This window comes from Labeo rohita, chromosome 7, assembly GCF_022985175.1.
Source record: "Labeo rohita strain BAU-BD-2019 chromosome 7, IGBB_LRoh.1.0, whole genome shotgun sequence".
NCBI lineage: Eukaryota > Metazoa > Chordata > Actinopteri > Cypriniformes > Cyprinidae > Labeo > Labeo rohita.
This window is the reverse complement of record NC_066875.1, coordinates 2,111,138-2,233,033: the sequence shown is the minus strand read 5'-3', so window position 1 is coordinate 2,233,033 and position 121,896 is coordinate 2,111,138. Positions and strand designations below refer to the sequence as shown.

Sequence of the window (121,896 nt, the reverse complement as noted above, 5' to 3'; positions counted from 1 at the left end):
CTGCTTCTCTTCAGTTCACCACACTCATTTTCTAGGATGGCATGGCGGAAGCTTCATTTTGTGATCAGTGACACATTTTTGTTTAGATTTAATGTTTGTTTCGGATCATTGTCTTGATGGAAGATCCAACCACAGCCCATAGTGAGATTTCTAGCAGAGGCAGGTTAAGGTTTTTTATCTTTTGGTATTTGATAGAATCTGTGATGCCATGTGTCTGAACAAGATGTCTAGGACCTCCGGCAGAAAAAATAGGCCCACAACAAGTATACACTGTGTGCAGAATTATTAGGCATGTTGATATTCTGGTCATATTTTTTTTCCAAACACATTTTACCAATTCCAAACCACATCAGTCTTAATAACTACTGTTAATTTTGTGTTTAATCATTTATATGTGATATATAATTGTCCGTGAAGGCTGGAAGTGAAAAACTCCTTATATTCAGGTGTGCAGAATTATTAGGCATGTTTTCGTTTACAGCTAAAATGAGCCAAAAAAGAGATTTAACCCAGACTGAAAAGTCCAAATTATTAAATGCCCATGAGAAGAATGCAATACTAATGCATTACAAGAATTTGCAAAGTTAAGGCTTGACCATTGGACAGTGAAATGCTTGTTGAGTCTGCATGGTCAGAAAAAACAGGTGGAGAAGAAAAGATGCATGTTAACTGCAAAAGAATTAGGAATTAAGGTGAAGAATTAGGTGTGACACCATCAGGAACCGTTTCCAGTTCTCCAGCGCCACCATTTTCCAGAACTGCAACCTACCTGGAGTCTTCAGAAGTACAATGTGTCAGGTTCTCAGAGACTTTGCTTGGTAAAAAATCCTAAAAAATGCCCCTGACTTAATAAGAATAACAAGCTGACGTCTTGTGAAATACATGAAGACAGTTTTTTTATATGCTTTAGAGACAGATAAGTTGAGAGTGACTCTTGAAGGACAAGCATCACATCCTCTTGTACCTCTGATTCAAGAATTTATCTTCTAAAATCTGGCAGTAAGTTTTAGGGAGTTCATTTTAGTCCATCTCTGCAAGTCAGACTTTTCAGGATAAGAGACTAAACATGAACTCCCAAAACTTACTGCCAGATTTTGGAAGATAAATTCTTGAATCAGAGGCACAAGAGGATGTGATGCTTGTCCTTCAAGAGTCACTCTCAACTTATCTGTCTCTAAAGCATATAAAAAAACTGTCTTCATGTATTTCACAACACGTCAGCTTGTTATTCTTATTAAGTAAGGGGCATTTTTTAGGATTTTTTACCAAGCAAAGTCTCTGAGAACCTGACACATTGCACTTCTGAAGACTCCAGGTAGGTTGCAGTTCTGGAAAATGGTGGCGCTGGAGACTAAACGGTTCCTGATGGTGTCACACCTAATTCTTCACCGTAATTCCTAATTCTTTTGCAGTTAACATGCATCTTTTCTTCTCCACCTGTTTTTTCTGACCATGCAGACTCAACAAGCATTTCACTGTCCAATGGTCAAGCCTTAACTTTGCAAATTCTTGTAATGCATTAGTATTGCATTCTTCTCATGGGCATTTAATAATTTGGACTTTTCAGTCTGGGTTAAATCTCTTTTTTGGCTCATTTTAGCTGTAAACGAAAACATGCCTAATAATCCTGCACACCTGAATATAAGGAGTTTTTCACTTCCAGCCTTCACGGACAATTATACATCACATATAAATGATTAAATACAAAATTAACAGTAGTTACTAAGACTGATGTGGTTTGGAATTGGTAAAATGTGTTTGGAAAAAAAATATGACCAGAATATCAACATGCCTAATAATTCTGCACACAGTGTATAACCATGGGAATGGGGTAGTTTTTTTTTTAATCTCTGTTTTTTTAATCTCCCAAAAAGCTCTTTTTTTAGTTTCATCTGACCATAGAAGCCAGTCCTGTTTGAAGTCTGACAACTGAATATGCTGGAGTTTGTTTTTGGATGAGCAAGGAGCATTTTTCTTGAAACTCTTCTGAGCAACATGTGGTGATGTAGGGGCTGTTTGATATTTTTTTTAGGCTTTCTGACCCCAAGACTTAACTAATCTCTGCAGTTCTTTAGCTGTGAGTCTTTTGGAAAGTCTCCTCCTCTAGGAGGATATAGACGCACGTCCTTTTCCAGGAAGATTAGTAACATCTTTAGTTGATTGAATATTCTTACTTATTGCCCTGATGGTGGAAATGGGGATTTTCGATGCTTTGGCTTTTTTGCAGCCACTTTCTATTTTGTGAAGTTCAACAATCTCATTTTGCACATCAGAACTCTATTCTTTGTTTTTACTCATTGTTATTGATGATTAAGGGAATATACATATTCCTGTGAAACAGGGAGTTATGACTAGACAGTTTCATGCTCCTAGTCACCCTGATGTGCTAGTTAAAAAAAAAGGTGAATGGGAATATACTTTAGAGATATTTTATTCCTAAGAATTTCTGAATAAAAGATCGAAAAGATAAACGATGCATTTTCACAGCCACCTTTGCTCATATTTACCAAAGGTACTAATAGTAGAGAGAGCGCTGTTGAAAAAAAGCCAGTGGGTGCGGCTAAACTATTAGTGACGTCACTTTGGGTAACACTGTAGGCTAACTTTATATTAGCAGATACAAAGACTAAATGGTAAGCTTTAATTTAAGAGCATTTTCATTCTTTGCTTTTTATTCCAAAACACTATCACACCCAGACTCTCCCTTAACGCTGCGTAAAATGACATAATTCCTCACTTGGCAACGCATCTTCAGCCGACGGTGAGTGATTGCCCATCCCACCGGTGCTATTCCTGTCACAGTGCTGAGTGTGTGTCAGCACTGAGGGAATGCATGAATGAAAATCCACAATTCACTTTCACTTTTTTTCATTTTATTAATTTGACAAAGACATGGCACAACGGCCTTTATTTGGCTGTTTATGAGGTAAATCCAATATTTTATTTGATTTCATTTTAGTTTTTATTTATAAGTATAACTAGCGACTGTATGTATTGTTATTATAAATAATTCTACTCGTATTTACGTCACATATTATACTAAAATTATTATTATTATTATTATTATTATTATTATTAACAACATATTCATTTGAGCTAATTTTATTGTGGAAAACTTCGTGAGTAATTCTACCTTAATTTAGCTAACGTATTATACTAATTATGTAATAATAATAATAATAATAATAATAATAATAATAATAATGACATGTTTATGGGTAAACCCATTTTTTATTTTATATTTGTATTTAGTATAGGTATAACTAACGACTGTATTTATTGTTAATAATAATAATAAAATTCTCTGTATATTTTAGATTTTTCCTGTGTGCCATTTTTTTTTTTTTTTTTCTTTTATACTCTAAACATTTTAAATTATAATTATAACTATATTTATATACTCGTTCTGATGTAAAAAGTGTATTATTATTATTAATCACTATTATCGCTGTTGTTGTTGTTGTTGTTGTTGTTATTGTTGTTGTTATATAACTTTGTTTCACGGTATCTCCATGACTCTTATTGTCATATTTTCTCTATATGTGCACGCTTTATGGAGGCGAGGAATTCGGAGTTTCGGTCTTTGAATGATTAACTTCATTCTTGATCTGAGCGTGACGCGCTGCGCGAGTGAGCGTCAACCTACAATAGCTTTTCCGAGTTTCTCTCTCTTTCTCTCTGTCGGCGTGCGAAGGTGTGCAACATCACGGGTGGGTGGTTTCCGTTGTCACTGACAACCAGCCCGAAATCAAAGCATGAAGATCGGGATTACATCACAGGCTCGTGCTGGGCTGGGTCTGTCCACTGCGCCAGGTGTGATCACAGGCTTTTCTTGTGGGAACTCCCTTCAAGAGCCTTATCCTGCTGTGCGCCTCCACGCATCCATAGCCCCAGGATATAATGGAGGGATCCCACAGTTGACACTTGCGTTTGGGAAGGACTTCATCTGCTTTGAGTCCTGGTGAAACTTGTACAAGGAGCTGGCATGCGGATCAGAGCTCGTACAGAAATGCCTGTGTTTTCTCCAGTTCTGACTCGTCGAGAGTTTCTTCCTCTTCTCCTCATAAGTTTTATTTTATTGCCCCGCTTGCAGTGTGCTGGATCGGTAAGTGCCCCGTAAGAGCTTTGCTGAATGTTAATTGTTTGATGTACATCTTTGGCATGCTTTCTGTTTCTCTCTCTCTTATTAAAGCGCAAACAGCCACCTGGAATTGAACTATTTGTTTCTGGACAGTCCAACACTGTAACCCAGAAAGGTATGCACTGTTCTCCAATTGCTCTCAGAGTTTCTGTTTCTAATAGCTCTTGTTTTATTGGATTTGTATGTGTGTTTGTGTGTGTTGAAGTTCTTACAACAGATGGCAAAGAGTGCAAGTTTCCTTTTCGCTTTGGTGGGGTGATTTATCATCAGTGTATCTCTATGAACTCTCACAAGGCCTGGTAAGTGCTAATACACATCTACAGCGTGCTCACGTTCAGTACATTATTTTGCATTAATCGCAGAGAAATAACCTTTAAACGGTTGGCCATCAAACCCAGCCTCAGGTTCTTAATGCCAAAGTGATCTCAATCGCCTAAATCGCAACCAGACTTGCAAAGAATCTGCATGCGTAGAATGTGTATGTTTATGAGATAATTTGAGGTTTTCGGTTACCATTAATAGTGTACTACTCTCAGATCCATGTTTAAATGTTTAACTAACCAATAAATCATTTGAAACCATGTAATCAAATCATAACCGAGCTCAGTTATAGGTCCTTAGACCAAAACTGGATTCTGAGGGTCTGGATTGGGATGAGTTAGAATCTAGGTTTGGGATAGCAAAAGATCTGATTTGAGGCGGTTAACCCACATCTTTAACCAGTTCAAATTAGATCCTCAGATAGACCAACCTAGATTCTGACCAGCCCCAAACTGACAAGCCCAAACCCACATCAATTCCTAGTCTTTGTAAGCCAAAACCAGATTTATAGTAAACTAAAACCATAGATTTTTTTTTAATTTCACATTTTATTTCCGCTAATGAAAACATTTCTCATTTTCGCATAGTCTGATGTACTGAAATAACTAAAACTGAAACCGAAACAACAAAATAATAAAAAATGATAAAGATAATAACTAATAACAATGACAAAAACTAACCTTAATTGTATTGCAATAATATTAAAATAACACTGACCCAAATCCAGATTATTAACCAGCTAACCAGGGTCCGACTGTCCAAAAAGTTTAATTTGAGTCAGAATGAGCTGGATTTGTATCTGGATTTTTTTCCTTCAGTTTTTCAAAGCAGCATTGGATTAAATCACACTGATCCAGATAACAAACTTTTTCAGATTAGCAAATCCACATTGCAAGTGCTCGAACTTAGACTGGGCTACTATAGGAAAAATGGTCAGCATTGGGTCACTTAATATGCTTCATATCTGAAGAGACAGAAAACCACACAATAAAATGCATTAAACACCCACTACACAATTCAAATTCAAATTCAACAATTCAAAAATAATAATAAAATAATAATAATAATAATAATAATAATAATAATAATAAAAAATAAAACACACACACACACACACACACACACACACACGTTTGTTTTTGTGAATTGTGGGGATTTTCCATAGACTTCTATAGATTTTATACTGACCAAACGATATTGTCTATCCCCTAATCCAACCCTAACCCTAAACCTAGCCCTCACAGAAAACATGTTTGCATCGGTACACTTTCAGATAAACACCATTTACTATTTTTAATAATTTTGTAACATTGTGGGGACCGCAGACCGGTGTCAAAAATTTCAGGTTTTACTATCCTTGTGGGGACATTTGGTCCCCACAATGTAGCAAAAACAAGTACACACACACACACACACACACAAATATACTTGCAGTAAGAAAAAATATTTTTAAATGTTATGACATTTATATACAGTGATAAATTGCCTTTTTAAATCCTATTTTTATAGTATTGACAGCTGTTTGGAGACACAATCTTAATCTTATGTTTTTATTTATTTACTGTATACAGAAAGGCTTAATAGCTCAAGTTGTATGCTTTATAATGGTAACAGTTGAATTGCAAAATATAGATGTGTATATATACTATATAATACAAATATATTAAGTTTTATTGCATTTTGTTCCTGAAATCAATAGTAAATTATTTAAAATGATACAATTAAATTAATTAAATAATTTAGTTCTTAACTGAACTATGAGAACATAAAAGAACTCACAAACTTACTTAAAACTTAAAAAAAAAAAATGCAAATGAATCCAATAACTAGTATCTCAGTGATATTATAATAGATTACATTATCTAATTTTAAGAATCTTTAAATAACTCATTTTCAAGCTTTGATCCAATTTGATAGCTGAAATCTGAGCCAATTTCTTTTAAACAGCTGGGCCAGTTGTTTAATTAGCCCATAGCCAGGACCTTACTAATCCAAACCCACATCCCTTCAACATTAACCCAAACCCAGCCCTGATTCTGATGTAAGCCCTAATCAGAGAGCTTGAGTAACCTTCACCCAACCCAACCTTAACCCTTGAATCTACCACTACTCTGTCTGCTAAAAGCCCTCATTCGTCATCTTTAAGTTTCCTCTGGGATACGTCAGCAAGTGGAGCGGATGACTACATGTACCGATTTCGTAAACACATATAAACACTGAGATGGAGCGGGTGTTATCAGGCAGAGAGATCAGGGCCGTGACGAGAGATGAAAGAGGCGGCGCGTTATTAATGTCGCATCACTGCAGCTCAACAAGTGTGTGCAGATCTCCATATGGAGCAACTCTTTACTGACGATTCACTCCAGAAATCTGGAGCAGGGTTTTCTTGTGGTTGAGACATGGTGGCTCTCAGGATTTGCTTCCAAAAACTGAAAAAAAAAAAGTGTCAGCTTACTGTTATATTCTTCCAAACCCTTATGCTAGAATTTCCTTCTGTGAAACACAAAAAGGAGAATTTTGAGTAAGTGTCACGCAGCTGCTTTCCATTTATCCTCTGCCAAGTTTTCAAAAAATGTCTACTATTGACTCATAATCTTCTTCTCATCCACTGAAATTGTAAGTAGGAAATCACTGCAAGAGTGAAGCAGATTAGTCTGATTTTTGAACTGAATCATCTGATTCAAATACTGATTCATTCACAGCTTAAATTTTGGTTTATCACACAAAGCTTAGTTTGGCTTCAGAAGATCTGAAATATGGCAGATTTATGTTGTATGGACTGCTTATATTGTCTATTTGGACCTTGACGGTAAAAAATGCGTATACTTTAACATAACCTTAACCTTTCAGACACTTAATTGCATGTTAATTGCCATTAATGAAAATGTATTATAGTTTTAAATTTATATTAAATGCAATTAGCTAAACTTTAGAGTGTTTTTTTGACCCACTTAAGTAGGACTTTATAATTACTTCAATTGTCTTTGAAATATGGTTGAACTAAAATATACTTTAATGTCATTTCTATTAAACTTGTGCAGCATGCATGTATTTAAATATACATTTTTAAATCACAATTTAGTACATTTCGAATATATTACTTTAAATGCAATATTGCATAATACTGCAGTTAAAATGATACTTAAGTATACTTAATGATACTTTTTTAAATGTGGTTTAGTGTGTTAGTCAACAAATCAAAATAAGTGTACTTTTTTAAAACAACAAAAGGTTATTCAATTAATTATTTAAAATGTACTTTAAAAATTTGAATTTGTCATTATTACAAAGATCACTTTGTAAAAGTGTACTTAAGTGTATTTAGAAACAGTCATAAAAATGTCTCTCTTTAAGTCACTTAAATGGCCTTTTAAGTCCAGTTTTTTAACATACTTTTCAAATTTGAAGTACACTACAAAGTGCACAGTCAATATATTTAAGTGCATTTCTTTTTCACAGGGGTGGTCAATATGACATGACGATCTAATAAAATGTATCAATTTGTGTTACAAAAAATATACTCACCCCCTTATCATCCAAGATGTTCATGTCTTTCTGTCTTCAGTCGTGAAGAAATTATGGTTTTGGGGAAAACATTTCAGGATTTTTCTTCATATAATGGACTTCATTGGTGCCCCGATTTTGAACTTCCAAAATGTAGTTTAAATGCAGCTTCAAAGGCTCTAAACGATCCCAGCCGAGGAAGAAGGGTCTTATCTAGCGAAACGATCAGTCATTTTTTTTGGAAAATGAAAATTTGTATACTTTTTAAGCACAAAAGCTTGTGTAGCACAGGCTCTAGGATGCGCGTCCACGACGCTACGTACTATTGAATCAAGTCGAAAGGTCACACGGAACCACAGACCCAGTGTTTACAAAGTGAATGCACAAAGACTAAGGAAGTGCAAGTAAGTCAAACGCTGTTTACAAACATTACGAGTTTTTTGCCATACTCTACCTTTTTGAGCCAGAGTACACAGACGTTGAAAGATGTGACTCGTAACGTCGTGGATGTGCATCTCAGAGCCTGTGCTACATAAAAATAAACATAAATAGTTTATTTTTTGAAAAAATGACCCATCGTTTCATTTCGGATCGTTTAGAGCCCTTTGAAGCTGCATTTAAACTACTTTTTGAAAGTTCAAAATCGGGGCACCAATGAAGTCCATTATATGGAGAAAAATGCTGAAATGTTTTCCTCAAAAACCACAATTTCTTCACAACTGAAGACAGAAAGACATAAACATCTTGGATGACAAGAGAGTGAGTAAATTATTTGTAAATTGTTGTTCTGGAAGTGTAAGAGTTTAAGTTGGAGTACTACATTTTTATTTTACTCAGTTGGGTCATATTGGTGTTTGCGACTTTTGATTTAGTCTGCATCAGCTAGAATTTTTCTCAGGTCTGGAGTGTTTCAGATGTATGTTGTGCTCAATGTGTTTTGTGTTGAACTTGTGTTATAGGTGCTCGCTCACACACAACTTTGACCGCGACCAGAAGTGGGGTTTCTGCAGTGTACAAGCACGACTTTTTAATGGTAAGAAATCATGTCTTCTTTTTTTTAATTAAAACTGTCAGCCTTTCTGATACAGTTTTTTTTTTTTTTTTTGTAAAGTTAGAGCGTCTTTTGATGGCATTAAATATTTCATCTCTAGTATTTGCTCTGATTTTTTACCGGTTTCCAGAGGAACCGAACAGTCATTGTTGCCAGTTAGATTCAAAATGTGTAATGTTTCACAAAATGAATCACAGTAAAAATTTAGTTAAAAACAACCATGGCATGTTATTTACAGTTTTAAACTAAATTAACATATTAAAGTTATTTTTATGAATATAACAATAAAAAGGTATAAACAGCAATATTTGCCAACAGATATCTCTACAAAAGCATTTTAACATACTAAAAATGCCGTATGAAGGTTTCTGTAAACTGAATGCTGATGCAAGTGAATTGTTAAATTAGAGTGATTATAATGTATAACTGAGTAAACAATATAGTAAATAATATATTTCAGTGAATCAATATTATTTACATTATATACTATTATAGTATTTATTAGGGGTTCAAGCGCGTAGAGAAACACGTAAAATTGATCGTGCAGACCAAACTGTAAGTCGTACGGACTTGAAACTTGGAGGAATGGTAGTACTGGCTCTCCCCAATTGGCCTGACGGGGGCGCTACAGCGATCAAAAGTAGGAAATTGCTCATAACTCCTAAACCGAAATGTTTGGAGGTCTCTGGAGAGTGAATATCAATAATAATAAAAAAAAAAACCTTTTGACTCACCGTCAAAAAGGGACACCAAAACGTTTGAAAGGGGCAGGGCCACTTTTAGTAAAATGCCTATAACTCCTGAACAGAATGAGACATCTTCGCCAAACTCAAAAAACATGGACGCCACTGGCTGACGAATAGTCTGAGAGAAATTTAAAAGAAATCAGCCACTGGGGGGTGATATCGTAAACGATTGTACATCGTGTGGTTTTTTCGCACACACACATGATATTCGTATCATACAATAGAACTCCTCGTTCTGGACAACTTTGCCTCTAGAAACACTGCGGTCAATAAAACGTTTGTTAAATGATTGAGAATATGTAAAAAATCTACTTTTGCGAACTAGTCCTAGGTTTTTCTCTCAATCTGGGAAAAACTATTTTCTGGACTCTCTAGGCCAATAATTATCAAAACAATGTTGAAATTTACCCTTTGGGAAGCTATAACAGGGTCGTTTAGAAAAGGGGCCTGTCCAGATTTACCTCAAATCCTATAAAGCCTAAACGGAAACTCATTTTAGTACTCCAACTTAAACTCATTTCAGATGAAACTTAAATAACTAAAATATAACATTTTTAACCATTTTTGATCATTTTACTGAAAAACAACACTGCATGGAATTAAACATAACTAAACTTAAAACAGTTTTAAAATTAAACTCAAAACTACTCTAACAAAACAAACTTAATGGCCAAAAAACATTAAAATCATTGCATTATTCACCCTACTGCTTCATCTCACATCATCAACAGAGTCACGGAATGTATAACATCTGCGGTCAAGAGCACATTGCTCGCTCGTGGATAGATTTATGGCAGAAAGTGTGGGTTTACCAGGATGTTTGACTTTCAGAGGGAGCTGTTTATGTCAATGCATAAATGACACGCTTTGTTTGTGAGACACGCTCTACCAGACCTCCATGTTTACAACAGCAGATGTACAGAGTTTGTTTTTGAGCGTGTGCTCTGGTTTAAACACATTGCGTGTGTATATGCTCACAAACAAGCGTCATGCGCTGGTGTTTGAAGGGTCACTAGTGGCTTATTTGGTTCCCTATACAAGTCTTCAGATGTTTTTTCAAATTAATTTTTCAACTTAAATCAATACGCTCAGCTCAGAATGTGCTCTGGAAGTTTGAATGAGCAGAAATGCTTCTGTACTGTATTTACATGCACTTTTATCGGTCTGCATTTGTTTATGATTGTAAAACAGATAGCATCTATGACTCAATGACTCCTTGAAGGTTTGTGAAGTGAGTGAACTCAGCTGCACGATGAATCAGCTCTCCAGTCATGATGATAAGCAAGTTTTGTTGTATTTCACTCTTTCAGGGTTTCTTGCTTTGCGCCGCGGCCCGAGTCTATGTCGGCAGAATCCGTGTTTGAACGGCGGCGTTTGCACGACAGCCGCTCACCTCAACTCATTTGATTGTGTTTGTCCTGATGGATTCACTGGAGCTCTGTGTGAAAACAGTGAGTCAAACACACACGTAGAGTGAAGTGGTTATACTTACATAATTTAGTAGCACCCTTCACGTCTTAAAAGTGCATTTTTAAAATCTGGACTTGCAGGTAACATAATATTATTGAAATAAAAGGCCACTTACGTGACAGTTTTTAAAAGCATCTATCTATCTAACATTAGTAAGTGCTGGATCTGTTTACACATGTAGCCGACTATCGTGTGTTAGACTCCATTTTTCTAGCACAGCGTCACATGTTGGTTTCCATTCATGCATTTCTCTCTTTTATGTTTTGAAAAGCTCTCATCTTTAACGCTATCACATGTCCTGTGATCCATGAAGGTTTTGTGTCCTTTATTTTGCCTGTTATCTGATATTGGTGGAGTTCTGATGGGTGGGAGAGTTTTTAGGGTTTTGTTCTGATGCTCGAGCTTCGTTTCTGTGGTTTGTTTTATAGAGAAGTGCTACGAGCCGCTGCATCTGAAGTACTATGACATCGGAGACTCGTGGGGACGGATCCACCGGCGCTCCGTAGAGCTGTGCACGTGCCTCAGCGGAGGGGTGAGCTGCAAGCGGGCACGTTATACGGGTAAATAAACAACTGACACCTGATAACCTCGATCTTCTGCTGCATTCCTGCTTAACATTCTTCTTGCTTTGTGTGTGTGCGTGTGTGTGTTTAGTGTGTTTGAAAAATCGCTGTGAAAATGACGGAATCTGTAGGCTGATTGAAGCCACTGGTGAAGAGGTGTGTGGATGTCTATCCGGATATACTGGACAATACTGTAACATCAGTGAGTACAAACACACACAGAGTCAAACTGGGTCTTTCAAATGGCCAGTAAAAGCAAGTACATAATTTCTAGAAACTGCTGATTATAAACCTCAGGATGTTAAACTGCGTTTTATATAGGTTTTCATATTCTCTGTTTATTTCATTAATCATTAATTTATTTTGTTTTAATCTGATGTTTATTTATTTAAATCACACTTGATTTATTTTGATTTATTTATTTATATTTTATTTAATGCATTTTTTGAATATTTATTTATGTATTTAATTTTAATTTTAATATTCTATTTATTTATTTGTTTGCTTTTTTTATTTGTTATTTGTATTATTTATTTATTTATTTATTTATTTATTATTTATTTAGTGTTGTTATTGCAATTGTTGTGTTTTATTTCTATCAGACAGGTAAAACAAGTCAAATACCAAGACTACTTTTTTTTCTTTCCTTTTTTTTTTTTATTTTTTAAGTGAGAGAATATTCAAGTCAGATGCATTCAGATTATTTTCATTGAATATTGTCTTTGTTGTTTCTATCAGCCAGCCACAGAGGTCCTGTTATGGTCCCGTTATCATTTTTATTAATTTTGCCTTTCTATATATATATATATTTCAAACAGTGTGTAGTCATTTAATTAGTATAATTCTATAGTTAAATGAGATAAATACAATAAATAAATAAAAGGTAAATAAAAATCTATTTAAATGTATATATATGTAAATTGAGTATGAGTTGAATTTCATATCCTTTACCAAAAAGATGTATACTTGAAGTTTTTATTTAGTTTTACTTAAGTAAAGTTTAAGTATATTTTTAAGTATACTTTACATAGTAAGTTTACAAATATCAGTGTACTAGTAGTATATTTCAATACTCGTTGGGACTAAACTGGCCCACTTTCTAGTATATAAAATTATACTTTTAAGTACACTTTAAGTATAACTGTAGTAAACTTTGAGTACACAACTAGTTATATCTGTTTTCAGTTTGTACTGCAAGTACACTAAAAGTGAACTTATAGGTATACTGATAGTTTACTAATTAAATACATTTTAGTACACTTTGAAGTATATTCCCAGTAAACTATTAGTTTAGTAGTTTTATACTGCAAGTATACTTGTAAGTTTTCTTAAACTAAACTTTATATCATACTTCAAGTATACTAACGTTACTGTGTCCCTATTTAGGTATTAATTTGTATTTGTTTTGTTTTATGAATATCTGAACATACAAAACATTGAAAGAAAGAACAGGGCATCTGCTTGTAAACCAAAATATTTTATTCTAGCTTCATGCATTCTTTTTTTAAACACTTAATTCTGGGTAAGTTTCATAATTAAAAATAAAGAAATAAATAAACAACATTTTGAACAAAAAGCTGAAAAAAGCCTATGAAATGGATTCAGAATGATAATCAAATCGTAGATGGAGTCGATCAACACTCCAAAGCTTGACAGTCATTATTACCTCTTCATGGGTCGACATTTTATTCCACAGCGTTACACAGTTTTGATGCTGTTTTATGTCTGACGATGATGTTAGATTACATGTGGAAGCATCTGTTGTTTCGATTTTTTCTTCGATTATGTTTTTGGAACAATGAAACGTATAACAATGAAAACATGGAGCACAAGTACAGCTCAAATATATTTTGACTTTTTCTAAGTATACTTAAGCCAAGTATACTTAAATGTCATTTTAAGTACATAAAAAAGAGTAAAGTGAAAGTACACTTTCCTATTTTTAGTTTGAAAGAGGTATACTAATAGCACACTTGAATAAACATCTTTTTTATAAGGGATGTTTTTATCTGTTGCACACACAGTTGGAAAAGTCTGGAGGGTACAGACATTTCAAAACCACTTTTCATGCTAGTTTAATGTTACGCAAGACAATAGTTTATCTAATAGGACAGGATCATTGGATTTGTGCCTGTACAGTTTTTCACAATCGCTAGGACACATTTCTCAATTCTTAGGTCACTTTTTGTAAGCTCTTCACATGTGAAGCACCACAGCATCTATGTGGGATCAACTGTGGATGATTTATCATTGCTTTGGCACAAAATGCATTTAATGAATTTTTTCAAATTACATCAATTCTTTTCTCAGTCCAACGCAAACACCACCAAAACTCAGTGAACCTACAGGCCAGTTTGCACATGTTTGCATACTCTTTTAAACCTAACCTCAAAACCTACATGTTGACATGAGTAAGACAGCAAGTTGCTATATATCTACAGTAGCATCTTATCAAAATATTTTGAAACTAAAAATTAAATATTATTAAATCTGTGACCTAAGTATTGAGAAATGTGTCCTAGCAATTGTAAAAAAAAAAACTGTACTACAAAGACAAACAAGCATATACAGTACTGTAATCTTTCCTCATGTGTATTTTATCAGATCCAGGAGAGCGGTGTTACCGTGATTCAGGCGTTCAGTACCGCGGTGTGGCGAATGTCACCGTCTCAGGGTCGTCCTGCCTGCCGTGGAACTCTGATCTGCTTTTCAATGAGCTGACGGTGGAGACGGTGGACAGCGCCACCCGCAGGGGCCTCGGGGAACACGCGTACTGCAGGTGACCGCATGTCTCATCATGCTTACTCATGTGTGGGACTTTCAGCTTATACAATAAAGCAAAGGAAATTGAAAACAGTTTGATATAGTCACAAACTTGGACACATAAGTGTAAGCTTTTACTACATGTAATCAGATACATGATTTCCATTCAAATAAAACCGGTGAAAAAATACTATAGATGCATCTAGAGACCAGATCTCATTCAATAATCAGTGTTAGTTTAGTTTTTATTAATATTTTGAAATAGTTTTTATTTATTTTCTTTTAAAGTATTTTTTTTTTTTTTTTTTTTTCAATTAATTTTGATTCATTTAATTATTTTCTTCTTTTTTTTTCAGTGATATATATATAATTTATGTTTTAGTACTCATGTTATTGACTGAAAAATTGACTTGAAAAAAATTGTGGGTAACACTTTACAGTAATGTTTTATTAGTTCATTAGTTCACATTAGTTTAGTTACTTTAGTAAATAACATGAACTGAGAATTAACAATACTACTGCATTTATTAATTTTATTTAATATTAATTTCAATATTTAATAAAGCATTAATGAATTTAAAAAGTTGTGTTTGTTAACATTAGTTAATGCACTGCAATCTAACATGAACAAACAATGAATGACTGTATTTGTATTAACATTTGTTAGCATTAACATTAACAAAGATGAATAATACTGTAATAAGTAGCTGAAGATGTTTAAATATATGCAGTTGAGGTCAAAAGTTTACATACACCTTGCAGAATCTGCAAAGTGTTAATTATTTTAGCAAAATAAGAGGGATCATACAAAAGGCATGTTATTTTTATTTAGTACTGACCTGAATTAGATATTTCACATAAAATGCATTTACATATAGTCCACAAGAAAAAAAAAATAGTTGAATTTACAAAAATACGTCCGTTGAAAAGTTCACACTTGATTCTTAATACTGTGTTGTTACCTGAATGATCCACAGCTGTGTTTTTTTGTTTAGTGATAGTTGTTCATGAGTCCCTTGTTTATCCTGAACAGTTAAACTGCCCGCTGTTCTTCAGAAAAATACTTTACCTCCCACAAATTCTTTGGTTTTCAGTGTTTTTGTGTATTTGAACCCATTCCAACAATGACTGTATGATTTTGAGATCCATACGCCAAACGGTCACTGATGCTCCTGGGGAAAAACTATGCATTAAGAACTTCTGAACATTTTGCCTTAATATCGTGATTTTTTTTTAAATTTAGTACTGCCTTTCAGAAGCTACAGAAGATACTTACATGTCTCCCAGAAGACAAAATAAGTTAAATTGACCCTGATTTTCAAATTCAAAAAGTTTTCACCCCCGTCTCTTAATGCATGCTTTTCCTTCTGGAGCATCAGTGAGCATTTAAACCTTCTGCAATAGTTGTATATGAGTCCCTCAGTTGTCCTCAGTGTGAAAAGATGGATCTCAAAATCATACAGTCATTGTTGGAAAGGGTTCGAATACACAAAACTGCTGACAGTTTAACTGTTCAGGACAGACAAGGGACTCATGAGCAACTATCACTAAACAAGAAAACACAGCTGTGGATCATTCAGGAACAACACAGTATTAGGAATCAAAGGGATGTAAACTTTTGAACAGGGTCATTTTTATAAATTCAACTATTATTTTCTCTATATGTAAACATCTTTTATGTGAAATATCTTATTCAAGTCAGTACTAAATAAAAAAAAAATAGCATGCATTTTGTATGATCCATCTTATTTTGGTAAAATGATAAATATTTTTCAGATTTTGCAAGGTGTATATAAACTTTTGACTTCAACATAGCAAAAGCAGTCAACTATAAAAACTGTTGGTTTTAATGACAAAAATAAGTGTTCAAAATGTATTGTTTACTTTACAACTTCAGAATCTTCAGAATCTTTCATATATGTGAGAATTAAACAAATACTGGTATTTTGTCTCAGAGAAAGAGAGGAATCATGTGCTGATGGTGTTTTTTGAGGGAAAATGGAAGACTTTCACATTACAAATAGTTATCAAGAGCAAAAATGCTACAAAATGCACATAATTCGTGAGAAAGTGTGACTTTCTCAAGCAAAACAGACCGATGTGTAAGTACATATCAGTACTATATGTTCTTGTGTTATGGTGTAGCCTGAGATTTTTCCTTGATTTGGCAGGAACCCTGATCAAGATAAGCTGCCGTGGTGTTACACAATGACGGAGCAGGCCGTTTCGTGGGAGTACTGTGACATTGAGCCCTGCTCCAAACCATCGCGTCAGTAAAACCACATACAATCACTGCGGCTTCTCCAGAACAATTCACATGACTCAACAACAGTAGTAAACAAAAATCAAACAATGATAACTTTTCCTGAAGTTCTCTAGAAATTTTTCAGGTGTGGGAAGGGAAAATCTAACCCAGCGTCGCCTGAAGCGCTAGATTTTATTGGTTATGAGCATTTGACATCATGAGCCTGGAACGTTGTGAACATGTGAGGGAGTTTATTAAGTCACACACGCGTGCGACCCATGACAGACGTGTTCAAGCAGGCCAATCTCATCTTACTGTTTATACATCTGGCGTACATTAGCATTCAAAAACGTACTACTTTTATTCACCAAGGACGCATTAAATTGATCAAAAGTGAAAGTGAAGATATTTATAATGTTACAAATTTCATATAAATGCTGTTCTTTTGAACTTTCTATTCATCAAAGTATCCTGAAAAATAAAATGTAGCACAGTTTCCAAAAAAATGTTGGAGTTTTCTGCATTGATAATAATTAGAAATGTTTTTTGACCAGCAAGATCATGTGACACTAAAGACTGGAGTAATGATGATGAAAATTCAGTTTTGATCACAGAAATGAATTACAATTTAACATATATTCACATAGAAAACTGCTATTTTAAATTGTAATAATATTTCACAATTTTTACTGTATGTTTGATCAAATAAATGCAGCCTTGGTGAGCAGAAGAGACTTCTTTCAAAAACATTATCAAATCTTAACAGCATAAAACTTTTCATGTTTTGAAAGTCTCTCAACTGCTAGTGCAAATACAAATACTATTTTAAGCACAAGGATTTTCCTATAGTTTTTCCTTTTCGTTATACTACTTTTTATTTATTTATTTATTTTTTATTTAACTTAATTTAATGAATTTATTATTTATTGTTAATTTGTTATTTATTTCTTCTTTAATGCATTCATTTTTATTTTACGCAAATATTGATTGATTGATTTTAATGTAATTATTTTTTGTATTTGTTTTAATCTAACATATTTAAATACTTTTTGTGTATTTATGTAGATTTAAATTTTTTATTGCTTATTGCTTTAAGACTAAAAAGTTGCTAAGTCTTAGTCACTTTTATTTTAATCTAATTATTTAATTTATTTTGTTTTAATCTGATGTTAATTTATTTATTTTAATTATTTTTTTTAATTTATTTACATTGATCTAGTATTTTTTATTTCGATTATTTATTTATATTTCATTTATTGAAATTTTTTAATTTTATTATTTACTAATTTATTTTAATTTTATTTATTTACTTGCATCCTGGTTGCTTTACTCTAGGAAAATTGGTAAATGAACAGTGACACATTAATTATGTTTAATTGGTTTCGTAATTGCAATAGTTTTTTTTTCTTAGTTATAGCAGACAGCTAAAACAACTCAAATACAAAAAAAACACAAAAACTTTTTTTGAAGTGATTGCTTTTTTATGAGTATTCAATATGCTTTAATCAGGTGTATTCAGATTATTTTCATTGAATATTGTCTGTTTTGTTTCAATCAGCCGGCCGCAGAGGTCCCCTCATTGCCATCGCCCCACGTCCATCCCGCCGTCCCGCCAGGACACAGGCGTGCGGGAAGCGGCACGAGAAGCGGATCAGCCGGGGGCGTATCATGGGTGGGACGTCCGCAATGCCCGGCTCTCACCCATGGATGGCAGCGCTGTACATCGGAGATGAGTTTTGTGCAGGAACGCTGGTCTCCTCCTGCTGGATCGTGTCGGCCGCTCACTGCTTCCTGCGCAAGTATGTGTATATGTGTGTACGTCATGCATTTCTATGGTGTTATATATTCATTCTAACTCCATACATTTCTCAGTCCATTGAAGTCACAGATTCGGGTTGTTCTCGGCCAACACACCTTTAACGACACCGGTCCCAACACCAGGACCTTTGCTGTTCAGGACTATACTTTATACCCACGTTACAACCAATTTGAGCCGACTTTAAATGATATTGGTGAGTTTGGACTCCAAAACCAGAAACTTTAACATCATTATTATTGATATACTGTTGTAGTATTACATTTTGTTTTTATTTTATATTATAGTTTTTTTTATTTGTTAATTCTATTAATTCTGTTTTTTTATTAAGTTTATTTTATTTTTAATTATAATTTTAACTAAAGTTGTGTTTTTGTAATTTTGTAATTTTTTTTTTATGTCAGTATGGTATTTATTAAATTTTATTTATTAGTTATGCATTCATTCATTGATTTTACATTTTTGTCAATTTAATTTTTATGTTTATATCATGTTTATTACTAGAAAACTGCAAAATCACACTAACTCAACTTTTAAACAAACTTTCACTAACACAAATATTGGAAACCCTAAACATGTGCCTCATTTAAATAAACATTCATTGCTCTTCATTCACCCTGTTTTGCACTTTATCCAAGATTAACTAAACAAATTAGCAAATTAGCAAATTAGCGTTAGAGCGCAGTTCCAAAAAGTAACGATGGGAGGGGAAAATTATGTGTGTGATTTTCTGACAAAGAACACAGGCACAGCCAGATCATGTCCATAATGACCAGTGCAATCTACCAAGGGCAGTGCAAATTACCACCTGCTTTTTTGGGGGTGTTAAATAATAGCGCAAATACCAGTAAATAAGTGCAAACATTAGTAAATCACACTGCGTGATTCATTGTAATACTCTTATCCCATAAATTTTGTCTAAAAGGGAAACTCCTACAAATGCACATCTTTAGTAAATCCTGACGGTACTATTTTAATGCCAAAAGACTATTTGCGCTGGTGCAAGCTGTTTGTAAATCTGGCCCTAAAAGTCCCGTGTGTTTAAATGTGAGCGTCTGCAACATGGGTGATTGAAGACAACACATTATCTGAAAATGTACTTTTTCGAGCTTCTCAGGAAATGTATGTAAAATACCTGTGTATATCAGACATGTTTCAACATGCTAAGCACCAGCACTCGAGCACTCGTGAAATGCGCTACCTATAGTGCTCCTGACTCCAAACGTCCATAAAGAAAACTCAGTTTTTGTATTTTGCTAATATAAAAAAGTGAGTGTCTCTCACCTGGGTTAAGTATCGTGATGTGCTGCATAAATTTTGTGTCTAATAGCAGCTATTTTTCCAGCTTTAGTGAAGCTGAAAAAGGTGGCTGGACGCTGCGCTCTGAAAACGCCGTTCATCAGGCCCATCTGTCTGCCGGAGAAAGACATGACGTTTCCTGATCACTCCTGCTGTAAGATCTCAGGCTGGGGTCACATGCACGAGAGTAAGTTCACTATCATTAACTCTGCAGCAGTGCTGTTTTACTATAACTGAGATACTGTTACTGTTATAGTGTTTATTCTTATTTTGAATTTGTTTTGTTTATATTTTTCTGCTTTCATTTTAATTTTACTTAATTTTTAGTCATTTTTTTGTTTGTCATTTTTTAGCTGTTGCTTTGTTTGTTTGTTTTTTTAAATGTGTCTGTATAGTTTTTATTTTATTTCAGTTTTAGTTTTAGTTATTTTAGCACAAGTTAAACTTATTAGTAAAGTTCATAAACACATTTTATGTTGGCTTGACAAAGCCTTGTTCAAAAGTTTTAATAACTTTGAAAAGCTTGAAGTTTGAAGATTTGACTGAGTCAATAAAAATCTTAATTTTCTATAAGCTACTAGTGCAGTTGCTGGCATGTTTTAATATTTTGCTAGCATGAATTAACTGAGATGATTTAGTATGTTGCTACCATGTTTCAGCATGTTGCTAGCATGATTTGGTATGTTTTAACACCTTCCCAGATAGCACACGTACGACTGCAAGATGTCTGTTAAAGATCTCTTGATCTGGAAAGCATCTGCTGTGTACAAATGTCTGTCAGATGTCTGTAAGATGTCAGTTTTACATACATTCTAAATCATAAACATCTTAAAGACATCTAATAGATGTCTATTTGACATCTGATAGGAAACATCCAATAGACATATTGCAGATGTAAATGCAGACATCAAATAGATGTCTCCCAAGATGTACGTGTGCTATCAGGGTTAACACATTTTGGCATGTTGCTAGCATGTCTTAACATGTTGCTAGCATTATTTAGTATGTTTTAGCACCTTGTTAATATATTTTAGCATGTTGATAGCACGATTTAGCATGTTTTAGCACCTTGTGAACATATTTTAACATGTTGCTAATATGTTTTAACATGGTGCTAGCATGTCTTAATATGTTGCTAGCATGTTTAGCATATTTTAGCATTTTGCTAGTGATACCGAGTGACACCCAGAAGTCACACTATATTCTGACTATACCACCGGGGTTTAGCACCCACAGAAATAGTTTAACATAGCAACACAAGTTCCTTGCTGGTGAAAAATGGGACATAGAGGTGACCTTCAAGTTCAACAATTAAAAGTATTAAAATCTCCAGTTTAAACAATCAACTTTATTGTATGTTTGTTTGTTTTTTTAAAAGGAAGTCACAACTTTAAGAGATCTGAGCTTTAGGCCAAATATTAAATTCGGAACCCACCATTCTTAAAATATTAGGTTTACCAAGCCTGCAGGAAGAAAAGGGAAAAGTCACAGGGCCACAGACCCCCAGCCTCAAAGCACACACCACACATGCACTGATATACAAATCATTAATCTCACACCACCATACAGTGAGGAGAACAATACCCGGACGACCCCAGAGGAAAACACTCCCATGCAGGCTAGTTCTTATAACACAGAAAAATGGATTAAGAACTTCTGGTTACATAACACATGACAAACCCCAGCGGTTGGCATAAAGTAGACTTGACTAACAGATTCAATTACAAATAATAAACAAAAATCAACATATCACCATGAACTTGAAAATCAAAACAAATCATAAACAAAACAGCAGGGCCTAGACATCAGAAGTCTGTGTGCATAGAGCTCCACAAGGAAAAATCTGTTGAATAAAAACAAACCATAAATACAAACACTTTAACAACCTAGATTAATATGAATACACACATTACAAACAAACACTTGCCGCGAAGCAAATGCAACTAAATGGCCTAAATCCAGGGTCTAAAAACAACTGTCACCCCTGCACTTTGAATAGGGAAAGTGCCACCCTTGCACTACTCCCCACAGCCCTAGGCAAGTGGTGAGGATTAGAATGTCTCCCTGTGGTTTCTCTTGCAGACCTGTATAGAGAAATTTCACCACTGTCTGATGCTTCAGTGCTTGCAGAAGGCAGTCTATCAGCCGCCTGCCCTGAAACCTCTCGCTGGCCATCAGGATACAGCAGGCCAACGACCAAATCTGTTTGACCAGGGAGGAAAACAACTGGGACTGGGACAGTAGCAGGTAGAGTCTGTGCTGGCTGTAGGACACGGATCCATTGTCCATCTTCCATTTCTTCGCTTCCAACATTCTCAAACTGCAAAGACTCAGGGTCCGCACATGAAGGATACAGAGGCAATACTTCAAGCACAGGTTTCAACATAGTACAGTGTACCCTTTTTACCCATGTAAGGGTATCTGGAAGGGCAAAAGAATAAATAGCCCCTCTCTTTGTAGATGCTTGGATTACCTTATACTTTGTTGGACTCCAGACATCTTGTATTTTTTTTCCTGCCCCGATTACTATAATCCTTTCGATACACCAACTGCCCTTCTTTCAAATGGCTGTCATAGCCCTTCTGGTCGTATCTCTCCTTTCTCAAGCTAGCTGCGGCTTGAATTAAAAGCCACTTGCAAGCGCCCCCAATATTTCTTCATTCAGACATCAAAAAAACATACAGCACTACCGTATTCTGCTACTAATTTATAGTGTTCTTTGTCTGTTTGATTACGTCATTAATTGATCTTTACCACACATCTCTACCATATGTACATCAAGCTACTACTACATATATTGTAAAAATGTCAATTTGGTGTAAAGCTGCTTTGCAACGATATGTATCGTGAAAAGCGCTATACAAATAAATTTGAATTTGAATTTGAAAATGTGGGCACTCACCCATTGTCTGATGTATGGTGGTATTATAAAAGAACAACAATTGAGGCAAATACTTTGCCAGTCAGCTTTGGCAGAATTGGGAAGTGTACAAAGGAGGCCATGCAGTGTCTGGTTAAATCTTTCACATTGGCTGTTACCTTGGGGATGGTAGGGCGTGGTATGTGTCTTCTGTATCCCATGGAGATCGCAAAGTTGTTGTATCAGTGCGCCTTTAAAACTCTGACCCTGGTCTGAGTGAACGCCGACTGGGACTCCAAACCAGCAAAACCATTCGTTCACCAGGACATTTGCTACGGTGGAAGCTTTCTAGTCATAAGTTGGGACTGCCTGCGTAAACTTGGAAAAAACATCAGTCATTATTATTACTTGCTCTTTACAATCTCTTGACCGCTCCAAGAAAGTAAAATCAATCGTTAGAATTTGATTTGGTCTTGCAGCAACCAAATGTCCCATTGGTGCCTTCACAGGAGGATGTTCTGGTTTAGCCAAAGTACAGCATTCCTCGCACCACTTCTCAACAGCTTTATACATTCCAGGCGAGTAACACCTTGAATGCACTAGCTCGGTCATCCTCTCAATACCTTGATGTCTATGCCCTTGGTGTAACTGCTCTAGCACCGCTTCCTGTAATAATTCTGGCAATACTATCTGTAGTACTTCTTTTGCCCCATGTGGACAAAAGGTTCTGCGATACAAGACCTTATGTTGCTCCACCAGACGGTCCCTTTGCCGTACCAATTCCAACACAGGCTTACTTAACGCTTGCCATTGGATGTGATCTGGCCTCCATTGGTGTTGCCAGAAATAAAAAAAAAAATCACGGATTACAGGATCATCTTATTGAAGGGGAGAAAGATCATTCCCAGACTACGGTGGCATCACAGATATTTCTGATTGGAAAGCCATGACTGATGTCTGGCCTATAGCCTGCTCCAAACATGCTGGGACCAGAGTTCCTGGAAGTAACTGGTTGTCAACGGATACTCCATCAGTAAAGTGCTGTCTTGTCAATGAATCTGCATTTCCATTAGCCGACCTGGTCAATACTGGATGGTATAATCAAAAGCTTCCAACTCTGCTTCCCACCTTAACTCTGGTGCTCCAAGTTTTGCAGTACTTAGATGACTTAAAGTGTTATTATCTGTCCAGGCTATACACTTATGACCCAGCAAATATTCTCAGAATTTCTCTTTTCTGTTCTGGCTGGCTTCTACCTCCAAAATGAAGGGCAATGAAAAGTTAGCATAAGCCAACACAGGAAAGGTAGTCAGACGCACATTCAGATCCTGAAAACTGCTCTCACAGGCTTCGGTCCAGGAACTGCTCAAGGGTCTCCGCACACCCTTTCTGTCCTTGCTTTCACCCTTTTCTCCAGTCAGACCATACAGGGAAGCTGCATTCACAGAGAAATTTTTAACAAATTGTCTATAATAACTAGTAGTCCCCAAGAAGGATCTCAGTGCTGCTACATCCTGTGGTCGGGGCCAATTGGCTACAGCAGTAATCTTCTCAGGGTGAGTAGAAACCCCCTTATTAGATATCACATGCCCCAAATACTTCACCTCAGACCTAATGGGGCAATGTACTTGGGGCATTGCATAGCCCAAAGGGCATACGATTGAATTCAAAAAGCCCAAAAGGGGTACAGAAAGCAGTCTTACATCCTTCTCTTCAACTGGCACCTGATTGTAGCCACTTGCCAGATCTAAAGTTGAAAACCAGCGGGCACCTGAGAGGGCATCAAGAGACTCCTTAATCTGAGGGAGAGAAAAAAGTGTCTTTCTGAGTCTTTCGAAAAAAATGGTGATAATCCACACATAATCGCAGGGAACTTTTTTCCTTCACTAGAACTATGGGGGATGCGTAAGGACGGCAACTCTCCCTTATTACCTGACTTTCTATGAGTTGGTGTATATGTGCCTTCACAACATCATATTTAGCAGGTGGAAGACGCCTATACCTTTGTCGTATAGGTACCCCATCAGTTAAGGGAATCTCATGGCTAATAAGAGTAGTGCAGCCTAAGTCTTTCCTCATGGGTCGCAAACACTGATACCTTGTCAATAGGGAAATAACTTTACTCTGCTCTAGCTCAGAGAGGACAGACAAGTCAACCGGTTTTATAAGCTGCTGTGCCTTGCCAAACTGTACCTGTTGCGTACTGACTGCGGCCTGAACTTCCCCTTCCCCCAGTGAAAAGGGAACCTCCACAACCCCTGCAGGTAGGCTGTCTATTTGCGCTGGATTCAGATTACCTAGGACACAATGTGAAGGGACCCAAACATTCATATTGCTAACATTTAGCAATGGGACATAAGCAGTACCCTTGACCACCTGTACTACAGCAGGGACTACTAGTACATCAGCAGAAAGCATGACATTAGAAAGTGGCTCAAAAAGGACATTGCACTGATATCCAAATCGTTAACCAACAACATTAAAAGTGCAGTAAATAATGCAAATAATTCTACACTCTCAAATCAAGACTTGTGCAGTGCAGGAAATCTCACACCACTATGCAGTGAGGAGAAGAATACCCGGACGACCCCAGAGGAAAGCACTCCCATGCAGGCTGGTTCTTATAACACAGAAAAATGGATTAAGAACTTCTGGTTACATAACACATGACAAACCCCATCAGTTGGCATAAAGTAGTCTTGACTAACAGATTCAATTACAAAAAATAAACAAAAATCAACATATCACCATGAACTTGAAAATCAAAACAAATCATAAACAAAACAGCAGGGCCTCGACATCAGAAGTCTGTGTGCATAAGGCTCCACAAGGAAAAATCTGTTGAATAAAAACAACCATAAATACAAACACCTGTAACAACCTAGATTAATATGAATGCACACATTACAAATAAACACTTGCCACGAGGCAAATGCAACATGATGTCGTAGTCACTGAAAATACACAAATCACAACCCACATAAATATTATCACTGTAACAACTATAGATCCACTGCACACATACATCTGCTGTAATCCAAGAGTGGAACGTGATTTTTTTAAAAAGTAGAATAGAACCACTGCATAACACAGCTTGTTGCTCTAGACCAGTGGTTTTCAAACCGGTCCTGGAAGCACCCCTCCCCCTCATCTAACACACCTGATTCAATTCATCAGCTCGTTAGTAGAAACTGCACAACATGAATTGAGTGTGTCTGATCAGGGAGACATACAAAATGTGCAGGGCAGGGGTGCTTCCAGGATCGGTTTGAAAACCACTGCAGTAGACTAAACACGGAGTCCACAGCTCCGAAAATAACCACATTAACAGCTCACATGCTCACACTCTTATATCGAGGGTTACCTCCCAGATAGCACACGTATGTCTGCAAGACATCTGTTAAAGATCACTTGATCTTTAAAGCATCTGCTGCGTACAAACGTCTGTAAGATGTCCGTTTTACATACATTCTAAATCATAAACATCTTAAAAACATCTGATAGGAAATGTCCTATAGACGTATTGCAGATGGGCAAACTACGTAAAAATGATGTCTTCCAGGTGTAAATGCAGATGTTAAATAGACGTTTTCGTAACGTGTGCTATCAGGGCTCACTGGGCTTATTGTAGAAAAGTTTTGACCCCCTCAAAGAAAACTGGCATTTTTCATAGTTTTTAATCGTCCATTTATTGAAAACCTTAAGTCCGATCAGTTAGAAAAGATATAGCAAACCGAGTCAGAACAGCCGGAAGGTCTGAGCTGAGTTTGGTGGTTGTAGCTTGAAAAGTCTAGATACTGGCTAAATTTAGTCTCAGAAGAAGAAAAAGCTTAAATAGGATATCACTGTATTGGCTTAGTCAAGCCAACATGATTAAATGAAAATTAGAATGAATTCATAATGCTGGAACAGAACAATTATGTAAAAATGCACACCTTAATTAATCTGTATCTGTGGGAATATGAACTCATGTGTCTGTGTGTGTGTGTTTGTGTGTTTAGAGGCGAACTCATACTCTCACCTGATGGAGGGAGTGGTGAAGATCATCCCGTTTGATCAGTGCTCGTCTCCAGACATCTACGGGTCAGAGGTCAGGTCAGGGATGCTGTGTGCGGGAAGTGAGTCCTGTGTGGACGCCTGTCAGGTCAGACGCCAAAACAGCACCAACACATCATGTGTCCTCTTGTTTTTTATTAAGTTTATTGGGTTGCAGATTTGGATTTCATATGACATTAGTCTAATTATTTTACTTTTTATTTTAGACTAATATTACAATTCTTAGTATAAATCTATAAATATATTAAAAGAAATTTAGAATATCCATAATATTAACATATATATATATATATATATATACAATAACTGAGCTGCTTGTACTGTTTGAACAGATTATTTTATGTTTGTGTGATTTGTTCAGGGCGACTCGGGCGGTCCGTTAGCGTGTGAGTGTGACGACACGAGTTTCCTGTACGGGATCATCAGCTGGGGAGACGGATGTGGGCGCTCAGGGAAACCGGGCGTTTACACCCTCGTGCCCAAATATTTAGACTGGATCAACAGCGTCATCAAAAAATCCAGAAAAAACACACGCCAAAAAAAACCAGTGAACATAACAACGATAGAAATTTGTTTGGGGAGTCAGTGCCAAAGATAACCATAAAACACAACTGTGACTTTATTATTAATGTATTCATTGAGGCTTTCCATTCCAGTGCCCATGTTACTGTGTAATAATAATGAACCTGTGTTTTACTGCTATTGTATTTGTGTTAACAAGCAATATGGCAACACGTACACTGGAATGGAAAGTGTTGTGTAAAGTTTTATGTATTGTTATTATTATTATTATATTATATGTTTTTTGCATATCAATACATTTTTGAGTAGAAGATTGCTGTGAAATAAATGCGCCTTTTAATCTGCACAAAAAATGTTTTTGACAGTGTTTGAGTGAATCTCATATTGGAAAGGTCATTATTTGCTCATAAACGTGAATGGACAGATGCCATTTCAATGCAACCATTTGCTGTTAAATGATAGTTTAGCGGCATCATTTGAACAGTAATTTATCTCACTACATATTTCAAGCATAAACTAGGTGCACTGAAGGATCTTCTAAACTTGCTTTCATTCAGACAGGTCACTGTGCTGAATTTCTATTATTCTGACATGTCTGCACATACTAAATAATGCATAATATATGTATTAATATCTGTCATATTTCAACACAATATTAAAAGACATATGAAATCATATTTTGCATATTAAGTCTTTTCATAAGTACTGTAAATATTTTGCATTATGATATTGTGTTCATAACATGTCCTCGGTTTTCATTACTGGAATGGTATTAAACATTTATTTGTTATTCAGTAGTTTAATTATTATCAAGGATTATTTCTGTTAGATTCTCATTACCGCAATGCAGTATTAAGAATTATCCTTTCCAGTTTTTTATACGTTGTATAGTAATTTTTAGATATTTTTTTTTTTAAATGGACTTTCAACTGTACATAAAGAAAAAAAAAGTTGTGTTTTCATAATGAAACCAAATGTTATTATTACAACAATTTTTATTGTTAGACCTAAAACCGATTTACTTTAAATCTTAGATTTATTTTTTATTTTTTATTTATTTATTTATTTTTTTTTCCAATTTGGAGTGAAACTTACCATTTTATTTCAGAAATGACCTTTGTTGCATGACAAATATTTATTGATTTATTTATTGTTTGTGTGTGTGCTTTAATATCTAATTAAATCCGTCTTTCTTCGTAAGAGCCCTCCAATGCGTGTAAGGGTTAATTATATGTGACCTAAAATAATTGTTCCGCGGCGGCACACTGACCTTTGACTGACCTCTCACATACAGTATGTGGCCCACCGGCGCACGTTCCTGAGGTAGCGGGGTCGCGCGCTGCGGAGTTATTTTGAAAGTGAGCCGCGCGGGCGCGCGCACGCGCAGCTGTCATGAGGGGAAGATGAGCGATACCGTGATCGCGGAGGGAGCCGTGAAAATCAGAGACGGCAAAAAAGTACGGAAACCGTGGTGTGTCTGGGCCGAATGTGTGTGTTTGAGAGTTGATGAGTGAATGTGTGTAAAGCTGTGCTTTGGTTTCTCTGTTTGCAGTGGAAGAGCCGCTGGCTGGTTCTGCGCAAACCCTCACCGGTCGCAGGTCAGTTCATCACGATCAGTCACTTCACAACACAAACGAAGTAATCTGTTCTTTTAGAGGTTAACAGAATAAACATTACGTTTTACTAATTTAACAATCACAGTTTTACTAGATTTAACAGTAATTTCTTACAATAAAATATTTCTGTTCTAACAAAAAGTAAAATAGTAAAATTATATTTAAACGTTATACATGTAAAATACTAGCTGCGTTGTGGGATTATAGTGTGACAAAAAGTATTGTGATTGTTTGACAGTGTCCTTTCTGGCTGGAAACATTTACTGTTGGAATAATATGTAGCCTAAGTTAATGTTATTGACTCGTAAGTCTGATCTGAAAAGGATAGTTCACCCTAAAAGTAAAATTCTGTCATTATTTACTCACCTTTACTTGTTTTGAACCTGTATGAATTTGTTTCCAATGTTGATACCAGCAGAACATAAAGTGTAATATTACTGCAATGCATACTGGAAATCTAAGTGCATACTATGGACGTCACATATGTAAATATACAAGAGTTTTTGTTTTTAAACATACAATCGTTGTCATTAATTAATTAATGACATTAATTAATTAATTAATTAATTAATTAAATTGCTTCACAGACATAATTGTAAAAAAAAAAAAAAAAATAGGTTTAACTTAGATTTATCAAATATAACAGTGATAGTAATAGCCTGTAAAATATTGTAAATATTATATTATAAATAGAATAGTATTCCAGCTAATATGCAGCTTTGGCTGACCTTCTTCTTCCAGTAATATTAACAGAATGTTCGTTCAGCATTATCTGGTATTTAATACTGTTCTTAAAACATTAGCACAAAAACACTACTCATACATTGCTCACAGAGCATTTTATTTCTAAAACAATTTACTTAGATGTTCATTAACTACTTTTTTTTTAATGTTACTGTTTATTTTTGAACATTCCGAGAATATTCAAAATTAACCTTCCCATTACGTTTGCAAAATTCTAAAATGGAATGTTCCTTTGATGTTTGCATAACAAAAACTGTATTTGAAACATTTGAAAACTGAACACTTTGAACGTTCATAAATAGAACATTCAGAAGTCAGAAGTCATGTTTTCATAACTGTAACAAAAAACGTTTTTTTTTTTTTTTTGGTAGCTTGGACAACCAAATACAATAAATGTAGTGGTGCCATAGAACAAATAATAAAATGTTTCTGAACAGAAACATAATGGACATTTTGGATGAAACAAACCCCTATTGTCTTTTCATTATGTATTGGCTATATAATGTAGGATACATACAGACTTACGTTGTGTCATACATTCTTGTCACTAATTTGACTGGTCAAGCACGGCAGGAGTTTCATATAACATCACTGGAGTCTTTCACTCTTCAGAAGAACAGCACTCCTGCTTGCGTCCGCTGCAGTGTGTTTGAGTGTGTGCAGATCACAGGCCGCCAGAAAGCCGGTTTTACAGCTGTTCACACTAGAGCGTATGTGTGTGTGACGTGTTAAAGGTTGTTTTTGTTCGTTTGTTTGCTTTTCGTAGTAGCAGGAATCATGTTTGACCTACATCTTTGAGAGGATGTAGGAATTGCTTGTTTGACATATATCTCTATATGTATGTTTCGATTGATTTCAATTAAATATGGTTATGTTTATAGTTTTTGTTGTAGAGCAACAAAACAGTCCTGTGGTAGAGTAATGGCACACGATACACTACCATTCAAAAGTCTGGGTCAGTGTGTTCACCAAGGCCACATTTATTTGAAGCATTATTACAATTTAAAATAGCTGTTTTCTATGTGAATATATATGCAACTGTAATTGATTGCTGTGATCAAAGCTGAATTTTCAGCATCACACTCCTGTCTTCAGTGTCACATGATCCTTCAGAAATCATTCTAATATGCTGATTTGCTGCTCAATCATTTGGTGCTCTGATCATTATCAATCCCAAATATTTTTGTGGAAACTGATAAATTTAATTTATTTATTTAGTGTGTGCTATTCATTTACTAAAAAAGACATTAAAAATGTATTTCATGCATACAGTGACACATACATCTTCTGTTATAAAAATATTTTTAATTTCTGAATTAATTTACCTCTTCCAATTCAATTTTTAAATTAAAATTGAATATTTTGGAGCATAAAGTAAAAAATAAAATAAATAAAAAAAATAAATAAAAAAATCCTTATTAAAGAGAAAATTATTAAAAAAAAATAGAAGTTTAATATCGTATCTTGTTATTATTTCTTTGAAAAACAAAACAAAAACTATATTTTGTTAAAATATTACTACAGTTAAAAATATTTTGTTCCCTAAATCAAAGTCATGTCTTTATCATCAAAGTCAAATGATATCATAGACCCTTCGGACCTTCATGACTGTATGTGTAGGTCAGTGATTGTCTTAATATAGCACATCATTTGTCTTTTTATTGTAAGTCTCCTTAGGTAAATGTGTGTTTGTGTCAGATTGTGTGGTGCTGTACGTGTATAAGGAGCGCGGTGTGAAGGAGAGAAACAGCGTGACGCTGGAGCACATCTGCGGTCTGGAGGCGTGTGTCGGCACTGACGGCGTTCCCTTCATCCTCTCCATCCTGTGTCTCAGTCAAACCGCCATGCTCGGCTTTGACAGCAAGGAGGCGCTGCAGAGCTGGGACCTGCGGCTGCGCTACTGCCTCGGAGAAGGTCAAAGATCAACATTCAACAATAAATATATTAATTTACAATCCACAAAAATAGTAAATAAGGTAGTTTAGTGAAATACTTTTTTTTTAAGTTGACATCATGCAGTGTGTCATGCTCAACATTTAAAATTAAATCTAAGGTTATATTAAATAACATTTTTATAATTATTTTTACATATGCAGCTTCATGAGCTCATATCAATTCAAAGACAACACGGAATAATTAATTTAATATTTAATATTAATTATATTACTTTAACAGTATAATATATAGACAGCATAGGGTAATTCAATGCAAATATCAACCTTACAACCTTAAAATAGTTTTTTTTACCAAAGGTTTTCACTATACTGATAGCACAGATGTCAAAATTTGGTGTTCAAATTTGGTTCAAATACCCATGTGAGGTCTCAAAGTTTTTAAAGCATTTTTTTTTTTTAGTGCATGATTTTCCATAGTCTTGTAAGTGCTACTTTCAGGCTTGTCACATCCATAACAGTACTCATAAATAGACACATTAAAATTAAAATAAAGTAACAATTATATGTTCTGTGAATCCATTGTCTCTTTGTTTTGATTACGCAAACCCTCATAAACCTGTTTCAGAGTTAGTGCTAACAGGTTTAACCCTGCCTACATTCCCTCATCACATATTACACGCACAGAGAAAGAGAAGCTGTTACTGTGTAGATGTGATTTATTGCAGTTTGGAGCCAACGGCATCAGGTTCACTTAGTAGAGCTCTCTAGTTAGTTCTGTTTGCTAATACAAGGAAGACTATTGTTCATTTGTTGGATTAGGAATTTAACCCCTGAGCTAAAACTTTTCACTAAGACTTAGAATACCTTAGTAACCAGTTAGCAACCACCTAGTATACCCTAGTAACCACACATTGTGAGTTTTGCACAGGAAAGCACGACCTGTATTTCCCTTAGAAAATATAAATGTCCATGATTGAATGGTACATGAACATCATGGACGCTGTGTTTGTTTTCTCTCTGTCAGTCCACAGTTTCAGCGTGTCTGTGCTGCCTGGCACTAAACTGGAAAGCGGCCCCGCGACTCTGCATTTGTGCAACAATGTCCTGGTCATCGCTAAAGACCTGCCGGCCGTCATCATCGGCCACTGGAATCTGCTGGACTTGCGGCGGTACGGGCCGGTCAATAACGGTTTTGTGTTTGAGGGAGGAACACGCTGTGGTTACTGTGAGTATGGCTATAAAACAAGGAAAAGGTCTCTGTGTTTTTTAGCTTTTTGGATAAAATACAATATCAATGAGTCAAAGTTTTGCTAGTTATCATAATCCAGTCAGTTCCTTCTGTGTTGCTCAATGACACATAAAGCTTTAGCATCTTTGGGACTTTTTAGGCTGAGGAAAAAAAATACAAAAGCACAAAGCTTACTGCTATTATTGGGGAATTGGAAAATGATTGCAAATAATAAATGTAATCGAAGACATGAAATATAATTTGCAAGCATACTGTCTCTGCAATTATACAACACATGCTATGATTTCTGCTAATAATCCAACATATATTCCAATCAATTGCCAAGCCACTGGCATTTTCCCCGGTGCTCCCAGTCTGGGCCATTTGCATCTGCAATATACGTCTTTATTCTCAAAATATGGCAATGACTTTATTCTCGTAATTTTGATTTTATTCTCAAAATATTACAACTTTAATTTTGGAATATTATTTCTTTATTTATTTGTTATTAATTCTTTTACTTTATTTATTTCGTTTTTATTTTACATGGCATTAAAACACCACCATAGATCTTGTCTGGGTGTTTAGTTGCAGAATGTTGTTCCTTTCGCCACCTAATGGATATTGTGTGGAGCACGACAATACTTTAAAAAATCTGAAAAGCGCCTACAGGGAGCAACTTTTAAAGTTGGTAAAAAAAAATAACATTGAATATATCACAATATATCCACCTGTGAAACCCTCCATCCCCAGCTCCCCTTGTCTAGACCAAATACATTAACATTGCCATATCCATTAACATGCTAAAACTATTGCAAACGTTTTCATGATTGAAATATAGTTATATAGTATTGTTTACTGTAATATACACTGACCAAAATTATAAACGCAACACATTTGTTTTTGCCCCCCATTTTTCGTGAACTGAACTCAAAGATCTAAGACTTTTTCTATCTACACAAAAGGCCTATTTCTCTCAAATATTGTTCACAAATCTGTCTAAATCTGTGTTAGTGAGCACTTCTCCTTTGCCGAGATAATCACGGTATCTCTGTGCATTCAAAATGCCATCAATAAAATGCACCTGTGTTCTTGTCCATAACATACACCTGCCCATACCATAACCCCACCGCCACCATGGGCCACTCGATCCACAAAGTTGACATCCGCAAACTGCTCACCCACACGATGCCATACACGCTGTCTGCCATCTGCCCTGTACAGTGAAAACTGGGATTCATCCATGAAGAGAACACCTCTTCAAAGTGCCAGACGCCATCGAATGTGAGCATTTGCCCACTCAAGTCAGTTACGATGACAAACTGTCAGGTCGAGACTGGTTTCTGACAGTCTGTGCAGAAATTCTTTGGTTATGAAAACCGATTGTTGCAGCAGCTGTCCTGGTGGCTGGTCTCAGACGATCTTGGAGGTGAAGATGCTGGATGTGGAGGTCCTGGGCTGGTGTGGTTACACGTGGTCTGCGGTTGCGAGGCCGGTTGGATGTACTGCCAAATTCTCTGAAAAACCTTTGGAGACGGTTTATGGTAGAGAAATTAACATTCAATTCACAGACAACAGCTCTGGTGGACATTCCTGCAGTCAGCATGCCAATCGCTCCCTCAAAACTTGTGACATCTGTGGCATTGTGCTGTGTGATAAAACTGCACATTTTAGAGTGGCCTATTATTGTGGCTAGCCTCAGGCACACACAGTAAGCAATAATCATGCTGTCTAATCAGCATCTTGATATGCCACACCTGTGAGGTGGATGGATTATCTTGGCAAAGTGCTCAGTAACACAGATTTAGACAGGTGCGTAGGGTTTCTTTACAAAGATTTGTGTGAGTTATTGTCTATATGCAAAAGTTTTCTGTTTTTATTATGTTGTTGTTGTGTAAATCTACCCTTAGGGTGTGTATATTGAGATTTCATGAGCGTTCACTTTGCTCAGTATGGGGCAGTACGTTGACTCATGATGTTCTGAATAGCTGTATTGGTTTGTAACAGCATTCAAAACAGTTTATTTGTTTGTTTGCTTGAATGTGATTGAGTGTGCGTGTGTGTGCGTGTGTGGTCACAGCTGATAGTGTTTGTGTGTTTGTGAAGTCCCCGCTGGCTTTGGGTGGTCTTGTTTGAAGAGTGATGGATGTCTGTCCTCAATGACCTCCACCTCATCAAACTTCATTAGATTCCTAGAAGGACCAAGTCAGACATGAATGACAACCTCCTGCAGAACTGACACATGACACAACGCCAGCTGGAGGCACAGCATAACATTCAGAGAATATTCATCAGTTATGTGAATAATGTAGTAAAAAAAACACCTTTATGTGATTAGTATTATTATTAACTGAAAGTAAAACCAAAAATTAAACAAATTAAATATTTAAAAAAATAAATGTATTTTATTTCAGCAACATTTCTCACTTTTTTCAGTTTAAGTTGAAGTATTAACCCATTAAATACTAAATAAGCAAACAAACTTAAAAACTGTTTGTACATTTAATAACAAAATGATAAAAAAATATTGAAATTGGAAGTCTAATTCAAAATATAAGCAAACACAATAATATTACATCAGTGATGCTAAAATTAGTTTTGTTTCAGATTAATTTTGGTCAGTTCCTCATAACAAAAGCTCAGAGTACCTCAGTATTGTACATATGGACTTTATTAAATTATGCTTTAGTGTCCTTTTTGAAGCTTGAAAACTTAAATTTACATTAATTTGCATGGAAAAGCGACCAGTGCATCATTCAGTTAATTTGTGTTCCATAGAAGACTGACGAACACATGGGTTTGCAGTGAGATGAGAGTTTCATTTTATTTATCATCTGTGTGTGTTTGTGTGCAGGGGCCGGCGTGTTCTTTTTGTCCTGTGCTGAGGGCGAGCAGATCAGTTTTCTCTTCGACTGTATTGTTCGTGGCATTTCCCCGTCCAGAGGCCCGTTTGGACTGAAGCCACTGCTGCCAGGTCAGTATTTATGAAATTACATACATTACCAGTCAAAAGATTTTGAACAGTAAGATTTTTTAAATGTGTTTTAAGTGTCTTCTGCTCATTTATTTGATTCAAAGTACAGCAAAAACAAACAAACAAAAATAAAAGAAATATTTTTACTATTTAAAATAACTATTTTCTATTTGAATATTTTTTTTTAAATGTACTTTAAATTCATTTGATTTCAAAGCTGAATTTTTAGCATCATTACTCCAGTCACATGACCCTTCAGAAATCATTCTAATATTCTTTTGCTGCTCAAAAACATTTATTATTATATTAAGAATTTGATGAGAATTTTCTTTGATGAATAGAAAATGAAAAGAATAGATCTGAAATAGAAATCTTTTGTAACATTATAAATGTTTTTATCATCACGTTTGATCAATTTAAATCATCCTTGCTAAAGAAAAGTATTAATTTCTGTGAATTTTTTTCCCAAAAATAAAAAATGGTATAGTGTATAATGTTACAAAAGCCTTATATTTCAGGTTAATGCTAGTTTTTGGATCTTTCTATACATCATTGAATCCTGAAAAAATGTAATCAACTGTTTTAAATATTGATGATAATAATAATAATAATAATAATAATGTTTCTTGAATAGCAAATCAGCATATTAGAATGATTTCTGAAGGATCATGTGACACTGAAGACTGGAGTAATAATGCTATTGTGCATGAAAAATAGCAAGTGTGATATTATGAAGAAGTGTTGTTTACAAAATTAAATAATTGGCTTTTATATTGTCATTGCACTAAAGCCAAAACAAGTAATTAAAATATCTTGGAAATTAGTTACTTTGTGCTACATTATCAAGATAAGATACTTGTACATACCCTCTTGTAAAATTAGATGTATAAAGCTGCAGAGAAATATTTCAATGTAAATAAAATTTAAAAATTAGTTTTTTCTCTCTCTCCATAAAATTGTTCTTGGCTCCCTTTGTAGCCCCAGTTTTGAAGCCCCTGTTATAATTCATGCAAGATCAGCCCTAAGGCTTTTTACTAGGACATTTAAGACACTAACAAGAGTTAGTATACATATCGGCCCAGCCAATCAGAGCGCTTCACACCTCCTCCTGACCAATCAGAACTCGAGCCTCACTCCTATTCTGAGACGACGTGAGATCAAGGGGTCAAAGTCACAGTTTATATACGCGAACATTCCTGGTGGCTGTAACCTCATCCTCTCGCTCTCTCACAGCGTTGTACTGTAAAACTCACGTCCAATAGCAGGTGTGAATCTGAGCTGAAGGAAAATGCGAAAATTTCGATTCTGTCATAAAGCTTTTATGGAAAGTCTTAGAAATGCCATGTTTGTGAAGTCACTCAGGAGATGTGTTTATCAGCGGTGATCAGCGTCAGCGCTCCTCTGGCCATTTGCCATCTCATCCACATGTCTGCTCTATTAATAGCACTTTAAGTGCTAGACAAACACTGGGGTTCTGCTGTAACCCCCGAACATGTGCTCAACGTGTCCCTCACTTAATCGTACAATGTGTAACAACTCAGCCAGGACAGAGATCGGAGGTGACAACATCAGTAAATGATTTAAAAACGCTGGTTTTAATAGCATGATCAATGCTGATGCTGTGGTTTTTCTCTAGTCACAAATCACCAATATGTTTCAGGTTTTAAGCCAGTTTCGAACAGGATTGGATGTATATGAATTTGCTGATTATTCAGAATGACATCTGCTGATACCAAAAACATCTTTCTCAATTAATGCTGTAAACTATATAAGGAACCATCTTAAAGTGCATTGCTATAATTTATACCAACAAAACTTAAATTTAACAAGTTGATTCAGGTAGAAATAGTTCGGAAAGGTAACTGCTGCTGGTCATCACTTTTTACAAACTTAAGATTTAAACTCAGTTTACAAAATTAATTCAAACACAACTTGACATCTAAACACAATGTGATCATAAGTAGAAAGGGCATAAAAGTCATTAATTTTCACATTGTTGTTATTGTTAACTAAAACGATTACAATCATTTTTGTTAATTGAAATAAAGCTGAAATATAATAAAACATATATTAGATTAATATGGGAGCCCATTTCCGCCACTTAAGAAAAAAGTTCATGCCTTAAGTCATAAAAGTACAAATTATGACATACTTGTCATAATTACAGGATAAAAAGTTACAATTTTGACTTACTAAATCAAAATTATGACTTTAAAAGACATATATGAGATAAAAACCTTAAAATATGACTTGAAAAGTCATAAATACAAGATAAAAAGTTGAAATTATGACTTACTTAAGTCATAATTTTGAGATAAACAGTCGAATAATGAGATACAAAGTTGAAATGAAATGAATTTTTTAAATGAGTTTAAAAAATCTAAATTATGACTTTACAACTGTTTTAAGCCAAAGTAATTCATTTTAGAATTATTTTTTAGCGTTTATCATTAGACCACTATTCTGTGACCAATGTGTTCATACAATGATTAAGTCAATTTCAATTTGCAAAGTCATAATTTCGACTTTTTATCTCGTAGTTTAGACTTTTCAAGTCATAACTTCGACTTTTTAAGTCATAATTATGGCTTTTAAAGTCATAATTTAGACTTTTAAGTCATAACTTTGACATTTTATTTCATAATTATGACTTACATAAATCATCGTTTCAACCTTTTTTAAGTCATAATTTTGAGTTTTTGTCTCAGAATTTTGACTTTTTAAATCATAATTTCAATGACGTAAGTCATATGTACAAATAAAATTTACTTTTTTATCTCATAATTATGACTTAAAGTCATAATTTTGACTTTGCCTCATAATTATGACTTAAGTATGTCATAATTTCAATTTTTTAAGGCATGATTCTTTTTCTTACGTGGCGGAAATGGGCTTCCGTGGATTAAAAACCTTAAAAAAAAAAAAAAATAAATAAAAATAAATAAATAAAAAGTTGAAGTACTACTAAAACTAAAACTAAAACTGAAAATAATAAATTAAAGCTAAATAGAAATTAAAAGGTCAGGCTTCCAGTTTTTATTGTACACAGTTAATGATGAGCATTGACCATTGATGCACTGTAATTGCTTAAAAGTCATTTTTAGCAAATGTTAGTAGACAGAGATTACGAAAACATGTTTTTTGACCATCTTTTTGATAATCGCACAGCTGCACTTCAAATGTTAGCATTCCCATTTTGTTTGTTTACATGTCATATTCTGAGGCAACAAGTCAGATTTGTGTGTTTGTGTCTCTCACAGTTGTTTTGATTTGTTCTGTCTGTGTCTCAGAGCCCAGCATCAGTGCAGCTTCAGTGCAGGACAGACTGAAGCATGAAGCCGAGGAGCTGGAGCGGAGGCTCAGTCTGCTGTCTCACAGCACAGGTACCGGCTCACCCGTCTCACCTGTCCGTCCCATCTCGTCAGTCTGGTGACATTTCAACCTCATTCTGGAGGATTTACATAAAGCTTCAGTTACTGCGTTATCATCTATCTATCTATCTTGTAGATATGTAAAATTTCATTTTTATATATTATGTGTAAGCACGTTATATATACAGGTGCATCTAAAAAAAATTAGAATATTGTGAAAAAGTTAATTTTTTGTTTGTAACTTATTTCAAAAACTGAAACTTTTATATATTCTAGATTTATTATAAGTAAAACATTTCTAAAGTTTTTTTGTTTTAATTTTGATGATTAGAGCCTACAGCTCATGAAAGTCAAAAATCCAGTATCTCAAAAAAATTTTCTCAAAAAAGAATATTTACGTTTGAGTTTCATTAAATGTCCATCCCTACAGTATAAGTTCCGGGTATCTCTTGTTCTTTGAAACCACAATAATGGGGAAGACCGCTGACATAGCAGTGGTCCAGAAGACCACTTACCAGAGTAAGTCACAGAAGGTCATTACTGAAAGGGGTGGCTGTTTACAGAGTGCTGTATCAAAGCATATTGAATGCAAAGTTGACTGGAAGGAAGAATTGGGTAGGAAAAGGTGCACAAGCAACAGGGATGACCGCAAGGTTGAGAAAACTGTAAGCAAAGCCGAATCAAACACTTGGGAGAGCTTGGGAGAGCATAAGGAGTGGAATAAAGCTGGAGTCAGCGTATCAGGAGTCACCACGCTCAGACGTCTTCAGGAAAAGGGCTACCAAGCCACTTCTGAAACAGAAACAATGTCAGAAGCATCTTACCTGGGCTAAGGAGAAAATGAACTGGACTGTTGCTCAGTGGTCCAAAGTCCTCTTTTCAGATAAAAGTAAATTTTGCATTTCATGTTGAAATCATGATCCCAGAGTCTGGAGGAAGACTGGAGAGGCCCAGAATCCAAGCTGCTTGAAGTGCAGTGTGAAGTTTCTGAAGTCAGTGATGATTTGGGGTGCCGTGACGTCTGCTGGTGTTGGTCTACTGTGTTTTATCAAGTCCAAAGTCAATGCAGCTGTCTACCTGGAGATTGTGGAGCACTTTATGCTTCCATCTGCTGACAAGCTTTATGGAGATGCTAATTTCCTTTTCCAGCAGGACTTTAGCACCTGCCCACAGTGCAAAAACCATTCCAAGTGGTTTGCTGACCGTGATATTACTGTGCTTTATTGGCCTGAACCCCATAGAGAATCTATGGAATATTTTCAAAAGAAAGATGAGAAACAGTGGATCCAACAATATAATTGACTTTCATGAGCTGTAAGCTCTAATCATCAAAATTAAAACAAAAAAAAACTTTAAAAATGTTTAACTTTACATGTAATGAATGCAGAATATATCAAAGTTTCAGTTTTTGAAATAAGTTACAAACAAAAATGAACTTTTTCACAATATTCTAATTTTTTGAGATGCACCTGTATATATATATATATATATACTGAACAGATATAATATAGATTTAAAGTACACTGCACATTCAATACATCTTCAATAAAAAGTAAAAAAAAAAACAAAAAAAACAACGTTTATAATTTTTCTCAAATTTGCAATATGTGCAATCAGGATAAATAATATTGCTTTTTAAATTCTCTTCTGTCCTGGAAGCTTCCAGCTCGCGTTTCTGCTCTTCGATGGCGGGCGACGATCGCAGCATATCCGGTTCGTCTGACACCTCAGACACAAGCCAATCAGATTGCAGCATTAGCAGTCGCCCTGCGCCATGGAGCGATCTGGTTTTGCCCGGTTCTGCTGAATCATCTCACCCGCAAACATCAAGAACAGGATCTCAGGTGGAGGAGAAACTCCAGGTCTCAATCGATCCCGTTCGCTCACGTAAACTAAAAGAGTCCGGGAGACAAAACTCGTCCGACAGTGGCATCGCGACCGGCAGCCACTCGTCCTATACGGGAAGCTTCTCATCCTACAGCGGGAGTCTGGATGCCGCCGGACCGGGAGAGGAATACGGCACGCTTTTAAACCTCTCAGCCCCTGCTGTTCCAGAGAAACACCTGTGCACGTGTTCATCCTGTCCCGTCCACGAATATCAGATTCCCTCATCCCTGCCGTACCTGTACGACACTCCCCGCAGCCTGCTGGAGATCAGCAGACACAGCAGCACATCTCAAGATGAGACTGGACTTTTAGAGCCTTGTGCGGAATCTCCCAGCCAATCAGATTCAGAGCTTGATAAAGGGGAGGAGTCACAGACAAGGGATGGCTTAATAAAAGGGGAGGAGTCTGAGGGATTATCGTCTAGTAAAAGCTGCTGTGATTGGGCGATCTGTTCAGTTCCTCCTGCTGGGATGAAATCACTCTTCACCACCTGCCCCGTCTGCGGAGGACTCAAGGTATATGCACTGCTCAGGGTTATTAATCAGGGTTGCATACAAGTTGGTCCGCAGGTCCGAAAGCATGACCAAAATAAGAAACTGCGCTGTGTAAATAAGTTTAGAGCATGCATTTGCGTACTGACTTGGTTGACAGCTGTTAATGTATAGTCACCATTTTAGATAAACAAACTGTAATACTGTGTAAGATTTCTATATGAACTGTAAGCATAATTCTAGGCTATTCTATGCCGTTTTCAAAGCACAATGGAAAAATGTGACATTTCATTCATTGACACTTTTCACTGAATGCGTATACTTACTTGTAGGCAACTCGCCAAAATAAAAGCTTGCTAATTTAGGTTTGAAAATGATAATATAAAAAAGTAAATATTATCATTTTATTTTTTATATTTTTATATTATAAGTTTATTATAAAATAATTTTATTTTTTAATTAATACTCCCATTTTATTTTAAAATGTAATAGTATTTAGTGATAGTATTTTTTACAGTTATATTTAATTATTATATAATTATTAAAATTATAAATAATTAAATCACACTATGTGAAATGTGAGGGGGCCAAACCAAATCTCCAGGTACTCCAATAAGAACCAGGCTAAAAAACTTATGTGCACCCCTGGTTATTATAGTATCATAGTTGCTTTATAGTTAAATCATTAAATGAAATATAATAGTTAAAATCTTAAAAAAAAAAAAAAAAAAAAAAAAAAAAAGTTTATTTGAAATAAAATAAAATATTAAAATAATAAAAAAAAAATTAACATTTTATTTCAGCTAACTGCAAATGCAACATTTCTCATTTTCTTATCATTTACTTTGATGCACAAAAATAACCAAAACTAAAATAATTCATAAGAACTATATAGGCATGTTTTAAAATATAGTATGCCTTAAAATTGAAATAAAAAATAAACAATAACTAAAAAAACAAAAAACTTAAACATGCATATAACTAAAAAATTAAAAAGAAAAAAAAACACTTCTTAACACTTAAAATTAAAAAGACAACAGAAAATTAAAAAATAAAACTAATTTAAATTTATTTTTTCAATTTATATTTTACATTTTTTTACAATAATGAACAGATTAGAGCTGCAAGATCTTTATAAACATGAACTAAAATAAGTTTAAATATTTAAAAATGTATTTTATGTCAGCTAGTTGCAAATGCAACATTTCTCATTTTCATTTAGTTTACCTTGATATTTTCTAAAATAACAAAAACTAAAATGATTAAAAACTATATATATATATATAACACTGCCTTCTATTTAGTTATTAAATTAAATTATACTATTGTGTTTCAGAGTTACTTATTGATAAATGCAATTTATCAATAAGTAATTTGCATTTTAAATGACAATACAGAGTTTTCTCAGAAGGATCATATTCAGTCTGCACTGTTGGGAAACTGCGTGGAGGCACTGAGCTGCAATACAAAACCATCCAATGTACAGCTTTAAGAACGGACTCCTGCATCCAGTTCTTCAGTTTGTTGTAGCATTGATTATGGTGTTCTGTAGCAGTTAATCGATGTGCTTTGTGTGTTTGTTAAACAGGGTACTTTTCCACCTCATCCTGCAGGGACTTTACTGCCCACTGCACCAGGTAAGATTCACGCAGCCAGTTTATCTGTTTACAACCCTTAATTTGCATGGCCAATAATACAATGCTTAGAAGTTCATTTCATGAGTCCTCTTGTGGAAAAGAAGTACATTTTAGCATATGTTTAAAAACAGTACTTATAGAAATAATATACTTAAGTGTGAACTGACTGCAATGTTTTTGAACACTTAATTGCATGTTAACTGCAATTAAATTAAAATGAGTTATAATTTAAATTTATATTAAATGCAGTTAGTTCAACCTTAGCATACTTTTTTTGATACACTTATGTACATATGTATATGTAATTTTATAATCACTTAAATATTTGTCTTTGAAATATTGTTAAAGTACTACTGAATATACTGCCAAGCATTTAGGATAAACTAAAATATACTTTAATGTCATTTCAGTTGAAACTTATGCCATGAATTAAAATTAATTAATTAATGATGAATTTTCAAATTATTAATTTGAAGCATACTAACTTTAAATGTAGTACTGAATACCACACTACAGTTAAAATGACAATCAAGTGCTTTACATAAGCTTTAGTATGTTAGTCAACACATCAAAATAAGTGTACTTCTTTAAAACACAACAAAACATACTGATTTAAAATGTGCTTTAAAGAAACTTTTAATCTGACATTACGACAAAGGTCACTTTTTAAAAGTGTACTTATGTGTGTTAAGAAACAGTCATGAAAGTATGTCTTTAAGTCACTGAAGTGGCTTTTTATTTTTATTAATATAATATTATCTGCAAGTACTACTTTTTTTATATACTATTAAGATTTTAAGTGTATTGAATAGAATTAAGTGCACTTCTTTTTCACAACTGCCTAGATACCTCCCTTATTAGCTAATTTACAACACAATTTAATATAGTAATACAGATAATAAGTACAGACACACTCTTAAAGCACCAGATGATCATTCAGCCACACCCGCTGCTGGTGTCATCGAACCACCTACCAATCAGGAGCCAGTGGAGATCAGAGACTCATCTTTGACCAATCAAAATGCATGGAAGCCCTCATCGGAACGCTCACAGACCAGTGAAGAGAAGCGATCGGAAGTATACGACTCCAGTCTGTCTGATCTCCTGTCACACTACAGTCCTGCTGCGAGATCAGACCGCAGCAGTGTCTATGAGGCGATGTCAGCATCCAGACACACAGTCCTGTATGAGAACTGCGTCCAGTGCTGGAGAGGAGAGGGCAGCTGCCGGCTCCTCAGACCTACTCCTCCATCCAGAGACGTGTTTGTCCAGGAACAGAGAAGAAATATCTCAGAGTCCATCTGCTCCTCCACAGTCTCTCTGCAGCGAATACCTGAAGAAGGTAAGAGAGCATCGACCCCAAACTCTCACGCCGGATTCATCTTGTCTCTAACCCAACTCTCCTCTGAAGACTCAATCTTCTCCTTTTTACTCCAGAAGTCTCTGTCTAATCATATTAATAATGACCTTTCTTCTTCTGCCTGCAAACCCATCTGTGTTGTTTTCTCCGTTTCTGAGAAGGTTTGGATGGGTGAAGATCTTCAAGGATTTGAAAGCGAGTTTGATGCATGGTCACATCCAAATGTGTCTGATTTCTGAGCGTTTTATTTGTAAAATTTACATTTCAACAAAATACAACATGCTTTTAGACACTTTCTGACCAAAACCTACAGTCTATCATGAAGCAATGAAGCAAATCACACGTAAAAAATAATAAACAGAAGAAAAGATAGCTTAATACTTTTTAAACCTGGTATAGGAGAATATACGCTTTGAATTAAAAAATGATATGTATAGTGCATCACTTACATGTTTGTTTCTGTCTTTGTGCAGATAACAGAGACAGAATAAAGGCAGAGAAAGGAAGAATGGATCCTGCCTATGAAATAATGGACAGCAGATCATCAGACAGGAACCCAGAGGTGACATTTTAAATTACAGTTAATAGAATTGTACAAAAAATACAGCACTAAAACAAATGCAACCCAACACAGCAGCCAGATTTATATCTTTATCCATTTTTCAGTATCAGCGATTTATACTGATGTGTTCAGTGCAATGATGCCGACGCTGGGTCAGATCATCTTAGACTAGTTTGTACTGTGAACTAAAACAAAAACTAAAACTATTAAAAACCATTTTTGTTAGCTGCAAAATAAGTAAACTTAAGTAACTTAAGAAACATTAGAAGTTTAAGATGAAGTACTAAAATCAAACACTAAAATAAATTAAAGTTAGAGCTACTAAAAAAACTACCAAAAATGACAAAAGAAACTAACTAAAAACTAAAATTAAGGCAACACTTTATTTTGATAGTCCACTTTAGACATTCTACTAACAGTAAGTAACTTTGCAACTGCATGTCAGCTAGTCATTAGAGTATTAGTAGACTGTCTGCTTAATATCTTCTAACAGTAATTTTGCAAGTATATGTCAACTCATTCTACTAACCCTAAACCTAAACTAGTAGACATAGTAGTAGTTAGTAGTTAGTAGTTGCAAATGAATGAGAATTAGTTGACATGTAGTTGCAAAGTTACTTACTGTTAGTAGAATGTCTAAAGTGGACTATCAAAATAAAGTGTAACCAAAATGAAGATCAAAGCTAAAATAAATAAAAATAAAACCTAATTTAAAATATGAATATACACCATAATAGTATATAAATAATACTAAAATAGGACTGCTTAAGAGAGCCTTGGTCAAAAATAGATACAGTATTCAGCAAGGCCATGACCAGCTTGATGGTGCTTGAGCGCCACCTTTGGCTGAACTTGATGAAGATCAAGAATGCAGACAGTCGCCATCCTCAACCCCCCGTCACAGAAGTCGTCGCAGGCCATGTGCCACTTCTCCATTTCTAGTGCTCTAGCTTGGCAGCTGGTTCAATTCACTAGAAGGCTCCGTCTTCCCAGCAGCCTGCGAAGTCTGCTTGATCTCCTGCTCAGCTTCAGCCCAAATCAGAGCCTGAGCTCCGACAACGCCCTCAGATAGCTAAACGCTACTCCTTTCCCCTGATGTTGGACCCTGACCCACACAAGCCATCCCATCCCCAAAGAAGTGAGGAAGAGGAGAGGGTAGGTTCCTGCCAAGGCTGGACTGCCCTCAAAGTAGTCTCGCGTTCAATTTCCATTCCCTCATTTAGCTCTGGGTGATGGAAAAGCTGTTAAAGCTGGGCCTGTCCTTGCTACTCAGCACATGCTCAAGCAAATTACTGCTGCAAGTGCTTCTCGTCTTCACAACAACACAACTGTCAGTTCCCTGCCCCTGCACAGTAAACTCCTACTTCAAAAACTCTTGCCATCCGGCTCCTTGGAAAGCCATCCTGGACATGTCAAACTAGGTTTGCAAACCATAGAACAAGGCTAGTCACTCCAGTTCGCACACAGACCCCCTCGTTTCAGAGGTATTATTCAAACTTCAGTACAGGACAACGATGGACATGTTCTCCAGTCCGAAGTGCAAAGTCTGCTTGCAAAAAGGCGCTATGGAAATAGTTCCACCAGCGAACAATAGTCCTTTTTCATCCCCAAGAAAAATGGTGGGCTCAGGCTCATCCTTGATCTCAGACACCTGAACCGTGCCCTAAGGAAACCTGTTCAGGATATTAATTTTGAAGAAGATCCTTGTGCAAATGTGCACAGGGGACTGTTTTTTTTATTGGTGGATCTGAAAGATGCTTACTTGTACATCCATATAGCCCCCCCATCACCCGGTGACCCAGGCTGCATCAGAGTTGTGGCCCTTGGGAAACCCTTGTATCAGACAAGTGCTTCATTGGGACTGACCTCCAGAAGGAAGGTAATCATGACAGATGCCTCCAACTCGGGGAGGACTGTACGAGAGCAGTCCAGTGTTTGGCTCTTGGTCCATCCTGGAGCAGCCACTGCATAACTGCCTTTCCTACCAGCCTTGAAGGGGCACCACGTCCTTGTTTATTAGGACAACATGACCATGATGGCCTTTATAAATTGCCAAGGTGGTCTCAGGTCAATCTCCCTGTACAGGATGGCGAGAAGCTTCCTACTATGGGCACATTGCAACCTGCTTTTACTCAGGGCAGTTCCTGTGGCCAGGCAAACTGAACCAAAGAGCGGACATGCTGTCCTGGGGCAATGTATCTCCAGGAGAATGGAGAATACACCCACAAGTGGTTCAGATGATTTGTCGATCTTTGAGAGGACAATTCTCATTGCCCAACTTATTTCTCGAAGGAGTGAGATGCTCTGGCCCACGATGGGAGTCTTTACAGCTCTTCGCAAGGGTAACTAACACCACTTTGGAGGCTAGAACCTTGTCTATGAGATGCCTCTACTCCCTGAAGTGGTCTGTGTTTTCTTACTGGTGTGCAGTCCAGAATGAAGACCCATCCTCATGTGATGTATCACTCATTCTAACCTTCTGCAAGAGCTGCTGGATAAGACGCGCACCCTGTCCATGCTCAAAGATGAATCACGCTTTCATGGCTGCCCAGTCAGTCAGTAAAAACAACCTTGTCAATAAATTCCTAGGGGGAGCTCAGAGATTAAATCCACCTCGTCCTCATATTGTGCCAACCTGAGACTTATTAACGGTCCTCAGGACCCTTTGAGGTTCCCCCTTTTGAGCCGCTTTAGTCGGCCAACTAACGGCCCCTGACACTTAAGATCGCCGTCCTTTTGGCTTTAGTGTTGGTCAAATGAGTAGGCGATCTCCAAGAATTCTCAAAATAATGGCTGTAAAGTTGTCCTCAAACCAAGGCATGGACACATGCCCAAGGTGCTTTTTATATGCCGGTTGCCAGTTGCGAAGCTACTATCCACCTGGATAGTAGATGCTATAGCCCTAGCTTACACATCATTTGCCTCAGTGACCTACTGGAGTGAGGGCTCACTCCACCAGACAGATGGTCTCCTCTTGAGTTTGGTGCAGCTGAGTTTCAACTTGTGATATCTAATTGTTTATTAAACCTTATTTTTACTTTACTTTACTTTTACTTTAATCTGCCTGCCTGTCTGCCTTCCGTCATCAGTCAGTGTGACAGTGAACTGTTTAGAAATCTGTAATTGCCATTGGGATAGTTACCTAAACAGTGCTGTAACAGCACAACCTACACTCTAAACCCGGCTAAGTTGAATTTACTTAAAAAACTTAAGGAAACTGGTTGCCCTAAAAAATGTAAGTAACGTTTACTGCAAAACTTGAAGTAATCATTACTTAAATATAAGAGTCATTTTAACAACCATTTTAAGTTGAATTTACTTAAAAAACTTAAGGAAACTGGTTGCCCTAAAATATTTAAGTAATGTTTACTGGAAAACTTGATGTAATCATTACTTAAATATAAGAGTCATTTTAACAACCATTTTAAGTTGAATTTACTTAATGCTTTTAATTTATCTAATTACTCCATTCCTCTAATAGGTACTCACTGACTCCCAGAGTGCATTGCGACATGAATAAATTATGCAATTGCTTTGCTTTACTGTTGTTGTTTGTATTTGTCAATTTCATTTGCTGTCTTGTGTCAGTAGTAGCACAACAAAAAACAAACAAAAAAAAAAAGCTCATAAAATGGTTATTGATACAGTTAATAAAAATAAATAAAATTGAGTTGTTACCATTGTTGTGATTCACACGCTGAATGTTGAAGTCTGTGTGTGACTCACGCACATTACCCCAAATATTAAAAGATTGTATCAACACAGATACAAGCTTCTTGTAGTGTTTATAAAAAATAGAAAAACAGTAAAATTGTTAAAGATCATTAATCAACATGAAAAGTATGCAATCTAATTATTTAATTAAAATATAGGTCACCTTCTAAAAGCGACCTATTTATTACTTTTCTTTCTTTGAAATCAAAGAACTCTGATTTCATGTTGCATTGCTGCAACAATAGAAAGAAAACTATAGTAATATAAACAAAGTTCCAAATGCCCAACCAAAAGTAACACTATTCACTATAATGGTGAGTATTAAAAAAAAAAATTGTGATGTTCTCTCTAATATTTCAGTTGTATTGAAAATTCAACATTCAAGATGACTTTGGGAAATGAGTGAATTCAAGTAGTGAAAGAAAGATGTGAGTGAAAAGTCTACTAAAAATTGCCCATCTCAAAAACTTTTTCTTCTTCTTCTGTTGTTATGTTGCACATTAGCAACATATTAGTGCACTGCTGCCTCTCACTGGTTTATTAATGTCATTGGTTTCTTTGTGGATACTTGGATATTTTAAGTAAACATCACTCAAAGCAAGTAAGTAAATTGTTTTATTTGCCTTGAAAGTAGCTGTAACTTATTAAAACCTAGTAAGTATAGTAACTAAGTAAAGATAACTAATTGTAACTAAGTAAGGTAAACTATTGGGTTTTACAGTGTAGTGTTTATTTGCACACAAAATATAAGAAAATGTTTAGAACTTTTTTTTTTGTCTACAGTCAGTAATTAGTAGTATTTGAAAAATAATTAAATATTATATATATATATATATATATATATAGCGTAATTTTTATTTTTTTTTATTGCATGCAATGAAAAACAGAAACGTTTTGATTTTTTCCCCTCATTTAATAACTCATGCATCAAAGGGTTGAAAGATAGAGGAGTTAAATACAGCTGAATGCCAAACAGTATGAGAGTCGTAACACATAAAGGCTTTGTCGTCCATCTGCCTGTGTGTCTCATAATCCAGAGCACTTACAGTGAAACTGTACTGAACCTGTACAAACAGGTTACACATTCAACCGGTGTGGACATGTTGGTTTTTTAGCAGGAATCGGACTAATTAAAGGTGTGTTTATCTTGGATCAACATCTCTCTTTCTCTTGATCTCTGTGTCAGGAGGAGCGCAGCAGGTACGAGCTCATGACAGGTTCGCAGAAGATTTCTCCTCATCTGAATGAAGGTAAACTCAGATTTGTGTGTTTCTGTGATTTCTCTGTTCTGATGCAATGGTTTGGGTGGTTTAAGCACACAAATTTGTATAATGACATGGGCATGACAGAGGTATTACAGTGTGGTTTATGAGGACACTGTCTATGTCCATGTAATTCAAAAGGCTTAAAAAACATACTAAATGGTGTTTTTTTTTTTTTTTTTAAATCTAAAAATGCACAAAGATTTCTTTGAGGGGTAGGTTTAGGGATAGGTTTGGTGAATAGTGATAGAAAATATAGTTTGTACAGTATAAAAAACATTACGTCTATGGAGAGTCCCTGTAAACCACCAATACCAATGTGTGTGTGTGTGTTTTCTGTGATTTCTCTGTGCTGTTTGATGTGAGTGTGCTTTTTTTTTGTGTTTTGCTCAGCGCTGACGGACAGACTCAAAGGAGACACGGTGACATACGTGAATATTCCCACCAGCCCCACGTCCAAAAAACAGCTGCATTATATGGAACTGGAACTGCAGGAGTCCAGCGCCACCATCAGAGGTGCACAACATACCACTAATAATAACAATATATTAAGAGATTAGCATCATATGTAGCTAAAAATAAATTGTGATTAAGTATTGGATTTTGATATATTTTATCGGTTCTGCTTACCAAGGCTGCATTTATTTGAACAAAAAGAGTAAAAACAGTGGTATTGTGAAATATTATTACAGTTTAAAATAGCTGTTTTCTATGTGAATATACATTTAAATGCAATTGGTTTCTGTGATCAAATCTGAATTTTCAGCATCATTACTCCAGTCTTCAGTGTCACCTGATCCTTCAGAAATCATTCTAATATGCTGATTTGCTGCTTAAGAAATATTTCTGATTATCAATGTTGAAAACAGTTGCGCTGTAAAGAACAGCATTTATTTGAAAGAAAAATGATTTGTAACTTTGTGAATGTCTTTACTCATGCATTTCAGGCAAGACTTTCTCAGGCCATCACTGATGCTTGTTTTCATGAACTTTACTTCCCGCTTGTGTTTGTTGTCTGTAGGCAAAAGCTCCAGTAAATACGCTCAGATTGACATCACAGCAACGGAGGCAGCTCACAGAGCGGGTTCCCAGCATGCACTGGGGCGAGAGGAAGGCCTACAGAGACTGGAGCAACAGAGGAAACGACGAGGACTTCCTCCCGCTGAAGAGAGATCGACTCTGCTCTGGACAAACTGACCAAAACACCTGCATCAGTCGAGACAGTGAAACACAGAATGTAGTGTAGCGTAGTGTCTAGGATAGTGTAGTCATGTGTGCAGTGTAGTACAGTGTCTACAGTCTCGTTTTGTGTGGAGTTCACTATGTAGTGAATGAATGCTAATGTTGAACACAGCATATACACAAATGTTTGAAACACGGTGATTCACGTCACACTGACACATGTCTGTCATGCTTAAACCTGTTAAACACACATTCAGTCTACAGTAAGCCATAGATACGTGAACAGGTAACTGTGTTCTCGTGTTAGATAAATGTGTGCAATGCACAGAACCAGAAATGTGTTTTTTTATTTGTTTATTTATTTCATTTTAAAGTGCTGAATATTAGTTGTGTTGCTTTCTAGTTGCATTTGTATAAAATAGGCTGCATTTGTGTGGCATCTTTAATCCTTGTATTAACCTACATTCAAGTGTATTGAGTCATTTTTACATTAAACTGCCGATTTTGTATTTTGTACATTACAAAGCTGTATTTTCTCATTTTCTTTTCAGCACTGAAGGAAGTGAACACGATATGTGTGTTTATTTGTATTGCAGTCATTTTGTCATGTGTTGTGATTGCAGTTTGAACTGTGATATGGTAACAGTCTCATATGATGCTGCTAGATATAGATATCATATCAATTATAATAAAATAATAATTTTAATAATATTTTGTTATTACCAGTGTGTTATAAAATAAAAGATATTGTTCAGTATTATTTGTTATTATTATTTAAAATAAAACATTTTCTATTTTACAGCACAGAAGCTAATCGTACAATAGTGCTCTATTTCTTGCATCAAAACCCTCAAACTTCATATTGGCAGAAAAGTAGTTCATTTGTGTGTAGTGGGCAATCATTTTCAACTTTATACAAAAAAAAAAAAAAAAAAAAAAAAAAGCATTTTTAACAAAATTATGGGAGTTTATTTGTTGACAAAAAATTATGGACTGCTAGTTATAGGAGAACAAAGTAAATAGTCATAGTCTTTATTATTTGTAATTGTGGTCTTTCCTCTTGTTGAATATGCTGTTTCACTCTGAAATATGGCACTTTATATGAAAGTTTTAATTTGCAGTTGTTGTTTCTTTAATGTGTTTTGCTGCTATTAACAGCTTGTTGGAAGCAGCGTAGTTTCTGATTTCCTTAAACATGTAAAAATGGCTGTAACACATCAGTTTGGTGTTTTGCTTTTACAGAATATTTAATATGCTTTATTAAATGACTGTTCTGGTCCAGTGAATACAGTAGCACATACTGTACATTCTGTGAGATGACAGTGCTGACACTTAATATAAATTCATTACCATGCACATCATAGACCAAAACTACCCTTGTGGAAAAGAAGTACAATTTAGCACACTTAAAAAGAAGACTTATTATTTAAAAGAATATACTTAAGTGTGAACTGAATGTAAGGTTTTTGCACATTTAATTGCATGTAAATTGCAATTCATATTATAGCTTTAACTTATATGAAATGCATTTTGCTGAAGATCACAGTTACTTTTTGGTGACTTTTTGACTTTATGTAATTTCGTGGTTTACGTACTGCTGAATGTATTGACAAGCATTTGTGATCAACTAAAATATACTTTAATGTAATTTCTAACTTGTAAAAAACTTGTATTTTGTAATAATGAAGTTGCAGTTTATTACATTTAAATGGTCAGATAACAGTTAAAATGATAATTATAAAGTACATGTGCTTTAGTATGTTAGTCAACACATCAACATTAGTGTGCTTCTCTAAAGCACAACAAAAGATTATTGAAACATGATTTAAAATGTACTTTAAAGGCAAACTTTTAATTTGGCATCATTACAAATGTCATTTTTAAAAAATGTACTTGTGTGTTTAGAAACAGTCATGAAATGTCTCTCTTGAAGTCACTTAAATGGCCTTTTATTTAATTATTTACATGTTCCTAAACTGTATCTGACGTACATTAAACAAATAATGAAAAGCATTTTAGTGAATAAATATAATTACTCAATAACTTGAAAATAAGAACTACGGCATGTGTAACTCTGTAACCTCCTATAAAATCTGGAGCTGCTGTCTACAGTCTCACCGCCAGAGGGCAGTGTGTGTAACAAGCACATTATTATCCCATATTTCTCTAGATATTATGATCTTATAATAGAACGTTTGTTAATGATGTATTAATAAAAGAGTTACCAAGAAGTGAATAGCGAGTATACTCAAAACAGGATGCCATCGAGTTTGGACAAACACATCTCTCTAATGGAGATGAAGAATGAGAATGATCTTAATTTCAAAACAACATATTTATAAACATATGTCATATTGACAAAGCTCAAAATGTTTAATGTATTTATTCAGTTTGTTATTAATCATAACTGCTTATAATTTGATGAAAACGTTAGGTATTGTTGATGATATCTGATATATAGATGCTATTAAATCTCAGTACTGTAGTGATCAGATCAAATCATTAGAAAGTGTAAGGAATGAACATAGCTAGTTGATTTGATTGCTCTTATTTTTTTCGTTTTGACTATAAGAACTTAAATCATAAAATCACTATTACTGTAAAAACAAACAAACAAACAAACAAAAACCTATAGCTGCACATTTTAGTGATTTTCAAATTATGAAACGTATCTTCTCAGCAAACTTATTTGTTGCAGCAACATGCCAAATAATATCCAAATGTTACTTAATGATTCCCATATTTAATGTTGTGACGTTAATGCTGTGACCAATAATGAGAAGTTAAAACTTTTTTTTTTTTTTTCAGAGGTACAAGGTAAGCTTATCCTGCCAATACTGTATGTAACAACGTTACTGTTGCACCAGGCGGCGCCAAAGTATTACATCAGAATCTTTATTACTGTGACTGCCACCTAGTCTTTTGACTTGGACTAATTGTAAACAGACAGCAACCCTTTCGAAATCGCCCACTATTTTGTGCTTTAAGGCACTTCTTGCACATTTCTGCCCCGAGGTGGCAACATTGGGCAGCTTTTACTATAAAAGTGTGATACAGTTGAAGCCAAGTTGGATTTTTCAGTTTATTTTTATGGCTTTAAATTGAGATCTACACTGAAAAAAAAAAAAATCTTGTTAAATTTTACAATTCTAAAGAAATGATGTCTAACACATTGAATCAAACATGAAATATTAAACGTGAAAGTGGAAAAAAATGTATATTTTTTGTTGTATTTACAAAAAATCAGAAACAAAACTCCTCTATATTCCACCTTCAAGATCAGTGACCATTAGTGAGAACAGACTCTGCCATCATTATAAATGGAGAGAGAGAGAGAGGTGAGTTAACACGAGCAGACTGTAAATCATGACTCACTCTGAATTGTGTCCATCAATCATTGACTTTTTTAATGAGACAGCGAAAATGTGTGTGTGTGTGTTAATGAGGGCGAGAGTGTTCTGGATTCTGTGTGGGCAGTTGTAATAGATTCAGCAAAAATGCACTGCATAGATCTGCACAGTAACAAAAAAAAAAAAAAAAAAAAAATATGCAATTACCCGATTAAACATTCCCAAACAACACTACAGCCCGACCGAACACACAAGCAACACTCCTACACCCTCAACACTTCACACTCCTGTCTCCAGAGAGCGTCAGTAAACACAGCCATCACTACAGCAGTGTAAAAATGGAGAGTCTCAATTTGAGACAAAAATGACAGATTTAGAGCATCGATACATTGATCCCTGTCAGCACACTCGAGGAGCCACTTTCCTTCCTGAATAAATGTACTCAGTCCACACACCGGACAGACACATCAGTACAGCCTGACTCCTTATTTTTAAAAAGAGTGAAGAGTGTTTATCCAAAGAGACACAGAGAGATTTTCCATCACAAACACAAATTTGAGTTACAGGAGAGAAATATTCTGTGTTAACAGATTTCTCAAACCTTGTACACTCTCAGAAAAAAAGGTACAAAAGCTGTCACTAGGGTGGTATCCTTTCAAAAGGTTTTAATACGTACAGTCAAGTCAAATGTTTACATACACCTTGCAGAATCTGCAAAATGTTAATTGTTTTACCAAAATAAGAGGAATCATATAAAATGCATGCTGTTTTAATAAGATATTTCACATTAAAGACGTTTACATATAGTCCATAAGACTATTTAGTGATAGTTGTTCATGTGTCAAACTTGTTTGTTAAAAAAATGTCTATTTTTGAACAAAAATAAACTGCCCACTGTTCTTCAAGAAAAATGACCTTCAGGTCCCTTGACAAAACTCTTTGGTTTTTCTTTGGTTTTTTAGCATTTTTGTGTATTTAAACCCTTTCCAACAATGACTGTATGATTTTGAGATCCATCTTTTCACACTGAGGAAAACTGAGGGACTCATATACAACTATTACAGAAGGTTCAAACACTCACTGATGCTCCAGAAGGAAAAACGGTGCATTAAGACACAGGGGTGAAAACAAAGGTACATTCAGTATTAAGTGAACATATTTAGATACTGTTTAGATATGTACACTTAATATGTACATTTTAAGGTACAAATATGCACCATTTAGGGGTAAATAAGGTAAAAAAAAAAAAAAAAAAATACTATTTGTACTATGTGTTACAGTAAATAGACTCACTATTTAAAATATGGGTTGAAAAAGTACATTGTCAGGAGTAATTATTTTTTTTTTTTATTAAATGTATTTATTTAAAGTGAAAACTATATGCATTTCCTTTCATCCCTTGTTTTTCATTGTATTTTATTCATTGTTTATTCTTTTTGTAATTTGTAATTTTATTTCTTTTTCAATTTTATTCTGCTGTTCTAACTACTGTGTGGAAAAAAAAAACAACTTGTTATTTAGTTTATATTTTGCTGTTATTTTTAACAGCGCTGTTTTTCGGGTAATATGGTGTTTCTTTTTGGTAATATAGTGTAGTGACAGTTGTGAAAGGGAGAGGATCTGACAACATTATTTGTGCTTTTTCTCTCTGTCGAAACTCGTGATGATGTGAGACTCGGAGAACGCCACTGCTGTAACCACGGTAACGCTTCCACTCGGGCCATCGTGATGTCACCGAGCCACACGGCGGCGCGGAATCGTGCTGGGCGACACCTGTGCGAACACACACACACACACACAGAAAGAGAGAGAGAGAGAGAGAGTAAGAGAGAGAGAGAGAGAGAGAGAGAGAGAGAGAGAGAGAGAGAGAGAGCGCAGGGCTGTGGTCAGTTTGATCGGTGCTCCCCGCCATAGGTGATGTCTGGGAATAAAAGCATGAAACTGGACACAGAGATGCGGTCTCGGAGCTCCGCCCCTGAATAACATCACCATCATCATCATCAGAGTCGGAAAGGAATAACTGGAGGGCACGAGAGAGGACGCACGCGGACTGTCAACCTGCTGCACGCGCCGCGCCGAACCGTCGCGTTCATCCATCACCTCTGAATGTAAGTCACATCTTTCATTTATTCGATCACTGAGTTTATCAGTGTGTTTATTTGCTTTTATTAAACACTTCGGAAATGGTACATTGCACATGATGCATCGTTAGTAATTATAGGAGTATAAACAGGTAACGGTGCGTTAGATCAGAACTCATCTTCAAATATCAAGACCATTGATCATTCCATGCTTTTATATTTGAAGAGTTATATCCTTTAATATCTGGTCACAGAGCTCAGAGGTCATGAGAATGACAGGTCTGTTGCATGTCAGACAGACGGTGATTATTCAGGTATGACAGCCATACCTTCCTTTAATAAAAGCATGATAAATGACAGCATTATTAGAAGTGACATTGCCATGCATGGAGAAATTTACTGATGATGTTCACAACGTAAAATGACAAATCACTGGGAGAGTGAGAGAGAGAATAACAACGCGACCAGCATGAGTAAAGGGTTTAGAGACATTCAGATATTTATTTCATTAACCGACATGTCCAAATAGCAGAAATTCACAAAATAACAAAACCAACTCCTATTTTATATGTATCAAAAATAACAAATTATTACGGACCAAGAGAACAACAGTTATAACTAATCATGCCAAATGGCCCAACAAGTCTAGTTTCTGTACTGTACTTTTTTAAGCACTTGATGTGATCCTTTCCAGCCTAAGTGTAAATGTCTCAATACAACAAATGGGGTAAATCACTTTAATATAGTAAGAAAATACAGTAGGCACAACTTCAAATCATTATGGTATTCTAATAGCATGATCATCAAGGAAGCAGTACTGCTGATCTAGTGAGGAAAAGGTGATTTTCACAAGTCTTGTAACACTGGCGTGAGTAGATCTGATAGTAGACTAGTTCCATTCTTCATTTTTTCAAAATGTAAACAGATTGTTTTTGTGGCAGTCGGATTTGTCAGTAGTATCAGTGTGAATGATTTTTAGCTCTTATTTGTGGTTATATAAGGTTCATGCTGTGAAATGTGCTGCGTCGGGCATGAGAGGGATGCAGACATGCTTCTGATATTGTGCTGTTTCACTGTGACCTTGAAAATGCAAACGCAGCTAAGAGTAAGAACAAGTCAGCAATCGCAGATGCTCGCCGATTCACACGTGCACGCACGCCGATTACTTAAGCACACAGACATACCTGACCTGGCAGCGTAGATCTTGTTGGCTTTGTGCGGTGTGTGATTAACCCCCCACCCTGCCCTCTCTCTCTGTGATTATTTTTCTCAGGCTAATATGAGGAAGCCTCTGGTGTGCTGAAGGACATCTGGATTCCGCAGATTTACTGTACAAGTAGCATTCTCAGCATGCGCTAAGCCCAACTGTAGCGCGACGAGAGAGCACATGAGCGTTGAAGCAGAGAGAACGGTCATGGCCTCTGACGTGCAGCACCATCCGATCGTCTGCGCCCGCCAGCGCGCTCACCGCTCGTGGAAGAAACTCAGGCCTACGCGGGTGCTCGGCTTCCTCATTAGTCTCGTAGCAATAAGTGCGGTGGCCTTCTCGTGGCGCTCTGCTGCTCAGTGGGAGGGGCTACAGAGCCATGCCCCACACAGGACACTGCTGTCCACACACCTGGGTTACCACAGTAACCTCTCGGAGGACACGCCCGTAGCCATGCGCTCATCCGCAGAGTCAAACGAGAGTATGGGGGACTATCCGACTGACCTGTTCAGCCTGGAGGACCGTCGGCGCGGTGCTGTCGTGTTGCACATGTTCGGCATGATCTACATGTTCATAGCTCTCGCTATTGTTTGCGATGAGTTTTTTGTCCCCGCGCTCACCGTCATCACAGAAAAACTCACGATCTCAGATGATGTGGCAGGCGCCACCTTCATGGCAGCCGGGGGCTCGGCTCCTGAGCTCTTCACCTCCGTCATTGGCGTATTCATTTCCCACAGTAACGTGGGTATCGGAACCATCGTCGGCTCCGCTGTGTTCAACATCTTGTTTGTCATCGGAATGTGTGCCGTGTTCTCGAAGGAGATCCTGAACCTGACGTGGTGGCCTCTGTTCAGGGACGTCTTCTTCTACATTGTCGGCCTCATCATGCTCATAATTTTCTTCCTGGATAACTACATCACGTACTGGGAGAGTATCAGTCTGCTGCTCGCCTATGCCACCTACGTGATTTTCATGAAGTTCAATGGGAATGTAGAGACTCTCGTCAAGGGAATCATGAACAGAAACCAGGTGGTGGAAGTAGAGGCCCAACCAAAGGTGAGTTGATAACATCTCTTCCTTCCATTTGCTGTCCAACCATCGCAGATTCAGTGGACCCCCATTTGAAATGGGGACTGGTTGAGGAGACTGAGTAGTTTGGTCTCTGGTCTGATTGTAGAGAGTGTTTTCCAGGCAGATATACTCTAGTATTGGAACATATCACAATATCAGCTTTCCAAACCCAAAGAGACAGGGTGTGGGACAGAGCCTTTAATTCCTATTCTGGAGGGTTGGTATCCTGCAGACTTGAATTCCAAGCCTAACCAAACACCCTGGAAGGAGCTTATCAAGAAACATCTAAAACAGGAATAAGGAACGTCGGTCCTGGAGTGCCACTGTCCTGCAGAATTTCGCTACAACCCTAATCAAACACCCCGGAACAAGCTATTTAAGGTCTTTCTTGCAATTATCAAGTGTTCCTTAATGAGTTTGTTCAGGTGTATTTGATTAGGGTTGTAACTTTGCAGGATATTGGATCTTTCCTTGATCTTGATTTGGTGCGCCTCTAGAAAGAGGGCTCTCCAGGACCGAGTTTGGAGACCCATGCTTTAGACCAACCCTTCTGCAGAGTTCAGTTCCAGTCCTGCTTCATCACACTTGTTTGCAATTATCGAGAAGAGCTTAATGAGTTTGTTCAGGTGTATTTGATTAGGGGTACAACTTTTTAGAATATTGGATCTCCAGGAGCACCTCGTCCTAACCTTATACCAGGGGTACCCAAACTCTGTCCTGGAGGGCTGGTGTCCTGCAAAGTTTAGCTCCAATTTGCCTCAACACACCTGCCGGGAAGTTTCTAGTGTGCCTAATAAGAGCTTGATTAGCTGGTTTAGGTGTGTCTAATTGGGATTGGAGCTAAACTATGCAAGACACGGCCCTCCAGGACCGAGTTTGGGCACCCTAATACTAAGAGCCTGTGCCAAATGGTGCACTTGATGTGGACTTGCAGTCTTTGCACATGCATATCCATGAAGTCTAAGACACAGCAAGTCCACATCAAGTTCACCATTGGGAGAGGCCAATAGTATAAGACCAGTACATATTAGGGTATTAGTATTACTTGGTATGTACTATTTGGTATGCTCCTGTATGACTATCACCAGTATATAAACAATCATCAGTAACATTTTTGTTATAGAAAGTAAATAATCAGTGTTTTTTCACACCACAAGGTAATGCAAATGGTGATAACAGAAGAGACCAGGGATTGAAAGGTTTGCTGGAGAGTGGGATTTGGAGGAGGACAGGTTAGGATTGAATGTAGGATGAGGATGATGACTAGTCATATATATTCTAACCACACAATACTGGACCTGAATTGGCCCTCAAATGTTGCCAGGCAACAGGTAGACATTGTCTTTATGGGATACACGTAGACACATATGCACACGTTCATGCATGAGCGTGAATATAGTTTTCCCTCAGTTCTCATTGTTTTGGTTGTTCATGAAGGCATAAGCTCTTCATTTGTGATGCAGTAGTCATGGATGCAGCCAAAATAATCCTGCAGGCTTTATGTACCATAATCCATTTCTCTCCGCCACTGCAACCAGGCCTCGACTAACAATAATCATGATCTAATACTGCAGTTTAACCTTGAGCCTAATCTCTAACCCCTGCAGCTTTCAAAGCACCCTCAAGCATGGCTCAAGAAAGTTTCCTTAAAATTTTTTGCTTTGTGTGTTGCTTCATTAATCCCAACAGTGTTAACAACAGTATTCTTGCAAACCTACAGAAAAATTGTGCTACCTGAAAACAATCCAGGAAGTGTCATTTCTGTTAATCTAAAATGTGACTGTGCCCAGAAAAGAAATAGCAGGTGTAAGACCAAGTTTGTGCTTGCACAGTGATTAGGATGCATCTAATCAGTAACATTTAAACAGTCTGCACAAATTTTTGCCATTTGCACATTTAACTTGTAACATCCACAGATTCAGCAAACTGGTTTCGGGATCAATGGCGCGGTTATTGCAATCACATCCTTGCAGATAATGCTTGTACATCACATAGCCTCAATAGCAGTTAACATATTCCCACGGGATATTTGAAATCCTGAAACCTGCAACCTTTGTGTTAGCAGCTCAAGATCTTAAAGGAGTTGCATTACGCATGTCTGTTCTTGGCTCGGTTCCCCCTTTCAGCAACTTAAATGCAGACTCATGCACATCATACTGTGAAAGTTTGGGGGTGTAACAGCTAAAAGCATCACAATCAGCAACATCAGATTTAGCAGCTATGGAATTATCTCTCAGGAATTATCTCTACAAGATTTTGGCCCAAAGAATTCCTACCTTGCCATTGTTGTAAGCGAACATGGATTAAAGCAGCCAGGAGGAGTCTTGTGGTGCTTGATCTCAAAGGAGACCGTATTGCAGCAGTAGGGGATTGTAGGATTGTGGAGTCATGTTCATTGCGTCATTCTGTTCACAAGGGATTAAACAATGTCAAGTGTCGGCGAAGCCCTGCTGGGTTAAGCTGAACAAATTGTGTCCTGTTGAAAGAAAGAAAAAATCTTTGGAAATATCAAAGGCTCCTCGGCCCTCCGCTCGGATCTACTGTTGTGTTTCAGATATGGCGACTTAAGTGGGCAGGAGTCATACAGGGTTAGAAAGGTTAATCTGGAGGTAGGGAATCTCTGTTTGTTGATGTCAGAAACAAACATTATAGATGTAATAAGTGCAGTAGAACAGATGTATCTCACTGCGCCATGGTAGTTTAGGCTGATGTGTCAAGGATGGCCACCACTGTCTTTCTTCAACGCTAATTGCTTTGACACCAGACAGGTCTCTATGGTGATATGAAGTGAGGTGAAGCGCTTGTGAAAAACAGCCTAACAAAAAAGAAGGAAAAACACACTCGTGCTTCATGAAGATATCCGTACTGTGTTTTAACGGGGGTGTAATATGACTCAGAGGAAGCGTTGGTGCCACGAGCCATGTGATTGCACCCTCACTTTGTGGTCTTTGACACCAACTTGGTGCCTTTCGAACTCTGTAACTTTTGGATATTAATATACTTGTGTTGTAGTTCAGTGAAGCTTTGGTTAAGCTGCAGGAACAAAAACTTTTAATTCATGATTGTAACTTATTTTAGTAAGTTTAGCCATCGTTTAGTGAGAGATTAGCAGTTATCTTGCATGGAGGTGTTAGGTATGATGGTATATTTTATGTTTGAAAACCATATTTTAATATGTTAATATTATAGTACCAATTTCTGTAAACTTGGCAAACCAACAATCCATTGCTAATACTTACTTTTGTTTACAAATGTCATGCTCTTCTTCACTTTCAGTTAAATGAATTTAAGTATTATTTTACTTTGCATTATTGCTATTATTACTAGAAATATGGATTTCATGAGTGATAATTCAAAATGTAAACTGCATTAATGTTGATATTGTTTTGCAACATGAGTAATGCATAGACAAATTACTAAATAGCCTTATTTACAATGCCATCATTTAGAGGAGACTGAGCTGTAACAGTCAGGTTAAGCATCGACTATATTAATATTTTAAGATGTAGGATGACGACACAAATGTAGAAATGACGTACCTTCTGTCTTTTAATTACTGTCATTTGCAGTTCTAACTCTGTAAATGGTTCATAAATGTGGAGGATGAAATGCAACTATTTAATTGTACAGCTATAATCTGCTAAATGCAACTACTTTTACAACTTTTTTACTTACTAGATACATTAATGCTTATAGCAATACAGGTTTACTGGATACAAGATACTGTCAATTTCCAGAACTTTATTATCAATTTTATAAAAGTGATCTTGTTTTAAGAACATTCTAGGAACGTGTCATCATTTAATGCATTTTTCCAGCAAGAGAAAGGCATCTTTCTGGCAGCACGTATCATCTGCAGAACTAAATAGGTTCTTCTCAGGGTTGAGAAAGCGAGAGCGTGGCTGATTTCGTGTGGGTGTTCTGCGGTGAAATGCGATCGCATGCAGGGTATTTAGAGAGTTTTCTGTTCTGTACTGGTTCAGGTAAAAGACCTTTCTGTGAGATTTGTTTCTGACGCTCCGATTATCCCCAAGGATTTAGTCTTACCTTGTGACAAGAGATGGAAATTAGTTTTGGAGGTATGAGCTCTAAATCTGGATTTATCTCGAGTGCATAAATAAAATATAGACTACGAGTGGAGAATGCTAAAATGGTTCCCAATCATTCATTCACTTCCAAATCAGCAGCAAGTAGTGGATTTCTAAAATGATAAAGTCCCTTCTTTTATTATTATTTTTAAGTCTTTTCCTTTATGCATTAAAACAGTAATCAGTAACTACAGTAACATATTTTTTTATCATTTATTTGTTTGGTTATTATTATTAGATGTCTTTTTTTGGACCATTACTTAATAAATCCTTGGTAAACACAATGTGTCAATGAAGTCTATTCTGTAATTATAGTCACAGGCATCATTACTTTGCCTTTAGTCAGCATAAAATCAGAACTGACCATACTTATTTTCTTACAAAAGACGTCTGCGTCTTTCAGATTGGACGAGATCTTTTTACATTCACTTCAGTTGTTCTAGCAGCATGAATGGTTGAAAAGATCTCTTGGAAAGAATCTATTTAATCTAAAACTTTATCTGCTAGACAGTGTTACTTTTGTAAGATGAGTTGTTCAGACACTATTGGATCTGTTTTCTATTGTTTCTTCTGCACCCTCTTCCTTCTTTGCAAATGTAAATCCAGATATTTTTGTAAATATGCTGATCCCACCGCCAGAATCATCTAGCTAGTCCATTAGTTTAAAACTGTCATTGATCCGCTTGAGTGCATGTCAAAATTTGTGCTATTTTTATCTTGACATTGTCTTAAAAATGCACCCCTATTGCTGTGAGATGCCTTCGGGCAGCAAACTTCAGTGTGCTTGGCTTTATATAGCACTAAAGCACAAGAGATCTGCCTTACTATTGATTCCAGCAGAGTTGATGTTCGTGTGTTGCCCATATTCCCAAAAATCATTAAAAAGCACATAGAAATACTATGTAAATAATTACGTTTCGATGAGACTGTTTTGTTGATCATTTTTGGGTTCTGAAATGTAATGAAATATGAAATATAACAATATTATTTATTAGTCATATACATAGCTAACATTATATATTCAGCATTATTTTGCTGCTTGCTGTTTGAGCAAGGCTTTTGACCTTTAAAAGGCATTCAGGACTTAGGAGAGGATTTTGGAAGAGCGCTTGTGTGTCTCGCACACTTCTGAATGCCTGTTATATAAACTTGTATTCATTTTTGCCTATTTTTTTTTTTTATGTAGCTGCAGAGATGGTGAATAAGAGGTTTTCATCTTCATTTCCCCTTCCTGATGCTCAAACAGTGGAGAATTCATCTCTATCCAGTAATCCTCACATATACGCCCTTTGATTTTTACGCTTCCCTCTCATAAACACGCACGCATTTTAGCTGTTCTTCACACAAAAGTGTTGATTGCCTTAGAAGACTTGAAAGAAATCATATGGTCTGCTTTTAGTTACAAATAGCTTATACCAGCCTAAATCATTCACTTTTATTTTACATCAAAAAGAGCAAGTGTATTCTGCTTACCATTTTTTGTTTAGTGGGATAGAGAAAGTGACATGAGACCCAGAACAACGCGAGGCCGGGTGAATGATCCAAATATCAAATGCTTTTTACATTTGGAGACTCATAGACACATATGCATTTGATGGATATGTGTATCATTGCATTTTATTATTATGTGTTGCATTTCCCGTGATGCGATCGAATCCATGACCTTGATGTTGTTTTTATCGTGCTCTTCCAGCTGCAAGAACATTAATGCCTAGTGAAAGCTCTGACAGCCTGTAATGTAAAGCTCTTCCGGCTCGGCTGCAAGCGAAGGTGTGATGCGTTCGCTGGGGATTTTGTGATCATTTTTTAATCTCTCTAATCTCCTTATTAACTAGCTTTGATCTGTCTCTTCTCATATTTGCGAGAGAGCTTGTGACACCTGGGTCCATGTGGGTTGGCAGATAGGCCATGATTAGCCTTAGACTCCACTTAACTATAAATTTTAAGGCGTGTTTTAGTACCACATTATTGCAACCACAATCTGGACATTTATACCAAAAATATATGGTTCTGGCAATTATTATTATTATTTTAAAGTATAATCATTAATTTAAAATGCTTTCCTTTCAGAAATAATTAAATTACATTTTGGAATGTCAATCCATCCATCAATCATTGTGCACATTTGTACATCTTGTGTAATTTTGTTCGGTCAGGTTTAGTAATATTTCACTGATTACATTCATGTGAGGTTGATATGAAAATGAAGTAATTTTTTGCATATTTTACTTTTTTTACGTATAGTAATAGATTTAAATGGCTCTTTGATTGTCACAATTTTAAGGAATATTACTTTTTTGGTAGGAAATCAAAGAGTTGTTTATATAAGAGTTAATATATCTGAATAATGAATAATTCATCCATGTATTTTGTATATAATGTATAGATTTAAGTGTTAATATTCTCATAAAACCTGTAAACTGTATTCAGTAGCAAAAAGCACCATACCGTAAAAATTAAACAAAACATTTTACATTATGCAACATCTAAAAAAAAAAAAATAAGTAAAATAAATAAATAAATAAAAGCATGTGAATGTTTCTTTTTCCACTGACAAAATCTATTTGTATTTATTTATAGTAGAGGAGAAACTGTTTATTTGATATTATTTATTGAAGAGTCCAAGCGGTCCAAGCATAAAGCCTTGGGGAACACCGCATCACATTAGGATATACTGGACACAACTGACTTAAACTTTTGGTCTACTCTGAATGTGTGATTTATAATATTGTAGTTTCTAATAATTTAATTTAACAGACAGACAGGCTGTCAGGCTGTCTTGGTTTTGGATAGGAGCAGGATTGGGTTTAAGCTTTGGGTCATTTATGCTTCAGTAACAGTTAACCGTACATCAGGGACTAAGTGGTTTTGATGCTATCACTCCTTGAATGTTAAAAATAACACTTCCTGTCCATATGAGACCAGTGAAAGCTTGACCCTGAAACCACACAAAGACCCTCAATTCACCACTGCATCTGTTGCTCAAGTGTGTGCCTGTGTGTGTGTTTGTGTGTTCACTGTTGTCTCCAGACTTAATTACCACGCCTCCAGATCATTGTGCTGATATCAGCGCTCATCAGCATTAGAAGAGTGTCTGAATAGTAAATGTAAATGTGAAATAGAGATGCATATCAATCTCTCTCTTAAATAAACATAGATTACTGCAATGATGCATCCATGAAAAAAAAAAATGGACTGTGCAAAGTGGTTTACATTTGGTGATTTCCAAGAATAGGGTAAAAAGCAGCAAAATATGATCAGTGAAAAGACGCGCTTACCCTTTAGAGAATGTTAATTATTTCATGTGTTTGTTTATATATATATATATATTTTTTTTTTATACGACATCAGCGGAAAGAAGTGAGTCATATCACAGGAACAGTAAGTTTTGACATTCTGCTTGCATTTGAAAAAAAAAATAGATGTATATATTTTTTAAAATTGTAATGTTATTATGTGAATACTTATACAGTTGTGCATTTTTTTCATTATATGTATATATATATATATATATATATATATATATATATATATATATATATATATATATATATATATACATACTTACACATAAAAGGCATTCTGCTGGTCTTTTTGTGAATGTGTTTTTTTTTTAACAACAAAAAAAAAAAAAAACAGGTATATAGAAGTGACAAGAGCTGCTTGTTTTTCCCACCCCATCCCAAACCATCATAAACCCAAATGGCAGAACAAAAATGCAGAACTGTATAAGTATTCACATAATAACATTACAATTTTAAAAATATATACATCTATTATTTAAATTTTTTTTTTTCAAATGCAAGCGAAATGTCAAAACTTACTGTTCCTGTGATATGACTCACTTCTTTCCGCTGATGTTGTATAAAGATCTGCCTCTATTCTGGTGTGCAGTGTTCAAATTTCACAATCTAATCAATAACTAATGGATAATATCAAGTCATGCCCTGCTTTTTCTTGTTTGATAAGAAGTTTCAATTGAATATACGTCATAATGCGGAAGTCAGTCGCAGCTTCTGTTTCATATTGACTCCGTCTGTTAATAGGGTTGCATTTAAAAGGTGGGACACAACGCTGATTACAGTCAAAAAGGCCACGAGTCTTCTGAGTAATTTCTAACAAATCTAATAGTCTTCATTTATGCCTCTACTGCTTTTAAGAGACATTTAAATGTGCCCTATTTGTGCCCCTAAGTGCTTTTACGCAAGACAAATTTACACTGTCATAGACAACATAGTGAGTAAACACAATCTAGATCAACATAATTTCCACTCATCCCATAATATAAGGTGTGAGTTGTTGCTGTCCCGCTGTCAGCCGCTGTGTGAACGCGTAATTACGTTTGTATGTCTGTAAGGAGATCCCGTCAGTCTCCGTTTGATCCTGAGCGGCAAGGTCAGTCATGATGAGGACTGAAGGTGAGGAGCTGCCGGAGAGATGCAGGCAGAAACCCGAGGCTCAATCGATCAAAGCTATTTTAAAAGATTAGGAAATTAGCTAATGTTGAAGGCAGAGCACAGATGCAGGACTTTCCTTACTGTTGCTGTGGCATTAAAGCTGGAGAAATACTGTTGCCCAGCTGTTGGTGGGTGAATTTTCACAATGCATTTGAAACGACTTGCTTGCTTGAAAAGAGATTCATGTTCATTTTTCAGAAAATTTTGGTCATAATATGAATTGCAATGAAGAGAAAATGTATTAAATTATTACATTTATAAATAGTTCATAAATAGTTATGTTAATAGTATGATTTTCTAATGAAAAAAATGTTACATTTTAAATTCACTCAGTTATGCTCATAATATTTGTAATGAAAAACTGTAAAACTGATTAATTTATTAAATTAACTCAGTCATGATGCAGAACAAAAATAGTGGCCACAGACTGGATGGAAATTTAAGCATTAAAAGAATTTGAAGTATTTTAAATAATTAAAATATTTTAAATATTTAAATTTGTTGCATCATCAAAATTTGTTACATTTTGTTTAATCTTCTGATTCCAGTTATGTAAATTTCTCCTCCTGTTATTCTAATTCAAATACCAGTTCAACATCCTGTGGATTCAAATTCCGACTCTTGAATCAAAAATTAGCCAATTCTGAAATTCGCCCACTTCTCATCTTTTAGATTAGAGTATAATAGATAGTATAACTTTTTTTTCTGAATAAATATGAATGTGTGTGTGTACATAGAGGGGTCACAGTGTCGGAGTTGGTGGTACTTTGCAGATTAAAGCAGGTCTGATTGCAATCAGTCTCTATGATGAGGCTTGTGAAAGGCTAATTATCATAATGACTGAATTTACTCTATAAATGTTCATTCAGCAGCCTGTGCTCATAATCACAACCTTCACCAATTCTGTTTTGTTGGCCCTCATAGCATCTCCAAGGTGACCCTGACACACACACACACTTATCCCACATCATGACCTCCTTAGTCAATATGAAATTGACCCTATTTAATTACTGTTGAAGTCTTAGTCAAGATGTATTGTACAATTGATGTCAGTATTTTGGGTATTTTTTTGCAAGGTGCTTTTATGTAACAGGCCTAATCTTGATCTGTAATTCCTCCAATTAGTCGGCCCAGCTCTCCTCATTACCAGCTTCACATTTGATTCACATCTTCAAATCTCACTCTGAGCCGCTTAGAAAACGTAACTACGCTTAGTTGAAAACCCCTGAGCACAGCTGCACAGTTTCACTTGTTACTGGGCTTTTCATTTACACATATTCCATTTACTAACATAAACTGGTGTCGTAGCTGCAGTCATGTAGCAGTGATTTGATGTTTTGATGGTTACAGAGACATGTAGACATTTTTCTCTTAGTGGCCTTTTTAGGGATCCTTCACCTAAATGAGGAGGCTCTTCTTTTTCTATTAAATGTTGGAGATTGGTGATTTGGCTCCTTTGTGATTTGTCCTGAAATCCCCTGTAGGTGATGAGAGTGGCTGCTTTTGTAATTAGTTCTGCTTGCAGAAAATTGGGTCAGTAATTAGCAAGTGGGGGAGGCTTCAGATTTATTTATTTATTTATGCATTTATCCATTTTATTATGCTTTATCCGTTTATGCTTTTTTAATTTATGCACTTATCAATTTATTTATTACTTTACCCATTTAAGCATTTAATTATAAATATTTTTATGCATCTCTCAATTTAGGAATTTGTCCATATATCTGTTTATATATTTATGCATTTATCGATTCATGAATGTTTCGATTTACGTTTTTATTTGTGTATTTATGCAATCATTTATGCATTTACACATTTATCCATATAATTACGAATTTATCAATCTATGCTTTTATTTATGCATTTATCCATTTATTTGTCTGTTTATGTATTCATGTGGAGTTAAACTTGAGATTTTATGAAGATACTAAAAGAAAAGATACAAAAAGGAACTTTAGTGCTCTCAACTCATGCTGATTTATAACACTCAGTGTTAAGACTTGCACTGCAGGTTTGTTCAGGTTGGTGATGAGTGAACTGTGTTCAGAGACTTGAGGTACAAATTGATTTTCTCTTTTTAAAATGGCCTTCCAGGGCTCTATCGTAGAGCTAATTTAGCCCTAAGAGCTAATTTTAGAGTCTTCTCCATCATTATTGAGGCTCCAATGGTTCTACTTTATCTGCTGAACTGATGACCTTTCAGCTTGATGATGCTTTTTTGCAGTTTGTTGGATTGAGATCACTGGAACCGATACACCAGAAACATCCACTTCAAGAAACTATCAGACTGTAAAACCGTTCTTGACTGAACTGGTCTAGAACAGACTGAACCACGTTGCTCCAGGCTGTGTCCGATTGACTGGTTTATTGGAAAGTGTTGGTTTAAGTGTCATTGGCTGATAAGTGTAATTTTTTTTTTTTACTCAGATCTTGGAAATCTTATGCTTATATATTCATTTGATGTTTAGAGGTTAAACTGCCAAGATTAGTGGTCAAAATATGTTTTCACAGCACACACTTTGCAAAGGTCAAAGGTCCGCACACAATCAGTGAGAGCATATTTCATAACACATGAGGTCATAGCACACATTTGGCGAGGTCAGAGGTCAAAAAGAGTGGTCAGAGGTCAACTCAGTGAGGTCAAAAGTTAGGATGCACATTCTCTGAGGTCAGAGGTCAACATACAGAGGTCACAGAATATATTTTGTGAGGCCAGAGATAAAAATGCTCTGTAAGGTCAGAGGTCAAAACATTCAATAGGGTCTGAGATCAGCAGTCATACAGACACACTCTGTAAGGTCAGAGGTCAAACACACACTGTGAGGTCAGAGGCCAAACACCCACTCTGTAAGGTCGGAGGCCAAACACACTCTCTGTGAAGTCGGAGGTCAAACACAGTCTCTGTGAGGTCAGAGATCAAACACAATCTCTGTGAGGTCAGAGGTCAAACACACTCTGTGAGGTCAGAGGTCAAACACACTCTCTGTGAGGTCAGAGGTCAAACACACTCTCTGTAAGGTCAGAGGTCAAACACTCTCTCTGTGACGTCAGAGGTCAAACACACTCTCTGTAAGGTCAGAGGTCAAACACTCTCTCTGTGACGTCAGAGGTCAAACACACTCTCTGTAAGGTCAGAGGTCAAACACTCTCTCTGTGACGTCAGAGGTCAAACACAATCTCTGTAAGGTCAGAGGTCAAACACCCACTCTGTGAGGTCAGAGGTCAAACACACTCTCTGAGGTCAGAGGTCAAACACCCACTCTGGGAGGTCAGAGGTCAAACACTCTCTATGAGGTCAGAGGTCAAAACACACTCTCTGTGAGGTCAGAGGTCAAAATACACTCTCTGTGAGTTCAGAGGTCAGACACACTCTGTCAGTTGATGTTGTTGTTGTTGTTGTGTTTGTCTTTGTGGAGTCTGATGTCGATGTTCTGTCCGCTGGTCTTGTCTCACATCTCTGTACTGTTGTCTCTTCTCTTTCTCTCTCTGTTTTGTTCGTCTCTTGACTGTGAAGTTGAGCCCTAGTGGAGTGGAGGATGACAGCAAGCTGTCGGTAAGTATTGTCCGCGTCTGTGTATCGGTCCGTTTACTTGTGTTTGTGCTGTGTTGTAAGGCATGATGTTTATAAATGAAGCCCTGTGATCCATGATAAAAGAAAAACCCACTTCATCAAAATATCTACCTTGCAACCTTTTATTATTATTATTATTGTTATTATTATATATGAAATATATATTGATAATATATTGAAATATATTTTGAGAGGAATAATAGATGGATTAAACAAATAGATAAATCAATGAATGGACAAATATACATCAACAGACAGATAGATAGATAGATAGATAGATAGATGGATAGATACATAGATATACATCTAACTGGATGGATGGATGGATGGAAAGACGGATAGATGGACAAATAGATAGATGGATGGTGCTACAGTCTACACAAATCTCTTTCTATCAAAGCGACAGTAAAGCGGCACCTTGACATCTGCCAGCACTGATCCCTGATCCTCAGAGCAATTTACTGAGTGTTTGTCTCAGCACAACACACACACACACACACACACACACACACACACTCCTGACACCTGTATGATTGTGTTAATCAGCAGCTGACTCTTCTGATTGCATTGACATGTTGCCATAGCATCAGCTGCTCTGAAGACAGCTTAAGCCCACCCTTAACCTTTGACCCCAATCACCCTAACCACTCCTCTCTGGCCTCTGAAGGGTCAGGACATCCAGCCTCAGTATAGCATCACTCAAAAGCGCTGCTTCCATAAGATGAGCCACGGTTGTACCATCTCTATGACGACTGTGCTGTCACTGCATTCTGTATTGTGATGTCACTGGAGAGAAGACTTTGACTGACGTGTTTCTGTTCTTATCACAGGCCAAACCACGGCTGCAGAGAGGAGGAAGCTCCGCCTCTTTACACAACAGCCTAATGAGGAACAGCATCTTTCATCTGATGATCCACACACTCGACCCTCTCAGTGAAGGTAAAGCACACACACACACACACACACAGACACTCCATTCACATTTGTTAAAAAACAGAATAATGCTTTGAAATGCAAAGTTATTTAAACTAATGATTAAACTGTACATTAAAGAAATGTCTGGGTCATATTCACAAATTAAAAATAAATAAATAAATACAATGTAAATAAATAGTTTTAAAACGAGCTGTTTAATTTGATAAAAAAAGCCAAATAACAATAATAATAATATTTATTTTAATTACAAAAAATTAAGCCTTTAGATATATAGAGAAATATACATGTACTGTAGATAAACTTATAGTGTTTATTTTGATATTTATTTGGAATATGCTTCTATTTCATCCCTTCTTTCTGAAATTGCAATAATTAGACGTGTTAAACATATTCATGGGCAAAATAGGTCCATAGTTTGTTGTTAACAGTGTAGCGAAAAAGCGCAGCTCACACAGAAATCACATTCAAAGCATACAGCTTTCTACTGGTCAGTGCGGTGGATTCACTTAACTAACTTAAACACAAGTGAAATCTGCATGTGGAAACCCACAGATTCCGGTTGAATTGACTGGATTTTACGGAACAATTAAACGTGAGCATTGTTGACCATTGATATGTTGCTGTAGAGCAGGGGTCACCAGAGCCGGTCCTGGAGGGCCAGTGTCCCTGCAGAGTTTAGCTCCAACCCTAATCAAACACACCTGAACCAGCTAATCAAGGTCTTACTAGGTATACTTGAAACTTTCAGGCAGGTGTGTTGAGGAAAATTTTTTAATTTATTTTGTTGTGTACTTTTATTACTTTTTGTTTCTTGAATATTTTTTTTATTAATTAATTAATTATAAATACATTTTTTACCTTTTTTTAGTTACACTACCAGTCAAAAGTTTTTGAACAGTACGATTTTTAATGTAAGTCTTTTCTGCTCAACAAGGCTGCATTTATTTGAGCCAAAGTACAGCAAAAACAGCAACATTTTGAAACATTTTACTGTTTAAAATAACTGTTTTCTATTGTAATATATTTTAAAATGTAATTAATTCCTGTGATTTCAAAGCAGAATTTTTAGCATCATTACTCCAGTCACACAATCCTTCAGAAATCATTCTAATATTCTGATTTTCTGCTCAAAACACATTCATTATTATTATTTTGAAAACAGCTGAGTAGATTTTTTTCAGGTTTCTTTGATAAACAAAAAGTTCAGAAGAGCTTTTATTTGAAATAGAAATCTTTATCAATTTAAAGCATCCTTGCTAAATATTTAAGTATTACTTAAAAAAAACCTTTCTATTCATCAAAGAATCCTGAAAAAATATACACAACTGTTTTGAATATTGATAATAATAATAATAATAATAATAATAATAATAATAAAATGTTTCTTGAGGAACAAATCAGCACATCAGAATGATTTCTGAAGGATCATGTGGCACTGAAGACTGGAGTAATGATGCTGAAAATTCAGCTTTGATCACAGCAATCAATTAAATAATAATAAAAAAAAATTAAATAGAAAGTAGTTATTTTAAATAGCAAAAATATTTCACAATATTACTGCTTTTTTATTTTTGATTAAATAAACACAGGCTTGGTAAGCAGAAGATACTTCTTTAAAAACAACAAATCTATTTGTGTATTTTTATTTATTTATTGGATTTATCAATAAATATTTTATGTTTTATATTATATTTTAACTCAATTTAATATAATTAATTGTAACACAAGTTTTATTTAACTTATAAACTGTAATAAACTGTCATGCTGTGATGCATTCACAAAGTCGCGGCAGTATTAAGCGAGCCATTTTTGACGCTTAGTTTTTTAAAAAATACTCTTTTGCATTTTAAAATTTGCTGTGATTAAAAACCTCACAAACCTTATGTGTTAAATTCAGTTCTCAGTTATATGTCGTGACATTGTGAAGCCGGTTAACCCAGTAAAGTGTGAAGGGATGCCAGAAAGAGACTGATCAACCTGTGAAAAATCACACCAGTATCGTCTCACACATCGATCACACACTCACACAGGGGTTACGCCGTAAATCACACTTCTAATACTGTTTATGCATTCATTAAACTGTCAGCATTTGTCATACTTATACATTTAATGTAAAATCTGTTCTGAATTAGTATCAGCCCAATGGATTGTTTCAAGATGCATGCAACTGCATACTGTGCAAAACAAAACATTAAAGTAAATCATTTTTTAATGCTTTATCAACCTGTGTGTATTTTGTTAAGATTTTTTTAAATCTTAAATCTAAAAGACATTTTTGGTTTCTCAGGGTCTCTAAAAGCTTTCAGCTCTAAACCGAACTTGAAAATGACCAAATAAAACATTTAGTTTCACCTGCACATTAGATGGATATTTGAATAGTAGCACATCTCATTTTTTTATTCACTACATGGCTTTGCTGTAGAGCTAAATAGTGTTTTTTTCCTGCTTAGACTCTTTTTCATCTCTTTCTCTCTTTGTCTGTCTCTCTCTGTTTCTCTCTGTCTGCTGTTTCCTCAGAATTCGCTGACTCTGGTGAGTTATTCTCTAAATCTCGTTGTCATCACAGTCCCAGCTGAACCCCGCCCGCCCCGCTCTTCCCGCTGTCTGTATCTGTTTATTCACAGTATTCAGAGACACTGGATACCGTGTGTTTCTTTCAAGTTTCCATGTGTGTTTGTCACTTTTCATTGTTTCATTGCTAAGCTCCATCTCATGTAAGCCATGACCCTGAAATCCTGCGTTGCTCATTCACATGTGTAAATAATGACTTTAACGGTTTATCCCTCACAACAACCTTTATAGATATATGCATTTTTGCAGACACATAAACAAAAATGTGGCTGATTGATTTCATATTATTATTATTTTTTTATATATATTTTCTCCCCAGCACTGTTTACCATTTCTCCTTGCTTTTATTAGCTTCACTCCATTGTTTATTTGCAACAAGTATGTAATTAAATTAGTCAGATTACAGTTACAGACTTTCTTATACATTACAAATATATTACCCGAGTTATGCATATTCTCTTTTCTTAAGATTCCTTTTTAATTCTCAAAGGCAGACACAAAAAATTGGGCTGAATGGCTAATACATTTTTTTACTATTATTATTATTGTTATTTATTTGTTTGACGGTGTTTCAGTTGCAACTGTTTAGGTTTATATAGAAATTAAAGTGATTTCTCTATTTTATCCATTCAAAAGGCTACGAAAGCGATCCCAGTTCTGCACATAAACGTATAGCGCAATGTAGACTAAAAACGTAGCAGAATATTTGTCTCTGTTTCACTGCGCAATGCCGTCTTTTGCCATAATACCTGCAGATTGCAGCCAATAGAAATGCTTCTCTATCGGTGCGCGTCCTGCTCCTCACAGCACAGATCGTGAAAGCAGACTGCAGTTATTGTAATTCATTATAACAAACAAAGTGTAGAGACGATGTAAAAAATAGATTCAGTATGCAATGTAGAGAGCTTCATTAATTAAAATGCACGTTTGTGAGATTGCGATGAACTAAGACAAGTGACAGTTTTTAAAGATTATATAGAGAGATTTTGCAAAAGTGAAATTTAATTTATACAACAGTTTTATACATTTATTAAGTGACTTTTTTTAGGAACACTGTTGGCTGATTGTTTTAAAATCGATTGAATGAATGATTCAGTCACAAAGACTTTGACTTGCTGCCACCTACTGGCAGTTTCAGTTTAATTTTTAAAATATAAATCAAGTCATTTCAATCATTTAATTTTTTTTTTTATATATTGAAAACTTTATATTTAAAACATTAATCTCATAACACTGTTATTATGAAATGAATTAATGCCATCTCTGAATCTTGTCAAAAAAATCTGTAAATATTCCTTAATGCCACATTTGTGCTCTTCTGTGCCATACAAATGTGAATTGTTGTTGTTAATTTCGTTTGATTGGTAATTTATTAGGGATGGGAAAATACATTGATTCGTGGATCGATTCTGAGCTTAGATTTTAACAGCAGATGGTGCTCTAATCTAGTTTTTATCTGCACACTCAAATGCTCATGAAGAAGAGTGCTGAAGAGAACTTGTGCGTTCGACTGAGTTATGTCATTTCACCTCGGCTCAGAATGCTTTTATGACGCAAGATTATTGTAAACACAGTCCACTGTGAACACCCTTGTAATTCGCTTCAACCTTTTCAAATTGTATAAATGATTATTTTAGGTTCAAGTGCATGTAAAGATTTGGAAACAAGCAGAGCACGGCTGTTTCTAAAGCAAGCGGTGCCATCTGCTGTTCAAAACTAAGATCAGAATCGATTTGAGAAAGAATCGTGATATGTTCGGAAAATCTCGAATCAATGCTGAATTATTAATCAATGATTTATCATCCCATCCCAATAACTTATTCTTCCTAATTGTATTATTTGAATTTAATTTATTGTTTAATTAAAACTTTTGGGAAAAAAACTGTAAATCTAAATTTTTAAATCACAAAAGATGAGATACATTTAATAAAGTTAGAAAAATGGCATTACAAAGGTAAAAAAAAAAAAAAAAACCTTCAAGGAGTCAAATATCGCGTTATAATGGCAAGGTTAATTTCTGTCATGTGATCAGAAGGTGTTCCTAAGGTTTTTCAGTAGGAGCACACAACATACAGCAAATCTTCAATTTGGCCATAATTGCAGGTGCCCATCTTAATATCCAAGAAGGTTAGAGAAAATATTAAAATAAGTTTAATGTAGATTATAAAGGGTTTTATAATTAAATACAACCGAAAGGATATCTAAAAGTAACATAATTACCTTTAATTAATCTTTAACCTTTAATCTTTTTTGCAAAACTACTTTCTTCCATCACGGATCAAAGTTTGACATTTGATCGGCTGAGCCCAAGCCTCCGTTACTAATTCCAAAACGTCACTAGTAACTAGTAACGAACAAACGTTGAGTTCCTTCATTGAAAGCTTATTGTATTACTGTATTAAAAGCTCACTGTACTGTGTAGAGTGTTATGAGAGAGAGATGGACTGCACTGTAAAAAATAAAAAACACAATTTGTTGAGTCAGCTTAAAATAATTTTTTACCCTGCTGCCTTAAAATTTTAAGTTCAGTCAACTAAAATAAGTTTAGTCAACTTGAAATGTTAAGTTGTACTAAGTAACAACTTAGATATTTGTGTTTGCTAAACTTAACAGATGGGTAAGTAACCCAGCTGCCTTAAAATTTTAAGTTGATTCAACTCAAATATCTAAGTTGTCACTTAGTATAATTTAACATTTCAAATTGAATAAACTTTTTTTGAGTTGACTGAACTTAAAATTTTAAAATTATTTTAAGTTGACTCAACAAATTGTTTTTTACAGTGTGGGCGATCGTGATTACCCGCATCATTAATTCTTCAGATCAATTCCATATTCACGATTCGTTTGAATGTCTGCTGAGGAAATCGTTATCTTTGTCCTAATGTTAATATCCTTGCGTCTGTTAAGGGTGATTTCTGATGACAGCGCTGCTCAGTGCATTTGTTAGCTGCGTCAAGCTGATGTTGAAACTAAAAGTAACTTCCGCTTATGACTGTGTTATTTTTTTCAAAGTAAAAGTCTATACTGCTGATTGGTAAAAACAGTCTCTTGTCACCATCTAATGGTGGAACAATGTAACTAAATCACCATCACGAACACATGCACCGTTTCTCAATACTAAACACTATTATTAAATACTACTACTAATTATATAAAATACAGTATTAAATGCCACTATTATTTATATAAAATACTATTTATTTAATAATATTATTAAATAAACAAACAACAGCCATTATAAAAGAGCCGCAGCCCTGCATAGTTTTGCTTAAACCCTAATCAAACGCACCTGAACAAGTTAATCAAGGTTTGAAGGGTTACTAGAAAGCAACAGGCAGGTGAGTTTTAATTTGACTATATATTATATATAACTGTTACATATTATATATTTATTTATTATAACTACAAAAAAATCTATGCATATAATTTTTTACAGTTTTATATGTGTGTGTGTGTGTGTGTGTGTGTGTGTTTGTGTTTAGTTTATATATTTGTTATTTATTTTTTCATTTGATTTTTTTTTTTTTTTGTTATATTAGTTACAAAAAGGACACAATATGTTTGTTGCAGCATCACAGCATCTGTGATACATAAACGCAACAACACATGATGATTGTGTTTTAGTGGCTTAATGTGACGAGTATCCCATACAGTATATATGTCAGCACACAGAGTTATGGAGTAAAACACCCTCCCCAGATGAATTGATGAATTGCATAAGTTCATTAATTGATATTGAACACATAATAAATGGTTTTCCACACGCACATATAGTTCATCGCTGCACAAGATTTCACTTCACGCTTCTCAGACATGACAAATGTAATATGCGTATGTGTGTGTGTGAGTGTGTGTGTGCATCTGACCTCTCAGTTCGTATTGATTATTGAGCTCGACCCCCACGCCGGACCAACAATTCCTCTATTTTTGGAGCGATCCGTCTGCTCCGTCAAACCCACACGCACACATTCATAAAGACGCTGTGATCCGTCATACGGCTCTTCCAGCCCATCGCGTACGAGCATGCGCAGACGCTCACACACGCCAATAACCATCGGATCGGGTCTTTCATGCGACCTTTATTACGTAACGTGACACACATGCATGCAGTCACACACCCTTTCCCGGCTGAATCGATGTTAAAAGCTTTGCGCCGCTGGGATGAGCGGTCAGCAGCTCAGAGGTCATTCTGCAAGGTCGCTGCTGGACAAGAACAGGTTTATATCGTCTATGACGCAAACAGCACGTAAGAGCTTACAAATAAACAATGGGGTCCAGAAGTCTGAGAGCGTGTGGAAAAACTAATCTAAGTAAAAATCTAGACATCAATAGAACATTTTACAATAAAACAAAGATAGATCTCTTTTTTTTAAATGTTTTCAGTTTTTTTAATAATTGGACTTCACTGTATATTATATTCTACATGAATCTAAAATTCATTTTGTATGCAGTGCCTGCAATTAAATATTTAAGTGCCCTTCAGATCAGTCATGTATAATATATAAGCCATAATCGAAGTAAGTGTTTTGAATTGCATCTGGGATTTAAATCAATTTAATTTACTCAAACGTGGCCCCGTTTCATTAATGTTTTGCATTAAAAATTTAGCCCAAATGAATTCTGAAGCAAGTTTTTGGAGATCTCTAACACCATAAACACACACCATCATGACTGCTGTGTTGAAGCTAAAGGTCATGACAGAGTGACCTCTAACCACCAGCCAATCAGCAGTCAGATTGGGGCTACACTTCAACAACAGTAAAATCAAAGTCAAATCTGTCTGCTATGAAAATCTGCCTGCTATTAGTATTTGCTATTAGGCGCTTTGTACATCTGATCCACTTTGCAGCTCATTCTGGCCAAGAACTGCCCACTTACGGAGATGGTTCTATCCGAAATGAATAATACCTCATGAAAAGTTTGTGTTCACTATTATTTATTTTAAGAAAGTATCACTTTTATTCATCAAAGATGCATTAAATTGATTAAAAGTGACAGTAAAGACATTTATAATGTTACAAAAGATTTCAAAAGCTGTTATTTTGAACTTTCAATTTATCTGTGGATCTTGAAAAATAAAATGTATCATGGTTTTCAACATTGATAATAATCATGTTTCTTGAGCAGCAAATCAGCATATTAGAATGATTTCTGAAGAATCGTGTGACACTGTAATGATGCTGAAAATTCAGCTTTGATCACAGGAATAAATTACATTTTAAAATATATTCAAATAGAAAGCAGTTATTTTAAATTCTAATAATATTTCACAATTTTTTATTGTATGCTCGATCAGATGAATGGAATAACCTGTTAGGTGCATCATGTCACTCACAGTGTTCACTTCAATGTTAGTCCTGTTTTTTTTTCTCCTCCTTTTTGTTCATTTTTTGCACTTATGCCTGTGAGATCGGCCTAGAGAGAGATTTATTATGTCCACGTTCACCTCCTCATTTTCAATGACACTGCGTGCGTGCGTGTGTGTGTTTGTGCTGGTGTACATGTGTCAGCGTGTGTTTCCTTACCCTTGTCTCTGTGTGTGATATTGTAGAGCTGGGGACTTATGGCAAGCTAAAATATTATCAATCAATGACCGAGGAAGGTAAGACTCTTTCTGTCAACTCTCATTTTACTTTCCTTCTGCTCCGCCTCTCTACCCATGATGCAGTTTGTTCATGTGTGTGAAAGAGAGTTTTCTTCTACGTTTTTAGTTTCATGACCCTCTTGCCGAGATTTCACTCACATAAGTGCAAATCGTGGTTTTCATCCTTAATTTAGTATCATTTTGAATTTTCATGGTTTTTTTTCCTTCACCCCGTCCATTTTCTTCCTGTTTGAGGTTGTTCTTAGTAAGTTTGTTCTTATTTTGTTTGAGTTTATTAATTATATAAATGCATGAAAAACATGTAGAACCATAGATAGTATCCCTGTATGGCCTGACACAGCAAACAAGTTTTTTTGAACAGTTTATTGAACCTTCAAACTAAATATAAGAACAGTTTGCATTTTCTGAATATTACATTTTATACATCAGGCTTTTATGGCTTATGTACTATAATATGTGACCCTGGACCACAAAACCAGTCACAAGTAGCACAAGTCATAGGCATTTTGCCTTCTCAAATGACGACCTGCCTAAAGTAAAATCTATAGATATAAAACAGTTAAAGCATATAACAATGGCAAACGTTTAACCTATATAAACGTGCACTATTAGGCGTATATCCAATGGCTTGTGCAAGAGTGGAGGCTAAAGCACGCTTTTTAGGACATGGAGGCACCAGCGCAATCACTTGCATTTTTTTTCAGTGGAAACAATTTAAAATATGTCGTTATACATCATTCGGGACTGTAAAGGGTCTATATCAATGTTGTGCTTTTATAAAATAAAGAAAACAAACATGATGCGCTTTCTGCAATCTCAAAAATGAACCGAAACTCAGCGAATACTTGCATCACAGACATGATAAATATATATGTAGAAAGCTTTAAATGACTACTTAATGAAATAAAACAAATCGAAAACAAAAACGTTTTCATTATGTAGCTAATCCGTAAAGATGCATTTATCTCTAAAGGCTTGTCCAATGAGGAGATGGCGAGTAAGGACTGTTAACTTCATCCTTAAAACACTGACTCAGAAAACACTAGTTTATTAATAAATAATTAAAAGAAATCTTCTTACTATTTTCCCGACAGATTCATGTTAATTACTTTTGCCAGTGCTTTGTGGCAACGCGGATCTCTAACAGCTGCGCTGAAGGCACTTGCGCTTGCTGCTGCTGCCGACGAGACACTAAACACCGTCCAAGCCGCTCTTGACAGTCACAGTAGCCTGGTCTCGTGTTGTTTCCACCAATTTTTTTTAAACACCATTGATATACGTCTAAAATACAAAAACAAAGAGAAGCCTAAAACAGACCAGATGCCCGGTGCATGTCTGAACTATAACGAAAACTGGCCGATATGCAGGGCTCTAATATGTCTTAAAAGTAGAACATGGAAATACCATGGATGTGCTAAAAAAAAACGTTTTATATACTCGCTATTGTTTCCTAATGGTTTCTTAATGACCAACATTCGTCGATGTTTTAAATCCGCCTTTGAAGTGTCCCGCTCTGTGCAGCGTGCAGTGTCACGTGTCTAAACAAACGGCACGTGCTGCGCCCTCAGATTCCAGATTTTCAAATAGTTGTATCTAAATGTCAATGAAAAAAAATGAAAAAAAATAAAAAAAAGACCCTTATAACTAGGTTTTGTGTTCCAGGGTCACATATTGTGAGAACATGAGAAAAAAAAAAGATGCAGATGATGATATTTATATGGTGAATTCTACTGCTTGTAAATCAACGAGATCTTTATAACAGTATAACAGATACTGACATAAAATGAAATAAATATCAGTGGTGACTCTATATCTCCAATAATATGTCTTAGTAAGATGCGATTGAAATGATCAAAACATATAATGCAATGCAATCCAATGATGATTGAGAGATGAACAAATAAAGGTTCCTCAAAAGATGTGAGATGTATTGGAGGCTTGAGAATATCATTCCTCCACTGAGGAACAGTGAAAGTAAAGCTTCTGGAAACAAACGTTCCTCAAAAGATTCTGATGATAAGATTTGAGACTCATTGATTTTTCTAAAAAATGATTCATGGAGAATCAAGTAAAGCCAAGCTGCTTCAGTCCAGTAAGTGTTCAACTGGAAATATGGCATATAATACGTTATTCTTACGTTTACTTGATAAAGATCAGTCAAGATCAGTCAACAGCAAAAGGACACATGAAGCACAAGCTGAAAAACTTTTACAGTACTAAAAATGTCTGTCCAGACAGAGAATAGGAAAATCGTCCCCCAATACCACCTGACACTGACTAGGAAGTAGCGAGTCGTGATTCATTACTTTTGTTAAATTCCTTCCCAAACATCCTGTTTCAATAAATACGTCCATGTTTGCCAGAAAGCTGGATGCTTTTTAACTGTCTTTAAAATGCAGAACGGTGGGTCGAACGTACACTGAGTTTTCCGATAACAGAGCTGCGTTACTCGTCACTGTCTGTAAGCGCTCAGCAATCCGTGAGAGTCAGATAAAACGGCCGGCTGCATTCAGACACACACAGAAATAGATGGTAAGAAACGTACGTCACGGTGTTGAGACCGAGAGTGAGTCATTCTATAACTAGAGTTATGCAAGGGATAATGCAATAATAACAGCCCGTCTCTCTCTCTCTCACGTCTCACTAATGCAATAATGTCACTTCTTAGACATCTGTTATGGCTGAATTGCTTAAGTCTCTTTGAGGATCCATAACATCTAAGGCAACCGAATCTGTGTGTGTGTGTGTGTGTGTTACACAGAGTGACGGGCTTCTAATTTTAGTTCCCTCCTCTGTACTAAACAGACTTTGATGTTGTAATATTCAGCATGGGAAGGTACATGAGTAAATATTTCATCTGACTCTATTTAGAGAAACTCTGCTTGTATTCAGAGTAACCCAAGAATAACCTACACAATACACCTGCCTATAGTAAACACCTGTGAAAAAGAAGTGCACTTATTTGTACTGAATGTGCACTTGTAGTGTAATTCAAATCTTAAAAGCATGTATATTATTGAAAAAAAAAAAAAACTGTATTTGCAGATAATAAATTATGCATTATATAAAATGTCACTTAAGTTCCTTAGAGACACTTTCATGACTGTTTCTAAACACACTTGAGTACACTTTTAAAGAGGCCTCTGTAATAATGTCAAATTAAAAGTTTTACTTTAAAATACATTTTAAATAATTACGTTTTCTGTTGTGTTTTAAAGTACAAAGTAATGTGTTGACTATATAAAGTAAACCACATGTAAAATACTTGATTATAATTGAAGAGTTCATTTGCAAAAACACATAACTCTGTTTTTGTGTTTCATGGCATGTTTCATGGCAAATATATTTACCTATATTTAACTTTAAAGATACTTAAGTGGGTCAGAAAACACTCTAAAGTTGGATTTAATAAATTTAAACTATAATACATTTTCGTTTAATAAATAAATAAATAAAATGGCAACATATGGCGAATTAATCATGTAATTACAAATATATTTAAATATTTAAATACATACAAGTTTCAAAAGAAATGCCATTAAAGCATAGTTTATTAAAAATACTTCTCATTACATTCAGCAGTATTTAACTATATTTCAGAGACAATAGAAATAATTATGAAGTTGTGAAGTGGGTCAAAAACACTGTAAAGGACAGCTAATTGCATTTAATATAAACTTTTGTCATGCAATTGTCATGCAGTTGTCTGAAAATGTTACATTAATTTCACATGTGTTCAAAGTATTATTCCTGCAGTAAGTACTGTTTTTATGTGTACCTCTTTTTTCACAAAGGAATATTTTTATCACACCACATACCCAAACAACACACAAACCTACTTAGGTCAAACTCCAAAGCCAATTTCTATCCCAAACAGTTCCAGGCGTGTTACCGATATGTAGGTCACGTAACATACATGTGCATGTTGATCGGGGTCACAGCACCGATCGAGCCAGACAGGACAGTCTGTCTGTCAGCCAATCAGAGTCAGTGATTCCTCAGGAAGCTCAAAGACATTCACTGATCAGGATGTTTGCCATTATTGAAATAAAACCAACCGACCACACTTTATGTTCATTATTGCAAGCTCATGCACATGCGTTTCATTCACGCACACACACAGAACGAGACAGGAACACGCTGCTGCTGTCTGTGTGTGATCGCCTGAGATTTTACTTCCACATTGATGGATCCTGAAAGGTTGTGCAACTGTATTGATGTTTGCTTCGTGGGTCTGCTACTGCTCTCACCATGCTGAGTTATAGACTCTGGCTCTAATCTCCTAAACCAGCGGCGAGCAGCTGTGTTTATTGTGCTGCTGGTTTGAAGGTTACATTAAAGGTCAAATGGTGTTTTGACCTTTTTTCAAGCCGTAAGTTACAAGAGGCTTTGGTAAATAGTGAATATAGACACAGCTGAAGGTGTTACTGTTCATGACATTTGCTAGAGTGACTATATTCACCATATAGTGTTAATATATATGTATATGTATATCTGTGGGTGCTGCACAATGATAAACTTGTTAAAAAGAAGTACACTAGCAAACAGAGTATTTATTATGCAGTGAAAATGCTTAGTACTATTCTTAAGTGTGAACTGAATTGCAATGTTTTCTGACACTTAACTGCATATAAATTGCAATTAAATGAAAATGTATCCGTGTAAATTTATATCAGATGCAATTTAGCTAACTTTAGAGTGATTTTTGACCCACTTAAGTCAATCTTTATATGTAATTTCATAATTACTTCTATTTTTTTTTTCTAATATGGTTAAAGTACTGCTGAAAGTACTGACAAATATTTATATGAAGTCATAGAAGTCATATACTTTAATGTAATTTCTATTAAACATGTATGTCATACATTTAAATATATTTAAATTTGCAATGTAATGAAGTTAATCTAGTACATTTACAACATTAACTTTAAAGGTCATGTAGAAGTTCAAAATTATTAACTTATATGTTCTTTAATTAGTCAGTTAGTCAGCACATCAAAATAAGTGTACTTGTTTACATTTTTTTTTGCACTTGTTCTGAAACAGTCTTGAAAGTCAAATGTGGCCTTTTATTTCATTATTATGATATTATCTGCACGCATAGTTTTTTTTTTTTTAAATACGTTTTAAATTTGAAGTACACTACTGAATATTATCTGAATATTTCTTAGATAAGGCATACAGTTTTGTCGTACTCGTTACTCCAAATCACTCACTGTTTTTCTGGACTATTTTTCAGGAAAATTCCGTGAGAAGGCGTCCATCCTTCACAAAATTGCCAAAAAGAAATGCCAGGTGGAGGACTCAAATGGAGTTGTTGGTAAGTGGTAGTATAGAAAAGATATGTGGGGCACAATAACTTCACACAGTAAATAATATGCTGAACGTGTCTAGCTCTGTTGCCATTGCATATTAAATCCAGCACTGCAGTGAATAAGAAGCAGCTTTTTCCAACCATTTTCCAATTTGATTAAATACCAAAAGCTCCTTAAAGAGGTCATCGGATGCAAAACTAACTTTTACATATTGTTTGAACATAAATGTTAGTAGCATGCAAAATACGTATGGTTGTGTGTGTCTCTGGCTAACAGAGATATCTATTCGCTCGCAATTACCTAGAAATGTGTCGATGAGTAGTAAATATTTGTTGTTGTTCTTACTTTCTTGCTGAGTTATCATAAAGAATAGAGCAATACGTTGGTGTACAATCTGCTGTGCTTTGTTAGTACATTTCTGAGTTGGGCTTTATACCATGGCTGTTTGAGCATTTACCACCGAGCTGTGGGCTAGAATAATGGTGATCCGAAACGCGCTGCATGCAGTAGTCCGTTCACAACAGACTTGATCATCAGACCAATCACCACAGGCTTCACGAAAAGGAGGAAATGAATCGTTGAGTGAATCGTTTGGGAGTCGTTGAGCAAATAAGGTAAAAAATAAATGCATATTATAAGACAATGAAAGTGTTTTTTAACCTTGCATGCATGTCAACCTGTTGTTGGGGACTCCCAAAACCAAAATATGAACTAATCCATAATAGGGGCACTTTAATAATGTGCTAGTTAGCAAGTTTCACAGCTAAATGTGGCTAAATGGGGCTGAAGTAAACAGAACAGCTTGTCAGCCCACAAAAGAGAGGGGCAGGGTGAGCAGAGCTCCTTAGCATTTAAAGGCAAATGCAACAAAACAGCTCAGTCAGAAAAGGACTGATTTTGACAAAGTAAAAAGGGTGTTTTTTTACACTACCACTGAGAAATTTTAACCAAAGTATGTTATAGACTTCTCATTAAGACCCTAACGAATCATATCAACTTGTGGGAAATGGGCATCCGATGACCCCTTTAAGGTTACAACTGCTTATGCACTTTATAGAAACGAAAGGAAGTGCCATAATATAACTTAAACCCATCATATTGTTTGTGTGTTGAAGACACACTTGGACTTTCATTTCAAGTGGGAAATTATGCTAACAGTTCCATATTAGCATATTAGCATCAAAAGCAGGGTGGTTGAGAGCAGCTTCTTTGATGTGACCACAGAGCATCCTTAACCCTTTCAAATCCATTTACTGCACTTTCTCCTTTTTTCCCAATATTTCTCCACAACCTACTGTGATAATACATGTTTTTTAAACATATACCTTGGCTAGACTGTGTTCATCTTTCAGATGTTTTACAGTATGTACAGTATGTGAGTTAAGGCTGAAACGATTCCTCGAGTAACTCGAATACAAAAAATCATCGAGACAAATGATTTGCCTCGAGGCTTCGTTTAGTCCATTTACTGTAACTACACACGGACCATTATTACTGACGCACAAACTGATAAACTCTGGACATATGTAAGACTGTAAATGAATGGTGGTTAGTTATGATGTCCCTAAGTTAGCTATGTTTTGTGAAAGACTAAGTGTCATTTATGTTGATTGTCTCTTTGTCTCTCTGTGACACACAGAAAGTTAGTGAATATCATACGAAGAGTGCATGTTTACAAATTTCATACTGATTTTATGCAACAGTTCATCAATAAACAAGAAGTTAATATTAAGAGACTTACGTTTTCGACAGCATATTGCCTGTTTTTGCTCTATTTTGCCAATAAGTAACCATTCCAAACACAGCCACAGCGCTGTTTTGCGTCTTTGAGCAACATGATGGTGTTTCGTTCGTGAATGAATCAGCAGTTAAATGATTCAGTTTAATCGCAATGACTCACTTAGTAAACAGTGACTTGCTGACCCTTACTGGTGGTTTTGATTTCATATTTAAAGTATCTTCATTTTAAAACTGCATGTAAATATCAGTATTCAATGTTTTGTTTAAAATAACAAAATATTATTTATGCATTTGTAACTGCAAGTTAAATGCATTCATGTCCCTCTGAGCTGAACTAAATAGTCTGTAAATAGGCCTACAGTTAAATGCCTCAATTTCTTAACTTATGCCTTCGTTTTAGGTTGTAATGTTTACCTTTTTCTAAAGTAATGCGAAATTGATTTTTGTATTTATATATATATATATATGTATTTACATTTTTAATGTAATTTGGCAAATAAATGCATTAAATGGGTTTAGTTTTCATGGAAAGCAGAAGTTCAATAGTGTAATTTCCAGGCATGGTAAATTAACCTTCTGCATTCTACAGATGTGGCAGTCATAGCGTTAGGTGTTGAAAAAAAAAAAAAAAGACTAAGATAAACAGATTTCATTTATTTATTTTCTGTTTGTGTTCTAGATAAAAATCTGCCAAACAGCTCGAGTGTGGAGGTGGACGTGACTCCACCGATGAATGGCACCGCTGGACAGGATGGAGATACAGTGAGTCTTTAATACCAAAAAATAACACATGTGCATCAGAGTTATTATTGTTAACCAAACAACACACACATACACACACACAGTCAGCACTCTAATAATTAGATGAATTTAAGCAGGGGATAAAATAATATAACAAACATTTCTTCAATCAATTCACTGCTTTACAGGAATTATATAAAAGCAGTGTGTTCATAATAAAACAATCAGTCCACAAACTCCAGTTCAATTCCATCTGAAACAAATAATAATAAAGGGAGCAATAACACATCAGGCAAAAATGCTGTTCATAAATGTTGTGCCCAAGAAAGAAAGGGGGGAAAAAACAAAAACGAACAGAGATAAAAATCCTCATTTAAACCCAAAAGAGACACTATGTAAGAGTTTTATATTTGTATAATTTTTCATTGTCTATGCAATTAAAAATAGCAATAAATATTGTGAAAGTGATGGAGATATCCAAGTTTTTTTTTTTGTTTTTTTTGCCAAATGGTTAGATAATGACAGTGGATTTAATCTATTGACTTTTCTTATTATAGCTAAGAATTTTAAACTATAAAATAACTGAAAAAGTATATATATTTTTTTTTACTTTCTTTAATCATTATTTAATTAATTGAATTCTTAGAGATTAAAAAAAAAACCTCCAGTTACTCTTGCTCCGAATTAAAGGTCACTAGTAAAATAAATAAATAAATAAATAAATAAATAAGATTAAATAAAAATGGTCTGGCTTTAATGATAATTACTTAGAGTTATTTTATATGATTTACATAATTATTATATGATTTATATTATTATTAATCCATTACACACAGGCAATTTTAGTTATTTATAAATCATTTATTTTTAATGAATGTCAGTATATAAAGATTGTAATATAAATAAGCTGTAAAATCAATAGAGAGCGCTTTAAAAATGACTACAAAACTATATAAACTAACTTAAGTTACACTTGTGACTGCAACATAATTTATTTTATTTGTCCTCTTTCATGAACAAGTACTTTTTTCATTGTAAATGCATTCATTGTAAATTCAACATATTTTTCAATCTCTTAACCTTTAGCAAAACTTTAACCTTTAACCAAGGCTTGTGATTGGCTGTTCGCCAGTGATGTCACACATTCATGTGCACGTGCTCCACAAATTCAGGATCAAAGCCTGAGTTGACAAAGAAAGTTGATGATCAGCATCATGGTACCAACAAAGCCAGATTAGAGTGGTTTGGTTTTGTCAACTTGAAACTAGTCCTAACTGTAATTTGTTTAACTACTATTATAGTATAGGCCCCAGGTATTATTATGAACTCAAACTAAAACCTAAAAAAACATTTTTGTTACTTGAAATATAATAAACATTAACTGAAATAAAACACATAAAACTTCAAAATTATTTTCAGCTAGTTGCCAGTTTAGTTTAACTTGACATACTACAATAAATACAACTAAAATAAATAATAAAAAAAAAGCTATATAGACTGTAAATAAAATGACAAACACATCAGAATGACTAAACCTTTAACTAATATTAAAATGAAAACAGAAAATATAAAAATAAATTGTTCAAAATAGTAACAAAAATAATAATACCTCATTGATACTAAAATAAGACTGACGCGCACATGCTACTGTACATTCAACTCACTACACACAGCGATTTCAACACTAAAACGGGACAGAAAGTGAATCATAGCGCTGACTTTGGAAACAGAAGTGAAGGCCAAGTCACGGCAGGACTGCAGAAACCTCACGCTTATGATGACTCAATGGAAAACACATTTGACCATCCGTCTCCCTCCCGTCGGCCTGCATCTCCTCACTCACACACACACACACACACACTGTCCTGTGTTCAGAAGATGAAGCGCTCTCATCCTCTGCCCCCTGTTGGCACGGCAACATGCCAGCAGAACAGACGGCCCAGCGTGCATGCAGGCCGAGAGAGACCCTCTCAATGTCACCGTGACAACCTGCTCACGAGAGCCCAACACTCCTGAACTCTGCTCACATGCACTATAGATCAACACAAACACAGCACTGCTTTTCTATGTCATATGCCGACGAGGGGTTTTGCATACGGCCGGGGTTAAAGGTCATCAGTGGTCATGCATTTAGTCATTCAGTACAGTTTATATATTTACATGTTTATAGACTTTAACTGGAGCAGACGAGAACACATTTTAATTGGACGTCAGATAGTGATGCACTGAACAAATTTTAAATTTGATGTGTTATATTATTGTGTTGCTCCTTTTATAGGTGAACTAATTAGGTTACGTTTTGGAAAATAGTGCGTTAACTACATTTGCATTGGTTTTGTTATACACTGCAAAAAAATATTTTCTTTTTGGGTCAATATCACCATAGAGTGCCTTTCAGCCCTCACAATATTCAAACATTTTGGTCTTAATTGCCCATTCGCTTTATGTCATGTTAGAAATAGTAGACACTCAAGTACTATCAGGGCTCAACGCTAAGGATTTTTTCTACTTGTTCTACTCGGTCAAAAATTTCACTGGCCCTGCCACAAAAAAATAAAGTAGTGGGTGTTATCATTGTTTTTGACTCATGATATCTTTTATTTTAATAAATAAACTTATATGACACCGTAATTCTACATACCAATTAAATTGTACAATTCCCGAAAAAACCTACTAGCCTAACAAATATAAAGTTCAAACATTATTTCTTTGTTCAAAAATTCTTAAATCATTATTAATATTTTAGCACTAATAAAACGATGCTTTAGGGAAAAACAGCAGATAGACTGAAAGAACGCAAACTCAGTCTCTGCCAGCAGGTGGTGCTTATGGAATAACAGCGATATTACGTTTTTTTGGTTACCGCTGTAAACAAAGCAGCGCCATGCTTATGAACGCAACTTTAAATGCATTATACACAGACAAATGAAAAGAAAACGCCATGTAAACTTTTCTTAAAACAGTCAGTTCCCCTCAGAGATACATTCATATACATCCCCGTTTCAGTATTTAGGATAATATTTCCAGTATTTTGCGTATTGTGAACCGTGATCTTGCTCTGCCTGCTACAGTATTTTTTCCTCTTTGCATTCGTCTTCAGCGTCTCTGGATTCTGTTAACGGATGTTTAAAGAGTTGTATTTCCACACATTTGACATTTTGAAAAATGACTGCATGCAGTTTGTGTGCAAGCTCAGAACAGAGATTGGTTGAAATTTAAATGTCCGGACAATTGGTGCACCTGTACAGATTAAATATAGATTATTCATTGTTAAAGCTACAAACTTAATCGTCAAGTATTTTGACATACTTTTGTAGGCTATTTGTCCGTCAGAGACGCGTTTCTCTGCGATCGCTTCAAATTTTAAATTAACAAGGCTTAAAAACACGTGCAAATAATAAACTTTCGTGACCATAAGATACGTCCACCCTGCCATGGACATATATATTACTGTTTTCATTGCAATATTAAGATTCAAATGATATTTTCTGAAAGGTATAAGTCCCTTTCCTAAACAGGGTTATTTGTTTGCTTTCAAATTGTAAATACATCAAGATTTTATGTAAACCATGTGTTTATTATTTGGAGAAAACTGTGGACAATATTGAAGGTTGGACATTTTGAGCTTCAATTAGCATATTAGCTTACAACAAACTTTGCCTAGCTAAATAGTTAGTCTGGTTGTTGAAGAGTTAAAACGTACATATTTTGAAAATACTGTATTCTTATCACTTACAGCGTATTTTATGCCAACAGGGTGGACATGTTAAGCTTAGGAAAAGCAAGTAAGCAAACTCATATGAAGAAATTTTGTCAGTTTAAAAGTCACCAACTTACTCACCTCAGCCGTTGAAATTCCGGCCACTGAAGAGACAAAAAAAAATCTGTTGTCCAGATGTGACTAAAGGGGACGGCCTTTTCTTAAAGGGGCGGATTCCCCAATACGACAGGGTGGACAACCATTCAGGGGACATTGGCAAACTCTTCTTTTTTTATTAAATAAAAATATTGTTTTTATTACCAAAAGGTCAATGCACTCAAATTAAGTAATCTTTTAGTTTACAAAATATTAATAGGAGAACAAAATTTTTACATTTTATGATTTGACTATTTTCTACTCTCATTGAAATTAAATGAGCAGTGCATGGGACACAGCAAAATAACACACATCCTCCTACACAAAACTTCTAAAAAATGTATCTAAAGAGCCAAGCAATGCTTTTGTTTTGAATATAAAAACATAGCCTGATATAACACACACTTTCACAGTCATTTTTATGTTATCATGGCAAATTAGTTATTTATGTATAGGACATACAAAAGGCATCCTACAGTGATACTGACCCATTTATATTTACTTGAGAAGCAAAATGACTTTAGATATTAAGTCTTATGAACAATTCAATAAATAAATAAATAAATAATGTTTATTGCTTTATACTTAAAACAAAAACAAATCAGAAAAATCTGAAAAATAAACTTAATTCCAAGAAAAAAAAAAAAAAAAAAAAAAAAAACTAGTTTATTTTTATTGTTGTATTGACAGATATTTGTTCTTGTTTAACATAAACAACATCTTAAGTCATTTTGCTTTCTCAAGTAAAAGTATCTTGATTTAAGAACGTACTGAAAAACAAGACAAAATTCAACTTCGAAAACAATAATATAATAATAATAAATAATATAAAAATCAAGACACTTGTACTTAACATGCAAATTCAATAAGTCTTGTTTTCTGAAAAATTGAATACAATCAAGCAAATTTATATTTAAAACAACAGTAAATATCTGTCAATGCGGTATTAAAACTTATTTTCTCTTTGAATTATGTTATTTTTTCTAAACCTATTGACCTTACTTCATTACATTTTTCAGAAAACAAGACTTCTTATTTTCTTCTCAGTTAAAAGTATCTTCATTTAAGAATCTTTAGTTATTTGCACTGGAAAACAAGACAAAAATAGTGTGGGATTACATATATCTGAAATGTAGATAAGTTTGTTTCTTCATCAATGGATCATCTGCAGTGAATGGGTGCCGTCAGAATGAGAGTCCAAACAGCTGATAAAAACAACACAATAGTTCACACCACTCCAGTCCATTAGTTAAAATGTCTTGTGAACCAAAAATCCGTTATTAACCATTGTTTCTGGCTAAAATACGAGTCCATAATCCATAATAACACTTCCTTCAGTGAAAATGTTGTCTGGTCTGAATCGGGAGCGAAATCTCCACGGATCAAGCACTGTTTACAAGCCCAAACAGTCCTAATCAAATACGTGGGTGAATTTTTATGTGAGAGACAACAGAAGCGTTATTATGCAGCATACAGGCTCATTTTGTTTCATTTTGTTACGTTAATAATAATAGCAAAACACAGTTCTCATCTTGACAGCAATATGGTGTCAGTTTAAATAACTTCTTACTTTAGTCTTAATCGGATGGTGCAACATAACCTGAAACATGCCCTCGCTGCTTCGTTTTCTAATTGTGTTGTATTGAAAATAGCATCTGTTCTCAAGCTTTAGACCTATTTTTGTTGTACTGGAGAGGAGAAAGGGCGAGAGGAGCCGTCCGTCCTGCAAACCCTCTCCTCTCCGCTCATGTGTGGAGAATCAAACAATACATTATTGATGAAGAGAAAGATTCCTACTTTTAGGATTGTTTTATGTCTGGACAAATTGTTCTGGAAGTTGCTAAAAAAAGACAAGAAGGGAGAGGAGAGGAGATGAGAGAATGAGAGCGGAGCCGTCGACTCTCGGTGCGTGTGTGGAAAATCAAATGCTGCATTATTGATGAAGAGAAAGATTCCTGCTTTTAGGATTGTCTTATGTCTGGACAGATTGTACTGGAATATTCTAAAATTAAAGATTTATTTAATAGTCGGTATTTTCAATAACAGCTGAAAGCATTTATTGATGTTAGACCATAATTGTCATTTAATTGTCATCAAGTTTATGGCAGGGCTTTTCAAAATTTTTGATGCCATGGACCATCTAATATAATGACCCCATGTAAAAATATTTGTATATTTTCATATTAAAATACAATATTATATCATATTTATACAAATTTAATATGTATAATATATTTCTATTTATTCAGTAAGAGTTAAAAAAATTTTGTTATTTCATAAAGACTCACCTTTAATATGTATAATATATTTCTATTTATTCAGTAAGAGTTAAAAAAATCTTGTTATTTCATAAAGATGTTGTTTCCAACAACATTTGGCTTTTCTATTGTCACTCTAAAGCCTTTTTTTTGTATTAACATTATAGATTAAATTTGTAGATTGTTCAGTTTGTAGATTAATTGGTAACACTTTACAATAAGGTTCATTAGTTAACATAAGTAAACTATATTAGTTAACATGAACTTAGACTAAACAATACTTCTACAGCATTTATTAATCTTTGCTAATGTTAATTTCAGCATTTACTAATGCATTATTAAAATCACAAGTTGTGTTTGTCAGCATTAATTAATGCACTGTGAATTAACACGAACTAACAATGAACGACTGTATTTTTATTAAATAACATTAACAAAGGTTAATAAACTGCAATAACTGTATTGTTCAACATTTGTTCATGTTAGTTAATACACTAACTAATGTTAACAAATGATACCTTATTGTAAAGTGTTGCCAATTAAATTAATTTGTAGTAACAACTTTAAAAAATTACTTTAACAAAGAATAAAAAAGGATTTGTGTAGGGTTTAAATATATAATTTCTAGTGTTTAACAGTATAGCAATAAATATAATTGAAAAACAGTTTTACAGATAATATTTTATATGATAGCTGCATGTTTGTCAGAAAGAAGGGATATTTCCATTAAATGTATAATTTTAATATATATATACAGTACTGTGCAAAAGTCTTAGGCCACTAGTATTTTCATCAGCTAAAAAATGGTTTAAAGTCAGTTAAAGTCGGTCTTTTGCTGTAGTGTGTCAGTAGGAAACATCAGATTACATTTCTAAACATTCATTTTGCCATTAATCGTAATAATCCAGTGAGATTTTTGTTTGCACAAGGAGTCTGACAACAGCGAGTGCTCTGCACAGAGATCTGATCTCATCATCTTCCAGTCTGTCTGGAATGACATGAAGAAACAGAACAAACTCAGACAGACTAAATCCAGAAGAACTGTGACAAAGTCTCCAGGATGCTTCAAGAAACCTACCTGCAAAGCTGCAGAACTGTTAAAAGTTTTAGGCACTTGTGTAAAAATGCTGTAAAATGAGGATGCTGTCATAAATAGATTTTCTTTATCAATTACCTTCTATTAACTAAATGAAATCAACATTTGGTGCGACCATTCTTTGTGTTTACAGCAGCTTTTGCCCTAGGTGCACTTGCGCAAAATTTTTCAGGTAGCTTTGCAGGTAGGTCTCTTGAAGCATCTTGGAGACGTTGCCACAGTTCTTCTGGATTTACTCTGTTTCAGTTTGTTCTGTGTCTTCATGCCATTCCAAGAAGACTGGATGATGATGAGATTAGATCAGTGTGGAGCACTGACTGTTGTCAGACTCCTTGTGCAAACAAAAATCTCACTAGATTATTACAATTAATGGCAAACAGAATGTTTGGAAATGTAAACCGTTATTACCGTTATACAGCAACCGTTATACAGCAAAAGATAGAAATAACTTACTTTAAACAATTTTTTAGCTGGTGAAAATACTAGTGGCCTAAAACTTTTGCACAGTACTGTATATATATATATATATATATATATATATATATATATAATCACATAATCAATAATAATCACAACTAATTTGATAGTTTTCATCTTTAGAAATAAAATAAAATAAAAAATAAATAACAAAAGGAGCTGTAATATAAAATTTGGTGTAATTAAATCATTGAGTTATTTGTTATTCAGTTCAGTTCAATTTAATTCAAAAGCTTTATTGTCTGCACCCAATGGGGTAGAAAATGTCTTTATAATAATTTAAACTTTATAAACTAAATATAAAAACATATTGTTTAAAAATATTATCTCAAGATAACATGTTGGCATTGGCAGCCCTGCAAATGCATGTCGTATATTTTTTTCTGTCTGAAACCCCTGGTTTTTAGTACTTTTTATTTATTTTATTTTAATTGACGTGAGCATTTCGATCCCTCATGTAAATTTAACCATGCAGGCTAGTTTTCATCTGTAGTCTCTGGCAGGCTGATGGTTAAAAGTACATATGCCTACAATTATTTAAAAAAAAAAAAAAAAAGTTTTATGTTTCATTAGAAACCAAAGTAACTTTTTGAGTTATCTGCTGATTATATTCTTTATCTCAGTGTCACTGATGACCGTCTCATCTCTTCTGTCATTCCCCTGTTCAAACTATTTTGAGTGTTCATTCCCTGTGTGTGTCTGTCAGGAGGCCGCGGTGCTCCGTTCACACCCGCACCAGTGTTTCACCAGTGTGCCGTCCCGATAATTACACTGCTCCTGCAGGACGCTGTCCCACAACTCACACTAACACACACACTCATATACACATATACACACTCACTCATTCACACACTCTAACACACACACACACGCACACACACACACACACAGACACTGCAGCTGAAGGTGACATTAAAAAAAAAAAAACTCAAAATATTCTCAACAAGCAGCTATTTTTACTTGAAGAAAGGTCACATTGGTGTCAAAGCAGAAGAGGAAATGTTGAAATATAACCGAGAACGTTTCAGAATCAGCTGCTGCTGTTTTATACAGACTCTTCCTTGTCTCTACATCCACAAACAAACAGACTGTCAGATGAAATTCACTATACTTCAATTTCAGCGGAAAACATTTTTCATATCTTGTTCAATTAAATTTCGCAACATACCATTTATGCATAAAATGTTGCTGAACAAACATCTGTCATCTTTTAAATAACGACAAAAAGGTTATTAATGCAAATAAAGTTAAACTACAAACAACATTTGCCAATTTCATACATTTCATATTTCAGAGACTGGAAGATCAGCTTTCACCTAATAATGTCATAAAGCTGTTAGTTGTCTTGAGTTCTTTCTGCTTTATACCGTTTAAAAAGTGCAGTTGAACATATGTAAAAATGTTACTTATTACAAATACAATATACTTTTACAAGAATATACTTAATTGTGAAATGAAAGTAATATAATTTTATAAAAATGTGTTATAGTTTAAACTGATATTAAATGCAATTAGCTGAAGCTTAGAGTGATTCACTTAAGTAGTACTTAAGTACATCTTTATGTCATTTCATCTTTGAAATATGGTTGAAATGCTGCTGAATGTACTGACAAGCATTTATGATAAACTACAATATGCTTTAACATAATTTCTATTGAAACTTGTATGACATGTATTTAAATTTATTTGCAGTGATGAAGTTGCAATTTAGTACATTTAAAATGCATTGACTTAATACTGAATAACACACAATGGTTAAAATGTAGATGTTCTACACATGTGCTTTTGTATGTTAGACAACACATCACATTTAATTAGATGATTAAAACAATGATTTAACATGACATTATTACAAAGGTCACTTTTTAAAAGTGTACTTAAGTGTATTTTTGTTATCTGTAACTACAGTTTTTAAAAAATATATATATAATACACTACAAGTGCACATTCACTGCAATTAAGCACACTTGTTTTTTTCATAAAGATAAACCTTTAGTCATTGTTCTATTTCTGGTGGTGTAGTTGTGTGCTAGTGTGATTAACAGTCTAGTTAAATTAAGGTCAAAAGGTTTTAAAATGCTATTTTAAAAATACCAAATACCAAATTCATTCTTTCTAAGTTTCATAGTTTCTTTCTTCTGTTGAACATGAAAGATATTTTAAAGAATGTTGGTAATCAAACAGCTGAAATTTTTATATTTTCAGTTTTCATTTCGATTTTAGTTACAGTTGATGGTAGCCATTAAAATACACACATAGTATTTTTTTTCCTCCATATGGAAGTCAATGGCTACCGTCAACTGTTTGGTTACCAACATTCTTCAAAATATCTTCTTTCGTGTTCAACAGAAGAACGAAACTCATACAGGTTTAGAACAACTTGAGGGTGAGTAAATGATGCCAGAATTTTAATTTTTGGGAAAGCTATCCCTTTAAGGTTATGGTTAGGATATGAATAGCGTTCAAGGAACAGAACTGTATCCTATTCAGCAAAGTCATGGACATCAATACGGGTCTGTTTGACGTCTGTCAGCGTTGCATTTGATTCCAGATTGATCACGCGTCATCACAAACTCTTCTCCGCTAGGAATCGGCTCTTAAACGCATCACTTATCACCATAGTAACCACTCCACCGCTCTTAAAGGGAAACACACACATTCTGATTGCCTGCTCTTACGTTGATTGTCATCCACACTTACTGTTCACTCCACACGCTCGGTGCAGCTGTTTTTGAGCAGCCTGATAAGACAAACGGTGAGAATGAGAAAGAGCAGTGGGAACAGGAGGAGTTTCACAGTAAGCTCGCTCGGTTGTTCTTGCTCCGTCTGAGCGGCTTCAGCGCAGCGGTGACGGTGAGGCATCTGACAGCGTGTCTCTGAGGATCTCCGTTCACTGCAACACACCGCAGATATAGAAACACACACTTACATACCGGGTTGATAGTATTATTGTTTTTATATAATTGAGATACTAATATAGTTTTTATTATTATATTTATTATTATATTATTTTATTATTATATTTTTTGTTTTATTTGTATTATAGTTTTAGTTTTAGTTTTAATGCAAAATAATAGTAATAATAATAATAAAAATATAATTCTGTGCTTTGTTTCTGTGCTTTGTTACAACATTTTAAATTAGTTGATATTTTTATATTTTCAGTTTTCATTTCAATTTTAGTTTCAGGTGTAGTAATTTTGTGTTTCATTTTTATTAGTTGTTTTTTTTTATATATTTTTTTAATATAAGTATGTCTAAATTTTATTTAAGTTCCAGTATTAGTTATTTCAATACATCAAATTAAGTGTTATTTCAGTTAATGCTAATTTTATTTCAAGTGCATCTACTGGTGTGTTTTTATTATTGTAATTATTTTTTTCTAAAATAGCTTAACTAGCCTGAATAAAACAAGTTTTATTTTTAACAAATTTTAGTTCAAGTGAATTTTTTGGGGTTTTAGTTTTAGTTAACTACAATAACCCTTGTATTTTATTTTTTATTTGTTTTTATTATTGTTATTATTATGCAATTTAAATGTTATAAAACCAAAACTAAAACTTTTCCTTGCTATTCAGTTTAGCCAACATTTCTCATTTTAAGTTTAATTTGACATACTAAAATAACTAAAACTGAAATAAAAATAATAAAAGCTATAGCTATATGCATAAACAATATAACAAAAATAATATAATAAAAATTACAATATGGAAAAAAAAACTAAAATAAATAAACATTTTAGTAAATAAATAAAAAATTAAAATATTTCATTTCAGTTCATGTTTATTTTAAGTAATGATTTATTCATTTATTTATTTACTTATTTATTAATGGTTTTAGTTTTAGTTAACGATAATAACCCTGGATTATAGCTGCATTTATGTATGGCATGTTCTGACAAAAACGCCTCCATCCCACGGGATTTACACGAGGTTTAATTGGAGGAACAGGGATCCAATCGAACGTGTCGGAGCAGTTTGTGCGTGTTGCAGATAATTGGAAATGTTCACATTTCACACATTTCTCTCTGATCAGGGTGAAGAGGACGATGAGGAAGATCAGCCTCTGAGCCTGTCGTGGCCCGAGTCCAAACGCAAGCGCTTCACGTATCTTTTCATCCTGCCCATAGTCTTCCCTCTGTGGATCACGCTGCCGGACGTCAGGAAGCCTGTGAGTTTCTATTTGATGAGTGTTTGATACAGATGTGAGCTGGAAAACGTGAGACGATTCTTATGCGTCTCTTCTTTAGACTTCCAAGAAATTCTTTCCCGTGACGTTCCTGGGAGCGATATGCTGGATCGCAGGATTCTCATATCTGATGGTCTGGTGGGCTCATCAGGTAAGACTGGACAGGACAACAATCACAATTGGTTCACATCAGGGCTTTTTTGTAGTTTTATTCAGAGCATCTGGAATTTCAGTTTGCACAAGAATATAAAGTACACTATATACTGCAGCATATATATTTGATATCATGCAGTCTTTTAATTCTGAAATCATTGATGTAGAAATGTCATTGGAGTATACTGTATGTTTTATATAATAAACCATTTCTTGTTTTAAATGGATGTGACAAAGCTGTATAATAATGTTCCACTGAACCCAATGGGGATTTTGAGGCCATATTTTTGTCATGTTATTCTCTTCATCAGTCTGATACCTTTGTGTTAATATCTCTGCAGGTTGGAGAGACTATAGGAATCACGGAGGAGATCATGGGACTGACAATTCTAGCGGCAGGAACCTCCATCCCTGATCTGATCACCAGTGTCATTGTGGCCCGAAAGGGTCTGGGAGACATGGCCGTGTCCAGCTCTGTGGGCTCCAACATATTCGACATCACTGTGGGGTACGGTTTGTGTTTTAATTTAAGAAATTGACACTTTTATTGAGCAAGGATGCATCAGATTGATCAAAAGTGACAGTAAAGTCTTTTACAATGTTATAAACAATTTCTGTCATCTGTAAATCCTGAAAAAAATAAAATGTGTGATGGTTTCCACAAAAATATTGGGCAACACAACTGTTTTCAATATTGATAATCATCAGAGATGTTTGTTGAGTTTGCTGATCAGCATATTAGAATGATTTCTTAAGATCATGTGACACTGGAGACTGGAGTAATGATGCTGAAAATTCAGCTTTCTGTCACAGAAATAAATTACATTTTATAATATATTCACATAGGTAACAGCTATTTTAAATTCTAAAAATATTTCACAATTTTGCTGTTTTTACTGTTGATTTGGTGAGCATATAAATAATTTGCACTTCGCAATGTCAAATTAAAACTTTTACTTTAACATACAGTCTCAATCGTTGTTTAATAATCTTTCGTCGTATTTTATTTTAATGTGTACTTATCATTTGAACTATAATGTTTTATTTGTTTTTATATTTTAAAGTTAATGTATTTTATATTTAAATATATTTTAAGGTACTAAATTTAAACCTTACATCATTGCATCATTATAAACGTTTAATTACAAATAGATTTCAGCACATGCCATAAAAGTTTCAATAGAAATGCCATTAAAGTATATTTTCCTTTATGATAACTGCCTGCCAGTACATTCAGTAGTACTTTAACCAAATTTCATTAAAAATAGAATTATGAAATTACATAATAAGATGTGCTTAAGTCCTACTTAAGTGGGTCAATAATTGCATTTAATTACATTTAATTGCATTTTATAATAGAAAACAGCTATTTTAAATTCTAAAAATATTTCACAATTTTGCTGTTTTTACTGTATTTTTAATCAAATCAGCGTTAATTTGTTGAGCATATAAATAATATGCACTTTGCAATGTCAAATTGAAACTTTAATATACATTCTCAGTCAATGTTTTAATAAACTTCTGTCGTATTTTATTTTAATGTGTTGACTAACATACTGAAGCACATGTAAAGTACTTGATTATCAATAATGTTTAATTCATTTTTTATTTTGAAGTTAATATATTTCATAGTTAAATATATTTTAAGGTACTAAATTCCAGCTTTACCTCATTGCATCATTACAAATGTTTAATTACAAATATATTTAAGTACATGACAAAGGTTTCAAAAGAAATGACATTAAAGTATATTTTAGTTTATCATAACTGTCTGTCAGTACATTCAGCAGTACTCTAACTGTATTTCAAAGACAAGGAAGTAATTATGAATTTACATACAAATATATACTACTTAAGTGCGTCAAAAACACTCTAAAGATGAGTTAATTGCATTTAATATCGGTTTAAACTATAACACATTGTCATTTAATTGCAATTAACATGCAGATGTCTGAAAACATTACATTCAAACACATTCGGTTTGTTTTTTGAAAGTATAGAATTTCCGCATTTCATTATGCTGCATTGAGCATCACACAGTTCACTCGGCTTTGTATCCGAGCTTTAGTTTTGTACATTTCTAATGTTCAGAGCCCTAAACGAGCATTTCTTTGTTTCCCAGGTTACCGTTCCCATGGCTGCTGTTCTCCATTGTCAACAGTATGAGCCCGGTTCGGGTGAGTAGTAACGGTCTGTTCTGTGCCATCGTGCTGCTCTTCCTCATGCTCCTCTTCGTCATCATCTCCATTGCCGCCTGTAAGTGGAAGATGAGCAAACTGCTGGGCTTCATCATGTTCCTGCTCTATATCGTCTTCCTGGTGGTCAGCGTCCTGTTGGAGGACAAGGTCATCGTCTGCCCCATCTCTATCTGACGTCCCGTCTCATTTACACACCGTGATGAAGCTAAAACCGCGTACCTGCTGACTTTACCTCACCTCCTCAGTCTCTTTATTTTCTTATGACAAAGAGTTCCCAGGTTCCTTCACACTTCATCGCCCTGTGTATGTTTATGGGGATTTTTTCTTAAAACAAAAACTATTTGGCAGTAATGAATTCATGTTTTCACGTAATTCTTATTTTCCATTTTTTTTGTATTTAATTATTATTATTTTTTTTTAAGATCTGTATTTGTGCTTGAGAATACAACAAAATTACAAGACATTTTTTTCTAGAAAACAAGTATTAATTTAATAACTGTGTCAACTTTTTTTAATGCTTCACTCGTTTGAAGTGCAATTGGTCATATGAGTAGATGATGTTAAACTAGGGCTGTAACGGTGCACCGAAACAAACTCCTGTGCAGAATCCTTTGAACTGGATGAGCTTCATCAACAGTGTTAAACCTTAATAGAGATTTGTTATTCATTTATTTATTCTAATTTATTTTCAAGCAACGTGCATCCTGGTTGTGGTCAAAGCCAAAGGGCAAAGCGGCTGGAGCTCTGCGATCACAATGATCTCTGATTGTTTTTGGGTTGTTTTAATCACTCTGTAGGGATTTCTGCGTAGACAGACGCTGTGATTATAGCAGGCAGCGTTTGCTCATTTCTCAGTCTCTGCAGGCCGTTTGTTCACGCTGTGAATGTGCTGCACTGCTGAATAATCGCTGGTTTGGAGCAATTACTCCATGATATGACAGATACAGTGTCCAAAATTATTTTCACTTTGCATGAGCTGATGGCCGTTGTTCATTTTCTGATTTATTCTTTTATTTATTCTATTATATTGCCTAGTGAAAAATAAATATACTAAAATGTATTTACAAGTACATTTACATATTATGTACTTAATAAACTGGTATATTTAAAGTCTGCTAACTTGGAACAACTAATTTTGTACTTAATGCAACTAAAAGTCCAGCTAAAGATATACTTAAGTATATTTGTTTGTGCTAAATTGCAAGTATACTTTAGGTACACTTTAGATAATATGATTATTTAAATGCAAAATATTTAAAGACAATCATCATCAATAGTGACATTAAAACATATTCTAGGTGAAATATTAAGAAATGTGCATTGTGCACACGTAGTACTACAAATAAAGTTTAATTACAATTTTTTATATCAGTAAGTCTGGATCGATATGTCAGTAAATATGTTAATAGACCAACTATAGCATTTTGAATCTATTACATTTTTACTAGAGTTTGTATGCTAAAAACCATCTTGTTAAGAACATGAAAATAAAACTTTCTTGTGGCAGTGGTACATACAAACATGATGTATTCTGCATGACAAGCCAGCTTTATAATTAAGCAAATAAACATTTATTTATTTATTTATTTATTTAAATAAAATGGTGAAAAAAATTAAGTCAGCTCTAAAAGTGAGAATCTGTGAACCGTTACTTCCCTAGCGTTAAAAAATGGCCAAGACCAGCACTGGTCGATGATGTTTTTTTAGATGTTGAATGTTGTTTAAACACCTTTGGTTTGGTTTAGTTTCTTTTCACGGTGAAGGTGTGTAAAATAAACTGGCAGCCACTCCATAGGAAACAGTGGCAAAGAATATCTTGAGGGTTTTTATGGATCCAGGATGCCACACTGGAATGTTTCATTAAATAAAACACTATTTATAGGATATTATAAATATTTGTATATTTTTCTTTACATTTTGCCTGTATGTCAAGAGGCCAAGTAGCCAGATGCATTGAATTTGAACATATTATTCAACCTGGTATGTCACCCTTCTTCTTTCTATCTTTTCATCTCATTTTTCAATATCTTGTTCATTTAATAGCAGTGTAGAGGTATTTGAGCTGCAGTATTGATTGTAAAAATGATTACTTGCTGCCTCATTCACACCGGAGAACAGAGCGTGATTACTGCATGTTGCTTCCCCAATCATTATTACTCAGCCATTTATAGAAAATCGCATTGAATACTATTATAAACGCGAGGGAAATGTGTAGATGCTTGTAGTCTGTAGTTAAGTGTAAAAACCTAGAAAACATTAGACATATATCGCACTCCCAGCTGCTAAATCCACGTGCAGTGATTTCCCTAAATAGTCTGCGTTCACACTCCACGTATTTGGATTGGAATCCGGATAGTGACGCGCGACGTTTTCAAGTAGGCCATGCATGCATGAAAATGTGTAGCCTAATAATTCAAGATGTGCTCATCGCTTTACTGTAAGATTCAAAGACAAAATATTTGCATAATGATTTGCCTAATAAATAGTCCTTTGGTAACGAACGAGTGTTAATGTGCTAGCGCCGTCTGAACTTATTCTAGAGACGTAAAAACACACGCATTTATTAAGAGTAGCGCAATCCATGTTACACGAATGGTGCTTTAGGACTCGATCTTTGTAATCTGTACAGACACACATGTAGTGCATTTACTAACTAATAGAGAACTCACTGATCAAGAACATTCACATACTGTACACTAGCATAAAGCATATTCCAATAGCGATTTCATTGTGGAGGCAGGCGTTTTATTTGTCTTTTGAAGAAATTTTGGTGTGACAGAAAATCTGGACGGAGCTGCTGTGTATCTTTACCTTAGCAAATACTGCCCTCTAGCGTGGAGTTAGACTTTATTTTTGTATGATGTTTTCCATGTGTCAAACCAACGCCTGTTATTGTATCTTTTCTTTGTGAGCAGGCAAACACATGCACTGAACTTAGAAATGCTTCAGTCTCTTTTGCTGTACTAAATTTATTTTTAGAGAAGAAAATACAATATCCTAATTTACTCTTTCATCCAACTCTCATCCAGATTGCTGGATGTGTTTTTCCATTTCAACGGTCTATGGGTGAAATCTTGCATAGCTTTTGTTTTCCGAACCAGTAAAGCTGCAAGAGTGTATTTCAGCAGGTCTGGACTGAGCAAAGAAATGTGCGAATGTGTATTAAATATATGAATGTGAAGATATTGAGCTGAACTAATGTGATATATGACATTTATTATATCAATAATTAGAGAAAAAGTTCAAATGCTCTAACATTGAAAGGGTTCTTTTAATGAAAACTGATATAAGCAATGTAGCTGTTTGAAAATGTATGTTTGTTCATTTTTTCCCCAAACTGCAATTCAGATTTACGTATCAGTAGTAGTTTTCCATCCTTGCCTGTTACACCATAATAGTTATTCATTTTCCACATATACATCTGCTTTTCATAATAATTTTGTATTTTATTTTATATTTTTGTCTTATAAGAGGGCTGTACACACTGTTCAAGTGCCCCTGCTTTATCCTGTTCTTGCTTTCTGGCAGGGTATGGATTGTAATTATTAATTTCATTGTTTTGTGTCAAACATGGCATTGTTAATATGCACTTTGCATTTATGTATGTCTGTTTAATTATTGTTTGTTCGCTCTGAAAGAGGCTGAAGCTGAATGTTTGGCTGAAATGTACACAAATCTGGAGTTACTGAATGCTGGATTTTCTTCATTTCTACACTCAGACATACAAAACTTATCTGGACTTTAAAGGAGTGACAATACTGATTCTGTTCACCTTTTTCTGGCCATATTTCTTAGCAATGTAGATGGCCCTGTTTCTGTCTCCACCGTTGTCTTTCTTTCTTTATAAAACTGCACTTTTGTACTGAATCACGGGATTCATGCCTGATTATAAATGCGGCATGTCAACAATTACTCCATCACTCTGATTAATGTCCCATTTCACTAGTGTTCTTGTGAGTCATTTCAATTGTACATATATACAGATACTAATACAATCAAAATATAGAGAAACTGTAAATGCAATGTATGTAATAAAAGAAATAAAGGCAAATATAAGGGCAGACTGTCCGTGGTGAATGAAGTTTTTCATGAAATTAGCAACTGCAAAGATATGTAATAAAGTTGAAACACACCAACAGGATTCTCTCTTTTCTTTCTTCTACAAATGTAATGTATTAATGTGCAAGAAAAAATATTACTTTTCTTGTTATTTCATTTCAATAACAATAGACGTAATTGCTAAATATATATATATATATATATATATATATATATATATATATATATATATATATATATATATATATATATATATATATATATATATACTCATTCTGTAACTTTTGTCCCTCTAGCGGCTGAAGCAGAAAACTACAAGTTACTGCGGAGGAATATTAACTGCGTGTTGTGCTTTGGCTCTGCTGTTCTGCGAAGATGGATCTGATATTTTGAGCCGTAATGCTGTGATCATGTTTACGGATTATCGCTTAATCAGTGTGATATTCACTAACATCAAAACTACCCCAATAATAAAAGAACAACAGATATCTGAGAAATATGTGTCATAAGCTGCTATCTTACAGGTGCATCTCAATAAACTCAGATTGTGAAATTCAGTGCACTGAAGTAGTCTTTGGTTCTTTTAATTGTGATGATTTTGGCTCACATTTAACAAAAACCCACCAATTCACTATCTCAACAAATTAGAATACTTCATAAGACCAATAAAAAAAAAAAAAAAAAAAAAAAAAAAAAAAACATTTTTAGTGAATTGTTGGCCTTCTGGAAAGTATGTTCATTTACTGTATATGTACTCAATACTTGGTAGGGGCTCCTTTTGCTTTAATTACTGACTCAATTCAGCGTAGCATGGAGGTGATCAGTCTGTGGCACTGCTGAGGTGCAATGGAAGCCCAGGTTTCTTTGACAGTGGCCTTCAGCTCATCTGCATTTTTTGGTCTCTTGTTTCTATTTTCCTCTTGACAATACCCCATAGATTCTCTGTGGGGTTCAGGTCTGGTGAGTTTGCTGGCCAGTCAAGCACACCAACACCCTGGTCATTTAACCAACTTTTGGTGCTTTTGGCAGTGTGGGCAGGTGCCAAATCCTGCTGGAAAATGAAATCAGCATCTTTAAAAAGCTGGTCAGTGGAAGGAAGCGTGAAGTGCTCTAAAATTTCTTGGTAAATGGGTGCAGTGACTTTGGTTTTCAAAAAACACAGTGGACCAACACCAGCAGATGACATTGCACCCCAAATCATCACAGACTGTGGAAACTTAACACTGAACTTCAAGCAACTTGGGCTATGAGCTTCTCCACCCTTCCTCCAGACTCTAGGACCTTGGTTTCCAAAAGAAATACAAAACTTGCTCTCATCTGAAAAGAGGACTTTGGACCACTGGGCAACAGTCCATTTCTTCTTCTCCTTAGCCCAGGTAAGACGCCTCTGACGTTGTCTGTGGTTCAGGAGTGGCTTAACAAGAGGAATACGCTTGGATACAGCACTCTGTGAACAGCCAGCTTCTTTGGCAATAAATGTTTGTGGCTTACCCTCCTTGTGAAGGGTGTCAATGATTGTCTTCTGGACAACTGTCAGATCAGCAGTCTTCCCCATGATTGTGTAGCCTAGTGAACCAAACTGAGAGACCATTTTGAAGGCTCAGGAAACCTTTGCAGGTGTTTTGAGTTGATTAGCTGATTGGCATGTCACCATATTCTAATTTGTTGAGATTGGTGGGTTTTTGTTAAATGTGAGCCAAAATCATCACAATTAAAAGAACCAAAGACTTGAACTACTTCAGTCTATGTGCACTGAATTTATTTAATACACGAGTTTCACAATTTGAATTGAATTACTAAAATAAATGAACTTTTCCGTGACATTCAAATTTACTGAGATGCACCTGTATATGCTGCTGTTGTTTTGATTTGCTGCAATCACCTGTTTTAAAGTAATGCTAACTGTTTGACATTGATGACATAATTGCTTTTAAGTCATATAAGGGTGGACACTATAACGTTGTAATGCTATTTATAGGCAAACAGAATAAAAAGTAGTTCATTTAGGGAAGGGCATTATTTCAAACAATTTTTCCTGTTTGTGAACCTAGTCAATGCACAGCTGATATGTGATGCAAAATATGTAGATTTTTTTTATTTTATTATGGGTGTGTTGCTTTTACTTCATCTTCTGCAAAAATGTCAAATATATATATATATATATATATATATATATATATATATATTTTTAAACTAGGTGTGTGGTGACTTGTGGAGCTGCAGATGTGACTTTTGTGCTGATCACTGGCACACTTGTAAACCACAAGCCTTTTATTTCCTGCATTCTCATGTTGCACCGAAACAAGAATAAGGAAAACAAACATCTAAATAAAACAAAAGCATGACAGGCCATTCACACCTCAGCTCATTTGTTCCAGTGACATCATACTTCCTGCATCACTCGCTCTCTTTGTCCAGACCTGTGAGTTTGTTCAGTTACAGGTTGCAAGATCATTTCTGCATCTCTCCTTTTTGCAAATTGCCTCATGTGTAAAAGAGGACTTTGGACCACTGGGCAACAGTCCATTTCTTCTTCTGACAAATTATAAAAACAAACAAACAAACAAACACCAGTCTATAGTCCATTAAGTGTTCATGAAGTTCCATGCATAATAAATGAATTGTTAAAATACTAAGTGAATGGAAATGTGGGTTTCTCTCCTTTTAGTGCTGCTATCACTTGCTGTCTCTCAGTACACTCAAGGTAATTATTAATTTTAATTTTCCATTATGGATGTTTGGACTCTGGGCAGCATTTTATTTACTTTTATACATTTATATTATGTATATATTTTTTATTTTAAAGATGTTTTAATGTAAAGCAAAAATGCACTGTAAAAATGTTCATCTACTTCAACTTAAAAATGTAAAAATGTAGTATTTTGTAGAAGTTAATTTGATGAATCAAAGAAATGGATAATAATAATTGTTACAGTGTATTTATATGACAGTGTTCATGTTACACACATGGCATGTTATCATTAGTGCTATAATTATAATAACTTCGTGCTCCAAACCGCACAAATAATTGCAAAATCTTTAAATACATGCTATTCATTATTTTGACCCGCAGAGGATTTTCTTTTCCCGAAAATGCTAGTTAACGTTATCACATTAGACCAAAACTTACTGAGTTTGCTCACACGGGGTATCACAACTGCCTTAAAAAACGACCAGCTTACCAAACAAAATCTCTCATTATGCATTATTACTAAATATTGGATTGAATATCTTTTATCAAGTTGTTTTCTTCCATTCAGCACAGGTTTTGTATTGTTGGCTTTTGCCCAAACTAATGCTATTTTCACTCAAAAACGAGGTGCATGAGTTTAGATCAATGAAGCCTATGATCACCCAGTTCCAAAAAGATACACAAAACCCGAGCTAATTCAAAGAAAACATGTTGACAAAAAGATAATACAGCAACAATAAATTATGCTGGTCATTTCTGAACGCCAAATTACATAAAGGAATTTTTACACAGCACAACTGTTAAAATCTTTGAATTTTCAGCCATTCCAAAAGTGACTGTAACGCCTAGCGATCACGTCTTCAGTGGAGAGACTGTCACTCTCAGATGTGACATAGAGGAAGGCATTGACTGGACGTACAGTTGGTATAAAGATGGTTCAGTGGTCCCCATCAACACTGAGAGAGTGTACGAATTCATATCTGACGAGTTTGCCGCTGGTAAATACACCTGTAGAGGAGAGAAGACACAAGACTCGGGCAGATCAGAGATCAGTGACGCTGTTACACTGACTGTATCAGGTTCATCTAATCAACTAACATCAGCGTTCAAGTACAAACATTTATTTCTCCGTTTTTCACTCACAGATGGTTCTTTTGTTCATAGATTTACCCAAAGCTTCAGTCACAGCAGATCCAGACAGGGTTGTGTTCAGTGGAGAGACGATCTCTCTGAAATGTGCCATAGAGTCTCACTACAGCGACTGGAGATTCCACTGGTCTAAATACAGCAGCATATTCACTGAAGATGAGAAAAACACAAGTGCAGAGACTCTCACTATTGAAAGGGTTTCTGAATCTGATCAGGATAAATATTGGTGTTGGGGAGAAAGAGAGGGCAGACCGATGAAATCCCAGAAGAGTGAAGTGGTTTCACTCAGAGTGGAAGGTAAGTGTTTTACTGACTGTAACACTGAATGTATTCACCTATTTATTTCAGTGTTAAACACTAGGTGGCATTTCAACACTGCTTTATCTGGTTTTGCATCCTGAGCTTGAGACTGGACTATCTATTTGTCTAACCATTGGCCGATGGGAAGAGTGTTTAAGAAAACAGACGTCTAACCTGTGCATTTATTAATGGATTAGAGATTTTTATTTATTTATTTATTTTTTTTTGCAATTCTATTTGGTGCCTCAAGTAGTACAGAAATTACACACTACAGCTTTAAGTGACATACACCACTTGTGGAAAAGAAATGTATTAGAATAAATTCAATTTTAGTGTACTTTGAATCTTAAAAGATTTTTTTTTTTTTTTTAAATGTCTTATTTGTACATAATAAGCACTTTCTAAATGTGAGTTCTCCAGATGGGTTAAATTTCAACTTTTGACTTAAGCACCTCAATTTATGAATGTAGTGACATGCGCCAGATGCTACAAAAGACTCTTGCAATTCTGACTTTTTTCCCCCCTCAAAACTGCATGATATAAACTTGCAGTAAAAATTGGTCTTTAATACTTGCAGTTTATATCTTACAATTTTAAGAAAAGTCAGAATTGCAAGGTTATATCATGATGTAAACTTGTAGTTTCAACAAGTCAGAATTGTGAGAGGAAAAAGTGACAATTACCTTTTTTAGTTTTTATTCAGTGGCGGTAACGAGCTTCCATATAATGCATGTTTATGTAGAAAAAACAATGGTAAGACAGCACAGTAGATCACAAAAAAAGCATTTATGTCATTTCCACATGTTAACCAGCCATGACCGCAACAGTAGTGAGAGACGCAATATCATTCTAGTCGGTTGGTTTATGTGGCAGTGAGCTGGGTATCACGTCAGTCCACAATCCTGCTCTGCTAGGCTGACATTTGACACATAACATTGTCACTGTTGTCAAAACTATTCACTGTGGAACATGACGCCTCATTTTTCAATTGACAGACAGAACCCAGGCAGTTTTGAAGATTGCTCAGAACTGGCTGCCCGAAGGGGACTCGTTAACTCTGGTGTGTGCAGTGAGAAGCTCGTCCAGAGGTTGGACGTTCAGCTGGTTCAGAGATGATCATCAGCTCCTGTCAGACAGCAGCAGAGGAGCTGGAGGCTCTTACACTCTCAGTCCTGCTGCTGTGAAGCACACGGGAGTTTACGCGTGCCGAGCCGAGAGAGGAGCTTATTACACCGAATACAGCTACACTCAGCTGCTCTGGGTCACCTGTGAGTATTCGTGTCATTGGAGCTCTTAATCACGGACCAGTTTACCTGCTTAAAATGAAATACAACCAACACCAGCTTCTGATTGTAATTGGATTAAATAGATTCTAGCTGAAAGACTCTGGAAAAGAGCAGTGTTGGGAAGGTTACTTTGGAAATGGTTTACAGATTACAAGTTCCCCTACAAATTTAGAAACGCTTTGCCTAGCTTTTTTGTCTTTCTTGCTGAAAATTCCTAAATATTTTTAACTCATAATAACAAGAATAACAAATTATGCAATTTATGAACTATGATTTTATCCAGTATTAGGTGTAATGCTTTACGTAGTAATTATGACTGTAATTTAATTACTTTTCTGCTGCAAAAAAAAAGGACTACTCTTCACTTTTCTGTAATTTAATTACTGTTACTTCTGATGTGATTAAATACTGTACAGACTATGAAACAGTTCTAAATAAAACAACAGTGGATTTAACATCAACATTTAACATCTGATGTTAAAATGTATGTTTTTAATTTAATCTTCTCTTGTCAAATGCTCATGGTCAGTTCATGAATTATTTATGCAATTTTATATTATTATTTGAAAGAATTAAAAGAGCATTTTCATGCCAGTATCTTAGTATTGTTCAGTTGGTTGAGGTTGATAATATGACTTAGAAAGTAATTAGTAATAAGTAGTGCAATTCTTTTTGTAGAACGTAATTAGTACAGTAATCTAATTGCACAGTTAAAGATAAAGTAATTAATAATAAGTAATTAATAATAAGCAGTAAGTGATTTCTTTTTTTTAGAGTACCTTAACCAACACTGATCTTATCTTTCTTTCAGATTGAGGCTTTCTTATTTTAACTTTTTTTGTTCCTCCTTCAAAATAAACAATAAATAAACAAGCAAAAAATAAAAACTGAAAGACAAACATTGGTGCTCAGTATGGATTAGTGGAATGACCGATTGTGCATTAGTTTTGTCCAAAACAGACATGCTTTTATGTGAATGGATGCAATGTTTTGGATTAATCTAAATATCCATGAACAAGATTGTTAACTTATCATTTTTATGCATAAACACTACAATTGCTTAAAATGACTGTATGGTTTCAGCTCGAAAGCCTAGAGCTTCTCCAATCATCAGTCCAAGCAGATCTCAACACTTTCTCTCTGACTCCCTTTCCCTGAGCTGTGAGGACCAGAGGAGCTCCGGATGGAGACTGAGAAGATATAGCGAAAGGCTGGAAGATTGTTCATCTTCAGACTGGGGGATAGAAACAGGATCTACACGTAGAATCAGCTCTCTTAAGACATCTGATACTGGAGTTTACTGGTGTCAGTCTGAGTCTGGAGAGAAGAGTCAACCTGTGAACATCACAGTACATGGTGATTCACATGAATTTGCAAAGACCAGCATGGCTTTGTTAAAAATAAGTATGGTTAAATGTATCAATTGTGCACTTGTAGTGCACTTGGCATCCTAAAAGTATATTTAAAAAAAAAAAAGTGTACTTGCAAGAAATATAATTAATTAAAAGGCCACTTAAGAGTACTTGTAGACATTTTCATAGCTATGTTTTTTACCTTTAAAAAGTGCACTTTTAAAGTACATTTTAAGTCATTACGTTTTAGTAATTGTTTGTTGTGCTTTAAAAACATGACCCTGGACCACAAAACCAGTCTTAAGTCGCGGGGGTATATTTGTAGCGACAGCCAAAAATACATTGTACAGGTCAAAATTATTGATTTTTCTATATATAGAAATATCTAAATATTGTCCTTCCATAACAAACCATACATCAATGGAAAGCTTATTTATTCAGGCGATGTACAATTACTTAAAATTGACCCTTATGACTGGTTTTGTGGTCCAGGGTTACATTTTGATGTGTTGACTGACATACTAAAGAACATGTAAAATACTTGTGTGTCTTTTGAACTGTAGTTTGTTTCTCAGTATTACAAATTATTATATTTGAAATGTACTAATTTGCTAACTTCATCATTAAAATGAGTCATTCCAAATATATTTAAATACATGACATAAATTTCAAAAGAAATGACATTGAAGTATGTTTTAGGTTATCATAAAAGGTTGTCAGTACATTCAGCAGTATATTTCAAGGACAAGATATAAAGATGTACTTAAGTCCTGCTTCAGTGGGTCAAAAACACTGTAAAGTTTAGCTAATTGTATTTAATAATTTGAACTATCATTAATGATAAATAACATACAATTAAGTGTTATTAAACTTGGTTCACAATGAAGTTTATTCTTTTAAAATATATGATTTATTTAATAAGCACAGTTCTGTTATTTATACATTGTTTCAGATGTTGGTGTGATCCTGTGAAGTTCTGCTTATCCTTTAAATGAAGGAGATCCTCTGACTCTACACTGCTTACAACGAAATACACACTCCTCAAACCTCAGAGCTGCTTTCTATAAAGACAGATCTCTCATTCAGACCCAAACTACAGTTGACCAAATGACCATTCCTGCTGTCTCAAAGTCACATGAGGGTTTCTACTACTGTAAACTCCCAGAGAGAAGACAATCACCAAAGAGCTGGGTCTCAGTCACAGGTAGGACTGAACTAAAGCTATACTGATCTAACATTTTCATTCTGTACACGAGTACTTGAGAATATTCTACATAATAATACATGTGTATTTATTTCATATATTTCAGAATCACAAACAGAATATCAGATTTCAGTCCTCAAAATGATCAGTAGTGTGTTTGCAGCCTGTCCATATTTACTTCTGTCCATCATCCTGGGTGTCAAATGGCACAGGGCTTATGGTAAAACATCTGCTTTATTTTCACACTCTTTGTTTCTTTGTTTTGAGTCATAGTCCTTAAATTTCTCACTAGCCAACTTAGATACTATAATTTTGCCTTAGGCATATTTATTTATTTATTTATTCTTTTCATATTTTACAGGTAGACCTGATGAAGTCCACAGTGAATATGGAACCTGGCGGACACGTCGACATGACAGAGTTTGACATGCTTAAAGGAGAAGTCCACTTCCAAAACAAAGATTCACATATAATGTACTCACCCCCTTGTCATCCAAGATGTTCATGTCTTTCTTTCTTCAGTCGTAAAGAAATTTTGTTTTTTGAGGAAAACATTTCAAGATTTTTCTCCATATAATGGACTGATATGGTGCCCCGATTTTGAACTTCCAAAATGCAGTTTAAATGCGGCTTCAAACGATCCCAAATGCAGTTGTAAACGATCCCAGCTGAAAAAGAAGGGTCTTATCTAGTGAAACGATCAGTTAATTTCATAAAAAATAATACAATTTAAATACTTTTCAATCTCAAACACTCATCTTGCCTTTCTCTTCCTGAACTCTGTGTATTCCGACTCAAGACAGTTAGGGTATGTTGAAAAACTCCAATCGTAATCATCCTACATCGCTGCAGAAGTACCGCAAAGTGAACATGCAAAGAAGATCAAACAAATAAGGTAAAAAAGCGATATAGGACAGCGAGAACATGAAATGGGAGTTTTTTGACATGCACTAACTGTCATGAACCAGAACGAAAACAGTTCAGGCAGAGTAAGACAAGACGAGCGTTTGGCATTAAGAAGTATATAAATTGTATTTTTTTAATGAAAATAAGCAATCATTTCGCTAGATAAGACCCTTCTTTCTTGGTTACAACCACATTTGGGATCGTTTGAAGCTGCATTTAAACTGCATTTTGGAAGTTCAAAATTGGGGCACCATATCAGTCCATTATATGGAGAAAAATGCTGAAATGTTTTCCTCAAAAAACAATTTCTTTACGACTGAAGAAAGAAAGACATGAACATCTTGGATGACTAGGGAGTGAGTACATTATTTGTAAATTATTGTTCTGAAAGTAGATGTCTCCTTTAAGAATCTAATGACAAGACCCATATTAGTTAATATGGCAGATGAAATTTACATTGACTAACAAGCTAATGAAATTTACCTGGCATTTCAAAATGGCCTGTTAAATAAAAATATATTTGCAATTAATTACTTATTTATTATTATATCTTGTGCCTAGCTTTGAAATATTGTATTGCCAAAATTGTAATGTTATCATCTTAGAATTAACATGCATGTATTATACTCTTCTATATTTGCGCATCACTTTAGCTAAAAGCATTTTCGGTAACACTTTCTATGAAGCCCCTATTTATAATACATTATAATTTTATTTCTAAGGCATTATAATGAATGCATAATGCATTAAAAAACCTTATAATATGTTATATCATCTCATGAAAATCATAACAACAATTATAATACATTATAATACTTGAGTATTTGAGGTTATAACTTATTATAGATTATGATTATGTATAACACACAATGGACAGCATATAAAAACTACTTAATTTATAATGAACTATATCATATTACATTTATTTTATTTATTTATTTTTTTTTAACGTTATATTACATTTTATTTTGATGGTCCCCCTAGTCTATTGACAATAAGCAATTTTCCAACTACTTGTCAAATAACACTCCTTAGAGTATTAGTAGACTTAGATTAAGGTTAGGCTAGGTAGCAGGTTCATGTACTTGTTACTTATAATCAGTTTGTCTTTTGGGGAACCATCAAAATACAGTGTTAGCATATATTTGCATACCACTACTACTAATAATAGCTGTTAGCTGACATGCAGTACTATCAAAATAATCAAACTGATAATACAAATGTCATATTACACATTCATCTGATCTGATACCTGATCTTATGGCTCTTTGAGAAATATTATTATTATTATTATTATTTCTTGTAAGTGGTCTCTGTATGCTGTAAGTAAAGTGACATGCATAACATGGCAAGATATGAGACTTATAATACGTTATAACTATGAGGTAATCATAGTCTTAAAAGCTATAACCACAAATAAGTGAAAATTATAATACATTAAAACTGTTCTTATGAATACTCATGAGATGATACAACATACTATAAGGTTTTTTATAATGCACTATGCATTCATTATAATGCCTTAGGAATACCCTTATAATGTATTATAAATACGGGCTTCATAGAAAGTGTTACCGCATTTTCCAATATACTGCATGCTAGAAATTAATAATTAATTAAATTAATAAATCTGGTAGTGAATAGAAATCTTCTGCATACTATTTATAGGGCATTCAGTAGGCATTGTGTATCAAATTGGACTTCTTTTGACGTACAACAGACATGTAGCTTCATCTCTCTTTAAAAAAGCAAACACTGCTCTATGCAATAGTAGCCTACATATAATTGTTGACATCAGATTGTCAGAGATATTAAGAAATTGTACATTTTATTTCATGTACATCTTAATAGTGTAGCTCCCTTATGATATGCATATTAAGGCATAAATGAAAAGAGCAAACTGATAGCATCAGATGAACTGCTTTGAGTTACACTCTTGACACGTCCGGTTAAAGATCTGCTCACAGATCTTTAAAAACAGCTTATGTCACACTTGTGGTTTTCATGCATTTAAAGTCATCATACGTTACATCGGAAAGATAGCGTAGTGGTTTCAGGCGGTTGGACAGATGAGTGGAAAAGACAAAAGGTCAAGCCTCCATACAGACGCACACACTCATATCACACTACAGAGATCTTCATCCGCTCTTGAAGCCCTGTTTGTCCTGTAACGTTTAGTTTCTACTTGCTCAACACACCAGCCTATAATTTTCAAGTAATTTTTAGTTGTTTACCCAGTGTGATGTTGTATTTCCTGCTGCTTATGTAGTAACCAGTTTAAATGAGGAACTGATATATTATTTCCATAAGAAGATCTTGTGATCTCAGTTCTACAGCAAACCATCCTAAAAGTAAAATACAACAGCTGACAAAATGCAGTGCTTCCCAGCAAATGAGTTTGTAATTAAGATAAAAATTAAGACAAAACAAGGCACAATGCACTTATGTGCACACAAGATCCACAGCACCTGCACAGATATACACATTACAGTCCAAAAACACTGATAAAAAATAAACAAATCCAGCAATACAAAGATCTTATATTGTATCTGTATATCAATCTGCAAGTATTGTTTTCATTTGTGCTCTGCCAAAAAATATTTTGAATTCATCTCTTAGTTAGTACTGTAGATCCTTTGGAAACTAAGCACATCAACATCTCTCTGTAGAGAGATGTTATACTTTTACACACTAAAAGTTGTATTGAAGGCAGACTCAGTGAAACTATTCAGTCATTTACTTAATCTTCAAATCAAGCCTGCAAAACTTCAAGCACATATTTGTAAAACACTGTTATCTTGTATCTTTTGCGCATTGGTTTGTCAAAGCACACACAGAAACCAGAGTCAGAAACTAAAAGCTAGGCTTTATTATTAAGCGAAATTTTGAAAGATAAACATAACCATTTTAAAACTATAAAAACCAAGATTGGAATAAAAAGAAAAGAGAAAAAAATTGTTACAGTATATGTTATATAGAATTTTGATATTTTTGAGTCACAAAACCAAAGTAACAGATGAAAGAGTAATTACAATAATTTCTTCGAAATTAAAATTGTCACTGAGTATCACAACTACTGAATCTCGTGTTTTAGCAGTGAGTTATGTATGAAAAGATCTTTACAACAGCATGAATATGAATGTCAGATTCACTTTACTGTGATTACATAATACACTGACAGACAGAGAACATACACTTAAACAGTGTAAAGCATTAAATATGACACATTTATATTGTACATTTTAGACTTTGAAAACAAAAACTAGTACCTTCACGAGTTTGTGATATTGGAAATTCTGAGATTCTGCCTGCAGACCAGCACACACAGGAGAGGATCTGAAATCAATCTCATACTCATTGTGAATGAAGGAATAAGCCAAACAGGAAGAAACTGTGGTAAAAATAGAACAAAGTATACAAAGAATCTGACTAAAATATAGGGCAGATAAAACACCAGCAGAGTGAATATGAAAACAACCACAATGTGATGATCTGCTTTCCCAGACGTGTGAGAGTGACGACCAGCACGACATGAAGCTCCACAAGATATTATCCATGTGATCACTGGCACAACCAACAAAAGTACAACAAAAAAGATATGATACAGTTTTAAAACAAGATGACCAATAAAGATACAGAGAAACACAAGTGTGTAGAAAATGACAAAACATGGTGAGGTGAAAACACAAGCAGTATACAGCAGATATTTAACTGAGAGAATTCCCTCTAGCGCCACCAGCTGGTTTAGGAGGACACCATAAAGGCTTGATGTCCACAATAAAGAACTCAAAACCTTATATGTCAAATCCCAATACCCAGTCTCTAAAAGATCTTTTAGCAGTATGTAAGGACTCAAGAGAAGCTCAACAAAGTCAGTGAGGAGGAGGAGGATGATGAAGACTGAAATGCGGTGTCCATTCTTTCTGTGATGAATTAGATCGCTGACAGACCAAACAAGAGCTGGTAGACCTGCACACGCACTAATGATGGTGAAGATAGACAATCTGACATGTATCTCCAGGATATCAGCTCTAAGCTTCCAGTTAAATGGGTAAAACTCCATACTATAGCATCTGTTTGATCTCTTTGCGATATCCAGCTGAATGTATAAGAATAAATAATGTAAAAAATTATCATCTGTGATAAATAAATGCTGAGCTACTTTCAAAAGATACAAAGCTCATAAAGTTAACTAAATGTAGAACAGGTATTCATGCATTCATGTGGGTTCATATTTAATGACTTCAAGTGAAAAAACAACAACTATGTCTTACCTAGATATATTCAGGAGATTTCTACAGTACTGTGCTCATGGCATAAGAATGGTTCCAACCTTGGTTGATTTCTTCTCTTGTTCTGTCTGTGTGTCTTGCTGTTTCTTACTTTCTCTTTTTCTCTTTTTTTAACCACTGTGGTTGTTGGTTTTTCTGTGGTTTGATCTGAACTCCTCTGGCCTCATTTATGAAGTGTGCATACGCACAGATTTGATCTTAGAGTGCGTGTATGCTTAAATCCACACCAACGCTTATATTTGTAAAAACTGGCTTTCGCGTGGAAAAGTGCTCAGCATCACGTCAGTGTCTTGAGTAGACACTTTGTCTTGTCGGAGTACGGCAGGTTTTTGGAAACGTAAGCTGTTCCTGCAGCTCACTGTTCTAAATTAAAGGATTTGGACGATGACTGGTGATCTTTTATATGTTAATAACAACAATTAGAAGTCGTTTAGAAGGCAGAGAGCTGAAACTATTCAGTTGCGCACAAGTTCAAGATCATTTGCGATTCACAGATTTCACATCTAAAAAAAAAAGAGGCATGCATTTTCTGCATGTACGTTTATTCTATGAAACACATGCAGGGATATTTGAGAAATGACAGTAAGATCAAATTTAGGGTGGTTTCTGTGCAACAGAACAGCTGTGGCCTAATGGTTAGGGAGTTGGGCTTGTAACTGAAAAGTTGCAGGTTTGAGTCCCAGGTCTGGCAGTAATTGAAGATGGTGGGAGTGAATAACCAACGCTCTCTCCACCCTCAATACCACGACTGAGGCAAGTCCCTTGAGCAAGGCACCAATGCTCCCTGGGCGCTGCAGCGATAGCGATATGGCTGCCCACTGCTCTGGGTGTGTGTTCACTGCTGTGTGTGTGCACTTGGATGGGTTAAATGAAGAGCACAAATTCTGAGTATGGGTCACCATACTTGGCCACACCTCATGTCCAAAAGAAAAAGAAACTTTATAAGTGAGGCCTCTTTTATCTGAGCTCTGACTGGTTTCAGTAAGAATCATAAATAATCTTTACTTAAAACATAAATTCCAAAGATTTGTTCAAAAGGCTCAGTAATCTCAGACGTGTAAATGCAGTGCAAAATTGTCTAAATATTGACGTGTGATATATATAGCCTTGTGTATTAAAAAGTACAGTTCATCAAATGTCATCAAATTTATTTTTATATAAAAGTAACAGAATTTAAGTTACATACAGTTTATTAGTAATAAGTGTACCTCACTATAAAGCTGTTCCTACAAACTGAATGGCAGCCATAGGGGCGTGGTTAGCGAACCTGAATGGATGGGGTATACCCCTTACTCAGCAGCTCCTGTTGTAAGGACACTTTACTGTAGTAAGGCACTGCTGACAGTAGCTGAACCATCTCGGGGGAACCAAAACTGGTTCTGCCAGAATGGGGCCACTAGAAGGACTGAGCATCTGTCCTCCCTGATGCTTCTGATGACTTGAGGGAGCAGAGCTCCTGGAGTGAAGGTGTACAGGCATGACCTGGGCCACTCGTGGGCTAGCACATCCTTCTTGCTTGACAGAAATATTGGGCAATGAGAGTCCTCTTCTGAGGCAAAGAAGTCGACCTCTGTTCACCCAAAGACGCTTCATATCTGTTGAACCAACTGGGGGTGGTCTCCACTCCTTGGTTCAGTCTGTCCAACACATGTACTGACTGAAGGTTGCATTGTGCCCACAGGAGGAGGTGCCTAGCCAGCTTGTAGAAGGGGTGTGACTTTCTTTCATTTTCCTTTTTGGTGGTTTATGTGGGCCACCACCATCATATTGTCCAAACAGACCAGTATGTGGAGCCCCCTTAGAACTAGCAGGAGGGCTTTGAGTGCCAAAAAAACTGCCATAATGTGCCAGTTACTTTCCTCCTGGTCACCAGCCCCAGACCTATCCCAGTCTGGTACAGATGGGGAACTTTCCAGAGGGCCAGGGCTTTGACGCAGGCATGGGTCACCTTGAGACTGAGGCATCTCAGACGGTAAGCATGGGCTGTAGGCTTTCAGCCAATATTGAAGGGGCCGCATGTGCAGCAGGCCCAGAAGTTCTGCTGAAGGGGGAGCTGCCATTGGGCCCTGCAGCCTATGAGTAGGAGTAAGATCCTGACACTGAATTGCACAGTAAGCCGCTGAATTTTCAGAGATGAATCGAGAACTGTGCCTAGTAAAGATATTCACTGGCTGGGAGACAATGATCTTTTGGTCATGTTGATCCTGAGCCCCAGGCATTCCAATTGACTGAGGAGCAGGGATCTGTTGCACAAAGCTTGTACTCTGACTGGGCCAAAACAAGCCATTTGTCAAGATATCTCAGTATGCGCACTCCCTTCATTCTCAGGGAGGAAAAGGGTCATATCCATGCACTACCGCAGAGCCAAATAGGCCTATATGATGGGCCTGGGAATTTAGATAACCAGCCTTTTTTGT

The 121,896-nt window shown here is 35.2% G+C and overlaps 4 protein-coding genes across 10 annotated transcripts; all 4 read left to right on the top strand.

The window, feature by feature from the left end:
• Positions 1-3,574: 3,574 nt before the first annotated feature.
• LOC127167742 (hepatocyte growth factor activator) lies at positions 3,575-28,012 on the top strand. 2 transcript variants are annotated; one of them, XM_051113942.1, is made up of 14 exons: positions 3,576-4,105; positions 4,193-4,256; positions 4,347-4,440; positions 8,926-8,999; positions 11,074-11,214; positions 11,662-11,793; positions 11,888-11,998; positions 14,401-14,575; positions 16,731-16,828; positions 18,363-18,603; positions 18,677-18,816; positions 19,966-20,106; positions 26,781-26,923; positions 27,197-28,012. In XM_051113942.1, the coding sequence occupies exons 1-14, from the start codon at positions 3,986-3,988 to the stop codon at positions 27,431-27,433; spliced, it is 1,911 nt and encodes a 636-aa protein (XP_050969899.1). In that variant the 5' UTR covers positions 3,576-3,985; the 3' UTR covers positions 27,434-28,012. The 2 variants fall into 2 exon arrangements, with proteins under 2 accessions (XP_050969900.1, XP_050969899.1); XM_051113943.1 differs by lacking the exon at positions 11,074-11,214 and having other exon boundaries at positions 3,575-4,105.
• Positions 28,013-28,720: 708 nt separating this feature from the next.
• dok7a (docking protein 7a) lies at positions 28,721-52,004 on the top strand. Of its 2 annotated transcripts, XM_051115102.1 has the most exons (13): positions 28,721-28,814; positions 28,910-28,955; positions 31,416-31,631; positions 32,637-32,837; positions 35,695-35,814; positions 39,105-39,197; positions 40,845-41,587; positions 43,152-43,200; positions 44,123-44,542; positions 45,034-45,122; positions 50,023-50,086; positions 50,492-50,614; positions 51,120-52,004. In XM_051115102.1, exons 1-13 carry the CDS (start codon positions 28,761-28,763, stop codon positions 51,293-51,295), a joined length of 2,394 nt encoding a protein of 797 aa, XP_050971059.1. In that variant the 5' UTR covers positions 28,721-28,760; the 3' UTR covers positions 51,296-52,004. The 2 variants fall into 2 exon arrangements, with proteins under 2 accessions (XP_050971059.1, XP_050971060.1); XM_051115103.1 differs by lacking the exon at positions 44,123-44,542.
• Positions 52,005-56,439: 4,435 nt separating this feature from the next.
• Positions 56,440-105,904, top strand: LOC127168311 (sodium/potassium/calcium exchanger 2). Of its 5 annotated transcripts, XM_051115104.1 has the most exons (12): positions 56,440-56,738; positions 57,985-58,974; positions 71,049-71,087; positions 71,936-72,044; positions 74,559-74,573; positions 80,164-80,214; positions 85,457-85,537; positions 87,952-88,034; positions 99,736-99,870; positions 99,950-100,039; positions 100,383-100,549; positions 102,164-105,904. In XM_051115104.1, the coding sequence occupies exons 2-12, from the start codon at positions 58,099-58,101 to the stop codon at positions 102,411-102,413; spliced, it is 1,896 nt and encodes a 631-aa protein (XP_050971061.1). In that variant the 5' UTR covers positions 56,440-56,738; positions 57,985-58,098; the 3' UTR covers positions 102,414-105,904. The 5 variants fall into 5 exon arrangements, with proteins under 5 accessions (XP_050971061.1, XP_050971064.1, XP_050971065.1 ...); XM_051115107.1 differs by lacking the exon at positions 80,164-80,214; XM_051115105.1 differs by lacking the exon at positions 71,049-71,087 and having other exon boundaries at positions 56,441-56,738.
• A 3,040-nt stretch (positions 105,905-108,944) lies between these two features.
• LOC127168379 (Fc receptor-like protein 5) lies at positions 108,945-114,753 on the top strand. Its single transcript, XM_051115224.1, has 8 exons — positions 108,945-109,002; positions 109,812-110,069; positions 110,155-110,436; positions 111,435-111,707; positions 112,809-113,081; positions 114,030-114,281; positions 114,388-114,501; positions 114,643-114,753. The coding sequence occupies exons 1-6, from the start codon at positions 108,945-108,947 to the stop codon at positions 114,047-114,049; spliced, it is 1,164 nt and encodes a 387-aa protein (XP_050971181.1). The 3' UTR covers positions 114,050-114,281; positions 114,388-114,501; positions 114,643-114,753.
• Positions 114,754-121,896: the final 7,143 nt, after the last annotated feature.

Coding starts and splice junctions, on each gene's coding strand:
- LOC127167742 (XM_051113942.1), top strand. CDS start 3,986: ATGCGGATCAGAGCTCGTACAGAAATGCCTGTGTTTTCTCCAGTTCTG. Junction 11,215..11,661: donor TGGAGCTCTGTGTGAAAACA/GTGAGTCAAACA, acceptor TTTGTTTTATAG/AGAAGTGCTACGAGCCGCTG. Junction 16,829..18,362: donor GCCCTGCTCCAAACCATCGC/GTCAGTAAAACC, acceptor TGTTTCAATCAG/CCGGCCGCAGAGGTCCCCTC.
- LOC127168311 (XM_051115104.1), top strand. CDS start 58,099: ATGAGCGTTGAAGCAGAGAGAACGGTCATGGCCTCTGACGTGCAGCAC. Junction 58,975..71,048: donor AAGTAGAGGCCCAACCAAAG/GTGAGTTGATAA, acceptor TTGACTGTGAAG/TTGAGCCCTAGTGGAGTGGA. Junction 100,040..100,382: donor TGGTCTGGTGGGCTCATCAG/GTAAGACTGGAC, acceptor ATATCTCTGCAG/GTTGGAGAGACTATAGGAAT.
- dok7a (XM_051115102.1), top strand. CDS start 28,761: ATGAGCGATACCGTGATCGCGGAGGGAGCCGTGAAAATCAGAGACGGC. Junction 45,123..50,022: donor CATCAGACAGGAACCCAGAG/GTGACATTTTAA, acceptor TCTCTGTGTCAG/GAGGAGCGCAGCAGGTACGA. Junction 50,615..51,119: donor GTCCAGCGCCACCATCAGAG/GTGCACAACATA, acceptor TGTTGTCTGTAG/GCAAAAGCTCCAGTAAATAC.
- LOC127168379 (XM_051115224.1), top strand. CDS start 108,945: ATGTGGGTTTCTCTCCTTTTAGTGCTGCTATCACTTGCTGTCTCTCAG. Junction 109,003..109,811: donor TGTCTCTCAGTACACTCAAG/GTAATTATTAAT, acceptor TTGAATTTTCAG/CCATTCCAAAAGTGACTGTA. Junction 110,070..110,154: donor TGTTACACTGACTGTATCAG/GTTCATCTAATC, acceptor TTTTGTTCATAG/ATTTACCCAAAGCTTCAGTC.